The sequence below is a fragment of the Cryptomeria japonica genome, chromosome 3, assembly GCF_030272615.1.
Source record: "Cryptomeria japonica chromosome 3, Sugi_1.0, whole genome shotgun sequence".
NCBI lineage: Eukaryota > Viridiplantae > Streptophyta > Pinopsida > Cupressales > Cupressaceae > Cryptomeria > Cryptomeria japonica.
The window spans coordinates 952,996,205-953,140,383 of NC_081407.1; the positions used below are offsets into that span (position 1 = coordinate 952,996,205).

General features: G+C 37.2%; 1 protein-coding gene across 3 annotated transcripts; it reads left to right on the plus strand.

Moving 5' to 3' along the window:
- Nucleotides 1-7,151: 7,151 nt before the first annotated feature.
- LOC131061732 (RNA polymerase II transcriptional coactivator KELP) lies at nucleotides 7,152-118,683 on the plus strand. Of its 3 annotated transcripts, XR_009371803.1 has the most exons (4): nucleotides 7,152-7,783; nucleotides 23,407-23,512; nucleotides 25,337-25,411; nucleotides 118,278-118,396. XR_009371803.1 is itself a non-coding variant. In XM_057995543.2 (3 exons), exons 1-3 carry the CDS (start codon nucleotides 7,343-7,345, stop codon nucleotides 118,364-118,366), a joined length of 636 nt encoding a protein of 211 aa, XP_057851526.1. In that variant the 5' UTR covers nucleotides 7,152-7,342; the 3' UTR covers nucleotides 118,367-118,683. The 3 variants fall into 3 exon arrangements, 2 of the variants coding, with proteins under 2 accessions (XP_057851526.1, XP_057851525.1); XM_057995543.2 differs by lacking the exon at nucleotides 25,337-25,411 and having other exon boundaries at nucleotides 118,278-118,683; XM_057995542.2 differs by lacking the exons at nucleotides 25,337-25,411; nucleotides 118,278-118,396 and adding an exon at nucleotides 109,760-110,594.
- The last annotated feature ends 25,496 nt before the right edge of the window (nucleotides 118,684-144,179 follow it).

A 144,179-nucleotide genomic window follows, 5' to 3' on the forward strand; every position in this document is an offset into this window, starting at 1 on the left:
CCGAAAGAGCACAACTGGTGGTGCATTCTTTCTAGGTGGCAGACTGGTATCTTGGACTAGTAAGAAACAAACTTGTATATCTCAATCTACAACTGAAGCGGAATATGTGGCTGCATCCATGAATTGTACACAAGCTATATGGATGGGACATGTCTTGGAAGGATTCAAGCAAGATATGACAGAATCAGTGATTATACATTGTAATAACACTAGTGTTATAAACATTTCTAAGAACCCGATACTGCATGCAAGGACTAAACATATTGAATTGAAGTATCACTTTCTGAGAGAAAGAGTGCAGGAAAAGAAAGTGAGATTGGAGCATGTATCAAGTACATAGCAGTTGGAAGATATATTCACTAAGCCATTGCCTAAGGCTACCTTTGAATATCTCAGAGGTAAGTTAGGGGTTATACCCCTATCCAAGATCAACTAGGATATTGGTGAAGCATCAATCCAGTGGATTCATTGAATATCTTTCACTATGGATCAATGAGGAGTGGGCTACTCCTCAGGGGGAGCAACTGAGATGATGATAGAAGATGCCTTTGCACCTTTGGCATTGTTGTCAAAGAGGGAGAAGAAATATAATAGTCATGGGGAGAATAAATATGATAGGAGAAGAAGAGAAAAGGAGAAGAACTGATGACCAGACAGTGACATAACAGGTTTCATGATGAGATTTTGGTGTTGCCATCAATTCCAAAGGGGGAGATTGTTGGCATGTTGGCATAACTATTGGAGATGATGGTGTACCGGTAAAGGACTGTTGGTGTTGATATATTGATGGATTGTTGGTGATAATATAACTATGATATGATGATCAATTATTTGTGTTGTCATTGATGGCAACCATATTTGTCCCTGTTTTTTAATGCTCGGTGTGCCATCTAAGTCTACTGGTAAAGTCTAACTGGTAATGGATTGAATTGGATTGAGCTGGAAAGCAAAACTGCCTAGTAACAATGAACCGATAAGCAAGAACAAAGAAGGAGATGGTTTCAGTAGAGATCCGTATTGAGTCAGGTGTTGAGGTTTGGAACGTGTGCTTCTGACATCATAAGGAGTCTATGACTTGAACCACATCATGTTTGGAGAACTGTAAGTCATGTTCGTTATTAACTGTTGTATAATCAACTAGGGTTTGAGAACCGGTATCAAGATCTTTGACTGGTGATGATTTATGGTTTGGCGGTGATTCTTTTCATGTTCATAAGTTGATGACGACGTGTCAAATTCCGTGTGAAGAGATAAGATGTTATTTTGGTACGTACAAGGATCAAATTTCTCGAGAAGCAACAAAGTGCTTAGAAAAATGTGTTAAGGGTTTGACAACTTATTAGATTTATGTGCGGTGATGAGTTATGATCATTCAATGGCTGTAATTGTCTTGTAATTTGTCGTAATGATCTGTAATGATTTATAATGATCTAATATGATCTATGATGTAGATTCATTGTAGGTTAGGGTTTTGTAACCAAACTAATTGTAAAATGTATTTAGGTCGAGTTTGAGAAGGTTAAGTGTGTCGGTAATTAGAGAAGTGTGTGTGTGTCGAACCATATTGAGATGTCTGCATGAGAGAAGCATATTGGAGCCGACAAGGATCTGTAATAGCAAGCTATGAAGTGCGGAGTCCAGATCATTTATCTGTTATTTTCTAACAGTTGTAGCAACATTAAAATCCCTTAACCGGGTAGGTCCTAACAGGCTTGATTGTTAAAATCCCTTAACTGGGTAGCTCAACAACTTGAGTTTAAATCCTCCAGGGAGGTTACTCCTAACAGGGTAAAGCTCCTAACAGAGATAAGTTTTGAAATCCCTTGACCGGGTGACTCCTGATAGGGTCTTCTCTTAACCGAGCATTGTTGTAAAGCTCCTAACCGGGCTAGGCTCCTAACAACGTGCATTCCAAAAGAGTGCAATATTTTGTGGGTATCAATTCCCAATGTGGTTTTTCCCATTTGGGTTTCCACGTGAAAAATCCTTGTGTTGATGTTGTGGATGGATTGTTGTTATGCATTTGATGTCTTTACTTAATGATGAACACTTAAGTTGCTACTAGTATTAGTTTGGTAAATCTGCATTAAGTGATTGTTAGATCAGCTACTGGTACTAGTTATGAACTGTTTGGTAAAGTATTGTTCAGATTGGTAAAGTTTGCAGTTTATTGTTATCAATGATTCACCCCCCTCCCTTCCCCTTCCCCTTCCCCTCTCAGTGTTAATCGGATCCTCACATTAACAACACACACACACACACATAGATACACACACACATATGTATGTATATATGTGTGTGTGTGTATATATGTGTGTGTATGCATATATATACACATATGTATATGTATGTATGTATATATGTATGTGTATGTATGTGTATATATGTATATGTATGCATGTGTATGTATGTATATATATGTACATGTATGTATATATATATATATACATACATACATATACATATATGTACATGTATGTATATATATATATATATACATACATACATATACATATGCATATATATGTATATGCACACACACACAGACACACACACATATATACATACACATATGAATTATATATATATATGTGTGTGTGTGTGTGTGTGTGTGTGTGTGTGTGTGTGCGCGCATACATATATATGTGTGTGCATGCGTGTGTGTGTGTGTGTTATATGTTATATGCTATGTGTACATGTATATGCATATGCATACATACACATATGTATATGCATATACATATGCATATATGCATATGTATACATATACATATGCATATGTATATGCATATACATATGTGTATGTATGCATATGCATATAACATATACATATGTGTATGTATACATATGCATATACATATACATATAGCATATACATATGTGTGTGTGTGTGTGTGGGCACACGCACGCACACACACACACACACACACACACACACACACACACACACACACACACACACACACACTAGTGATTACAAAGTTTAGGCCAAAGGCCAAGGAGCTCATTGCTTCAAAAGATGACTTGCAAGCTAAGGTGCACAACGTTAGGGCAAGATATAATAATTACTTGCACACATTGAAGATCACTTATTCAAGGCAAGATACAATTCTTCTAATACAATATATCAATAGGATTGAACTGTAGAAAAAAAACATCTACCAGAATGTTGATAATAATTTACAATTTAGTATATATTAGAAATTATCTTCGTCGCTACTTTACTATACATCTGAACCTTTTCACCACTTCACAATGACCTTGCACAATGTATATTAATTATTCATCCATCCACACAATGGATCTAACCTTTATATACCATCCACAAACTCAATGACATCAACTAGGTTGGCCTAATAAGTTGTAACATGTTCATACATAACCATTGATCCCAAAACATTCTCCAATGAAAATGAAGAAGGCAAATGAAACGTGTGAAGGGTCACACCATGTTGACATTCCTTCTAGATACTCTCAATATATCTCTCATGCATCTGCACGCTATTGCTCGAACCAAAAAATACATAAGTCAACCTCCAAAGATGAAATCATTAACTAATTCCACTACAACAACCTCAAACTTCAATCTGAACAACCAAAGAAACTTGTGGATGACCAAAAAGGCAACATAAAACATCAGTGAACCTGAATCAACCATTTGCAACACTTCACCAACTGTAAGCTGAGGAATGCAACACATTCCTCCACACCATTGCATTGCAACTGTATCAACAAGAACTCAAACTTAATTGACTCCAACTATAGATCAACTATCCTTTTGAAAGCTGGGATATAATGAGAATATACATCTATAAACACTACTCTAAAACCACATAGCAATCTGATGCATATTTGACACATACCATATCAAATCGCATGACAATCTATTCACCAAAACAATTAGACATAATTAAAACATCATACCGGTAAGCACAAAACACCAACAAAGCTCCAAAAATACCATGACATCATAATCTATTGCCAAAAACATTCATACAATCACATGTCTTCTGCACCAACTTACATTAGTTGCTCATTTTAGAACCATCTGTAGACCTAGAGAACAACTAAGTATCTCTCTCGAACCAACAAGTTTGACGTCAATGCCAACCATAACTCATATCTAGAACAATAACATCTAAACAATTATTAAGATCCTCTTCCTCGATGATGACATTTAAGTTTGAAATGATCTTGTGAAATGTTAAAGAAATGCATGAAGGACTTTGAGAATTGTGGATAGTTATCGAGCCTAGCTTCTTTGATGCACTTATTTTTTTGAGTTGTAATGCTTTAATTTTTTTTTGGAAACATGATTGTTTAACTTTTAACAAATGAAGTTTGGCTTTGATTTGGACTCCCTTAACAATGTAATCTATCAAACACCTACACAATGTGTCATTATTAAGCCCCCTAAACTTAGAAGGTTATGTGAAATGGTACTACTTCAAGCTAAGTGGCGAGTCAAATAATCTTTGATGATTTGGGCACACAAGATTTGTGGTGTATCTTAGCCAATTGGTGAACAAACACTCTAAAAAAAAGGTAGTGTGGATGAGTGTTAGACCACCAAACAATCCATCCTCTACTCTCCCTTTAGTTGTGACACCAAAATATAGACATGTCAAATATGATGCGATGTTGACTTGAGTTAAATCAATGATGTACTATAAATAGTTGAGTTATTCTAGCTTTGAAAGTTCATACTTCTCACTCAACTTTAATTTTTTTTTGCAAATAGTTAGAGATGACATAATCTAGTAAAGATTATACCATAACTTAGTAAAATTTGGTGAAGGAAAAAGTATGATTGCACTAACATCATAGCCTAATCAATTCTCTTAATAACTCTTTTGTACTCGCTACACAAATTGGGCCAAGTGTACTAAATTGAAGATGTACTTTAATAGCTAAGGTTTGAGTCATAAAGGTCCAATTTATTGCACATATACAACTACACATCTCTTTTTTTAACTATCCAATGTATAGGAAAATGAGCTTGCTTATCAAATGCCACCTCAAGCATGTCGAAGTCACCATTAAAGACTCATTAAGGTTCAAATATTAATTTACAAACCATTAATAAAGTAAATTCCTTTCCACTACATCATTTGATGCATAAATATTAACAAAACCAAAGGCTTGGTTATTAAGATTGAAAAGGATCTAAAAGGCCTTCTAAGACAGGTCATAATTGTGAGTAACAATGTGCAAATGCCACTTGACATCATCAAATGTGACTAGGCTACCTTGACCTTGTTTTTGAAAAGGATCCAAATGGCTTTCTAAGATGGGTCGTAATTGTGAGTAACATAGTGCAAATGCCACTCGACATCATAAAATGTGACTAGGCCACCTTGACGTTGTTCATGATTACTATTGAAGCATATGACACACTACATGATTGTAAGCAAATAAGTGACAATTATGCATAGTAGAAAGAAAGAAAGAATTTTAACATCCACGAGGCCAAGAATAGCCTATGGGACAACCTCTCCAATCTGAACCAAATTCTGAAGAGCAGATCTCTACCTATACAAGTCGATGATGAGTGCACCCAACTTCTCTATATGTTCCTTGCTGAATAAATTATACCATGTGTTATCAGCTAAGATATTGACAAACTTATCTCTGTTGTCTTTAAGTGCTTCACACTCCAAAATAAAATGTTTTTCAGTTTCCACCCCCCCGGTGTTGCAAAACAAGCAAACTTTTTCTTCCCAAGTCTCTTTTGGCCTTTTCCACCGCCCAGTCTCACATCGAAGTTGGTAAGAGTTGGTTCTAATCTGAGCAATGAGGATTTTAGCTCTCCAGAATATATTAACCCCTATATAGACTCTTTGGAGATGATCATAAGTGAGGTTGAACTCTTTGATATAGTATTGTTTCTTTCTACCTAACCCAATACCCCAGATTTTTTTGTAGAGCTTATCCATAACGAAGAGCATTATCTCCTTGTTGTTTGTGGGACACACACTTAAATAGATGTTCCATTTTTTCAGCCATTTGATGTTTTGCTGCATCCATGCCTTCTTCCTTTTGCACAATACATCATTGACAACAACCTTAGGCCATCTATCTCCTCCTAATTGCTCGGTTCTTTTTAAATAGCTAATGAGACACACCATAGCAATTGCTTCAATAGGGGTAGCTCCCACTTCACTTAACATGATATCATATGAAACTGTACTTTTAATTTTGAACTTGCTTGTGATTAAATGTTTTTGAATTCTCTCTATTTGCTTCCATTGAGACCGGTCCAAATTTCACATCCATAAAGAACAACTGGCAACACCAAAAGAAACAAATAATGTAAAAAAACAAATCTCTATAAAAATTATGATTAAATGTTTTTGAATTCTCTCTATTTGCTTCCATTGAGACCGGTCCAAATTTCACATCCATAAAGAACAACAGACAACACCAAAAGAAACAAATAATGTAAAAAAACAAATCTCTATAAAAATTATAAAAATTATTCCACCATGAATTTATGATTTGAGTTTATTAGACCCGTGTTCAATTAAATGCAATTCATAGAACAAGAGGTCAACACATTTCCTCCAAATCCCCTTTAATGTGGCAAGGCCAAATGACAAACAAATTAGAGGAGGAAGGAGAGAAGCATTGAAATCAAAGTTAGTGGTCTCTTGCAAACTAAATTTTTTCACGACAAAAAAATATAGGGGAAAGGACCCAGTAGTTGAGCATGTTCCAATTGTTGTGAGGGTTGTTGATACCTTTTGTTCCAAAAATTGAACAAATAAAACCTATTGTTTGAAACAAAAAATATCAATTTTTGTTAGGAAATGTACCAACAGTTGTTTGAAATGTACCAATAGTTGTTAAGAAATGTACTAATATTGTAAAAAGTAACCAATCAAGTGATGCCACATCGGCTGCACAACTATTGGGGTCTCTAATGCACGCCTATTGGTCTCACTTTTTTTTGGGGCTGTTTTGGACACCTTGGCAAAAAGCATGCTGATGTGGCATCATATTTGATGATGTGGCCCTGAAACCTTAGTTATAAGCAGGGGACTTGCCAAGTAAGCTGCTGTAAAAAAATCGGAGTGATTCGAAATTTCCAAGTAAGATTTTGAGAAGCGTGAAGTTAGGGTGCACGACTACTGGGTCCTTTCCCCTATAGGCAGTGAACACAGCTTTTGTATCTGTTTTTCTTTCAAACCCGTAACAAATCCGAAAACTCTACAATATTTTTATCACAAGCGCGGGCGAACCAATTTAAAGCTTGAAGGCTGCGAGCACAGGTTTTGCTTCCGTTTTTCTTTCAAACTGCCATAAATTTGAAAGCCCTAAAAACCCTAATAACAGACGAGCCATGGAGCTCAATACCAATCTAGAAATCGAGAAGACGGTCTTAGGAATTCTCGAAAATGCAGACATGAGTGACATGACGGAGTACAAGCTTCGAAGAATAGCGGGAGAAAAGTTGGGGCAGGAACTTTCAGATACCAAGTCTAAGAAATTGGTGAGGAGTATTGTTGAAAGCTTTCTTAGGTCCAAGAACAGTGAAGAAGAGCAAGCTGCTGAGCAAGTAACAGTCGAAAAAGAGGACGAGGAGGTGGAAGAAAAAGAAGAAAAAAAGGCGTCTAAAAAACAGCAGAAGAAAAAACAAGTTCAGTCCGAGGAAGAGGAGGAAGAGGAGGAGGAGGAAGAGGACGAGCGACCTGTGAAGAAACAGCGAAAGGAAAAATCTAAAGAGAGCGGCGCCGCGCAGAAAATCAGCACGGATGACAACGGTGATCTAGTTATTTGCAAGGTAAGAAAATTTGTCAACAATTGTGAAAATTTCATTATTTCTCTGCTTAAAATGGCTTAGGCCAGCCAGGGTTTTGGTAATTCTGGCAATTGCTGCTGAATTTACACTTTTATTTTATTTTATTTCAATTTCCATTATATGCTCTGATAAAATGTCATAGCAAAGAAAGTGTTAGGGTTGCTGTAAATGTAATTAGACTGTGATGACTTTCAGAACAATCAGAATTCTGAGACAATGAATTTATACTGTTAGTATTTGATTTAAAGAAATATAAAACTGATTTTATTTATGTCTTATCAGTTTGCCTCTGCAGATACGAAGACCAAGCAATTATATCTTCTACGTTCACCACATGTATCGTATATATTTTTATTCAACAAGGGTGGCGGATATATATCATTTGTCTTCATTGGATCGTGCCTCCACAGGGGGTCGCGATCCTATGTGGAACCACGTGGTTCCACATAGGGTCGTGACCCTTGTGTGGAGCCATGATCCTTCTACACCGGCGGGATTACTTAAACCAAACATAACAATAACAAACTAGTATGTTAGTTTAATACTAAATTAAATCGCAAGTATAAAATCGAATTTCTGGGCGCTAAAACAGATTACGATTTTAGAGTTACGACTGAGACTAAATTTAACACTCCCTCTTAGTCTTAGGAGTATAGACCTAAAACTTAATTTAGCTCAACACTAATCTCATGATAATTAGATCAAAATCTCATGATAATTAGATCACCTAGGTGTGAAGAATCAGCGTGTGATTCTAAGGATATACTCACTTTGATATCCCTGTTTTAAGTATCAGCCTGTGATACTAAGGATATACTCACTTTGATATCCCTGTTATAGTATGTGCACTGACATTAATCCACTTACATAATGTTTACTATAACTTATCATATTACTGATATTCAAATTGTTTGATTTTCAGTTTATATGATCTTCCAAACATTTATAAGATCGTCACCTTACAATGTTAAAATACAAGTGTTCATTAACTAAAGAATCTTCATCCTTTAGGAATGAACAGAGGGAAAGGTTACATAATACATATACTCAAGTATATGACCAAGAAGTTTACATAATTTTAAATATCAATTACATTTTAACCATACCAAGATACCTCCTGAAGTGATCAATTTTCACTCTTGCTAGGGGTTTGGTGAGAATGTCAGCTGTCTGATCTCCTGTATTGACATATTCCAGTCTTATTACCTTTCTCTCTGTCATGTCTCTTATATAGTGATATGGGATCTCAATGTGCTTGGATCTATCATGAAAAACTGGATTCACTGAAAGTTTAATGCAGCTTTGATTGTCACAATGAATGATAGTAGGCTTCAGACTTTCACCAAACAGTCCTACTATCAATTTCCTCAACCATACGGCTTCCTTAGCTGCCATGGATGCAGCTATATATTCAGCTTCTGTGGAACTCTGAGCTACGGATGATTGTTTTCTGCAGATCCAAGATACCATAGCTGATCCCAAGTTGAAACAGCATCCTGAAGTGCTCTTCCTGTCTATCACGCTTCCAGCCCAGTCTGAATCAGAGTATCCATTTAGGTTCAATGCAGTGTGTTCATAATGCAGTCCATAGTCCAAGGTACCTTGTAGATATCTCAATATATGCTTTATTGCAACCAAATGTATTTCTTTGGGTTCAACCATGTGTTGGCTGAGTGCATTTACTTCATAACATATATCAGGTCTGGTATTGACTAGGTACATTAATGATCCAATAATCTGTCTGTATAATGTTGGATCTGCAAATTTGGAATCTGCTATAGCTTCTTTTAGTTTATGTAGGTTTGTTTCCATAGGAGATGACATTGGCTTACAATTCATCATTCCAAATCTCTTCAGAATGTCAATGGTGTATTTACCTTGATTTAGATAAATACCATTTGGTTTTTGCCATACTTCTAATCCAAGGAAATAATGGAGTAGACCTAAATCCTTCATCTCAAACTCTGAAGCTAGTTCCTGTTTGCATTTTGCAATGAGATGATCTTCGCCTGTAATTAATAAGTCATCTACATATAATATGAGTATCAACATTTCACCTTTGATTATTTTGAAATACAGATTTGGATCAGCAATGTTTTGAGAGAAACCTATCTCTAATAAGTAACTGTCAATTCTTTCGTACCATGCTCTGGGAGCTTGTTTTAATCGATACAGTGCTTTCTCTAACTTGCATACATGTGTTTTAGCATTATTTACCTCAAATCCCTCAGGTTGCTCTAGATATACTTCTTCTTCAATTGTTCCATTCAAAAATGCAGTTTTTACATCCATTTGATGAACTTTCCATCCTTTAGATGCTGCTTTAGCCAGGATTGTTCCGATAGAAGTGTATCGTGCAAATGTTTCTTCATAGTCAATTCCTTCCTTTTGTGAGAAGCCTCGAGCAACAAATCTTGCCTTATGTTTTTCTATACTGCCATCAGCAGCATGCTTAATTTTAAAGAGCCATTTAGAAGATACAACTGATTTTCCTTTAGGTCTAGTCACAATTTTCCACACATCATTCTTTAAGATAGATTGATATTCCTCAATCATGGCATCCTTCCATACTTGCTGTTTAAGAGCCTCTACGACACTTGAAGGTTCAACATTTATGAGGTCTGTCATTAGAGTAACATAGCTAGAGAACTTTGAAGGTCTTTTGCTTTCTCTAAATGTTCCTCTAGGCGCTGCAAAGGATTCTGCTTCCTGTATTGTTTTAGTGGCCCATAGTGGTCTCTTCCTGGGATTCTCTGTTGTAGTGTTCTCAAGTTCCAAGGTGTTATCCTCAGGATGCTCCCTTTGAGTTTCAGAAAGAGAATCTTCTTCCAAATTAATGGAATTAGTTGGGATTTCAGGTGTGATGGAACTCCTTGTTTTGTTAATAGCTATATCTTCCTCAAATATGACATCTCTGCTTAATTCTATTTGTCTTTGACCAGGGATGAATATTCGGTAGGCTTTAGATGTTTCACTATATCCTATAAAAATCCCTTTCTGTCTAGTAGGTTCTAATTTAGTTCTTTTCTCCTTAGGTACATGAATATAAACAGGACATCCAAATATTTTGAGATGGCTAATATCAGGTTTAATTCCAGTAAAGACTTCTTCAGGAGTTTTGTCACCAATATGAGAGTGAGGACATTTGTTTTGAATGTATACAGCGGTATTAGTGGCTTCTCCCCAAAGTGCAGTTTCTAGGTTTTGATCTAACAACATAGCCCTTGCCGCTTCTACTATTGTTCAATTTTTTCTTTCAGCAACCCCGTTTTGTTGAGGATTGTAGGGTATAGTGAACTCCCTCTTAATCCTAGCATCTCTACAAAACTCTTTAAATACTTCTGATGTGTATTCCCTACCATTGCCAGTCCTAAGAGTTTTGATTTTCCTACCAGAGTGATTTTCTGTAATAGATTTGAACTCTTTAAATTTCCTAAGAATATCTTCAGATTCTTTACTTTTAAGGAAATAAATCCAAGTTTTCCTAGAAAAATCATCTACAAAGATTACATAGTATAATGCTTTTCCTAGTGATGGTTCAGACATAGGCCCACATAAGTCAGAGTGAACTAGTTCTAGTACTCCTTTAGTTTTCCCTGACTTGCAGGGAAAAGAGCTTTTAGTGTTTTTCCCTAGTGCACATCCTTTACAAACCTCTGAATGAATTTGCTTTAGTTTAGGTAGTCCTGTGACTAATTTCTCCATAGAGGGTAGAGCACGAAAATGTAAGTGCCCTAGTCTTCTATGCCAAATTTCTGCTTGGTCTATGACTTCATGAAGTAAGGTTTGATTTGGCTCATTACACAATTCATATAGGTGTCCTTGTCTGTAACCAATCACTTGTGCTCTTTTGAAGGTGGATGTTTTTGGCCATGTCATTACCTTTCCTTCTATGAATGAGACTCTATATCCATCATCCTCAAGTGCAGAGATAGAGACTAAGTTCCTTTTGATGCCTGGTACAAATAGTACCCCGGTGAGTTGGATTGAGATTCTAGACTTCAGTCTGATTGTACATGTCCCGACACCATTTACAGGATGTGCAGAGTCATCCCCTATTGTTACCTCTTCATTTGATCCCTCTTCCATTGAGTCTAGTAATTCTCTGAATCCGGTGACATGTCTTGACGATCCACTGTCTATCACCCAAGTGTTAGACTTGTTTGAAGCTTGACTTGATAGTGCTGAATATAATACAAACTTCTCAGATTCAAGTTCTGTGTTCCTTTCTACTTTGGCGAATGATGCCTGCTGTTTTACTTTATCAGGACAATTAAATGACATGTGTCTGTACTGATCACATCTATGACGTTGGATTTTTGACATGTCTTTCTTATGAAAGCTTTTCCCATGATGGGATTTTCTCTTCTGGAGTTGGTATTCAGAATGTGGAGGTCCTCATCTTTAGTTTTGTGATTTCCCCCTTTCATTTGCCTTGACTCTTCAAGGAGGCAGTCATCCCTTAGTCGATCAAATTCTGTAAATTTATCCCTTGCATTTATGCCTTGTTTGAATGATTCCCAGGATTCAGGTAATCCATCTAGAGTAATCATTGATAGTTCTTGCTTCTCGACATGATAATCAAGTTTTTGCAATTGATCTCTGAGTGAACCTATCCTCATGAAGTATGAGTTTATTGTTTCACCTTTATTTATACTTATGTGGTTCAACTGTCTTTTTAGAGCTAGGGTTTTGCTCGGATTGTTTATCTCATACGTCCTTTCAAGGGTTTTGAACATTTCATAAGCGTTGTCATATTTTAATATAAGTGGTATTACGTGATCCCTTACTGCATCTATCACGATTTTTACAGCTTTATCATTTCCTTCATTCCACATAGTTTTCTCAGGTTCGTCTGCAGGTTCGGGCTTGTCTTCTTTTATGAATTTGATTACTTTGTTCTCTTTTAATACTATCATAATTCTGACTTTCCAAGCCACAAAATTTGCTGCTCCTTCGAGTCTGTCCTCGAATCTGATTGTGTTCGCCATTTTAGAAATCTTCAATTTGATATGTCAACTTCGCTTTTAGTCTATTCGGATCTTAAGTAGTTAGGCTCTGATACCATGTAAATGTAAATAGACTGTGATGACTTTCAGAACAATCAGAATTCTGAGACAATGAATTTATACTGTTAGTATTTGATTTAAAGAAATATAAAATTGATTTTATTTATGTCTTATCAGTTTGCCTCTGTAGCTACGAAGACCAAGCAATTATATCTTCTACGTTCACCACATGTATCGTATATATTTTTATTCAACAAGGGTGGCGGATATATATCATTTGTCTTCATTGGATCGTGCCTCCATAGGGGGTCGCGATCCTATGTGGAACCACGTGGTTCCACATAGGGTCGTGACCCCTGTGTGGAGCCACGATCCTTCTACACCGGCGGGATTACTTAAACCAAACATAACAATAACAAACTAGTATGTTAGTTTAATACTAAATTAAATCGCAAGTATAAAATCGAATTTCTGGGCGCTAAAACAGATTACGATTTTAGAGTTACGACTGAGACTAAATTTAACAGTTGCTTTGTAAATAACTGCAATTTTTCAGTATTTGCTCTCATAAAATTGCATACTCTAGCAAGGATTAAAAGATTACTTTGGTGAACACAGTTTGGTTTGATAAAATGGCATATAATAGTAAGTGTTATGGTTACCGTGGCAATCACTGCTTAATTCTGGAAAGCTGAATCTAAAAATGGGAAATTGGCACATGAACGACAACTCAAGCATCAATGCTGCAGTTGAACATTGAGTCATTCATACATATGTTCCATGGGGATGTGTCCCCTGATAATTGCTACTGTTCCTGCACCGGGGACGTTTCAGGGACACGGAGTTGGGTAGAATATGTACCTTGTGGTGGCTAGTACAAAGAATATGTAATATGCTCCCCTGATTTTTTTTTGAAAGTGTTGAAGCTGTTTGTGGTTATTTTGTGAAATGACATACCATGTGTAAGATAAATTTGCTGGTTGGTTGCATTTTCAGAATCAATTCGTTTGTGTTTCATGATCATTGGGAAGAACAAAAAACGGAAATAGACATATCAAATAAACAAAGTTCAAAGCAATGATAGCATTATCTATTGCTGTTCTTCTCATTACAAACTGAAAATTGAATGATTTTCAAAACATGACAGACCTGTAACTTTGCTCAGAATTGATTTTCTTTCAGTCATCATCAATCTGCAATATTCTCTTGGAGCAATCACATGCTGGTTCAGGATTTATCTCCTTTCACCCAACCAAATCATACATTGGAACGCCAAGATGAATTATGGAGTTGTGCTAGGTACATTATGCCTTCACTAAGACTAAAATGACACTCGGAATTTCTGTCCCTTGCCAAAAGGAAGCGCTGAAGCAGCAGGGGCAATTTTGCCATACAAATATTCAAATTTCAAACTCCCTTCAAATCTGCTGTTAATAACTTTGTCCACCTTCTAGACCCTTAGGCGCCTCAATTAGGAGATATTGCAGCCCTCAAACAGTACTAGATGCCTCCTTATATCCACACGTGCTATAAGGAAGGCGAATGGCCTTCTATTGGGGGTGATTTGGAATAGAAAATTCAAATTATCTTCATAAACCCCAAATGACTTGTCAAAAGGAGTTGCTCAGCTAAGGCCAACAAGATAATCCGATTCCCAGAATGAAATAGGACTTATTTTCGGAGATATGAGCAAAAATGTGAATCTCAGGGTAGCTGGAAATGTATGGACAGCACTGGAAAATAGTCCACAAAATTTCTAAACTCACACAACAATCTAAAATTCAAAACTACATGCCAAAACAATGAACCCTATACAAAATCTTGTAAATCTTCATTTTCTTCAAAATCCTCATCACCAAATCTCAGTAAATCACTGAAAACTGACTGAAAATCACAACCAGCTAGAGTGGATCTTGCAGCATTGAAATGAGACCATTTGTATAGAGTTTTTGTCCTCAACAATTTCAAGAAGAACTCCTCAGGTTCATTTTAACATCTTGTTATGTGTGCAATTTCAAAGTGAGAGATTAATAGCCCAACTCTCAATAAATAGACTTGGAGGGAGAAATCAGGGCAAATTCAAATATAATATTCTTTCAAAAAATTCCCCCAAATAATTTGTTTAAACAACTTATGTCTCTCAAGCTAGGCACCCCCTTTTTGGAGACATGCTTTATGATAACTTAATCTTTTAAGTTATAGTATTCAAGTCTCTCTTTTGGAAAACTTAAGTGAGAAATATAAAATATTATTTCCATCACCTTAGGTAACTTCGCCATGGCAACAAAAAAGATAGCATTTCACATAGAAGCGGAGTTGGAATTGAAACCAATGGCAAGTGCCCGAAATGGCACTTACTAAAAATAGTATATGCCAAAAATGGAATTGCTGTTGAAACCCTCTGAAACTGAAAGCTCGAGTTCTCCACAGAACTTTGGGTCCCCTAACCAACTCCGAATAACCTACGGGAACTCAGGAATAGGCTAACGGGAAGCACAACTGACTAGGTACGAGAAGGGGACATTACAAAATGTCCTGGGTATTGTACAAGAATGGCAGGGTATGGCAGGGGACATGAGGCAATCCCCTACGACTCAGCCTGTAAAAAATGCAAATTTAGAAATAAAAAACCGGAATAAGTAAATCACAGCAATGTTTATATAACATGGAAATTATTGTTGATCCAAGTTGCCAGTTTGGGTTCGGGTTCAAGAATCCGGTTCGCTGGTTCGGCAAAATTTTGAAAATGGGTTTTGGGTTTGTTAGTACCAAATATATATATAATGCAGCCTAGAAGCATGAATCGAGATTCGAATATACATAGCATCATATACTTCAAGTTTAATATCAAAATAATAATATCGAGTTCAAGTTTCATTGTTTCAACAATTGGAACTTTTAACTTTTATGTTTTAATTAGCAAATGGATTCTCTAAATCATCATCATCATCATTGACAATAGATGATGTAGGAACATTAGATGAACCACAAGCAATGCCAGTGCTACTTGCAGTTTGCACTTGCACTAATAGTGTTCTTGCTTTCCGATTCCTCAAACGCAATATGCTGAAAAGTGGAAGCATCCAAGTCAGTATGCACTGGCTCTATATCCCACATTGTAGTCATGTTGTTTGTGTGAAAGGAGACGCAACACCAAAACAAGGTTGAGGGTAGCACCCCTCATGGGGGTTTGAGGGTGAGAGAGAGAGAGGTAGAAAGATAGGTCTAGATCTTGGGGGAGAAGAGAGAGTGAGATAGAGAGGTAGAGAGAGGGGATAGAGGAAGAGTGATAGGGAGAGAGATAGGTCTAGAGTTCAAGGCAGTTAAAGTGAGTGAGGTAGAGAGAGTGAGAGAATGTTGATAGGAGCCTGCTAATTATTGAAATTTGACTAAGTTTGAAAATTTATAAGATCTAAGAGAGAGAGAGAATGCTGATAGGATCCTTTGCTGATTATTGAAATTTGACTATCTGAAAATTTATAAGATCTTCTAAAACCTAGAATTTGCATTATAACTCCTAGAGATCTGAAATCACTCTTGACCATCTTGCCAATATATACATGAAATATAACTTAAGTATAAGACTTATACTTCAATGTTATATTTCATTCTGGGCAAGTCCGTGTGGGTCTCGTTTCTATGGTATTAATGGTCACTTTTAGGGTTCCCATAGCGTTGAAGTCAAACTGGTTGCTAAAAAAGGTTTAAAATTGCAAATTTTTTTTTCTTTGCGTCTGGGCATCTGGGTTCATCTAGGACGAACTAGGCCCCAAAATGGGGCACCCTGCTCGAACCCGCAGAGGAACTGAACTCAGACCTGAACCGGGTTCAAATCGGACTTGGATCTGGCACCTCAGGGGATGGACCCTGCAACATATTTGTTGACTAAGAATAGAGCGTTTTCCATCTCAATTGAATTTACAACCCAAGCTATTAATATAAATTAATTTTTTAATTTATTGACATGATATCCTGAAAGTTCAAAATTTTCATGTTATGGATCTATATGTAGCAGAAGGAGGTTCAAATTTCTCTGATTCAATATTTATGTAAGATGATCTACATGTAATGGTTCTAGAAGGTTACTGAATTGTCTTTAATCAATGCTGTAAAAATCACTAGCTGACTTTATGCTTTCTCAAATGAAGAGAAAGCTGGCTGTAAGCTTTTACCATTGCAGGTCTTCAGAAAATATTTTTAGAAACAGTAAGTCAACAGGATAATACACCAACTTGTCTGACGACAATTTTCTAAGACCACAACAGTTTTCCATAATATGTGTATTAGCAATATATTTTGGAATCATTACCATTTACTAATGATGATTATTACTGCTTATATTGTAGAAATGTCAGTATCTTCAGTGTCAGTCTGTCAGAGATCATCTTATGAAATAGATATTCTCCCTCAGAATGAGACCAAAAAATTAGATATTGTGTAGTATTTAATGTTGTACGTATTCATTGAAAAACCAATAGTTAAAACATGGGGCTGAGAAGAGAAATATTCTAACCCAACAAAGCTTATAATTCAGTTTGGCTCCTTTTATCATTCTATGACTCTATCCTGATATACATGCTTTGTAAGATGCATCTATGGCCTCAACATGAATATTAGATAGTACTTCTTGATTTTCAAGTTCAGTCAAGTTCAATATTTAGTTTAAAGAGATTGAATCTAATAGCCCAAAGAGATAGTATGTGCACATTGGTAATGAAAGCTCAAACAGACATTGAAATGTTGTTAATTTGAATGTCAGCTTGTGATTTCTCAATTCAGTTCTCATGATATGGTTATATGATGAATATGGAGAATGCCTTATCATATGAATATTAAAATATTTAAAATTGTCTATATTTTTATACTTTCCCTATTTGTGTGTGATTCTGATGTGAATTCTCAATTGCTCTAATGTTATGTAATATGCTTCTTTATTGTAAATGATGAATGCTTCATGTAAACAATTGAAATTTCTTATTTTTAAAAAATTTCTGTATTTTTAATTGCCTTCCTCTGCCAGATGTGCATTACCCTATCTCCTATTGCCCCCATCCTGTATACTCTTTGGAACATAGGACGATTGTCATTGCAAATTCAACACATTGTATTTACTTTTTAAAATTTAAGCTGCTTTTATTTTTTGTAAGTTTTTTAATAGCTATATGAGAGTTACAACACCAAGGAAGAGTCACCTAATTCATATTTTTTGTAAGTTTTTTAATAGCTGTTCCTTTGCTTTATCGAAAACCATGTCCATGTTCTTGCTTTCCCCAGTCCCAAAAACAACGAAATGTTATTAAAAAGAATTAGGTGCTATTAAAAAGAATTAAGTAACACAAAAAACAATTAGGTGCTATTAAAAAGAATTAAGTAACACATGGAGAAGTTACTTGTGTTCTATTTTTCTATTGTCACATCTCAGAAATGTTGTCTCCAGTAATTTGATATGAGAGTTACAACACCAAGGAAAGAGTCACCTAATTCATTTTTTTTGTAAGTTTTTTAATAGCTGTTCCTTTGCTGTATCGAAAACCATGTCCATGTTCTTGTTGTCTCCAGGTTTACATTTACAGGTTTTATTCACAGTTACAAAAAATATGAATTAGGTGCTGTTAAAAAGAATTAACACAAGGAGAAGTTACTTGTGTTCCATTTTTCTATCGTCACATCTCAGAAATGTTGTCCCCAGTAATTTGATATGAGAGTCACAACACCAAGGAAGAGTCACCTAATTCATATTTTTTGTAAGTTTTTTAATAGCTGTTCCTTTGCTGTATCGAAAACCATGTCCACGTTCTTGCTTTCCCCAGTCCCAAAAACTCAGAAAAGCATTAATAAAAATATGAAAAATGTAATGAGCCTAATATGTACAAAGGTCTATACAGAGATGTGAAGTTGTCATTTTTTGGTTATAATTCTTGTGACAGGTATTAGGTCTCAAATGTAAGGTCTTTTTTCTTCCCCTTGGTTTGATTGATAAAAACTATGATTCTTTCTAGATAAAATAAAGAATTTTGGATAATGCACATGGTATAGATTATGATAAGCTCCACACCTATAATAATGGATATAATGTAAAGAATAATATAGATCTCACACAACACGAGATGTTCATGGGCCAAGATGCTCTAATATCCAAAATATACAGAAGCAGAATAAACCTTTGAGGTAGGGTAACACCGTACAATACTTCTTACAGAAAAGCCACTACATGCTATATCTCCAAGAGATCCAAAATACAACATCATACTTCACACACATCCTTACAATGATAATCACCTTCTTTATGTAGACCTCCGCCTAATAATACAATGGAGGGGTAATCCTAATGAAGGCCTACTCATCACTTGATATAATTAGTTACACGAGTTATCCAGATGATATAATTAACTTAAGGGATGTGCGCCACATGTTGGCATCTCCATCCACCTAAATACATTCTAATGTCATATTCCTAGGCTAAGTCACCGGGTTCATCGAATTTCAAGGTTGGAGTTCGAAATTCGGCAAACATTTAAGAAATATATAAAGTTCATTAAAATTCGTTGCCAAATTCGTATGGAACACTTTGAATTAGGTTTTTTTGACAACAAAGTTCCTCCTCCTCGCGGCTAGGGCACAATATATTTCTGCAAGGCATGACGACAGAACGGTGGGTGAGAGGAGTGTTTTGCGCAAGGAGCTACGCTACCATGGGATCACAAGTGTTAAGCATGCCGTCGAATAGAAACCTACGAATTTGAGCTAAGTCGACCATGACGGCCACGAACCTTGCGACTCTCTCCATACATCATTGCACTCTTTTGGTGTCTCCTTATCCCTAGCGGACAACACTTTTGTTGCTGTCTTCTTGAAGTCGTGATGATCCTCTACGGGCCGTTGCGATTTCATCTGCAGTTTTTAAGTTTTCTTATATATAGTTTTTTTTTTTTGCTCGGTTTATATAATAGTTATTTTAAAGCTTTTCTATAGTTTAAATTTTTTTAAAACCTATATTTTATATTTTAATAATTTACGTTCATTAAAAAATTAATATTACTCTATTTATACTAACATTTAATATATTTAAATTTAATATTATTTTACTTATTGTTTTAATATTAATATCCAATAATTAAATATTTAATTTTATCAACTTAATATAATATTATTTTAAACTTTAGTATTTATAAATTATAATTTTGTAAGTATATTACTTATATTTAAAAAATAAAATTACATAAGACGAATTTAATGCCGATTTTTTTTTTGAATTTTTACTCGTGCCGAACTTCATTCAAATTTTATGGTTGCCGAATTCGAATTCGAATTCGAACCTGGTGACTTAGTTCCTAGGTACATAACAGACTAGATCACTATGAGCTGATCATTTTGTGGCAGGGCTCGCTTTCACCAGAGTCCTACAGTTGCAGTGACATATAACATGCTTTACATCCTAGCACAGATGGTTCCTGTTTTAGTTAAATTATTCCATGAAACAGATGTATATTGAAATAATCACTAATGTGATTTATGCTCACCGATTATGAGATTAACACTTCTAACATTATATAGGTACTATTTCTTCTGCTCTTAACTGGTGCTCTTGTTGGTAGAATTGTTATGTCAGTTTCATTGTTGAACATTGAAACGTCAGATTAATAAAATATGATCAACTGATAACAGGGTATCTTGCTTATCTATTCTAAGTTGTAGGTTAGGGTTTGGGTTTGCAATATGGCAGGTTTTTTTTCCCTTGGGTTCAGTACAGCCAGGTACAGCAAAATACTTATAATTTGCAAAAACCAAAAACAAAAACATAATTAATTTTTACCAAAACGTATTTATAGTGAGTATAAACTGTTGTAAAAATACCATATGCTGTGGCAACTATTACTGTCATAATTCTTTTATAATTTTTTTTTTTTTGATCGGCAAACGGGTTTATATTGCATAATAAAAAATATACATCATCCAGTTTTCAGAAAAACCAAGTTGAAAGTATAAGTGCATTACCAACAATGTCTGCTCTATCTAAAACTGCTGGTCCTAAAGTCTCTGCTACCCTCCCCATATCATGATACAAATATTTAAATAGCTTTAATCAAAAAGTATTTAAAACAAACATGACAAGGTCCAAAAGTGCTGTGCATTCATGAGACAGAGACAATCTCCTTGCCTTTTCCACTGGATGCTTTGGCCTGCTCCATTCCTTCTTCCTCATCTTCAGTGTCGTCATCGTTTTCCTCAGGAGGAAACCCAATCCATAGTGTGCACCTGGTCTGCCTTGTTCTCGCCTTCCTCGGACGTCCCCTTTTGCGTTTGGTTGGTGTGGAGCTTCCCGATGGGGAGGGTTTGACCTCAAGGCCTCCCCACTTCGACATTTCCATCCTTTAACTCCTGCTTCTCCCATGACTTCAGAAATTCCTTGACACCGTGCAACCCTATCTGTGCAGTGGCGTGTCTAGCCTCCTTGTTCATGAAATAGGGTCGCAGTGGAGGTTTGAAGTCGCTTGCATATAGCCAGATGCCGTTTGGACACATGAAATCCGCACCATCCCTGGTCATTCGTAGAAGCTCTCCAAGCCACCACACCACTCTTCTTGTACACACCCCCGAGTTATCCATTCGGCCTGGTCTTTACTCTCCAACTCCAAGCACCACGCCACGAACATGGAAGCAACCAACGTTCGTCCGATATTTGTATTCACCCCGCATATATTCATCTCCAAACACAATCTTCACACGTGTAAGAAAGGTCTGTTCTTCAAAGAGGAAGATGTTAGTCAGTCTCTCGTCTGAGATCGACCCCTAAAACGCGATCATTGTCCGTGTGGCTTTGAGAGAGAAATTCGGCTTCATGATGCACTTCTCCACTTTCAGTTTGCCTGAGAGATGTTTACAATGAAGTATTCATCTTCCCTCAATTATCTCTTTAAGTTCGGCTTGCCCAAGAAGCTAACCCAACCATCTCCGCATTCTATTGAGGCAAATAAATGTATTGTTGCCTTGAGGCTGGCAGAAATGAATGTTGGAGACATTGTTTATTTCCACATGTGTTAGTAGGTGAGCTTCGCTGCCATCTTTTAGCTTAGTCTGTTCAGTTTAAAATTGCTGCCAAGATCGCTGTCGATTTGATGCGATATCGTATCTGCCCACATCCAACTTGGCCACCTTCCGTCCTTTTTCATTAATGGTTACCTGCACGTCCGCCTTTTCATGGCTTTCTTACCGTTTGAGTTGGCAGGGTTAGAAGGTATTGAAATCATCTATCCGTTGGGAGGGAGTATGTCCCACTTGACCTTGCCAACATGTAACTCAAAGGCCTGGTTGGCACATTCGTCAGCTTCCATATTCCCTTCTCTTAAAGTATGGGAGATTTTGAAGCTTTGGAAGTCATTGAGAAGGCCTCTAATCCTCTTGATCTCCTTGTCTATTCTCCAATTGTGAGCTTCACCTCGGATTAAAGCCTGCGTGAATATTTGAGAGTCACCTTCCAGGTGGAGCCTCTCAACCGCTAATCTTTTCCCTACTTGAATTGCCAAAGAAGCAGCTTTAACCTCCGCTTCATTGTTCGTGCCTTGATTTAAGCGTAGTTTGCATCTAGCCAGTGGCACTCCATTACAATCTTTGGCAACGCACCCTGTGCTAGATGGTCCTAGATTACCCCGAGATGCGCCATCAAAATTGATCTTGATCCAACCCGGTTCCGGTGGAATCCAAAGAATAGGATTCACTGTCAATTGAGGAGGATTAACCCTTAAAGACCCATTAATGAGTTATTTTTATAAATTTTTAACAAATAGGCTATTTCTGTTGTAATATTTTTATAAACCGTAAACTCTGGCAGGTTATTTCTATCCAAAAGCTGTGGACATCTCTGTCGTTTGTGCTGGAAAGGTTATTTCTGTCATAATATTACCTGGGGAAAGAAACAAGTATATTAAGATAAACTATTCTCTTCTCTGTAACAGATTATTATGACAACTATTCTTTGCTCTGCAACATAATATATAAATATAACGAATATATTATGACAGATAATTCTCTGCTCTGCTGTGCTTGTTTGGCCTTATCCCTGTGATCAGTTGTCCCCCTCTAGATATACCCTACTACTGTGATCAGTTGTCCCCCGAGGAGATTTAAACTTCCACACTTCCTCAAGCATTGTGCTAAAGATATACCCTATTGTGGGTCTGTGAAAAGCACAGATGGATACTGGGTAAAGGCAGCGCTGTCCCTTGCCTGTATCTGAATCTGAACTGGACCTAACCAATTGCTGTGTGAAACTGCCAAACCTGGGTAACATAGAGGTTTCTAATAACTGCTGTAATTTTTCATTGAGCATGCACTGGGGAAGGTCTAATAGATTACTTTCATAACGCAGCAATATATTTTGGAATGATGGTTGTATATACTTTGTCATTATTTTTATTAATCTGATTATTAATTTATTTAAGATAATTTGTCTTCTAATGTTTCGCATTTATTATGGTTATAGTTGACAAGCAATATATTTTCTTATAAGAGTGGGGGGGCTTTATAGCACCAGACAATTTTTTTTTTTTTTTTTCGACTCTTTCTTTACCTATGGGTTGTGGACTCTTTGTTTTGTAGCTTTCAGATCGACGGAGTGTAACTATTCAAAACTTCCGAGGACAAAAGTTAATATCTATCAGAGAGTTCTATGAGAAGGATGGGAAGCTGTTGCCGTCATCTAAAGGTGTGTGATTACATCAGAAATTTTGTATATTTTTAAAATTTTGGGATCCCACTTTTGTCTCTAGTTGCCGCTATTTAAAATGAATTATGATGTTTGAATTTTTATTATCATGAATCTAATCAAGATCTGATAGCATAGATATCTTTGTGAAAGATTAATATTGTTGATTACTTTTATTCCTGTTGGTTATGTCAACAGAATGAGTAGTTCATAACCATACAGAAATTAAGATTAATTGTCAAGTTTCTAGTTACTTTGACTAGTTTAGCTTGTATGACCTTTGCAACAATTATGTGTGGTTTTTATGATTGGGCTTGGGTATTTGGCCAATTTCTTTACTTTACTTAACCATGACTGCAATAGCCTCTTCTTCACTAAGAGTTGTAATGTCCCCCTTTGGCACTTAACCAATTCGTGCACATTTAGCCAGTTTCCAAGACTTCCGAAGGCTAATTGGTTAGTTAAGGAGAACTCCAACGTTCTTGGTGAAGCATTTGATCAGTCTTGTAGAGCAATTGTTCTTGAGTTTTATTTCAGTTGGTTAGTTGGAGAGCCCTTTGATGCTTTTGAAATTGATTTTCGACCTTTTGGGTGCTCTCCAAACTTCTTGGAGTAGGCTAGAAAGTCACTTGGTTTCATCCGATCATTGTCCCTAGTCTTCAACATCATTGTGGCATGATCAAAATTGCAAAATTATATCATTTAGGTGCTTTCTGCAATCTGGATATATTATTAATTTACTGAGCTATTAAATTAAATATTTCACTTAAGTTTTCTAACTTTAGAAATATTAAAAAGGACAACTAAGTGTAATAGCTCATTTTGCATGTCTTGAAAAGTTATTTCTAATGGATGTCTCAGAAAAGGGACTTTATTCATGAGAAAACATTATTATTCCTCAAAAAGGTGAAAAGTGCTCCATAAAGTTAATTATTTATTTTATCAAAGGAGTTTTGGAGCAAATAAGGAAAATATTAATATTATATTGCTTCAAATAGGTTATAAAAAGGGGTTGACAGCTCATTGCTTGGGTTGTTGATGAATTTGATTTTGCTTTTGTATTTTGGAGAGAACTTATGTTTTTCCCAAAAATCCTCGAGGACAAAACCTTCTTGAGTTTGTTGGTTTCGGTGGTGAAAGATCCTTCCTAGTTGGTTTATGGTGGTTTCACTTCAGAAGTCACATTGGAGTTTCAATGGAGTTTGTTGTTTTCTAAAGAGACTTAGAGGTTTGAAAATTTATTGGGTTTTATTAATTATCTCTTGTAGAGATTTTTAGAAGTTTTCTTGAGGGCAAAGTTGGAGGCTATTGGCAGGTTGTATATCTTGCCTGCAAGTCTTCCTTATTGCTAGCTATATCTATTGGTGTGCATATTTTGAGTACTATATCGCAGATTCTTTGGATTGTGGAGACTAAAAGATAACAATTGTAGGCCATACAAGTTTAAGGAAGGCAGATTGCTGATTTGTGTGGGTTGTACCATGTAATGGGCTGCTTGTGAGGGTGGCATGAGGATTTTTTAACCTAGGCACTCCATTTTTTTGGACTTTCCTTGTTGATAGGAAGCACCTTGCTGTTTGGAGGATAGACTGGATAGTTGAACAGAGTTTTGGATTGAATTTTTGATGTTATAAGTTTGTGTATTTGTTTTTCTCATACTTTAAGTTATATTTCATGTATATTGTCAGAATGTTTGAGATGGGTTTCAGATCTTTAGGAGTTACAATGCAAGTTTTAGTTCTGGAGGATCTTACCAATTTTCAGACTCAGTCAAATTTGAGTGATCAAAAATAGTTCTTACTGTGCTTTTGATGTGTTTTTCAGTTTGGATATGACAATCAGACAGCAACACCAAGTGATATCAGACTTGAATCAACATAATATTCATCATTCATCAAGGTATATTGTTGTTGTTTCAAGTTGGGTGGTTGTCCTTCGTGTTGGGCATTGCTTGGTGGTGTTTTCTGTAGCGTTTCCCAATAGAATAGTGCTCCATAAAGGTAATTATTTATTTTATAAAAGGAGTTTTGGAGCAAATAAGGAAAAAAAAATATTCTATTGCTTCAAAAAGTTATAAAAAGGGTTTGAGGGCTCATTGTTTGGGTGGTTGATGAATTTAATTTTGCTTTGGCATTTTGGAGAGAACTTGTGCTTTGAGGATGAAACACTCTTGAGTTTGCTGGTTTTGGTTGTGAAAGATTTCTATAGATGGTTTATGGTAGTTTCACTTTAGAAATCACATTGGAGTTTCAATGGCTTTTGTTTTTTTTGCAAAGGCTTAGAGGTTTACAAATTTATGGGTTTTTTTAATGATCTTTTTTAGAGATTTTTAGAAGTTTTCTTGGGGGCAAATTTGGAGGTTATTGGTAGGCTATACATCTTGCTTCCAAGCTTTCATGTTGTTGGTACTTGGCCATACCTATTGGTCTGCATATTTTGAGTATTGGATCACAGATTCTTTGAATTAGGGAGACTAAAGGACAATAGTTGTAGGCCGTTCAAATTTAAGGAAGGCAATTGCTGATTTGTGTGGGCCATACCATGTAATGGTCTGTCTGTGAGGGTGGCATGAGGGTTTCCTAACCTAGGTGCTTACTTTTTTGTGGGCTTTTCTTGTTGGTAGGAAGCGTCTTGCTGTTTCAAGGATAGTATAAGTCTGTTTCAAGGATAGAGTTTTGGGTTGAACTTTTGATGTTATCATGATTCAGGAGGTCACACATTAAATGAACCTTAAGTATAAGTCTGTGTATTTGTTTTTCTTATACTTCAAATTATATTTCATGTATATTGTTAGAATGTTTGAGATGGGTTTCAGATCTTTAGGAATTACAACACAAATTCTAGTTTTGGAGGATTTTACGAGTTTAGTCAAGTTTCAGTGGTCATTAGTTTTCGATGCGTTCTTAGTGTGGTTTTCATTTGGTTATGAATCTTATGATAGACAACAACAAGAAGTGATGTCAGATCTTAACCAACATAATATTCATCATTCGTCAAGGTTAATTGATGTTGTTTCAAATTGGGTGGTAGTCCTTCATGTTGGGCATTGCTTGGTGATGTTTTCAGTTGTGTTTCCCAGTATATTAGCACTGCAATATTCATATCAGAACTGTAGCAACTGTACCGGCCATCAAAGAATGTTTCCAGTTCAACATTTGATCATCCTACACATCTAGGCAAGGTATAATATTGGTATATTCAGTTTGGTGATGGTTTTATGTATTTGGGCATTATGGGAAAGTGATTTCATTTGTATTGTATTGTATTAGCACTTGTATCAGCTTTGTAAACCTTATCAACATTTATAACAATATAGATATGATTGGTTGCATGTTTACGTTGAACTTTCATGGTGTCAAAAAAAAATAAAAATAGTAGGGCTAGTAATTACAATGGTATCAGAGCTGGTGATCTTACCAACCTATTAGTTAAGACTTGTTGCAGTTCAGCCGTTGCATAATAGAGTTTCAGTAATTGTTTGTCAGTTTCAGTGGCTTCTTTGCAGTACCACTTTTTGAGAGTTGCTAGAATAGAGTTGAAAAGATGTCTACAGTTGATAAGTCTACATGTGAGTTGATGCAAGAACTATTTAATCTGATGGACCTAGACATTTAAAAGGGAGTATCTAAAGATAGCTGCCAAACCCAAACATATGGAATCAAGTATGAAAAAAGATGAGCAAAAGTTTCCACATCAGAAATGTGGATCCCAAAATTGCAATAAATGAAGAAACTAGTAAAAAGGAAGAGTTAGAATAGAAGATTCTAGAACCAAAAACAAATGATAATGAAGCTGAGGTTTCAAAAGCAATTGTAGAGGAAGAGTACTTGAGAACTGTTGTGACCTAATCACACATCATCCCATTCCAAATGGGTATCCCCTACTTTTTAGGTCCTGTTGGTCTTTTGGTTTTGGTTCTTTAAGTCTTTTTGCAGCAATTCCTTTGGTCTCCCCGGTTTGCAAATTGTTTTGATGAATTCTGGTCAAGTCTGCAAGTCGTTTGAGTAAATTTGGCTCTTTGGAACCTGTTTTGCCTATTCTAGGGTTTTGCCTTTCAGACTTAGATTTTGTTGATTTTTTGTAAATAGGAAACAAAATAAAAGGTGAATTCTAATTGCCAAAGGCAACATTAGAATTCATTATAAATAGGGCTGGGCCCTATTCCAATATTATGTGAATCTTTATAGGGCTGGACCCTATCCTTATTGTATTATGTCCAAAACTAAAGGCCACACCTAGTCAAACGTATGGACCCAAAGTCATATCATTTAGCATGTAACTTAGGCGCCAAAGATAGGACCCATATGTGGCGTGTAAACTAAAATATTGTTTGGCGCCAAAAGTTATTGAGCCGACCCAAAAGATGGGTCTCACATCTTGCATATATATACAAGCAACAATTGCAAGTCATTTAAACGATTCATCAAGGTGAAATATCTCTCTGCTCTATGCGAACTTCTTCAGTCATATGTGCGAATTATCTCAGCTAGTAGGTGCAAAGTTATGCAGAAAAGGTGTGAGATTATTCTTCTAAGGGTGTGAACTGTGTGTGCACTTGGAGCACAAATCTCATCTTCCAAAGGTGCGAACTGTGTATGCACTTGGAGCAGCCCAGGTGTGAAGAAGTGCAGATGGATGTGCACTTGATGCACACCTTGGTGCGGGCTGGTGCAATGCAAATCAGTGCACATAGAGTGTAGTGCAGGCAAGTGCAGATGCAAGGATGAAGGGCAGATCGGTGCGCACTTGGTGCAGACTTAAGGTGCGACTAAAGTGCAGATTTGGTGCAGACCTAAAGTGCACCAAAAGTGCAGATCTGGTGCGGATAAAAGTGCAAATCTAAGACTATCTTGTGTGCAGACCTAGCCATCAAAGGAGCATAAAACAGATTGCTGTTTGATCATCTTCATCAGCCCTAAGAGATAAGTGTTGTACTTAGAATGTTACATCTAATTTATGATCAGATCTGAGGATCACTTCATGCTGGGTTTTTCCTCCAAGAGGGAGGTTTCCCAGGGTAACTTGTGTTATGTGTCTGTTGTTTCATGCATTCAACTTCTACTATGTTTGTTTAAATGTTCATTATTAATCATTTAACCTACAGGTTAATATAAGCTGGAAATTAACATTATCAAAGATACAATTCTGATTTTTGTTCTTACTGTTAATCTGAGATTTTAAAATCAACAGATTTGAGGTCTTTCTCTTAAGGTTTTGGAAAATCTGAAAGTTACAATGAAGAGCGAGCTCTTCAAGGAAGCTACCAGTGAAATTTGAGCGAATTTTGAGCACTTACTATTTTTAGTAAGTCTATTTTTAGCTAAGATACCAGTTCTTGGGATTTTAGGTTGGGTTTGGGTCTTGGTTCTTGCTCGGTCTTAGTTCTCCTCGGGTTCTCCCTGGGTTCCACCCGGGTCCTGCCCAGGTGGAACCCCGGCGGACCCAGGAAAACCTAGGAGAACCTAGGCCCGTGTGTTCCCCAAAACGAGGCCCACGGGTCATAAAAACACAAAAAACAATTAAAAAACACTTTTTAAAATAATTTTTTTAACATGATATTAGGCTATAACTATTATTGATTTCATTTGCGATATATGAATATTTATTGGCATTGGCAATTATGGATTTATGATTTATCATTTATGTATGGAAAGTCACATTGTATATTTCATTTTTGTATGGATTGTATCATTGTAATAATCAATAATGGTAGTGATAGTTTATTAAATATATAATTATATTTTATAATATTGATGTTTGAACATATATATATATATATATATTTACGGACGTACCCATACCCAAGATTTTTTTTTTTTTTTTTGCTGAATCCGTGAATTCGTACCCGAACTAGTAACTTAGATTTCTAGTTTCACTGCGTCCCAGATTGGCCTAATTTTGCCAAAAATCAAACTTACTATTTTTAGCAGTTTCTATTTTTTAGTAAGTTTCTATTTTTAGTAAGTGTCACACTATCCCGGTTTGCCCAGATATGATGTTTTGAAGTACTTACTATTTTTAGTAAGTCTATTTTTGGCAGGTTTATTGTAGTCAGTGGTCTCGACACTGAAGACAGAGCATTCTTGAAAATCCATTTCTAAATCCGGAATGTCGAAAAGTAGACAGTTGATCAATGAAAATGGCTAAATATGAAATTCTTTCCTGAAGTATGGAAAATCATTCTAAGGCAGAGAAAAATCCATTTCAAATCCAAAAATGGCATCCAAATCTGGAAAGGTGAAAAAATGGCCAAGTCAAGGAAGAAAATCAAAAAATCCTTACAATGGCAAAAATGCATTCCTAGTAGAGGATGGGCACTAGATGAGGGTCTTGGAGGAATTTTCCTCCAAGACAAAGAATCCTCCACAACACATAAATGACGCCCAATTAAGGGTATAGAGCACCAAACCTAAGGCATGGAGGAAAAGCAAAGAATTCTTAAATTCCTCCACACCATGAAAACAACGCTCTAGGATAGGTTCATGGCGCCAGAATTAGGTGATGGAGGAATTCTCCTCCAAGTGTGAAATTCCTGTAGCATGTGGTTTTAGTGCTTTAGCTTGGAGATAGGGCGCCAAACAAGGGGTGTGGAGGAAACTTCCTCTAAGTGCAAAATTCCTTCACTTAGTGAAAATTATGCCCAAGTTAGAAACAAAGTGCCAAATGGACCTCAGGGAGGAATTTTCTTCCCTAGTCAAGAATCCTTCACACCATGGAAAATGCGCTCCAAGTAGAGGATGGGTGCCAAAGTGAAGTGGTGGAGGAATTTTCCTCCAGGCCAAAGAATCCTTTACCCAGTCAAAATTCCACCCAACTTGGAGATAGGGCGCCAAACAAAGGGTGAGGAGGATTCTCAATCCTCCCTCCAAAGAGCAAGTTCCTGCATGGGGTGGTTTTAGGGCCCAAGATTGAGATGGAGTGCCAAAGTGGTGCTTAGGAGGAAAAGTGTGAACATGAATGAATTCCTCCACAACATGGAAATGGCGCCCAAACCGGATGTAGAGAGCTAGAATGGTATAAGGAAGGAATTTTCCTTCCTATACAAAATTCCTCCATCATGGTGATTTAGCGCCTAGGTTGGAAAGGTAATGCAATTCAAAGCAAAGAGGAAAATTTCAAAGTTTTCAATTTTTTTTTCCCAAGGATAGAATTGAGGAAAGAATTCAAAGCAAGGAAGAAATTCAAAATTTCTTTCCAAGGAGAAGAATTACGTCGAGAATGAAGAAATTCCAAGGCACAGGAAAAATTGACCAAGAGAGAGAATTTTCTCTGTTGAATATCAAAGCTCAGAATGGAAAAAAAATCCTAAACATAGGAAACATGACTGATTGATCAAAAATGTCCTTTAGGACCAGATGAACTCTAAAAGCACAAAAAAATTCTTTTAGGATGAAAAATTCTCTCTCCAACAATTTTCTTGCTCCAAAAATTCAAACGAACAAGATTTCTTTCCAAGTGGATAAATTTGTCAAAATTCTTTCAAGGAAGGAAAATCTTTCAAAATATCCTTTTGAATCCAATATGGAAAGATTTTAACAATAAGTGAGTTGGCAACATGCAAAGGGAATATTCCGCATTTATGATGCATAACTTAAGAAATTATGGAAATTTCCATTTTCGAACTCAACATTGATGGTGGGACCCGTTTGCATGGCGAGTTGTTAAGGGAAACATGACACATTTTAAATGTAGGTGCTTAGTTTAACCTCTCGCCGACTTAGCAACTTGGTAAGGAAATTCTATTTAAACGACGGATTGGAATTCATTTATCACGTAGGTTTTTGGAGAAATTTGAAGTTGGAGAGAGGTAAAGAAAAGTTAGAAGCGAAGAATTTATTTGTTACTAAGAAGTTCCTGTTCGCGGAGGTTCTATTTTATTCCAAATTGGGAATTTACATGCTGGAATTCCTTCGTCATCAAATTATCAAATTCCTTATGATGATTTTAATGTTAATTTATTTTGTTTAGGAGGAATGGCAGAATCTAGCAAGGCTGTAAGCACTTCCTTGTAGGCTGTTGACGTGTATTTTGTACACAACCAAACACAGAATAAAATACCCAAATGGTACCTTATCCTCTCTTGATTAAAGTCTCTAAATGCTGAAGATATCGCGAAAAGGATCAATCAGGATGACTTCAAGGTTCTTCGTTGTAGGATCTCTACGTTTGGATAAGCACCAGTGGTCGTTGTAAATGCTGTTTCTTCAAGGGGTCTTACGCACTTTCTGAGAAAGCTTGTCCGTGTCACTCTCTTTTGATTTCAAGAACAGGATTTTCCTAATACTAACAGATTCTCAAAAAATAGCAAAAGATAAAGGTTTCCAGGGATGAATGCTAATCTAATCCTAAGAATGACTCAATGTAGGCTAGACTTGGTAAGATTCTACCAATTTCAGTATTGCCAAGGAATTACAACTCTACTGGAATTGATGTGATCTTCTAAGGTAATTAGTGATTTTCAAATCATCAAGGACTATAGATACTATCATAAAGATACATATCAATATTTCAATAATGATTGAATGTTCAAGCAATCTCAATATCTCCAGTTGACCACACAAGGCGTCCTTACAATCAGTAAGAAGCTAGTGGTTTGGATATGAATCTCACCAAAGATCAAGCACAGCACTTAGTCCTTCAAACTTAAATACTACTTCGACTGAGAATGATTCAAGAAGATAAACAACCATGAAGATAGCCACAAGCATTGCAATAAAACACCATAACTTCAATATTTTATTGATCTCAAAAGCCAAATAGACAACAATTGTTCAAAATTCTCTCTTCACTACTCAATCTTGCTACACAATAACTTTCTTCTCTCTAAGCTCTTCTAATTTCTAATCTCTCTTTCTAATCTCTAATGACAAAATGAAAATGAGTGAGGGTATATATAGCATCCTCAATTACAATGAATGGCCAAGATCAAAAGAAGATCAATGGTTGAGATTTTGACACCTAAACCCTAATTAGGGTTTGTTACAAAAAGTTTCCCATTTAGATGAACATTATTAAATGCATAGAAAAATATTTATTTGGCACAAAAGTCGAGGAAACATAGACCAATGAGAATTAAGATGCTACATCATCCTATAACAACCTTTCTTCTAGAACTTTGTTCCCTTTCCTATGCTCTTTCTTAGCATATCCAACGAATCTGGACACAATTCCTTCAATCTTAGCAATAGGAATCTCAGGTTGATTCTTCAATTGTTCCTCCAAGTGAATGACTTGGTCAAAAGCCGTGAGAAGAGCCATTTCCCATCCAGGTTCACGTTCTTTGATCTTCTCAATCAGGAGCATGGTAGTGAACATCAGGTCTCGTTGCTCATCTGTGATGACATTCTCTTCTTTGCAAAAGATGACCTTGACTCTATCCTCCAACTCTTGGATGTCCACATCTGTCTCAATCTCGATCCACCTGCCAAGAATGGTACACAATACTTCAAACACCTTATCTTGAATTGGATGGATGATACCTTCAACTTGACTGCATTTGGTGCTGATGTCCTCAAAAAGGACCTCTTTCATCTGGAGTAGAGCTGACCACTGTAGTAGGTTATGAGTTCCTCCATCCATTATCTTTTCTTGTGCCAGGATCCGTCTTGGTGTTTGTCTTATTACTTGCAGGACAGGAATGATAACATCTCTAGTGTGAGCGAAAGCAGCTATAGTTATCATTAGATTATTAATAATCTCAAGGACCTGGATAGCTTGATGAATTGTCTTCATCATTCTTGTTGCAAATTCAACAGCTACCGTGTGGGATTTATCAATCCAAGAGCTCATAAGCTGTACCAAGCTTTTGACCCTTTCTGCTTTGCCAACCGATTCGAGAGGAAGTGCTTGTAAAGGAGATACTGCTGGATCCTGACGTCTCAAGGGCTGATTGAGATGACTAAGATAGCCTCTCCAAGCACCGACCTCTCTCTCAAGTTTCCTATTCTTCTCCATTTCTTCCTTAAGTTTGTCTTTAAGTGCTTCAAATGAATCGGTTGCTTCTTCCATTGCTTGTTCAGTAGTGAGTGGACCAAGCTCAAATGTTTCTAAGTCATACTCATCTGCAAGAATCTCACCTTCATACTTGTCCACTGCTGGTGTAGCTATTTGCAATTTCCTGGATCTTGTCTCATCTCTTATCACCTTGGACATCTTTGTGGCCTTCTTCTTTTCCATTACCTCTTGAGAATTTCCTAGGAGGCTTTCTAAATCAAATACATCTTCTTCCTCTTCAACCACAATCACTCTTGTCAGTCTCTCTTTTAACCAATCCGGAATGGCGGATCTTGTTTCTCTAACTTGTATTTCCTTCGGCAGTGGTTCATCTTCTCGGAGGGGAGATGTCACTTCATCATCATTTCCCTGATCTTCCTGTAGCTCATCAATTCGGGGAGATTGACTTGATGAATGTTGAGGTGTCTGTCCCTTCTCTGGCTTATCATTTTGCACCATGGATTCCATAGATTCATCAACCTCAGGTACCATCTTCTCTTGACCTTCAGCTTGACTTGCCTTCTTTTCATGTCGAGAAGATGTGCTTGATGGGCGATCTCGATTGGCCTCTTGCTTCTTCTTGGAAGATTCTCTTTTCTCAGGTCTTTCTTTCTTCTTTGCGCCTCTAGGATGAGAAGTGTCCTCACTCACGCTTGCTTCTCCTTCTTCTGGCCTTGCCTCCAAAGTAAAAGTCATTGATACGTTCTGCTCTCTCAACTTCTGATGTTGTACATCCACCCATCTGCGAGTACATGATAAAACAGGGGCCATCAAAGCTCTCAAGTCTAAAACCTCGGGCTCGTTCCAATCTATCTTCACTCTTGTATCTTCTTTGTCATAGGACGACAAGAGGTATCTGCCATTATCTTGGGCTTGATCAGCTACTCTATAAACCTTGCATTTCCTAATGAAATCTAAAGGTAGCCTGGAATGCATCTTTCTTCTAACTTCCAAATCACTTGGGAGATTCATCCAAAAGTCTTCTACCTGGAACTCATGTTTGTACTTCTTACCAACTGTCTCCTCCATATAACCATGAGGATCAAAATTCTCCCTCGAGGCAATGAACGTGAATGAATATAAAGCTAATTCCTTCTCTGCATCTTCCGAGGCTTGAGTATTAGGACATACCTCAACTGAATTCCCCAATATGATGGGCACGGGAACTCCATTTCCATGCTTGTGTCTGGATGCCTTCGCATAAGCTGCCAACTGTTTGGTCACCTCAAGTAGCACTATCCTGTCTGTCGGATATCTCGGCAACATGTAGGGAGGTGAAGGACACCCATGAACTCTTATGTATGTAAACTTTTGAAACTGGATGAACCATGCACCATACTTCTTCACAAGTTCTTGTGCATCTAAAGATAGTCGATTATGAATTCCACCTTGCAATATCCTAGTAATGTTCATCGTGAAGGTATCATTGACTAACCTGTAGTCACTCCCAGGTGGATGATGCAGATGAACATAAGAGTCACAAACTCTCACTTCTCCGGGTCCTCCTCCGATCACTCCTCTGTGAGGTAGCCTTGCATACTCGAAACTCCTGATCAAGGCATATATGACATATGAGCTCATATGGAATGATTTGGTAGGCCTTAGTCTTCTCAACTGCACATCCAGACTATTGCTAATAATTCTGGCCCAATGAAGCATTCCTTTTCCTTGAACTATCACTTGAATGAAGAAGAACATCCATTTTTCGAAGTAGAAGGCTTGAGGAGCCCCTGTAACTCGATTGAGCAAAGTTATCAAATCTCTATACTCCTCTTGGAAGTCGATCCTATGCGGTGTGTTGGGAATCTTGTTAAGGCGAGGTCGACCTTTGAGCAACCAATTCTTATTGATGAGATTTAGACAAGTATCGGGATCATCTTCATACATTGATCTGGCTCCTTCTATGGTTTTGTAAATCATATCTTTATGTTCTGGAAGATGAAGAGCTTCACTTATAGCTTCCTTTGAAAGGTAAGCTAAGGTGTTCCTTTCCTTGGATACGATCGACCTTGATTGCGAGTCATAGTGGCGGGCACACTCGATCATCAGCTCATGACACTTGACTGCTGGAGGGAAACCTGCCGCCTTGATGATGCCACTTTCAATTATCCTCTTCGCAACAGGTGATGGCTTGCCAATGTCGGGGACCTCTCGAAACTTCTTCACATTGAAGTTTCCTAAGTTGGTGTCTCCGATATTACTCCATTTGGACACGATCTTGGTCTCCAATTCGTCATTCTTCTGATCTTCCTTGATGAGAGCCGGGCGACTAGTAGATGCTCCTGCCTTTGGAGTCGCCATCTTGACACCTACACAACATTTCAAAATTAGTTCTTAAGCATTATATCTTGAAGTGTAGAAATTAAGACTCAAAAGGAAGATTTAAGATTTTAATTAGGAAACCTCATGATAAATATAGAGTTATCATTTCCTAATTAACTCATCAATCCCTTAGACTTTTCTAAAAAAAAGTGTCCAAAAATCAAGTCTTGACCAAGGATGTTAAGATGATTTCGCCATACCTCCTCTTGAGTATTAAACTTTAAGAAATGATGCAAGAAAAATGGATTTCGCTAAGCAAAGTTTAGATCAAAGCCCTCTCTTGGATGAATTGCGCCTCGTTTAGCCTTGAAAAGAATAAACTCCACTTCTTTAGCTTTCAACACTTGAAAGAAATTTGCTCCAAACCAGCTCTATTTCGCACCTCTAATTAGCTCTCCAATTTTGCACTTAGAAGGATGATTGAATGAATGATTAAACTTGATCAAAGCATCCCTATTATATAGAGCGCTTACCCCTTACTTCCCCTAGGCCGACTTGGCAAAAAGGAGGTAAAAAAAAAAAAAAAAATCTCAAAAAAAGGGGGCCGACTTGAAAAATAAAAGCAAAATAATGCCTTGAGTGCTCACCAATGAATTTTAATTTAATAAAAAATTAGTTTTAAATGCCTCCAAAGTAAAATTTCGATTTTCTCAAGGCTTAAAATTAATTTATTAAATGCCAAAATGCTTTTAATTTAATGCGAATTTAATTTTAATTTTCTAAATACCTCAAATTTAGCAATTTTGGTGATCTAATGCAAATTGGAGAATATCAATTTTTAAAACAAGGCTTAATGAAACTCCATGATGATTTTGCCCTGGACCTTCTCCAAGGGTCAGGAGCGATTTTCCAATTTTAGCCTTGGATACTTCGCATCTTGACTTAAAAATCTCTTGGAGGGTAAATTGATATCCAGTTAAGGTGTTGCACTTCAAATTTTGACATTTTGCATGAGGAAAATAGGTGGAAATGTCAATTTCGCCATGGACCCTCTCCAAGGGTCAGGAGCGATTTTTTCATTTTTTAGCTGTAATCCACCTTAGCTTGATTGTTGACCTTTCAATGTCACTTCTAAGATCCATTTCCTTGCACTACCATGTTAATTCATCAACAATTTTGAAGGAAATAATGTCCTTAGAGGAAATTTCGCCCTGGACCCTCAGCAAGGGTCAGGAGCGATTTTCCTAATTTTGCTCAAGATTAGCATTTTTCAACGTTCAAAATCTTTTCAAGACATTTCAAATAGATCTTCTCACTAGCTCCCAGACTTTGCTCTATCCAACTTGGGAGAAAAAGTGCAATTTTGGGATTTTAGCCTTGGACCCTCAGCAAGGGTCAGGAGCAATTTTTCAATTTTGACTACAAATCCTCATTTCCCTACCAAAACACTTCTTCACCAAGCAAGATTGTGTTTAGGCCTCCAAAATAAGCAAGAAAATCTTCTTTCCAAACTTTTGCCTTGGACCATCTCCAAGGGTCAGGAGCGCTTTTTGCTTAATTCATCATCATTTTTCGTTGAAACTTTATTCACCACTAGGCAATGTCCTTCCTTTATCCACTCCATCCAAATTTGCTTTGTTGTTGCAAGGTAAAATGAGAGGTTTTCAAATTTTTGCCCTGGACCCTCTCCAAGGGTCAGGAGCGATTTTTCATTTTTAGCCCAAGATCATCAAGCTTTAGAGGCAAATCATCATTCATCATGCTTTTGGAGGTCTTTTCTTCTTTAGCCTAACCTTGCCTTAGCAAAATTTTGAAGGGAATATGTAGTTTTTGTGATTTTCGCCCTGGACCCTCTCCAAGGGTCAGGAGCGACTTTTTGGTTTTAGGCATACTTCTTCATCTTTTAGACTTCAAATCGCCCCTAAGGCATAAAACATCATGTCCTCTTCCTATCCAAGCAAGATTTTGCCTTAATTCTTCAAATAAAGGAGAGAATCCTGGAAATTCGCTCTGGACCCTCAGCAAGGGTCAGGAGCGATTTTTGTAATTGCCTTCAAAATCTTGACTCTCCACGATCCTTTTTTACTTCAAGGCAATTTAAACATCATTTCAAGCTCATGTTTAGGCTTAGATTTGTCCAAACTCGGAGGAAAGGTTGAATATTAAGTTTTTCGCCCTGGGCCCTCAGTAAGGGTCAGGAGCGATTTTCCAATTTTGGCTTGATTGCTTCCTCGTTGATCGTCCAAGTTATATTCAATGGGTAAAACATGCCTTCTTTCATCCATTCCAATCATAAAAATCATTTTGACTTTGCAAGATAAATGTGCTTTTGAAAATTTCGCTCTGGGCCTTCAGAGAGGGTCAGGAGCAAATTTTGTAATTGTGACCAAAATACTTCACTTTTCATCTTAAAATCTCTTTGCTAAGAAAGATGTCATCCTGTTTCATGCTATGAATAGGTTTTCATGTCCAAGAAAAGTCAAAAACTATGCTTGCAAAGAATTTCGCTCTGGACCCTCAACAAGGGTCAGGAGCGATTTTACCTTTCCTGGGCAAAACTCCCTTATCCCATCATCCTCAATCCAATCTGGAGGCTCCATCGTGTTCATTTCATTCTCCACCATGCCTTTGACATCTCAATTTGGCCAAACAAGACCAGGAATGACTCCAATAAGAATTTTTGCCCTGGACCCTTAGCAAGGGTCAGGAGCGAATTCTCTGTTTCAGGCATCATCTTACTTTCCAAAAATTGATCAAAACTTACCCAGGCAAGAACACACAATTTCTCCTTCAAAAATGCTAACACTTAGTCGAAATTAGACTTTACCCTAAAAACCCTTATTAGACCTAACCTAAGACCTATTTGACTCCTCTGGAAGGCTTACCTTATTTCAACAATCTCAATTCTTCAGGAGGATACTTAACAACTTTCCAAAATTTGACTAGACTTGGCCTGAATGATGCCAAAAAGGAACCCTTAAGGTTTAGCCCTAGCCCAGGATCACTCACTCACTCAAAACCCAAAAAAGAGAGAGAAGAACAAGCAGAGAGAAAACAAAAAACAAAGCAAAAAGAGGGGGTCCCCATTCTAATGGGGCGATGTGTGAAATGATCACAACATCTGGCGACACCACTGGGAATGTTTGCGAACATTTGGGAATCAATCCATCTTAAAAAAAAACTTAGAAAATCTCCCTCAATAAAACAAGGAATTCAACAACACTTACAAGAAGAGATCTTCATATTGAGACAAAGTATTAAGTCCACAGTTACCCATGTGTGTGCAAATGAGTTAATTCCCCTCAACAAGACAGTCATGATCTCCAGGTTCCCCTGTGACAAGCTACGTAGTTTATCCGAACTCCAAAAGCATCCTGGATAGAGCCTCGCTGCCAGTCAGACGTCCATAGTCCCAACGAGGTTATCGCCTCAAGCTCACGAACATTGCTCCACTGCTAGTCAGGCGTCTATAGCCCCGATGGAGTTATCCGTATATTCCCGTCAGCCAATTTTGATATTTCCTTTTCAGCTCATTTTCTTTTTTTTGATTTTTTGATTTTGATTTTTTCCTTTTGATATTGCCTTTTCATTCCGTCAATTCTTTTGGCTTGTGAGCAGTGAAGCTCACTAGGGTTTGAGGATTGCGGTGGCGCTGAAGCCAGATTTTAGATTTTTCACCGATCACAGCTTTGCCTGAAAATCACAACGACTCGGAGATTATAAGTGTGAAAAGATATAATAACTGGAGGACAATAATATCTGAATCCAATAAGCTAATCTTACTTAATTGCAAATACGGCCTGACTCAAAATTTTATCAAGAGAAAACTTCTTCGAATTTCCAAAAGACTTCATAATTGTCCAAACGGAACAAACAAACTAGCGAGAGGTCAAAGTGCTTCATGACAAAATCGCCCAATTTCAAATGGATACCCCTCAGGACAAACCAACCAACCTAAACCAAGACACACCTAAACTAAGACCCAAAAAACAAAGCGAAGGACAAACCAAAACAAAGCAAACCTGGCAAGCGAAAACGAAAACAAACTAAACTAACTATGTACAAAGGAAGGCCTCTTGAATTCTAGGACTGGAAGTAATGTTTGAGATACCTCCCATTGACAGGCAATGGGACGTCTTCTCCAGTTAAAGTCTTCATTCTGAATGCATTTTCTCCTAGGATCTCAGAGATTTGATAAGGGCCTTTCCAAAGCTTATCAAATTTGTCATGCTCCCCCTTTTTCTCGTGTGCCTTATCCCAGTATAAAACAAGATCTGAGATCCGGAAAGCTTTGACCCTGGCTTGCCGATTGAACCATCTTTTCACAACTCCCTGATGCTTTGCAAAATTTTCCAGAGCTTGATCTCTCTTTTCCTCAAGGTTCAATAACTGTGTTAATCGTGCTTGGACAACATCCGTGTCTTCCATGTATTCTTGGATAAATCTCAAGGTCGGGATCCTAAGTTGCATGGGGAATACTGGGTCTTGGCCATAAACCAAAAAATAAGGTGAAATCCCTAATGCGTTCTTGGTCCTGATCCTATCTGCCCAGAGGGCGAATCTCAGTTGGGTATGCCACTCTCTTGGACTTCTCTCCAGCAGTTTCTTGATAACACTGAGTAGGTTTTTGTTAGTTGACTCAGCTAACCCATTACCCTGAGGATAATAATTTGATGAAAACTTAAGGGTTATACCGTACTCAAAAGCCTAATTTGAAAATTTCAATGATGTGAATGCTGAGCCATTGTCGCAAACCAATGCATAAGGACACCCAAATCTTGTGATAATGCTTTCCTCCAAGAGCTTAATTACGGCCTCAGTAGTGCATACCTTGAGAGCTTGAGCCTCCGACCATCTGGTACAGTAATCAGTAGCAGTGATGATATACCTGTGTTGTGCTGAGGATGCGGGATTGATGACACCAATAAAATCCATCCCCCATTTTGCAAATGGTCTTGCTTCGATCACTGGATTTAGTGGCATGGCAGGATTCTTTTCTCTGAAGGCGGCGACTTGGCAAGTGTGACAAGTCCTGACATGATTGAATGTGTCTTTGAAAAGTGTGGGCCAGTAATATCCTGCCCTCAGGATCTGATGAGCTGTAGCCAGGTTGGCTCCATGTCCTGTCCCAAACTTAGAGTGGAAATGTTCAATTATTTGTTTGGCCTCTTCTTGGTTGACACACCTCAGATAGATTCCCTCGTGATTTTTGCGATATAGGACGGATCCTTGAAGCATATAATGTTGACATTTTATCCTTAATGCTCTTTTCTGCGTGGGTGTCATGCGAGCAGGGCACTTGTTGTTGAGCAAGTACGCCACAATTTCCTTGTACCATTCATCTGGGGTGACATCCTCTAATTCGTAAACTTGCTGGATTAACCCGGCTTCGTCAACTGCCAGTGTCTGAGCTAAAGCTTGCCCTCGAACAAGTTTCATAGGCTGGATTTCAATATCAAACTCTTGAATAATGGCGACCCACTTGCCTCTTCTCTCTCCTAGTTCATTTTGCATGAGGAGGGTTTTTACTGCTACATCCGGTACAATTGCATAGATTTTGGCCCTTAAGAGGTAATGTCTGAACTTTTTAATGGCTTTGACCAATGCATATGCCTGTTTTTCAATATTGGGATATCTGAGTTCTGCATCTTTCAACGGGGTACTCGTAAATGCAATTGGGTTCTCGTCTTTCTCTTCACTTCTCTGGGTGAGAATAGCCGCACAAGTGTATCCAGAGGCGAAGGAATACAGGTAGAAGGGCTTCATGCAATCAGGACTGATCAGTACTGGTGCTTCTGCGATTGTCGATTTTATCTCCTCAAATGCTCTCTTGGCCTATGTCGACCATTCAATCTTTGCGTCTTTCTTCAACATCTCGTTCAAAGGCCTGACTATCTCGGCAAATCCGGTGATAAATTTCCTGACGAAGTTGATCTTGCCGAAGAATGATTTGAGTTCCTTCTTACTGGCTGGCAGGTTGATGGTTGATATAGGCTTCACTCTTTCAGGATCAATGGAGATTCCCCTTTCTGAAATGACATGTCCTAACAGTTTTCCTTCCGTTACTCCAAATATGCATTTCTTCGGATTGAGGGAAACACCATACCTTTTGCACCTTTGGAAGACTCTCCTTAAATCATCCACATGATCTTCCCTTTTTCTGGAGAAAATTGTGATATCGTCCATGTATATGATAATGCATTTCCCAATTAGGTCTCTGAAGGCGATATCCATGGCTCTTTGAAATGTGGCCCCGACATTGATAAGCCCAAAAGGCATTCTTTTGTATGCAAATGTTCCCCATTTGGTAGTGAAAGCGGTCTTTAGTCGATCTTCAGGCTCAACCAATACTCGATTATAACCTGAATATCCATCCAGAAAAGACATCATCTGTGACCCGTTGACAATCTGCAATACTTCATTCGGCAGTGGATAATTGTCCTTTTCTGAAGCTCGGTTGAGGTTTCTGAAATCAACACACAATCTGATCTCTCCATTCTTTTTCCTGACAGGAACTAGGTTGGCGACCCACGTCGAATGTCTCACTGGAAAGATGATTTTGGCTGAGAGCAGCTTCTTAACCTCTTGATATATTAGGGGTTCCAGTAAAGGGTTGACCGGCCTTTGTCTTTGTCTAAACGGTTTGCTTCTTGGCTTCAAAGGGATCGTGTGAGTGATGATTGCAGTATCATAAGTCTTGAGGTCTTCATAACTCCAAGCGATGACATCTGGGAAATCTCTTATATTTTTCAAGATACCATTTCTTTCTGGTGCGTGCAGGCCTTTCCAATGAACACATTCTTAACTTGTACAGCATCACCTACGTTGATTGTGTCGCACATGTTTCCTTCCATGCTGTGGCTTTTCATTTCTCTCAACTTGTCGGGATCAAAGATTCTTTCTAACTCCACCATTCCTTTTGGAATAGTGTTTGTTTTCAAATTCAAAACTCCTTCTGCATCCAATTCTGCTCCCTCCACCTCTTCTTCATCAATGATTTGGGCTAAGAAGACATCTGTGTTGGTCAAGAAATCCAATATATGCTTGTCATCTTCAAAGACTTGAAAATTGGTGATGTTATTTGGGACTGAAGGTACTGAGGTTAGCTCCACTGTGAACTTCTTCAATCCTTCCATTGCTAATGGTATCAAAGAGCTGGCAGCTTGTGCAAGGGAATTAGCTACTTGATTCTGATGCCTGTATATGGAATTGATATTGAAGGCTTCAAAACTTTCGATGAGGTCCCAAACTCGATTCCGGTATTGTTGACGTGTATTTTATACACAATCATACACAGAATAAAATACCAATAGGCATCTTATCCTCTCTTGAGAAAATAGTCTCTAACTGCTGAAGATCTGCAAAAAGGATCAGTTAGATGGACTCCAAGGTTCTTTTAGTGGGGTCTCCACGTGTGGACAAGCTTTTTAGTGGTATGATGTGATTTGCTGTTTCCTCCAAGGGGTCTTATGTATTCAAAGCTCGAAGATTTTACTAAACTAAAGGAACTTTCAAAAAAAAAGCAAAAGATAGGGTTTAAGAGGTCTAATCTAGCCTAACCCTATGAATGACTTAGCATGGACGAGACTTGGCAAGACTCAAACAACTTCAATTTTGCCATAAGATAACAACTCAATTGAAATTAGTGCGATCTTCTAAGGTAATAATGATGTTCAATGCATCAAAGACCAAGGACACCACTACGAAGGTACATATCCTAGATACGAAAATGCTTGAAGGTTAAGGACTCAAAATGTTCTCCAGTCGACCACGCAAGGCGTTCCTACAATCAGCAAGAAGCTAGTGGTTTGGATTGCGAATCCTACCAAATATCAAATCCCACACTTAGTCTTTCAAATTAACAAACTACTTTGATAGAGCGTGATTCAAGTACATCCAACAACCATGAAGATAACTTAAGAAATTTGCAACAAAACACCATAACTTCAATATTTTATTGATTTCCAAGTCATCATATACAACAATTACTTGAATTTCTCTCTTCAAGACTCAATCTTGCTACAAAATAAAAATTGCTTCTAACTCTAATCTCTCTATTTCACTCTTATCTGACTATTCGACTATTAACTATTACCAAATGAAATGAAAAATGGGGGTATAAATAGCATCCCCAGTTACAACGAAAGGTCCAGATTGAAAATAAATCAACGGACAAGATCATGACACCTAGACCCTAATTAGGGTTTGTTACAAATGACCTCCTTTTTATTGAACAATATTAAATGCATAGCCAAATATTAAATTCGGCACAAAAATCTAGGAGGTATCAACCAATGAGAAATAAGATGTCATGTCATCTGTAACAACCTTTCATCTAGAATCTTATTCCCTTTCCAATTCTCTTTCTTAGCATATGCAATGAATTTTGTCACGATTCCTTCGATTTCTGTGATTGGAATCTCGGGAAGATTCTTGATACTCTCTTCTAAGTGGATGACCTGATCGAATGCATCTAGAAGAGCTGCGTCCCAAGTAGGTTCAAGTTCCTTCGTTCTATCAATCAGGAGCATGGTGGCATACATCTGATCATACTGCTCATCTGTAACATCTGCGTCCTTGCGAAAGATGATCTTGATTCTATCCTCAAATTCCTGGATATCCACATCTGTCTCGACCTCGATCCTTCTGCCAAGAATGGTACGAAGTACCTCAAATACTCTGTCCTGGATCGGATTGATCACCTCCTCAACTTGACCACATCTAACACTGATGTCCTCGAAGAGAACACTCTTTATATGGAGTAAGGTTGACCACTGAAACAAACTGTGAGAATCTCCTTCTAAGATCCTCTCCTGCGCTAAAATTCTTCTGGATGTATGTCTTATTATTTTCAAGACAGGGATGACAACGTCCTTGGTATGGGCAAATGCAGCTACTGTTGCCATCAATCTGTGGATAATCTCAAGAACTTGGATAGCCTGATGAATGATCTTCGACATCCTTGTAACAAACTCTATGGCCACTGTATGAGATCTATCCATCCAACTACATGTACGCTGGACCAGGTTCCTGAATCTTTCTGCTTCATTGATCGATTGAAGGGGCAATGCCTGCACTGGTGATCTAACTGGATCCTGACGTCCCAAAGGCTCGTTGATGTGACTGAAATATGTCCTCCATGCACCGACCTCTCTCTCAAGCTTTCTATTCTTTTCCACTTCTTCTCTAAGCTTGTCCTTCAATGCCTCAAATGTGTCGGTGGCATCATCTAAAGTCTGCTCTGCTGTGGATGGTCCTAACTCAAAAGTCTGTATATCATAATCCTCTGCTAGGATCTCACCCTCATATTTATCTGCTGCCGGTGTAGCTATCTGCAGTTTTCTAGACCCAGTCTCATCTCGAATCATCTTGGACATCTTTGTAGCCTTCTTCTTCTCTGTTGTCATATGTGAACGTCCAACAAGGCTCTCTAAGTCAATTGCATTGTCCTCGTCCTCAATTACGATCACCTTGGTTAATCTTTCCTTCAACCAATCTGGGATATTCGATCTTGTCTCTTGAACTTGAATTTCTTTATGTACTATTTCTTCTTGTCTGGGAGGAGATGTTACTTCATTATCTTCTTCTAACTCATAATCTTGGAGAGATCCATCTGACGAAACATGCTGTGTCTGTCCTTCCTCCTGTCTGTCATTCTGTACCATCGACTCCATGGACTCTTCCACTCGAACTGTTCTATTTTCCGGTCTGGAAGAAGTACCTGGTGTTTGATCTTTGTTGGCACCTTGCTTTTTCTTGGAAGACTCCTTCTTTTCTGATCTTTCCTTTCTCTTTGAACCTCTCGAATGGAGATTGCCCTCACTGGCACATCGAAGGTTACCTTCACCTGAATTCCTAGGATTAGGATTGCCTTCACTCACGCTTGCTCCACCTTCGGCTGGTTTTTCTTCCAAAGTCAAAGACATAGCTATGCCTTGTTCTCTCAACTTCTGATGCTGAACGTCTACCCATCTGCGAGTACAAGACAAGACTGGTGCCATCAAATCATCTAAATCCACGGCCTCGGGCTCATTCCAATCCAATCTTATTGTTTTGCTTTCTCTATCATAGGAAGACTGGATGTGCCTGCCGTTGTCCTGAGCTTGGTCGGCCACTCTGTAAATCCTACATTTCCTGATGAAATCCAAAGGCAATCTAGAATGTATCTTACGTTTCACTTCAAGATCATCTAGGAGGTTCATCATAAAATCTTCAATTTGGTGCTCATGTCTAAATCTTCTACCGACCGTCTCCTCTAAATGTCCATGTGGATCAAAGCTCTCTCTCCAAGCAAAAGATGAAAAAGAATACAAGGCTAACTCCTTCTCTGCGTCATCCATGGCTAAGACATTAGGACATACCTCAACTGAATTACCCAAAATAATAGGTACCTGGACTCCATTCTGATGTCTGTGTCTGAATGCCTTCACATATGCTGCCAACTGCCTTGTTACTTCAAGTAACACAATTCTGTCTGTCGGGTACCTCGGCAACATGTATGGAGGTAAAGGACATCCATGCACTCTAATGTAAGTGAACTTGGGAAACTGAATGAACCAAGCACCGTACCTCTTGATGAACTCCTGGGCATCTTGAGATAATCTGTTGTGAATTCCACCTTGCAATGTCCTTGTGATGTTCATCGTGAAAGTATCATTGACTAACTTGTAGTTCTTTCCTGGCGGATGATGCAAGTAGGTATAGGATTCACAAGCTCTGACCTCGCCGGGTCCTCTTCCAATCACTCCTCTGTGAGGTAGTCCTGCGTACTCAACGCTCCTGATTAAGGCATAGATGACGTATGAACTCATGTGGAAGGACTTAGTAGCCCTGAGTCTTCTCAACTGTACGTCTAAGCAATGGCTAATTATCCTAGCCCAATGTATCGTACCCTTTCCTTGAACAATCACCTGGATGAAGTAAAACATCCACTTCTCAATTTAGAAGGCATGAGGTGCTCCTGTAACTCTGTTGAGCATGGTAATCAAATCTCTGTATTCCTCCTGGAAATCAATCCGGTGTGGTGTGTTCGGTACCTTGCTTAGACGGGGACGACTCTTGAGTAGCCAGTTCTTGTTGATTATGCTTAGGCAAGCATCTGGATCATCATCGTACACTGATCTGGCTCCTTCAATGCTCTTGTATATCATGTCCCTGTGCTCTGGAAGATGGAAGGCTTCACTTATGGCTTCCTCTGAAAGGTACGCCAAAGTGTTTCCCTCATTGGACACAATTGTCCTGGACTGTGGATTGTAGTGACGGGCACACTCGATCATCAACTCGTGGCACTGAATAGCTGGAGGAAAACCGGCCGCCTTAATGATGCCACTCTCTATTATTCTCCGGGCGACAGGTGATGGCTTGCCGATGTAAGGGACCTCTCGGAACTTCTTCGTGCTAAAGTTCCCCAAGTTGGTATCTCCAATGTTGCTCCACTTCGACACGATCTTGGTCTCCACCTCTTCGGTCTTCTGATCTTCTTTCATGAGAGCTGAGCGGCTGGTGGATGCTCCCGCCTTTGGGGTTGCCATACCTACACAACATTTCATTATAAGAACTAGATTTTGCAATAAATAGCGTAAATAAGAGAGAGAAGTTTTTAGGAAACGTCATGATAAGTCTCTAGAGTTATCATTTCCTAAAAAACAACGATTGAGCTAAGAGATTCAAAATTCAAAATTTCAAAATTTGAAATACGACGATGAATGAATAAAGCAATAATAATTAAATCGCCATACCTCGATAGAGAGCTAACTCTAAAATGCAAAAAGGAAAAGATCGCCTAGGGAAAATTGGAGGAGTAAAATAGTCTTCAATGTGGTCTCCTCAAAATCGACTTCGCCACCTTTGGATTTCAATGTGATCTTCAAGTATCGCCTTTGGCCTTGTCTTAAATGGATCTTCAAATTCGCCCTTGACAAATCGCATCAAATAGATCTTCAAGTTCGCACCACCCTTGATGTATAAAGCGCCACCCTTTGGATGAATGAAATTCGCACCACCTTTGGTCTTCAACGCAATTCGCACTCCACACTTGATGATATTAGCGCCACCTTTAGTTTGAAATAGCACTTCTTTCCTTCTCCTCAAGATCGCATGTGAAAGGATAAAAAAAAATAATGATGTGAAAATGAACATTTCACTCCCCTTATATATAGCGCTCACACCTTTTCATCCCCTAGGCCGACTTGATAAATAAAACCATTTTTCAAAATGATTTTAAATGATTTGCAATAAAATAACAAGGCCGACTTGCTTAATTGAGCGCTCTAAATTCGATTTTATATTAATTAATTAATTAATTATTAATGCCTTGCGTTTGCAAATTTCGATTTTTTAATTAAGGCAAAAATAATTAATAAAAGATAACGCCATATTAAATGCTAAATAAAAATGGATTTTCAATTTTTTAATCGATTTAGCATTTAAGGAAATTTAAATTTGTTTATTTGGCGCCAAAATATGAAAAAGGAAGGGATGTACCTCATCGCTCTGGTCCCTTGGAGAGGGACAGGAGCGATTCAACATTTTTGTCCTGATTTTGCATTTCTTACGTCCAACTCCTTCATCTCCACGTTGAAAATCGATCATCTTGATAGGTTCTTCGCATTTGATTGCTTTGCATGTGTGCTTAAGTGCCTTTTGAGTGTACATCGCCCTGGTCCTTGTCCAAAGGACAGGAGCGATCTTCTTGTTTCCACGTCCATCTTGCATCTTTTAACTTCGATCTTTTATTGTTGGCGAATAACATCCTTTGTTCGTGTCTTTTGCGCTTATTCCATTTGCTCGCATGAAGTTTTGGGCGTATTAAAGGGATCATCGCCCTTGTCCCTTGGAGAGGGACGGGAGCGATCCATGTTTTCTCCTTGACCTTGTCAACTTTAAACCTTGATCTTTGTTGTGATGTCCTTCAAACGTCGTCCTTCACCTTACCTAACCTCGCCTAGCTTGGATCTTGAAGGAAAATGAGTGCTTTTGATAGTATCGCCTTGGTCCTTGTCCAAAGGACAGGAGCGATGGGAGCTTTTCACCTTGATTGGCAATGTTTGGACGTTGAAAAACTCTTGCATTTATCTTCAAACGATGCCTTGGACCATGCATTACTTTATGAAATCTTGTTCTTACGTAAATCTTGCACAAAATGACCAATGCATCTAACATCGCCCTGGTCCCTTGGAGAGGGACAGGAGCGATCTATGTCCTAGGATGCGAATTTCATCATTGTGACGACCTTTTAATGTTTGTGCTTGCTAAAGACGCCTTGAAATGTCCCTCGCCACCTTGTCTTGACTTGGATCGACCTTGAACTTGCATAGGAAGTAACATCACCATTGTATCGCCCTGGTCCCTTGGAGAGGGACAGGAGCGATCCTCCTTTTGTAGCCTTTATATCACTTTGTCAGGTTCCAAGTCTATATTCAACGGATTCGTCTTTCTTCACTCCATTCGTTCATGCCTTAACATCATCTGTAACTTTGCAAGAAAATCATTTATATCAAAAATCGCTCTGGTCCCTTCCTGAGGGACAGGAGCGAACTAGACATTTAGGACCTTTGTGGACGTCCAAAAAATCTTCAATTTGTATTCAATGCGTCCATCTCATGTTTTCCCTTGTTTTTGAACGTAAACTTGCCTTGACATTTGCCTGGATTCTGTCTAATGAAGGAAATCGCTCTGGTCCCTTGGAGAGGGACAGGAGCGAACTTTGCATTCTGGGTTATTCTCCTTCATTTTTGCATCTCAAATTATATTCATTTGGCAAAGCATCTTCCTTTGGACCCTTTCAAATTGTTAAGTCATCGAAATCTTGCAAGGACAAGGCGAAATTTGATTTGTAGCTCCGGTCCTTCACTGAGGGACAGGAGCGATTTTCCTCCTGGAGGCATTTCTGTGCTCATAAAAATCTTCAATTTATATTCAATGGAAAGATATCGCCGTTCTCCATCACTTCCAACTTGAAATTTGTCTGGACTCTGCAGGGATGATGAGATATTTGAAAATGAGCTCCCGTCCTTCACTGAGGGACAGGAGCGATTTTGCTCCTACAGGCCAAAATAACATGATTTTTCACATTTTAACACTTCACGAGGTGAAAACAAATCAATTCCAATGCCCAGGATCAAAATAAAAAAAAGTCAAAATTTGGTCAAAATATTCAATCGGACAAAAATTCACATTTCACTTTCAATACTTAGACAAATTTGAGCTCTGCATCATTCCAATTGAAAATTAGACCATTTTGGCGAACTCATTGCATTCAAAATTTGCATCCTAGAAAAGGAAGCTCAAAAGCTCTCAAAAACGATTGGATTTTGGCCTGAAAAGACAAAAATAAAAACCCTAAGGCTTGACCCGAAATCCAGCCAACTAACAAACTAACAAAACCCTAAAAACGAAAGCGAAAACAAGCGAAAAACAAGCAAAAAGAGGGGGTCCCCATTTGCGATGGGGCGATGTGTGAAATGGTCACAACAGGTATCTAGTCAGCCTTTTGTCGTGGCACACGTATTGCCTTCTGATTTGTCTTATAGCTATTTCTGAGTCTCCATACACTTGCAGTATTTTAGCTTTCTTTTTGATAGCCAGCAATAACCCATGAATCAAGGATTCATATTCAGCCACATTGTTGGTGCAAGGAAACTGTAGCCTATGGGCGGCAAGGTAAGTTTCTCCTGTCGGACTAATTAATTCGAAGCCTGCTCCAGATCCTTGTTTGGATTTAGATCCATCAAACCTTAATGTCCATATTGAATTTCCTTGGTCTTCCGTCTCTTGGTCCTCCTGGCTTTCGACTGATGTGTCGGATAGAGCCTCATCTCCTGAGGAGCTTTCGACTCTTGGGTCTTTAACTTCTTCTACAATTAGTGTTTGTGGGATCCTTTTGTATACTTGTTCTAATGCAGTCTGGCACATAGCACAGGATAATTCTGAATGGATGGCATTGTGTATCCTACACCAATTGGGGAGGAGTAGATCTCAGACGGACGCCATGTTGCCAAGTTGCATACTTTGTTGTACATTCCTGTGGACAAATTTTCTAAAGTTTTCAAACATTCCATTGTCCTCTTGGTCGGATCCTTGGTCACTTTCCACGACAATTTCTGTAGATTCCATCACTTCTTGTTGACTGTCTTTATCGTGTAGGTTCTGTATCATCAAGACTTCTTCCACTTTAGGTTTGTATGTCCCTAAATCCGTCTCTAAGAATAGGACTTCATTATCTTCTCCATACTCAGTTATCATAAGCCTCAATCTTGGAGTACTGTCGATTTTGATTTGGTTCGGAACTCCTCTCCAGGGTAGCCACATATGTGCAAAGTCCGTTGACACGTACCCATTCAACTTTCTTGACCAATCTCTACCCAGAAGCATCCCATATGAGTTAGGAATATCTACGACTGATATGTCTATAAAATTTTGAACCCTTGGGTCTGCAGCCAATTGCATGTGGATATTGTTCAATTCTCCCATGACCGGAACTTCTGTCTTGTCTAATTGAGTGACTTTCCTTCTGGTGGGAGCAGGAGTTATACCTAGTCTCTGACAGACAGCCAGGGGCATCACATTACTAGAAGCTCCTGAATCATAGAGGCAGTTGTGTAATAATTTTCCAAAAATTCTGACTGACAGTAGGAACGGTGCTGGCTCATCTTTTCCTTGGGAAAGGATCGAGGAATCCTCATTATGTTCTTGATTCTTTACTTCGTTGACCTTTGGATTGTTACTCTTTTCTGATGTTTCCTCTTTTAAATCGTCCATCTTCTTTAGAGGCTTTCCTTTTTTGATCGCATCTTTTTTAACGGCAACCCCTTTCTCTAGAAGAACCTGACTTGTAGTGAGACTTTCTTTGACGGCGGGCTGAGTTTTCTTAACCTCGCCCCTTTTGAGTAACACCTTGCTTTCTAACATATCTTCTTTTTTGGCTGGGAAGGCTACGGTCTGGACCATACATTCGTCTTGTTCAAATTGTTGCTCGCTATCAGCCTCCTCTTGAATTACATTGATGGTGGCTTGAACATTGTTGGCCGTTTCTTTGGACGCATGCTGTACATTTGGCCTTACTGTGTTTGAATCATTCAGACTATTAATCACAACATCTTTAATCTCTGATACCTTCAATAGCTCATAAAGCGGTAGGCTAATTTTAACCTTCTTGAGTTCTTCCAACACCAACATAGCTAGCCTTTTCATTTCATCCCTTGCGGGAGGGGAAACATTCTTTTGCTTGTATTCTCGCGCGTCTTGTGGATACTCCGGATTATTACTAGCCCGTGGGTCTGGAGGAGTAGAGAAATTGTTTGGAGGAATTGATGTTGTCAGAGGTTCTTGATTTCTCTGATTTCTATGATAGACTCTCGGACCAACACCTCCTGAGGACTGGTGGAATACCTCTTTTATTCCTTCAACTAGGACACTATTATTCAAAGGTGGGAAATAATACTCCGAGTCTTCAACAGGTTCATTCGCTGATGCAAGTGGAAACTGGAAACCCGGAGGTACCATTGGTCCGTTAGCCGATTTTGGTGGAAATCTCCCATTTTGAGCTTGGGTATTTTCTCCTTCTGGCAAATGCTTGTAGCTTTCCACAATCATGGCTTGATCGTACCGTGTAGTTGGGACCATTTCATATCCTGTTGTAGGCGGATTTTCAGGTGGATCGTTGCTGCGCATCTCCTGCTAGAATATGTCGGCTGCAATTTTGAATTCAGGACACTGCAACTCAGAATGTTGGTTTGTATTGTGGAGTCTACACCAGCCAGACAAGGCCGCCTCCGCTAGAAACACTTTACTGGTAGGATGATTCTCTTGATTCTGTGAACTTGATGGGTTGTCTAACGACATCACCACGTTTCCATTATTAGGAGCTGTATTCCATGTTCTCCTTTGAAAGCCTTGGTTGTTGTTTCCTTGATAGTTATTCCTGAAACCTTGATTATTGTTTCCTTGGAAATTTTGATTGTTTGTATGTTGGCCTTGGTTGATCCTTTGCATGCTTTGAAGTTGATTATTCTGATTCCTCAAATGAGTTACTTCAGTTGATAGCTTCTTGACTTGTTCAATCAACTCTTTCATTTCATCCTTTTCTTCCTGTGTTCTTGAAGAGTTTGTTGCATTTTGCAGGTACACAGGTTGTGCTGGTGGGGCTTGTGAAAGTGCAACTCCGGGATGAAGCACTAGCTGGTTTGCCGGCTGTACGCTAGAATATGCTGCTTGTGGAACAGGATTCATAACTGGAGTCTGTGAGCCATGAAAGATGCATTTATTGCAAAGTTTGGTATACCAACCACACCAGCTGAGCTGTATAGACAGTTTGTTGAGATTCGAAGGAGAGAACATGAGCCGATCACTTCTTTCAACAACAGGTGCCATCGCGCGTTCATGATGTTACGACATCCATACCTCATTGTTGACCCAAGGGAGATCTATTATGGAGCCTTAGATCATCTTACCGCCATGTTCGTAAGGACACATCCTATCCCCAATGATCTGAACGCAGCATATGCAAAAGCTATTGAAGTCAGTAAGCACATGGGACAGAATATTACTGGGCCGCTACTTCATATGGGACCTGCTGCAGCACCAAACCAAATACAAGCAGTTAGTATGGCATTAACCAACCAGACTCCAGTTATAAATCCTGTTCCTGAAATCAAAAGAGAGTGACACGGACAAGCTTTCTCAGAAAGTGCGTAAGACCCCTTGAAGAAACAACATTTACAACGACCACTGGTGCTTATCCACACGTAGAGATCCTACAACGAAGAAACTTGTAGTCATCTTGATTTATCCTTTTCGTGATATCTTGAGCATTCAGAGACTTTAATCAAGAGAGGATAAGGTACCATTTGGGTATTTTATTTTGTGTTTGGTTGTGTACAAAATACATGTCAACAGAATTGGCGCTAGAAGGAGGGCCCGAACACGAAAATTTAAAGGAACAGTACTATCCAGAAAATTCAAAAAAAAAAAAAGCATATTTTTGAACATGATCATGTATCACGATGGTGTTGCCGCATAGAGGATTGAACGAGGTGGTACAACCTAATTTGGAGATAGGTAACATTCAAGAAGACATTGTTTCAGGATTGAATCACCTAGCGTGGAACTTAAAGAGAAGTGAAGCTGAGTATAACAGAGTTAGAATCATCTTGGAACAAGAAGAAGATAGCGCTGAAGAACGCCAAAGAGCCGCCGCCAGAGAACTTCGCAATCAGAGGAACCAGCAGTAATCTCCACAAAACAAATTTTCACGCTGGATCGTATTGGTTCTTTCTCGCCCGAAAAACATCAAAGAATATTGAGGTCTACACCAGGCACCAAAATCTTGACTGAACTTCAGTTCACTTCAAGGTCGAAGCGGGTCAAAAGAGAAGACACTCCAAAAGAATCTGAATCAAGATTAGAGGGCACTTCTGAGTCATCACAAGCTCCATCCCTTCAAGAACAAGTACAAGCGGCAATTCAAGCAAGTATCCAGGCAATTTCTCAACCAACAGGCCAGGCCAGTTCATCAAGTCTCCTGTCAAGCTTTCAAACTTCGGGAAGCACGATGGTTCACAATGCTCCTCCTCCTCCTCCTCTTGCTCATGCGATCGACGACGCTACGTGGATGATTAACAATCCATCACCATTAGAATTTGCGATCTATCATGACATGCCAAAGAATCCGGAGAATTTCTGTCCCAAATTCAATGTCAGTGATTTCAATCGTACAGCGGAGGATCATATCAAGATGTTCGAAGACCTTCTTCGTAATAGGCGAGTCGAATATGGAGATGTAGCATGTAGGCTCTTTCCCTTCTCATCGGGAGAGGAAGCATATTTCTGGTTCATTCACTTACCCATAGGATCAATTAAGACTTGGGATGCCAAGAAAGATGCATTTATTGCAAAGTTTGGTATACCAACCACACCAGCTGAGCTGTATAGACAGTTTGTTGAGATTCGAAGGAGAGAACATGAGCCGATCACTTCTTTCAACAACAGGTTCCACCGTGTGTACACGATGTTACGACATCCATACCTCATTGCTGACCCAAGGGAGATCTATTATGGAGCCTTAGATCATCTTACCGCCATGTTCGTAAGGACACATCCTATCCCCAATGATCTGAACGCAGCATATGCAAAAGCTATTGAAGTCAGTAAGCACATGGGACGGAATATTACTGGGCCGCTACTTCATATGGGACCTGCTGCAACACCAAACCAAATACAAGCAGTTAGTATGGCATTAACCAACCAGACTCCAGTTATAAATCCTGTTCCTGAAATCAAAAGAGAGTGACACGGACAAGCTTTCTCAGAAAGTGCGTAAGACCCCTTGAAGAAACAACATTTACAACAACCATTGGTGCTTATCCACACGTAGAGATCCTACAACGAAGAACCTTGAAGTCATCCTGATTGATCCTTTTCGCGATATCTTGAGCATTCAGAGACTTTAATCAAGAGAGGATAAGGTACCATTTGGGTATTTTATTCTATGTTTGGTTGTGTACAAAATACACGTCAACACAGGCGCAGATCAAGAATAAGATGAAAGGATTCCTTATAGAGTCCAAGATTATTTCAAAGTGGAAGGAAATCAGTCACACCAACTTAGGTACTTTCCAACTAGGAGCATTTCGAAATAGAATTTTTGGAACTGCAAGACGTGCTTCGTTAGCCCTTTCCATCAAGTTTGTCAAGAGCAGAATTGTCTCAGCTTCCGGTTTCCCTCGAGCCATTCAATGCCTAGAGCTGATTTTGGAGTGCACAAAGCATTATAATCCTGAAAGAAGAGGAATTTTGACATCAGATGGCAAGCTTCTGGCTAACCTGACCGCTGAAGCAATTGGAGAGACATTCAAAATTCCGACATACCAGTCCATTACCTATAGGACTAAAGAGAGAGCAACATTGATATATGATGCTAGCGTGGAAAGATGTGCTGAAATAATCAACAAAGTTTGGATGCAGAAATCAAGGCCACATATTTCCAAGATGCCCAAACAAATCACCGGTTTTGACTTCAAACGGGAGTATGCTAACCTCATGATGATGTGAGTAGGATTATGGGATGTCCACATGCCTTCATGTTCGAAACATGGATGTTTTTCTTCATTAGTGAATTAATAGAAGGCAATGGGATAGTGGATTAGGCAAGATTGACCAACCACTACTTGCATGAACAGTTGAAGAATTCAAATCAGAAGCATACCCAATCTTTTACATGAGTTCATACGTCATCTATTCACTGGCAAGAATGGGCAAATTCAATGGCTTGCTAGGAAAGGGACCTATGGGATGTGGACCAGGTCAATTGAAGGTTCACGAATGCTATCCACAATTACATATGTACAACACTACATCTTTCAAGTTAGTTAGTGACACCTTCACCATGCAATTAACCAAATTACTGCAAGATGAACCCCACACAAGGTTGTCGCTAGCGGCCAGATCACTGATACAGAAGTACGGAGCTTGGTACATTCAATTTCCAAAGTTTACTTATATCTGGGTCTAGTGATTCTCTTTTATGCTGCATAAGCTAATGAGGTATCCGATGGACAAAATGGTGCTGCTTGAGCTCACCAGATAGTCGACCGCCTACGACAAAATTCAGAAGAAGAAGAAGAAGAAGAAGAAGAAGATGTCAATTGAATTTCCTATTGTCGTAGGTGATTATATAGAAATGTGTCTGACATTGGTGACAACTGAGAATTCCGTAGATGAATTGGCATTTTATCACCTGACATCCCATATAGCTATATCCTACTTTGATCCACACAACAAAATAAGGATGGTTGCTGGAGTGAAGTTTGAGCACAAATTCCACCTGGAGGACTACTGGGCTAATGCTAGGGATGATCCTGAAATCAGGAAAAGGATGTTCTCCAAATTGCCCCTTGACATGATCAGACTTTGTGAAGTAATTCAGCTGTCGGATCAGGTCAAGGAAGATGGGAATGTAGTTAAACCAGAATTTGAAAATTTGAAGGATAGGCCTATTCAGGCTCCAGATTGGTTGGAACCAAAAGTTGATGATTTGGATGTTTTGACTAGACCAATCTTAAATCCACTAGGCATTGGGTTGATCAACACATCGGGAGGCTGAAGACAGGAAATGTTTGCTTGAGTTACCAGTTGATGGGAAACCTGGATTCCCATAGTGAAGCCACAAAGGTATCATCACAAGCCCAAGTTGAAGAAGGGGAAATTACGCAGGAAGGAATAAAGCAAAGAGAAGAATGTTTCTAAGAAGTCAAGAACAAAGAAGAGAAAAGAAGTCCAGCCGGAAGAGCCACTTCCAAAAAGGCCAATGGTGGAGGAAGGAGAATCACCGGCTAGCTCCTCCAATTTGCAAGAAGTTGAAATGTTCGCACAGGAAGTCCCAAGGAATCAACCACAAGACAATGTTCCTGATAATGCACAAGCAAAAGATATGCTCAACATCAATTCTTCTCACAGACCGGTTCAACCGGAAATCCAAAGGCAGGAACTGCCTCCCATTCTAGAGCAGTAGGAGCAAGATGGTTTCATAGAAACAATTTTGGAAGACTTGGAGGAAGTTTCACAGGAACAGGTGCACATGGAAGTTCAGGATCAGCCTACAGTCGCTCTAGATTGGTTGAAGGAAAGGATGAGAAGAGAGCCAGAGGAAGAAATGGATCCTGCACAAGAGTTGGAGAAACTTCTTAGCAGAATGGACAAACCAACAGAGAAGAAGTCGGCTAGGAAGTTCTCAAAGATTACAAGGAATGAATTAGGATCCAGAACATTGCATTTGGTTGAGCCTAGAGTAGATAAAGATAGAAGTGAAATCATGCCCGATGAGTATGTAATCAGAGAAGTCAATTTAGAGAGTGCATCCATAGCATAGGTGGTGGAGCATTTTGACGAATCTTCCTTAGCAATGAAGGAGCAAATAAAAAAGATGAAAGAAAAGATTAAGAGGTTGAAGGGCGAAAACAGGGCCTCGTGTAATATGTGTGGATTTTTAAACATCCACTCAAAGGAAGATCCATTCTTTGTACTTCCCTCTTCTCTTCCTAAGGAATCTATTGATGGTACTGAAGACGTTAGAAAAAGAGCTCAATGCTCTAAGGAGTGGGTGGAAGATGTCTTCGCTTTAGTCGGAAAATTCTTTGAAGACTTGGCTCAAATCCAATGGAGAATGCAGGCCATCTTGAACAAGTTCGAGACGACAGCTAGTTCATGGTAGGATGTGAACATTTACTAGGACCAGACTATTCCGCGACTTACAACATTAATGAGAATTCCCAGACAGACGTTGATTGATGGGAAGGTTGTCCAGGAAAGTGAAGTTTATGACTTCCCACAGTGGTTTTATGTCGTTTGCATTGGAAAGGAGTCTTTTGAAAGATTTAGCTGGGAGTCTACATCTTTTAGGGACTCAGTCAGAAAAATACAAGGAGTAGTCCTCAATGCAGTTGAGGCATTATTTGCTAGAAGGTTGATTGAGGATGAGTTGACAGTTGACTTCTTGAAGGGCGGGTTACACGAACATTTCTTTGTGGAATCATTTTCCAAAGCACATCTGGAAAATGTTTCCTTGTTCTCTAGCACGATGTAGAAGACTTAGGAGGCAGAGACAAATTGGGAGAAGTTATTCTCGAAGTGTGAAGAAGATATTTCCTTGTTGGAATTCCAAATGGAGAATGTGCCAAGTGTCTCCGTGGGAGAATTGGAGGCCGTCATTGCTAGATTCATTGCATTTGCCATTAATGAGCGAGATAGTGGTTGTCCATTTTTGGATGAGAATCTTTTGACCACTAAGGGAGTGGTGCATTCATTGCTGGAATATTTGACCTAGTGGCGGTAGAATGCATGGCAGCTGTCATACTAAATGGGATAGTGGAGCATCTTTTGCATGTAACTGATTTTGGAGGTGATGGTGCATTTATTGCACAATGGGCGATTTTAGCATGATGGTGCATTTATTACATATTGGGCAAGTGGTGCATTTAATGCACAATGGACGCCATTTTTGGCAAGAATGTAATTAATTGATAATGGGCATGATGTGTCATTAATGTTTATTCCCACCTTGTTGCATCATGTGTGGAATCTTTTGGGTCAAACCCTAATTAGGGTTTGCATGTAATCAAGGCTGGAGGCCTATATAAGGGGGTGGCCCCTTCATTTGTAAACAGAGAAGATTGTATGAAATTGTTGCGATAAGCTATTGAATAATAAATTGTGATACATTGTTCTCTGATGGTGTACACTTGTGTTATTTTATAGCTTGCATGGTTTCACTTTCCTCACTTTTATTTATTTCAAGCACTTAGGCGAATGAAGTTGATTGTAGTGTTCTAAGGAGAAGATCATATGCTCATACCGTTTGTTGGTAGATGGTTTCTATCAACAGTGCAAGGTTGGATTGAGCTATTTTTATGTGTACACTTAACTTGAATTGTTGGATGAACATTGTTCTCTGATGGTGTTCATCGGTGGTTTAGAATCTTTTAAACACATCCCTTGAAGATTGCACCTCTTTCATGTAGATGTCTCCTAGTGACGTAGGGAAGCGCTATTGATCCTATCCTAAACATTGCTATCTATTGAGTTATTAGTTTTAGAGTAATTTTCTAAACCCTCATATTTTACTTTCAACATTATTCAATCGAAAAGTCCTAAAAAAGAGCTACTCATAGCCAAATCATTTGTGAAAATCTCCTTGAAAGTTTTAAATTTGTCTAAATCTTCTTCAAAGTGTTCGTAAGTCCCCCTTGGATTACCAACAACATTACCACATGAGCCTATATCCACATAAAGTCGCTAGTACGTAGTCGGAACCTTGGAGTCATCATACGATCTTCCTGCAATCTTAGCATACATTTGACTTTGATCAAGAGAGGATAAGGTAGCCGTTGGGAAACTTTATTTTGTGTTGGTGTGGTCACAAAACATACGTCAACAAGTCCTCTTGAAGAAGATAACATAGAGCCTCCTTGTGAAAGAGAGTTGGATCATGGGAATGATTGGTCTAGACAAAATTTTGAAAGTAACTTTCAAGTTTTTGATAATATAGTCTTCAAGATGAAAGCAGACATATCTTATGATAACCCATTTAATGAGGTAGAGTTCTAGGATGATTTTGTTGAGATACATGTGTAGAAGAAAGGTGCCTCACTTGATATTAATGATGGTTTGGAGCATGCTGAAATTTTCAAATCAGTAACCATTGATAAGTCTTTTGGTTATTTGATGACATTAATCTAGTCTATGAACAAACTGTTTCAATTCATGAAACGGATAGGTTTGATTCACATAAAAAATTGGTTGAGAAGTATGTCCTTGAGCAAAATTTTGGGTTTGAGCTTGCTGCAAATTATTAATCAGCAATTGAAGTTAAGCAATTTGACCATCTTCTGGATTATAATCCAATGCATGAAGGTAATCATGAGAGTAGAGGATTGATGCTTTGTACTTTGTTGTTACAAAGTTGTTTTTATCAAAGGATGCATCATAAGAAAGGTTTAAGAATCCATGCATGCCTACACATAACAGTATGGGATCTAGGGGCTCCGTTAAGATATTGGGTATACAAATTAAAGGGCTGTCCTCCATACAAGAATCACAGTTTGCAAGTTGGAGTTAAGACAGCAACAAATCTCCCATCTTGTCATGGCATTAAGTTAACTTTGGGTCAGCCTTGCATGATGTGCGATGTTGCATCTTGTGTGAGTGAAATCACTAGAACAATAGCTCCAAAGAAACTTTATAGCAGCAGGATAATGAAGGAGGTTTTTCAGTTGACTGTGGAGAATTTTCAAAGGTAACTATACTTGAGATGTTTGCAAAATTCAAGTTTGATTACATTATGCTAGATATTGTTCGCGAGGGAATGATATCTGTCATGTTTCAAATCTTTTGGGCTACCATTATTGATGTCCATACCAAGGCTATTATAACCTCCATACACATTCATTAACTTTGGATTAAGATGATATCTTTAACATCTTGTTGGCTAACATGTTGGTTGTTTGGACTTTGGAGTAAAGAGCATTATTCAGTGTTAAGAAGAAGTTGGGTTGTGCATTTTCCTATCTATTAAGGATTCACTATAAAAATCAGAGTAGCATAGTTTGAGCTTGGTGGAGTATTGTGCAAAGGTTCACCAACTAGGCACATTGGAGGTTTGTAACAACAAAAGGACATTTCTATGGAGGGTCATGGGACAATTTCAGATTTGGTGCAGTTGTCATCTTTTCAATTAGCCATCACATGATTTTAGTTGCTTGCATACAGGTGGATTGGCAAGTAGTTTCAGTCTAGGAATGGAGTATTTAATGGCTGGAGTTTATTGGTATAGATATTTCAGTCTTTGAAGAAGTGTTTTTAATCAATTCTATGCTCACATCTCCTATGCATGTTAGAATTATTCATAATTGCAGCTGCTGTCTCGACTTCACATTGCTGATTTTGATAAAATCAGCCAACGAGCTGATTTGTTTTGAGTAATTACAGGCAATATGGATGAGGTATGGATCACGTGTCATAAGGTGATTGATGAGTTTTATGAGGATGCCATTAGTAGGAGGTATCACCTTGTTGATATGCTATATTTCATAACTAAGCATGATATGGTGTTTGTGGAACCAAGCTACATACAAGATATGACATCCTATGATAGTCCTACCATTCCTTGCATCATAAAGACATTCCTACTTGTTATCTCAATAGTGGGACACAAGGTATGTAGGGAATTTGATATCATGTTGAGTTTGTATCAGATGTATTGATCAAATGATTATAGAAACCATGAGATTACCTATTGGAAAGATACTTTATTATGATTATCTTTGGTTTATATTGGTCACTTTCTTGAGGAGGATATGGAATGAGAAATTCATGGTTTCCAACTCCTAATCTGTTATTCTCTATTCATTACTAGTAGAAGAACAATTATTTTCTTCACAAGATTGGTAGACTTTCAACAATTTGCAACGAATTGTGGGAGATTGTTCAGTCACGGTTCAGTTATTTCTAACTTCCACATTGGTGATTTTTGGTTGTTGCAATATATCATATTTTGCTAACATTCATTTTTTTAGATGTTGCATTGATGATTACAAGATGTTGCATTGATGATTACACCTGATTGCATGATTTTGTGTGCATAGGATTCCCAGTATTGCACTTGGAGGTTGAGTATTAATGGGGTGTTATCAACTTATGACAGAGGAAGCATTTCCAAGATAGCGATGAATTTAATTTTCAACACCCACTTGAAAAAGGTATGTGATTGTTGATGGTAACTTGAGGAGTGATGTTCTTCCTTCCAGCCTTCAAGTGTACGTGAGGAAAATTTGTAATCCAAAAACATACATGATTGGTGGAGTTGCTTCATTCCTTCAAATTCATGATAGAGGTCACCAACAAAGCATGTTGGAAGGTTATGGTGACCAGAAAGACGCTCCTTGGCAAGAAAAATTCAAATTGTTGTTTTCACTTTGTTGTTTTGTTATAGACCAGCTACCTCATACTTTGTTTTGTTCATATTCGTGAAGGATGACAAAATTTTTAGTCAAGAGATGAGGAACTATTAGTTGGAGGTTGCTTGGGAGCCTTTTACAACCTCTTCTAAGGTGATTTTGAGCATTTCAATGCTCACCATTCACGTCCTTGCAAGGAGATTGCATTTATGCAGCTGTTGTCCTACTTCAAGATTGCTGATTTTGATAAAATTAGATTATAAGTTGCTGTTTCTATGCTGAATCAGCTACAAAATTTAGTATTTTGGGACCACTAGACTATTGGAGTATGTTGGAAAGTGGTTTCAATCAGAAAAAATTAGTATTAGTGTCATCATAAGTTTGTTTGAGGTAGAAAATCAAGTGACTTATGACTGTAATAATTTGTTTTTAGCTTGCACACAAGCTGATTTGTGTTCTTTCATGGAGGAACAGTTCAGATTTTCGCCCACAACTCTTAATTTTTAGATGGATAACTTGTTTGGATTACTTGTTGAGGTATGCTCATTGTTACGATTAGGCCTTGTACACCTTGTATAACATTGATTTAATTTATTTATGTAAAATAATTATTTGTTTGTGGCTTAGGTGATTTGTTTAGCTACATTAAATAATTATTTAGGGCCACTTGTAAAGTTGATGTAACGTTGGGTTAGATAGTTTATGTGGGTCACACATGAAAAAAGTATTTAATATTTATATCAAAAAGTAAATGTGGGGTCAATGGTTTTGTGAACTCATGGTTTTACTTTACCACTTGGTTGTATTTGTGTGAGTTTATATCTATAAAATCAAATATGTTTAGTGGTTTAAGGTTGGTTAGTTGGAGTTTTGATTTGGTTGTCATCATATTGAGTCTTCTCTTGAGAAGTGCATATGTGAAGCATGGCATGGGATGTGTGGATACATGCTTGGACATATGGATGATGCATTGGAGAGGCTTGATATCTCAGAGGTGTTCATGGAGGTTTTGTAAGTGTATTGTAATATTTCATTGCTGAATACTACATTAAGCATGGATGTATTTGGAGGATGGGTTTTCCCTTTATGAGGGTTTTCTCAAGGTTTATCTTGTGTTGTCTTGCAATATGCCTTTGATCTTTCCATTTGGTTTTGCATATACTTGTATACATGTGTTTTTGTTAGAGGGTTATGTAGGAAATGGATTAATCATCATGGTTAATTTTCCCAATATTTGGTATTGTAGCCATGTTTGTGGTTGTGGGGTTTCAATTCCATGTGATGGTATAACCTTTGGATGAATAGATCCGATTCAAAGTTGAAGCCTTGTGAGTGGAAGAGGATTTTCAAACATTTCAAGATATGGACACATTTTTGGTGGTGATTATTTTATTTTTATTTTTGTAGATCTCAGTTTTTGAGTCTATAGACCTCACCATTGGATTCAGGAGGCCTGAAGAATAAAGATTGACATAAAATTTCCCTAGGTCATACGACTGTGTGATGTCTCTAGGAGGTGGTTATTGAAAAAATAAAACAAACTTTTTGGCCCTGCAAAATAAATTTATTTAAAAAATCATGTGAAAATAATTTTTTATTAGCCGATAGGCTTTTTAAAGGTGGGGAAACCCCCCACCGGAATTGTATCTCACGCTAGACTTTTTCACCAGTTAGAAAATTGCGCGGTTCGTCAGTTTTCGAATGGTAGTGGGTCAGTGTGTTAAGGACATCGATTGGTAACAGTAATGTTCAATAGAGATGTTCTACGTTTGTTTATTTTGCAGTTTGGTAATCAAATAGTAATGGCCAAAAGAATGTAAATGACAGAACATATATTCAAATATGTTGCGGAAAAGACAAACTTTTAGATAAATTGATGCAAGATAATCTCCTACCGACAATTCCAAACTTAAAAAACACCAAAATTACGATAACAAAGACTCTTTTATTGAATCAACATGATCCTTATAGTTTAAAAATCATTGCAATTGTTTACATTCATCAATTCTGCAAACAAAATATAAATATACATTGCATTTCAAAGATCTCTCTCTATGTTCTATACTCTTCACTGCTTCTCTTTGTTCTATACTCTCCCTAACCAAGCCTCTCTAATTCACACGTCTCTGTGACTATAGATTGATCCTAAGCTTTTGTCCTTCTCTTAGCTGATATACTCTTCTACTCAACAATGAAATCTCAAAAAAGTTAAGCTTTTCTAATTTTCTCAAATTATAAAGTATTGATATTGGTTGCACCATACAAATAAATTGTATTGACCGGATGCATATATTTATCCCTACACACTAGGTGTTGATTTCAGTCTAATAATCTTGTCATTGATGTCAAAAGGATATGTATTGAAGGAAGGGATTGGTAATGAGATGGGTCAACATGACAGAGAGAAACAAATAAGACTTTGAGATGCCATGAGGCTGACGTACAGTGCACATTTGGGCAGAATAGATAGATCGTGCACATAAGGCAGACAAATAGTGTGCAAAAGGAACAAACCTATGAGTGTAATGGTTTTGACCATTTATCCCACATTGCCTGTGTAGTGGTGGTATCGAGCTATTATATAGACCGGTGAGTGTGATTTAAGTGAGTAGTAGCTAACATGGTTTTGCCGCTCGACTTAGAGCGTGCTCAGTGCAAGGTCATTAGTGAGACATAGTGTTTTTGGTGAGAGTTAATCTCAGTCTTACTGATATGGCAATGTCTCTTCGATGTGAACAGTTGAAAGAAGCTCGTCAAGGAGACACTATGCTTTTGATATGAGTTGATCTTTGTCTCTTCGATCAAGAGTGTGAAGCGGGCGTTGAAGTGAGTTTGTTCGATCCGAGAAAGAGGAAGTGAGAGCATGCGGGAGATGTGTGGACCCCACACACTTTTGGCAAGGGCCATCAACATGAGATGTGCTAACGAAGAGAGATTTAAACTCCTCTCTTCGATACGATGTTGTCACACCGTTATGGTAAGTGACAAGTTGTGTGGGGCCCACAAAGTTGATATCAATAAGACTATGCTATGTCGAGGAGACTCATTTTGAGTCATACCGATTCTATGATGTCTCTTCGATTAGTTGCAAAGGTCAAAGTGTTGATGAAGGCTAGATGCATGTCGATGAGACATGACCTCATCGAAGAGATACCTTTCCATGTCTCTCCAATATAGTTTGAGAACTTAGAGATATATGAAGTGATGTGGCGTGTGGAACCGCCATGGTAGTTACAATGACCAAAATCTTTTTGCTCAAATCAAGCGAATCAATGGCCCAGATTTAAAGATCCGAAGGAACTTGTTTTGGCGCAATAACAGAGCATTTCAGGAACTTGCTCAAGTCGGCTTAAACAACTATCTATTGAATGCAATTGGACATTTACAAAATGGGATAGATTCTCTATGCAGTAATGGTAAGAACAGAGTGCAAACCGATCGAATGAACAATCTTAATGCAACATAGAAAAATTTACAGATCATGCTGCATGATTATGATGCAAACAACTTCTTGTATGATCTGTGATGTGGTATCAACCGGATTTTTTGGAGGTTAATACAAAGCATACAAATAGAATGAAAATCAGTACAGATGATGATGTTGTTGAGAAGAAAAGATCCAAAAGTGGTAGAGAAGCAGAACAAAGTGAGCAGATATTGTTTTATCAATCTGAGCAGCAGAGAAGGAGAGTTGCAGAGTTGAAAGGGTGTGAATCAAATTTTTGAAGAGACAGAGCAAAACTACGGGTTTCATTTTGATTCGTTTTTTTGGCATTAAGTTTATTACATCAAGATTGTAGTCTTGTATGTTGTAAAGGGGTTGGTGCTCCTTTGTATTGGTGTCCATAAACTGTAAGGGGTTGGTGCATCTTTGGGTTGGTGACTATAAAGTGTGGGGGATTTGTGGCTACTGAAGGTTGGTGCCTTCAAATTAATTGTAATCAGTTGATACATTTGTGACGCTGGATTTGGACAATAGGTCCAAGCAACATCTTCTCACTGTGGTTTTTCCCATCCTGGGTTTTCCACTTATATCTTGGTGTTATGTGTTGTGTTATTGATTTTCACATTCTTCTGCATTATATGGTTAATTACTTGTGAGTTCTGAAAAGTGTTTTTAGAAGTATTAAAGTATACACTGATTCAACCCCCTCGCTTCTTAGTGTATTTGTGTGTTCAACAATTGGTATTAGAGCAAGGTTCCTTGGTATAGGCTTAATTGCTCAAGGTGGACCTTGGTCTTGAACACATCGCTGGTAATGAAGGAGCTTCATCTAACAAGGCACCACTATTCAATGGAACATACTATGCTTTCTGGAAGATCAGAATGGAATCCTACATTTCATCTCTTGGATTTGATATTTGGCAGTCAGTTGTGACTGGGTATACACCTACCAATTCCCGATCTACTCGAGATGAGAAGAAGGAATATGAGAACAATGCAAAAGCAAAGAATGCCATATTGTGTGGACTGTCAAACTCAAAATTTGTCAAGGTAATGCATTGTAAAACCGCAAAGGAGATTTGGGACAAACTTCACAGCATCTAATAAGGTTGATGGCACAATAAAATAAGCAAAATTGCAGACTTATAGTGCTCAGTTTGAGGGATTGAAGATGAAGAAAAACGAATTGCAGAATATTTGCTCAGAGTGGATGAAGTTGTCAATGCTATCAGAGGACTTGGTGAAGAGGTTAAGGATGTTGTGATCGTGAAGAAGGTGTGAAGATCTCTACCCTCCAGGTATGACTCAGAAGTCTCTGCTATTGAAGAAGCCAAGGATCTAGATAAATTTTCTATGGATGAATTGTTTGGATCTCTTTTTGCATATGAAATGAGAATAGGAAAAGGAGATACATCAAAGAGAGAAGCTGCTTTTAAGGTTGTTGAGGTAGAAGATTCCGAGATTGACCACGAAGAGGCCAACTTTGTGAGGAGATTAAAAAGAGGATTAGGTAAGTACAAAGGAAAATTACCATTCAAATGTTTTGAGTGTGGTAAAGTAGGACATTATGCATCCCAATGTAGAAATAAAAAGGAGAATGAAAATCAATCAAAAACTCTTAAGTACAAGAAAGGAAAGAACCATAAGAGTCTATATACCAAAGCAGATAGTAGTACCTTAGATGCTGAAAGTGATGCTAAAGATGCCACAGTTGCTGGAAACAAAGATTACTTATTCATGGCAATTGTTGTGGTTGAGACTGAAAATAATGATAATGAATCAAATAGATCCGATGAAGAAGAAGATGCTGAGGTTGACTTGGAAGGAGAGCTTATTTCAGCCTTGGATGAACTAGATCATGTAAGAGCAAAAAATAAAAAATACAAAAAGAAGATTGAGGATTCTGTGTTGGTGTTGGAAATAAGCCACACCTGGACCGACGATGGATTGGTCTAAGAGGTGCCAGTAGCTCAGTGGTAGAGTACTCCAACAGCGTATGGAAGGTCCTAGGTTCGAGTCCTAGCTGGTCCATGTCTCAACATGGTATCATAGCCAGGTCTAGGCTAGGAACCCCAAGCACACGAGAGGTGTGGCTTAAGGGGGGGTGTTGGTGTTGGAAATAAGCTACACCCGGACCGACGATGGACTGGTCTAAGAGGGTCCAGTAGCTCAGTGGTAGAGCACTCCAGCAGCGTATGGAAGGTCCTAGGTTCGAGTCCTAGCTGGTCCATGTCTCAACAATCTGAAGCACTAATCATCAGACTCAAAACTAAAATTGAAGAAGTGAAGAAGATGGAGGATACTTTGATGGAAAAATTGTAGGCCAAAGAAAAAGAATGTGAGCCCCTTGAGGCTAGGATAGTATGTCTAAGGAAATATGACAAAAGCATTGAAAACATGTTGAGTAAACGACGAAAGTCTAATATCTTGGTTTGGCTAGGCTGTGAGAAGGGACAATGTTCTAACAACACTGTGACAAATAAGAAGAAAAGCAAAGACAAAATCAGTGATGTCATTGTAAAATCTAAAGATAAAAGGAAAGATGAAGAGAAGATCCAATAATTTGCAGAAAAGGAGGATGTGACAGCTTACAAGAAATCTGAAAACAAGGAAACTGAGGGATTCATTGATGTTATCAGTAAGAAGAGAAGATCCACAAGATCACCTCTTGCCAGGCAACAACAAACTTTCAAGTTCAATCACTCTTTTCTTGGCTGCTGTTTCTCTTGTAATAAGTTTGGTCATAAGGCAATAGATTGTAGGCTTAATATGAGAAGAAATACTTTCATGAGTCAAAATCCATTTGCAGCTCTTGCTGATTTCACTACAGTACGTTATAAATGTAACCCTCTTGGTCATATAGAAATTTTTTGTTGAAGTGGTATTAAGTCTCCCAAATAAGATAAGAAAATGAATACTCAAGGAGAAAAGAAGACTAAATCTGAAATAGATTAGAAGAAAGAAACTAAAAGGGAATGTAAGGTGAAGAAGGAAGAGCAAAATGTAGAGAAGTCTCTCCTTGTTTAGGATGCGTTTCATGCACAAGATGAGAATGGTACTTGGTATGTTGACAACGGCTGCTCAAATCATATGATAGGCGACAAGAGTAAATTTCTCTCATTAAAAGAGACTTGCAAAGGAATGGTAAGATTTGGATCAAATGACATTGCTACCTGTTGATGTGTATTTTGTACACGACCAAACACAAAATAAAATACCTAAAGGTACCTTATCCTCTCTTGAATAAAGTCTCCGAATGCTGAAGATGTCGCGAAAAGGATCAATCGGGATGACTTCAAGGTTCTTTGCTGTAGGATCTCTACGTGTGGATAAGCTCTCTGTGGTATGATGTGATTTTGCTGGAATCACAAGGGGACTTACACTTGACGACCTAAACGTCTGTTTTGCTGGAATCACAGGATTTCACTGACTTAGATTTTGAAAAAAGGAAAAAGGACGAGGGCGAGGAAAGGATCTAATTCCGATACTAAGAAATGTAGGAGCAATGATTGATCTTTGATGAAATTCTAACTAAGTCTTGTTTTGACATCCCAGGACCATCTCCACAAGGTTAGTGCGATCTTCGGAGGAAAGCTTTATGATGTTCAGATCATCACTACAGGCATAGACACCATCAGGCTGATGCATATCAATGAAGAAGTGACAATTGAAGTTAAGCTTAAGTTGAATGATTCCAGTTAACTACACAAGGCAAGTCTGCAATCAACAAACTGCTAGTAGTATGGATATACGAATTTCACCATCAATCAAACACATTTCTTCCACTCATCTAATAACATGAAATCAAAACTGAGAAGTATAGAGACCATGCAAATTGTTGAATCGACCCATAGATTTCACCATTTCTTCAATGAAGTTTTACAAGTCTTTTACAACATCTTGGCAACAATCTTTGCCTTCTCTCTCTACTCTACTCTAATTGCTATACTATTAATTGACTATTCACTAACTATTTACCCACTATTTTTCCACTATTCACTAACTACTTTCTATTAGCCTTTACAAATGAAGAGTTAGGGCTTATATAGTGCCCTTAATACAATTCAATGGCTAAGATCAATTTGAGATCAATGGCCAAGATTCTACAATGAAAACCCTAATTAGGGTTTGTTACAACAAACTCAATTCTGACCAATGAAATAATTGTATTAATTGGACACATGTCCTGTCTGGAATATTCGACCAATGGATAGCTGGGGTAGGTACATCGAAGTTTGTGCCACCTCTAATGAGTCAGGTACATTGAATCTGGACATGCTGAGGTGGACCAACCTGACTGGAGGAGTGATGACTAGGATGCCACCTTGTCTAACACTTGCAACTTGGTAGATATCCAATTCGATGATGCTGAGAAGCTAGCTTTAATTAATTCATCTGAAACTATCTGCTTCTTCAACGAACCCTTGCTCTGACTTCTTTTGTCTTTGATGTGCATGATGATGATGTACCTCGCCTTGGAATGCTGGATTGGAAGAGGTTATTCCCGATGATGCTTGACCGAAGAAGGCCATCCTTGTCGATGCTAGACGGGAGGAGGTCGCCATTTGATGCCTACACAAAAGATTAAAGTTAGTCTTTGAGCATCAAACCTTAAAGCATAGAATTTAGGACCTTCCAAGAGAATGATTTAAGATATTAATTTGGAAATGACATGATAAATCCATAATTCTAATTTTTCAAATTAATGGCAATGAAATCAAAATAAATCTTGAATAAGAACTTCAAAATGATTCTTCATACCTTCTCCTTTGAAAGCCTAACTATAAAACCTTGGAAAATGATGAAAGAAGACTGGATTTTGCTCGACAAGGGTTGAATTGTGGTCTTCCTTTGGATGAATTGTGCCTCCATTAGCCTCCAAAAGGCCTCACCTTCCACTAGCTTCTCCAAAATCTGGAAATTCGCCTTCAAATACCTTCCAAAATCTGGAAATTATCCTCCAACTTGCTCAATTTCGCACCTCCAAATATGCTCTTCAAGTTCGCATAAGAAGGAATGAATGAATGATTTGAATTTTGAAACAATACTCCTTCCTTATATGGGGCGCTCACCCTAATTCTTGTTGAGGCTGACTTGACAAAAAGGAAATAAAATGAAATAAAACCCCCCTTTTGAAGGATGGCCGACTTGGCAAATAAAGGCAAATAACAAATATTGAGCGCTCAACTTAATTTTTTCATTTTTAAAATTAATTCCAAGGCTTCAAAGGTGGGTTTTTTCATTTGTTTTAAGGCTTGGAAATTAGTTAATTAAATTATAAAGGCCTTAATTCATGCGAACTTGATTTAGCTTCCCAAATGTCTTGAATTTGGCAAATTTAGTGAAAATTGTGGGCTAGCTTAGGAATATTAAGGTTTGATCAAGACTTAATGAAGCTTGTTTCCTCCTTAAGCATCAAAATATCCAAAGTGATGGTTTGAACCCCTTGTCTAGACTTGCTCACTTGATAAAATTGAAATTTTCTCCACCAATATTTGCAAATTTCCATGTCTTTGTATTCTCAATTTTGCAATTTGCCTTCGACTCAATCAAACAAGGTTGAATGATAGATTTTTTGATATTTTTGCCTTGGACCCTTTGGAAGGGTTAGGAGCGATTTTTCCAATTAGGTCTTGAATATCTCATTTCTTTCACTCCAAAATCTCCCGGAAGGCGAGCTTATGCTTGTTTTGACCTAATCAAGTCTTGCATTTCAATTTTTTATGAGGAAATTAGGTGAAAGTGTGAATTTTGCCCTGGGCCCTCTGGAAGGGTCAGGAGCGATTTTTCTTGCTTGAGCTTACTTCTTCATCATTTTGACTTCAATTCACCCTCAAGGCTAGGCAAAGGTCTTCTTCTTTCACTCCATCCAAGCTTGGTTCGTTCCTGCAAGGCAAAATAGGGGATTTTGAGATTTTTGCCTTGGACCCTTTGGAAGGGTCAGGAGCGATTTTTAGGTTTTAGGCCTATTTTCCAATCCTTTCATCTTCAAATCACTTCCATGGCATAAAACATCTTGCCTTACTCCCCTTCAAGTCATGAAAACCAAAATCTCATCTTGAAATGCAAGGAAAATAGGAGGATTTGGAAATTTCGCCCTGGACCCTCTTGAAGGGTCAGGAGCGAATTTTCCTTTTTAGACCAAAATCATCATTCTTTCAAACCCAATCTTTATTGCAAGGTAAATTCTCATCTTTCTTCACCCTAGGAACAAGGTTTTAAGCTCAAGCAAGGTTAAAAATATAGGCTTGCAAGGAATTTCGCTCTGGACCCTTTGGAAGGGTCAGGAGCGAAATTTCCTTCCTTGGCTAAAACACTCATTCCTTAACTCCTTCAAACGTCCTTAAAGATTTCAATATGCCCATTTTCTCTTTCAACATACCTTAGACTTTTCAATTTGACCAAATAAGGCAAGAAATGAGTCCTAGGTTGATTTTCGCTCTGGACCCTTTGGAAGGGTCAGGAGCGAAAATCACTTTTTAAGCAAAATCTTGATCTTTGAAATCATCCAACTCCCTCTCAAGGCAAGAACATTCAAAAACACCTCCACACGTGCCTTGGAAACTAGGAACTAGGTCTTGATAAGTGATAAATTGAGGTGTATAAGGATTTTCGCTCTGGACCCTTAGGAAGGGTCAGGAGCGAAATTCCTAATCTTGGCCAAAATCTTGACTTCATTTTCACATTTTTCCATCCAAACAAGTGTTTTGCCCTCGAAGATGCCTGGGAACGAGTTGTTTCTAAGTTTGGGTCAAACTAGAATGTCATATGGAGAATTTCGCTCTGGACCCTTTGGAAGGGTCAGGAGCGAAATTTGACATTTTAGACTCTCCGTCAGGATAATTTTATGGAATATAACATTTAAGTATAAGTAAGATTAAGTTATATTCCATATATACTTTCAGGATGTTTGAGAGTGGTTTCAGACCTCCAGGAGCTATATTGCAAAATCTAGTTTTTGGAGGATTTTCAGTTTTCCAGACTTAGTCAAATTTCAGGATGAGGACATTCCAGACTTAGCCAAATTTCAGGATCAGGACATTTCAGACTTAGCCAAATTTCAGGATCAGGACATTCCAGACTTCATCAACCATCAACTTGACCTCACTCAAGCAGAACCTGCTATCCAGGTGATCCCCTTGGCGACACTCGAAAGTTAAAGGCTAACAGACAAAACCCTAAAAGACCCAAAAAACAAACCCTAGAAAGCAAAAAGTAGGGGTCCCCGTTTGCAATGGGGCGATGTGTGAATACGTCACAACATCTAGCGCCACCTTGAATAAATGTTCCTGAACATTTCAGAGATAAAGACTCAATTGACACTTAGAACCTCTGGAAAATTCAACCCAACTTATCAAGAGACTAGAAAATATACTCAAAGTGGAAGGAAAATCTCAAACCACATCCAGACACTTATTCTTTGATTACCCAGGTGTGTGCAAGTGTATTCATTCCTCTTGACAAGGCAATCATGACCCTCAGGTTCCCCTGTGATCGGCTACGTAGTATATCTGAACTTCAAAAGCATCCTGGATAGAGCCTCGCTGCCAGTCAGGCGTCCATAGTCCCGACGAGGTTATCGCCGCAAGCTCGCGAACATTGCTCCATTGCGAGCTGGGCATCCATAGCCCTGATGGAGTTACTCGCACATTCCCCTTAGCCAATTTTGATATTTCATTTCATTTTTTTTTTTTCAATTTTTCTCTTTCATTTTCTCATTTTTTCCTTTTGATATTGCTTTTTCATTCCGTCAATTCCTTTGGCTCGTAAGCAGTGAAGCTTACTAAGGTTTAAGGATTGCGGTGGCACTGAAGTCAGATTTTAGATTTTTCACCAATCACAGCTTTGCCTGAAAACCATAATGAAAATGTGTGAAGATATAGTAATCAACAAATGTCGGCATCAAGATACAGAAAATGATTCCCTTCCAAGTCAAATACAGGTCTGTTGTGACCATTTCACACGTCGCCCCATTAAAATGGGGACCCCCTCTTTTTGCTCGGTTTTGCCTGTTCTTCTCTCTGCTTTTAGGGTTTTGAGTAAGTGAGTGAGTCGTCTGGACTAGGGCTAAGCCTTAGGGTTTCCTTTTTTTTGATATTTTCAAGCCGAAGTCCAGTCAAATTTTGAAAGATTATTGAGCATCCTCGCGTGGATTGCAATTTTGAAATAGGATGAGTCTATCAGGATGTCAGGTGTGTCTGTCTAGGTCCAGTCGGAATTTTGAAAGCAAGTTCAAATTTTACCTAAGTGTTAATGATGGAATTGTGTAATCTTGTCCGGGTGAATTTGGACCAAATTTTGGAAAGTTTGATAATTGACCCCTGGCCTTGGAGATGATCCGATTATGCCTTGTGAAGTGACTGAAAGCCTAAATTCTTGATATTTTGGCCTATGGAGGCAAAATCGCTCCTGTCCCTCTCCCAGGGACCAGGGCGAAATTGGTATTTTATGCATCTTGGTTATTGACTTGTTTCATTTGTCTTGTGCAGGGTCGCCAAGGGATGCAGTAGAACGCAAATTGAAGGTATTGAAGATTTTTGAGACTCAAAATGGCAAATTTTTAAGGTTTAAAGCCAAATCGCTCCTGTCCCTCTCCTAGGGACCAGGGCGAAATGGTTTACTTAGGGCATTTTTGGCCTTAGTTGATCAAACTGGAGCATCAAGAACGCAATAAGGGATGAAATCAACATAATGGAGCACCCAGACTTAGTCGTTTGCAATGAAAAGTTGAAAATTTGACCTTAAGGACAAAAATCGCTCCTGTCCCTCACTGAAGGACCGGAGCTTGTTTCTCAAAATTGCACTGTCCTTGCAGGGCCAAGACAATTTTCGGATTGGAAGAGATCAAGTAAAGTACGTTTTGCCCATTGAATATAACTTGAATGGACCACGAAGGAGAAAATCGACCCAAGGCACAAGTTCGCTCCTGTCCCTCAGTCAAGGACCAGGGCGATTTTCAAATGAAGCTCCTGTCCCTCTCCAAGGGACCAGAGCGATTTTCTCAAAGGACAAGTTTTGGACCAAGGAAAGGCGAATTTCAAGTTTGACATGAAGGAAGGAAGGCGTGATCACCCCGTTGAAGATAATCTTGAAAGTTGGCGAAACACAAATAAGCTTATAAATGCAAGTTCGCTCCTGTCCCTCAGTCAAGGACCAGGGCGAAATCTTGGTTATCTAGCATTTCCTTCCGAATTTGGTTGAGTCCAGGCCAAGGCACATGATGGTAAAGATGTTTGGAATGCCTCAAAGAAGAACGAAGTTGTAAATAACCCAAGAACTTGATGGAATTGCCCAAGGCGCTCCTATCCCTCTCCCAGGGACCAGAGCGAAATCCTCAAATTTGCCTTATTGCCTAGTATTTTGGAGTACTACTATCGTTTGCAAGACTCAAGAAGGAATAAGAAACAACGTTTTTTCGCTTTGAAGGCAATTGGAAGTTGATATGATCAAGGGTTCGCACAAAGAACAAAATGGCGCTCCTGTCCTTCAGTCAAGGACCAAAGCGATTTCAATAAAGTCAAACGTTCCCTTCAAAAACTACGTCAAGGCAAGGTCATGCAAGATCCCTAATGTCTTTAGGAAGATGATAAACAAGGAATTGACCCCAAGACTCGACAAATTTTGGCTAAAATATAAAGTTCGCTCCTGTCCCTCAGTCAAGGACCAGGGCGAAAATCTCCATAATATCAAGTTTGCTTTGCAAAGGACAAGATTGGCATGCGTAGAACAAACAAGGATGATCATTGCTTACCTCACAAGTTGATTTGACGATTTAAAAAGCAAGGACCAAGGAGTTAAAGCAAAAATCGCTCCTGTCCCTCACCAAGGGACCAGGGCGAAAATGGTTTAAAAGGCATTTCATTCAAAAAATTGAATAGATCAAACTCCAAGCTACGAATGAAGACCCCATTTTGGACGTAAAGGAAGTGACTTTGAACGTGAAAATCAATCCAAAATGCATGAGCGCTCCTGTCCCTCTCCCAGGGACCAGAGCGATATTGATTAATATCCCAAATTCCTCCCATGATTAGGCGCCAATAATTTTTTGAATTGCATTAAGTGCTAATTCGATAAAAACTTTGAAAATATTTAATTAAATTGGCATTTAAAAATAGCGCATAAGGCATTTAATAATTAATTTAGCCTTTTAAAAAATCGAAATTATTAATTACAAAGGCATTTAAATTAATTAATTATTAAATTAAATAAAAAAGGGAGAGCGCTTGGGGTTTTATATTTTTTTACAAAAGTTGGCCTCCTTTTTATTTAAATTTTATTTATTATTTGCCTTATTTCCAAAAGTCGGCCTATGTGAGAATAAGGAGATGAGCGCCTATATAAGGAGGGTACTTTGAAGCATTTTAAACCATCATTCAATCATTATTACATGCGATTTTGGAGAAGCAATAAAGGGAGCGAATTTTGATCCAAGGAGAGGAGCGAAATTTCCATCCAAGGTGGAGTGCGAACTTTGTTTGTAGAGGTGGAGCGAATTTTCCCTCAAGACGTTGAAGACCCCAAGGGTCGTGGAGTTAATAAAGGAGGCGCATTTGCTAGGAGAAGCTCACGTTGAAGACTCCAATCTTCATTTTGCCTAGGCGAATTTCCTAATTTTGCATCTTTTTAGAGTTAGTTCTCAAGAAAGGTGTCACGATGGCGACCCCAAAGGCAGGAGCATCTACCAGTCGTCCAGCCCTCATGAAGGAAGATCAAAAGAACGAAGAAATGGAGACCAAGATCGTGTCGAAGTGGAGCAACATTGGAGATACCAACTTGGGAAACTTCAGTACGAAGAAGTTTCGAGAGGTCCCTTACATTGGCAAGCCATCACCTGTCGCAAGAAGAATAATTGAAAGTGGCATTATCAAGGCGGCCGGCTTCCCTCCAGCAATCCAGTGCCATGAGTTGATGATCGAGTGTGCTCGCCATTATGATCCACAGTCCAGATCGATCGTGTCCAAGGAAGGAAACACTTTGGCTTATCTTTCAGAGGAGGCTATCAGTGAAGCTCTTCACCTGCCAGAACATAAAGATATGATTTATAAAAGCTTAGAAGGAGCCAGGTCCATGTACGAAGATGATCCAGACACTTGCTTGAGCATCATCAACAAGAATTGGTTACTCAAGAGTCGTCCTCGCCTGAGCAAGATTTCGAACACACCACATAGGATCGACTTCCAAGAGGAGTACAGAGATTTGATAACATTACTCAACCGAGTTACAGGGGCTCCTCAAGCCTTCTATTTTGAGAAGTGGATGTTCTACTTCATCCAGGTGATAGTTCAAGGAAAAGGAACAATTCATTGGGCTAGAATGATTAGCCATTGCTTGGACGTGCAGTTAAGAATACTGAAGGCTACCAAGTCCTTCCACATGAGTTCATACATCATATATGCCTTGATCAGGAGTTTTGAATATGCAGGACTACCTCACAGAGGAGTGATCGGAAGAGGGCCCGGGGAAGTCAGAGTTTGTGATTCCTATGTTCATTTGCATCATCCGCCAGGAAGTGACTACAAGTTAGTCAATGATACCTTCACGATGAACATCACCAGGACATTGCAAGGTGGGATTCACAATCGGCTATCTCAAGATGCACAAGAGCTTGTAAAGAGGTACGGTGCTTGGTTCATCCAATTTCAGAAATTTACATATATTAGAGTTCATGGATGTCCTTCACCTCCCTACATGTTGCCGAGATATCCGACAGACAGAATAGTGTTACTTGAGGTAACTAGACAATTGGCAGCTTATGCGAAGGCATTCAGACACCGGCATGGAAATGGAGTTCCTGTGCCTATCATACTAGGAAATTCAGTTGAGGTATGTCCTAATGCTTTAGCCATGGATGATGCAGAAAAGGAGTTAGCTTTATATTCATTTTCATTCTTTGCCTTGAGAGAGAGTTTTGATCCTTATGGGTATATAGAGGAGACAGTCGGAAGGAAATACAGACATGAACCTCAAGTAGAGGACTTTGTGATGAATCTCTCAGATGATCTTGAAGTGAAAAGAAAGATGTATTCCAGATTGCCTTTAGACTTCATCAGGAAATGCAAAATTTACAGAGTGGCCGACCAAGCTCAGGACAGTGGTAGACATCTCCAATCATCTTATGACCGAGAAAGCAAAGCAGTGAGGCTAGATTGGAATGAACCTGAAATTTTGGATCTAGATGCCTTGATGGCTCCAGTTTTGTCTTGTACTCGCAGATGGGTTGATGTGCAACATCAAAAGTTGAGAGAGTAGGGCATATCTATGACTTTTACTTTGGAGGAAAGGCCAGGAGAAGGAGGAGCAAGTGTAAGTGAAGGTAATTCTAATCCCAGAAACACAAGCGAAGGCAACCTTCGAAGCGTAAGTGAGGGTACTCCTCATCCTAGAGGCTCAAAGAGAAAAGAGAGACCTGAGAAAAGAGAATCCTCCAAGAAGAAGCCAGAGGCAAACCGAGATCGTTCATCCGGCACATCTTCTCGACAAGAGAAGAGGACACTTGAAATAGAGGAATCTATGGAATCAATGGTACAGAACGATAAACATGAAGAAGGACAGGCACCTCAACGTTCATCAAGCCGATCTCTCCAAGTCAATGAGCTACATGAAGACAAGAACGATGACGAAGTGACATCTCCTCTCAGAGAAGAAGAAACATTGCCTAAGGAGATACAGGTTAGAGAAACAAGATCTGCCATTCCAGATTGGTTAAAGGAGAGACTGACAAGGGTGATTGTGATTGAGGACGAAGATAATGTGATTGATTTAGAGAGCCTTGTTGGAAATTCTCAGGAAGTGACAGAAAAGAGGAAAGCCACTAAGATGTCCAAGATGATTAGAGATGAGACAGGATCCAGGAAATTACAGATAGCTACACCAATAGTGGACAAGTATGAAGGTGAAATCCTTGCAGAGGAGTATGATGTAGAGACATTTGAGCTTGGTCCACTCACAGCCGAGCAGACATTGGATGAGGCCACTGATTCATTTGAGGCACTTAAGGACAAGCTTAGAGAAGAAATGGAAAAGAATAGAAAGCTTGAGCAAGAGGTCAGTGCTTGGAGAGGCTACTTTAGCCATCTCAATCAGCCTTTGAGGCGTCAGGATCCGGCAGTATCTCCTGCGTAGGCACTTCCCTTTGAATCAGTTGGTGAGGCAGAGAGAGTCAGGAGTTTGGTCCAGCTTATGAGCTCTTGGATTGACAAATCCCATACAGTTGCTATTGAATTTGCAACAAGAATGATGCAGACCATTCATCGGGCTATTCAGGTTCTTGAGATCATCCACAACCTAATGATAACTGTAGCTGCTTTTGCTCATACTAAGGATGTTATCATTCCTGTCCTGCAAGTAATCAGACAGAAATCAAGGAAGGTCCTAGCACAAGAAAAGATAATGGATGGAGGACCTCATAGTTTACTCCAATGGTCAACTTTACTCCAGATGAAGGAAGTTCTTTTTGAGGACATCAGTAACAAATGCAATCAAGTTGAAGAGGTTATCCATCCGATCCAGGACAAAGTATTTGAAGTATTATGTACTATTCTTGGCAGGAAGATCGCAGTTGAGACAGATGTGGATTTGCAAGAATTAGAAGAAAGAGTCAAGGTCATCTTTTGCAAAGATGAGAATGTTATTACAGATGAGCAACGGGATCAGATGTTTGCTACCATGCTCCTGATTGAGAAAATTAAAGAACTTGAACCTGGATGGGACACTGCTCTTCTCAAGGCTTTCGATCAGGTCATCCACTTGGAGGAACGGATGAAGAATCTTCCCGAGATTCCAATTGCTGAGATCGGAGGAATCGTGTCTAGATTCATTACATATGCTAAGAAAGAGCATTGCAAAGGGAATAAGATTCTAGAAGAAAGGTTGTTATAGATGATGTGGCACCTTAACTATCATTGGTCTATGTCTCCTAGGATTTTGTGCCAAATTTAATATTTTGGCTATGCATTTAATATTGTTCAATAAAAAGGGGGCTATTTGTAATAAACCCTAATTAGGGTTTAGGTGTCATAATCTTGGCCATTGATCTTCTTTTGATCTGGACCGTTCATTGTAATTGAGGATGCTATTTATACCCTCGTTCATTTTCATTTTGGGAGAGATATAGAATTCAGAGAGAGCAATAAGAAATAGTTAGAGTTCTTGAGAAGCAAGTTATTTTGTAGCAAGATTGAGCTTTGAAGAAGGAATTTCAAACAATTGTTGTTTATGATGGCTTTGAGATCAATAAAATATTGAAGTTATGGTGTTTTATTGCAATTCTTGTGGTTATCTTCATGGTTGTTTACTTTCTTGAATCATTCTCAGTCAAAGTAGTATTTAAGTTTGAAGGACTAAGTGTTGGGCTTGATCTTTGGTGAGATTCACATTCCAAACCACTAGCTTCTTACTGATTGTAGGAACGCCTTGTGTGGTCAACTGGAGAGACTTGAATTACTTAAACCTTCAATCGTCATTGAGCTTTGGATATGTGCCTTCGTGGTAGTGTCCATGATCCTTGATGAATTGAGAGATCATTTGTTACCTTAGAAGATCGCATCAATTTCAGTTGAGTTGTTATTTCATGGCAATATTGAAGTTGGTAGAATCTTACCAAGTCCTGCCCGCATTAAGTCATTCTTAGAGTTAGATTAGAATTTATCTCTTGCAAGCCCTACCCTTTTGATCTTTTTTGGAATTCATTAGTATTAGGAAATCTTGTTCCTGCAATTCGGATACGTAAGTCCCCTTGATGAAATAGCAATCACAACGACCACTGGTGCTTATCCACATGTAGAGACCCTACATAAAAGAACATTGGAGTCACCCTGATTGATCCTTTTTTTGCGACATCTTCAGCAATCAGAGACTTTATTCAAGAGAGGATAAGGTACCCTTGGGTATTTTATTCTGTGTATGATTGTGTACAAAATACACGTCAACAAGGTCCTGATCAGATGATAAAGCTGGAGAGGAACAACCTCGAATTCTGAGCACTTCATGAATAGATATCTAAGAAATGAGTCTAACATAAGATCCAGGATATTGCCAGTGTGTGAGCAACAACACAGACGCCTTTCTCACAAGATGGAGGCTCCCACTCAAGACACCTAAACTAAAGCAAATGAACGACGGACTAACCCAAGGCAAACTAAGCTAAAGTGCACACCAAAAGCAAACTTCCTAAAGAAAACAAAGAACTAAACTACCTGAGCCACACTAGATCATGAGTCAAATGACTCAAGGCAAATTAAGAACAAGGCTCAAAAGACCTCTAACTAAAGACACGAAAAGAAAACCTACTCTAAAACTATATACAGGACTCCTAGACTCAACACGACTCAAAGAAGCAAAATATATACATGACTTCACATGATTTCTCAGGTTGTGCAACAGGAGCATGGCGAACGTGATGGTTCTCAGTCGGGCAAATTCATCCTTAAACACAGAAAAGCAAGCTCTCACCATGCATATCTCATACTCAGGCAAATTTTCACTTAAAATGATCAACTGAGGTAATTCGTTAGGACCATGATCAACCTAGATGCAAGTTGTTTTCCCAAAATCCCCATAATCAAAATCATAATAACTTTCAAGGCTAGGATTAAGGAAAGAGACAACTTGGCATATTTCAGGCTCAGACGGAACTGTATTGTCGGAAGCGAGGTCACCAGCTGCTTCAGGAGGTCGCCATTGACGATGAACTATTCCACGAGCATCCACATGTTGATCTTGATTAGGAAGTTCTTCTTGAAACAAGCTTAGCACCCCTTTGAATAACTCAAGATTCTTTGTTTTCACTGAGATATCTTGCATAAACTAGGCATTTTCATGAAATTTTGTTAGCATATCTTCAAAAATGAGAGTTTCCTTGAGGGATTGAGCTTCAAACATCTCCTCTAGTTGATCAAATGTAATCTCTGGTGGCCTTTCTTCTTCAAGCTTAGTCTTAGGAGGTCGGAGTTGATGATGGATCATATCACTTACAGTAACTTGCTTATCTTGAAAAATTTTTGGCAGTGACTGCATTTGTACTTCTTCTATAAGATCTTTCCATGCTTCCTCAAATAGCATAATGGTGATGAAATCTTCAAGCGCCCCTTTGAATTGTTCTTCATACTAGGGCTCACTTATGATGATTTGTAATTCTTCATTCAATATGTTAACTTGATTGTCTTCTTCAATGAGGCCATTTGAAACCTCCTGCAGTTCAATCTCAAGGATCTCCTTTTGTAGCATAAACGAGAATTCTTCAAGGAATGAGTCATCTTCTCCTTTAATTGCTTGTTCAACTCCTGGATCTTCCTTTATCACTGCTTGAGTATTCTCAATTGATTCTTCAACTTTTGTTTCATGGTATTCCTTTTTAGATGTATGGCATGGCGAGCTATCCACTGTAATAGATTGTTCCTCAGGTGCATTTGTATCGTCAACGTACAACTGATCCTTCTCACAATCAGATGCCGGAGCAATGCCTTGTTCATAGGTCCTCCTGAATTCGGCTGCGAGATGTGCACCCCAAGATCTGTTCATAATACATTCTTCCTCGGACAAAGTTGGCATTCCAAACTAGTTTCTGACTTGATTGATAGCCATTTCACATACCGAGCAAGTAAATTTAGAGTGAGGTGAGTTGTGAATTCTACACCACAATGGTAGTAATGTGGATGTCGGGAATTTGGTGTCTTCTGGGCGCCATTTATGTTGTACATCCGACCTAGGGTTTCTGCTCCTATTTTATTTTGCGTTTTTTTTGGAAAAAAATCGTCAATATTTTTTTGGTTTTTAAACAAAAAAATCAGAGGTATTTTTTAATTTTCTGCAAATTATTATTATTTTTTGATTATTTTCAAGAAAAATTTCAGGTTTTAAGTTTGCAGAAAATTTTAAAAATAGTCAGTGATTTCTGCTAATTCTGTGGATGTCGGGAATTTGGTGTCTTCTGGGCGCCATTTATGTTGTACATCCGACCGACCTAGGGTTTCTGCCCCTATTTTTTTTTGCGTTTTTTTTGGAAAAAAATCGTCAATATTTTTTTGGTTTTTAAACAAAAAAATCAGAGGTATTTTTTAATTTTCTGCAAATTATTATTATTTTTTGATTATTTTCAGGAAAAATTTCAGGTTTTAAGTTTGCAGGAAATTTTAATTTTTGGGTTTGTTCCAAACCTCGAAATTTGCACCTTGGAATTCGTGCCAGAATTCTCCTTCAGGGTTTCAAATTTTTTGTGTAGCTGCTTCTATTCTGATTTTTGAATTAGATTCTTCTGTCTCATGCTTTCACTAGGTTGACCTCGTTCAACCTCCATTTTTGTGATGGCATCTTTGAACAACATTATGTTGGAACCTGGGTTGCAGGGAAACGTACCCCTGACCCTTGGAGACCCGCACCGGAGACTGGTTCGCGTATCCTGTGCCGGAGGCGCCAGTGGATACGTCTCCAGTTACAGGAGACGTGGGTGGGAGTCGGCAGGGCGTCTCCTAGCGTATCCGCATCGAAAAAAAAAACAAACGCGTGTTAAAAGTTAAAAAAACCCTAAAACTGCGACGTCACAACCACTTACGTCGGCCAAAAAGTTGAAAAAACCCCAACGCGAACACAGATTGCGTCGCGTGAACACGAGTTGCAGCCGAGTTGCGTCGCGTGAAGCTGCGAACAGTGGTTTTACGATTTGCAGGAGGCTTTGATGCGATTTGCAGGAGGCTTTGACGCAAGTTGCAGGTTTTCACCCTTTTTTTTAATTTCGCATTCCATTTCGGCTAGCGAATTTAATAGGTTTTCACCGTTTTTTTTAATTTTGATAATGAGGGCAAAAGAGGACAAAAGACCTCTGGTGTGATTCACAGTATATTTAATTTTATTATTAAGTTTTAACTGTGAATGTATCGATACATTCAGATTTCACAGTTTATAAAATTATATACCGTGAATTAAATTATAAGTATAACTGTATAGTGTATAGTGTATACACTATATTATCTTATTTTATCACAATTTATTAAATTGTGATAAAATAAGACAGTATAGTGTATACAATTATACTTCTAATTTAATTTTGAGTAAAATTTTTTTACTAGAAATTACTGTTAAATTAGTAAATTTAAAATTACTAAAAAAATTATATACTCAAAATTACTAAAAAATACTAAAAAAATTAGTTCATGCAAAATCTCCAGAGTTGTTAAGCAACCATCCAAATACACTCAGAAATAGAACAATTCAAGCAGAAATGCACTGCATCTCTTAAATGTAGATTCAACTGTCAAATGTCCAGAGATCAATAACACTGTGACAAACATACAATACAACATCTATATGTCAATGAAGAATGTACAAACAAAAGTGTTAAGCAACCATCCAAATACACTGAGAAATAGAATAATTCTATCCACAAATGCAATGCAAACACAAATAATTTCTGGTAAATTTAAAATTACTAAAAAAAATATATACTCAAACCTGCAAATACACGTTTTGGGTAGAATAACAGGGGTACCAGGTAAATCAGGTAGTCCATCAGCTATTTTTTTGTTTTTAACATTTTTATTTTTTATTTTTTATTCAGATTCATCATTCAAAATGTCAGGTGGAGGAAGACAAGGGTTGTACCCACTATGGAAGTATGTTGATCGTGTTCCGGGGCCGAAAGGATCAGGTGGAACAGCCACTATCAAATGCAAACTTTGTAATTTGGGATGGAAAGGTACCTACACGAGGGTGAAGGCTCATTTCCTCCACTTGCCATGTAATGGTGTTGAAGGTTGTCCAAATGAGTGTGAAAGATATGATGCCGTGAGAGAACAGGAAAGGGCTGATGGGAAAGTTGTTATGCGAAGCTCTCATGCTTCAACAACAGGGGCAGCTACTACACCTTACAGTCATGATATAGAGTCAGAGGTGGATGTGACTTCTAGAGGTTTAGCAACTGAACCGGCTCCCAAAAGACCACACATTGGCAGCGCAAACCCCATTGGAAGGTGCAAGGACGAGAAGCAGTTGATGCAGCCTTTGGACGATTCTTTTATGCAAATGGAATATCATTCAATGTGGCTCGCTCTCCATTCTATGAAGAGATGGTTCGTGCTATCAATAATGCACCAGCAGGCTATAAACCACCTAGGTATGAGAAGCTTCGCACTACTCTTGTTGATAAAGAAAAAAGTTGATTAGAGGAACAAACTGCACCATTGAAAAGAGTGTGGGCTCAAGAAGGATGTAGTATTGTGAGGGATGGGTGGACATATGCTAGGAATCATCCACTACTTAATATCATGGTAACATGTAGCAAAGGGCCTTATTTTTTGAAGGCAATAGATTGTTCAGGGCAAGAAAAAAATGCAGAATTTCTTCATAGCCAGCTATGTGATAGCATTGAGGAGGTGGGGGCATCACATGTAGTCCAAGTTGTTACTGATGCTGCCCCTGTTTGTAAAGCAGCAGGCATGTTGGTGCAAAAGAGGTACAGTCAGATATTTTGGACACCATGTTGTGTGCATTCATTAAATAATGCTTTCAAGGATATTGGCAAGTTCCAATGGATTTCAGATCTCATACAGAAGGGCAGATAGATAGAAATGTTCATATGTAACCATCACCACACACAAGCCATTTATCGTAAATTTGCCAAGGTGGAACTTCTCAAACCTGCTGACACACGTTTTGCTTCTTACTTCATTCTTCTTGACCGCCTTTGTGAAGTCAAAGGAGCTTTGTGTTCCATGGTTGTTAGTGATGCATGGGCAGCTTGGAAACAATCTACATCAGATATTGCAATTGAGGTGAGAGCTATGGTCCTTGATGAGCATTTTTGGGTTGATGTTAAGTTTGTTGTGGACTTTATTAAGCCCATATGTGAGGTGATCAAATTTGCAAATTCAGATAAGGCATGTTTGGAAGAGGTTTATGAAGCAATAGATTCCATGTGTGAAAGAGTAAAGAAGATAACTGATGCAAAAGATATTTCTCTATATCCTTTGATAGAAGAAAAGTTACATGGAAGGTGGAACAAACTTAACACACCTCTTCATTGTGCTGCCTATGCCCTTAATCCTAAATGGTATGATATAGAAGTGACCAAAAAGAGAGCTCCACATCAGGATAGAGAGGTAATGAAGGGCTTTTGGGCTGCGGTTAAAAAGATTTATGGCCGAGGTGAGGAAGCTTCAGTTATGAGGACTCAATGGAATAAGTTTTCACGTGGGCAAGGTGATTTTGCTTCCATATGAAAGTAAAGAAAGACCCTATAGAGTGGTGGTGGAATCATGGAAGTGAAGCCCCTGAATTGCAATCATTTGCAATACGATTACTCTCATAAGTGGCTAGCTCTTCATCTTGTGAGAGAAATTGGAGCACATATGGGTTCATTCATTCACTGAAGAGGAATCGATTAGGATCAAAGAAAGCAGAGAACCTAGTGTACATTCATAGCTCACTTCGTCTTCTCTCTCGTGTAGATCCTGGATACAATGAGGGTCCTTCGGCAAAATGGGATCAAATTTCACCTGATGGAGACGTTGCAGCCATTGTAGATGAAGTGGTTGAAGCAGATGGACTAGCTGATTTACCCCCTGTTATTCTACCATCAGAGGAACCCGAATTCGAGAGTGATGACTATTTGGAGAGCCTCATAGCTGATGACCTTGATATGGATGATCATGGCGAAGAAGAGTAGATTATAAATATAAAATTTCTGATTTTTGCTTTCAGTTTTTGGTTTGCGTATCAGCTTGCTGTTTATCAAGCTATCTTCAATATGTAATCAGTATCACTAATCAGTTTGAAACTATGACACAATGATTGTATGGCATTTTGATCCTAAACTTCATAGTTAATAGTTAATACTTAATGTTATTTCTTGTTTTGAAAGTCCAATGTCATCAGATTTTCAGATTTTCTATAAATTATTAAATTATATTAAAAAAAAAAAATTGGCGTCTCCAAGTACCCACGTCTCCTATTTTGAAAAAATAGCCGTACCAGTACCCGACGTCTCCAAGAACCCCCGGACCCATGCAACCTTGGTTGGAACACAGTCAAAAGTTTAACAACTGCCACAACACCTGGAAACAGTGCATGTTCACGATATCTGAATATCTTTACCTTTATCAGATTGATTTAGGCCAGACCTCGTCTTACAGGTCCCAAGGTTTTCACGATTTTTTCTTGAAAAATTGTCTGTCGATTTTCTGATTTTTTCCACAAAAAATCATGGGAGGGTTTTCACGATTTTTTCCTCAAAAATTGTTCGCAGGGTTAATAATTTTCCTTGAAAAATTATCTCATCTGTAACCCGCGATATTCGCGTAAGATTTTAATTATCTGGGTTTTACCGTTTTTTTCCACAAAAATGATGATTTGTAACCTCAGATTTCTTGGTTTTTCGATTTTCTCCTCAAAATCGTGCTTTGTTGTAGTTAGTTTGGGTCGCACCTGCCAGGGCAAACATCTACAACCGTGGTATCTTGCAGTCAGTTTTGGAGTTGATACTCTTCTGCAACATCATGGTTTTAGGTTTCAGTTTGGTTACCCAACGTCAGGTGTGATGGATTCTGGTATTCTTGGTCATTAACACTTTTCAGATCCAGCCGGTCTCCACTGCAACAGAGTGTTCTTTTCGTTTGTGATCAAAAGACTTGCAGTGTCTTCTGTAGGGTAGTTAGTAGATAGAATGACCATTAAGGGAGGGTATTAGAATATTTAATTATATTTTAGTCACCTATATTTAGTTCCTTGTTTAATGGTCATTTAGATTTATAGTTAATTAGCTTTTAAGCTCTATCATTTGGGACTTGTTCTTAATTTAGAACGTCGTCTTGTAATCTCTATATATACGCTTGTATTTTGTTGAATACATTATCCGATTATTGAATCATTCATTCAATTTATTTTTCAATATCAAGAGAAATGGAAGAGTAATTGCTGATGCACATAGAACAGATGGAAATTTGTACATACTTAACAAGCTCAAGGAAAGAAATGGAGCCAAATGTCTCATGAGTCTAAAGGATGAAAGTTGGCTATGGCATAAAAGGTTGGGACATATGAATTTTGACAGTCTTGTCAAAATAAGTTTAAAGAAGGCTGTTTGAGGCATGCCTACTATCACAAAGCCATCAAACACCATATGTAAACATTGTAGAATTGGGAAGCAAACAAAAGTGAGCTTCAAGACTAAAGAGCATTCAACTACAAGACCACTTGAGTTGATACACACCGATTTATGTGGACCCATGAGAACAAAAGGTTGGAACGGGTAAAGATATTTCATGTTGTTCATAAATGACTTCACTAGAATGATTTGGGTGTGCTTCTTGAAAGGAAAATCAGAAGCCTTTGAGAAATTCAGAACTTTTAGGCCTATGATTGAAAATGAGATGAACCTATGATTGAAATGTTTAAGGTTTGACAGAGGTGGAGAATTCACATTAGATGAATTTGAGGATTACTGTGGAAAATGTGGTATAAAAAGACAATTTTCTGCAGCTAGAACACCGCAACAAAATGGTTTGTTGAAAGGAAAAATAGGACACTGCAAGAAATGGCAAGAACCCTGCTGAATGAGTCAAAACTAGTTGATAGATTTTTGAAGGATGCTGTTCATACAATAGGTTACATTCTAAATAGAGCGCAGCTGAGACCAAATAGCTCCAAAACTCCTTATGAATTATGGACAGGAAGGATAGCTTCAGTTAGTCATTTTAGGGTGTTTGGAAGTAAATGTTACATAAAGCGTGATGATGACAATCTTGGCAAATTTGATGCTAGATTTGGTGAAGGATACTTTGTTGGATATTGCTCAAGAAGCAAGACATATAAATGCTATAATATGAGGCTGCGTAGAATTGTGGAAAGCGTACATGTAAAATTTGATGAGGATTCACTTTGTACTCAAGCAATTGAAGATGACTTAGATGAACCCGAATCAATTCATATTGAGCCAATTGTCCAGGAACCAGCAAGGAAAGACACAAACATCTTCAAATGTTGTACAAAGAGACCATCTAGAAGATCTGATTATTGGTGATAAAAATGTAGGTGTGCAGACAAGTAGAAAGATTGCAATGAGAACACAAGAAGTTCAATCTGAAGTTGATACTCAACCTGAAAGATTTGCTTTATTTTCCTTCGTTGAACCCAAGAACTTCATAGAAGCAAGTCAAGATTAGAATTGGGTAAATGCTATGCAAGAAGAACTCAATCGGATTGAGAAGAATGAAACATGGGAGCTTGTCCCTAGACCTAAGGACAAGAATGTAATTGGAACTAAATGGGTATTTGGAAACAAATTAAATGAAGAAGGTAAAGTTGTTAGAAATAAAGCTAGACTTGTGTGCAAGGGTTGAGGGCATAGACTTTGAAAAAACATTTGCACCTGTGGCACATTTGGAAGCAATCAAAATGTTTCTTGCATTCTCAGTCTACAAGAGCTTCAAAATTTGTCAAATGGATGTCAAATTTGCATTCTAAATGTTAATCTTGAAGAGGAAGTATATATTGAGCAACCAAAAGTTTGGCTGTCAGCAAAAGATCATAATTTTGTATGCAAACTTAAGAAAGCTTTGTATGGGCTGAAGCAAGCTCCTAGAGCCTGGTAAGCAAGATTGGTTTCATATCTACATTAGCAAGGGTTTAGAAAAGATGTCACAAGCAACAATTTGTATATTAGATTTGAAGGAGATCATCAATTGATTGTGGTTGTGTATGTTGGTGACACTTTGGGGGAACCAGGGAAGTAGCGATGAGATGTGTAAAGTGTTTGCTAAAGCTATGCAAAATGAATTTCAAATGTCTTTGTTAGGTGAGTTGTCATTCTTTCTTGGTTTGCAGATCACTCAGACTGACAAAGGTATTTTTATTAGTCAAACCAAGTATGTGAGGGAAATGTTGAAGAAGTTTTAGATGGAAGCTTGCAATCCAGCTGACACACCCATGGTGACAAGGTGTAAACTAAGCAAAGTAGATGAATCTCTATTGGCAAATCAGACAAGGTACAAATCAATGATTGGAAGTTTGTTGTATCTATCTTCTTCTAGGCTTGATATAATGCATGTTGTATGCATGGTTGCAAGTTTTCAGGCTGCTCCAAAGGGAACTCATGTGAAGGCAGTCACAAGGATCTTCAAGTATCTACAACATACAAAAGACTATGGTTTATGGTACCCTAAAAGCAAAGATTTTAGCTTACATGCATATACAAATGCTGATTGGGCATGGTGTGTTGATGATAGAAAGAGAACTAGTGGTGGTGCATTCTTTCTTGGGAACAAATTAGTTTCCTAGCACAACAAGAAACAAGACTGTGTCATTGTCAACTGCAATGGCAGAATATATAGCCACTGCTTCGTGTTGCACTTAGTAATTATGGATGAAACAGACCTTGAAGGACATCAAGGTGAAGTATGAAGAGCCAGTATTGATTCTTTGTGACAATACTAGTGCTATTAATATATCAAAGAATCTTGTGATGCATTCCCGAACAAAGCATATAGCTATGAAGCACCCCTTTTTGAGGGAAAAAGTTGTAGATCAAGAAGTTCAACTAGACTTTGTGGCCACAAAGGACCAGGTTTCAGACTTTTTTACAAAGCCAATTCCCAAGGAGACATTTATGTTTCTGTGACAGAAGTTGGGGGTTTTACCCCTTTCTTCCTTGTGAAATGTTCCTGAAGAGAGAGCTTCTGCTCAGGGGGAGTGTATGCGATTTTAGTTTGTCCCTGGAGCAGAGTTTTAGTCTGCCCTTTCTCATTGATGTCAAAGGGGGGGAAATTTGTCAGTTGCTCGTGGGAGTATTGGCAAAATCAGTGCAAAAGGAACGATCAAAGGGGGAGTGCGTTGTACAGAAGCAACAACGAGTTGAGTTTTGCCATCAATAACAAAGGGGGAGATTGTTGATTTCGGTCTAATAATCTTGTCATTGATGTCAAAAGGATATGTACTGAAGGAAGGGATCAGTACTGAAATGGGTCGACATGACAAAAAGAAACAAAGAAGTCTTTGAGATGCCATGAGGCTGATGGGCACAAAGTAGATGTGCACCTTCGGGCAAAACAGACAGATCATGCACAAAAGGAACATACCTATGCGTGTAATGTTTTTGACCATTTATCCCACATTGGCCGTGTGGTGGCAGTATCGAGTCCTTATATAGACCGGTGAGTGTGATTTAAGTGAGCAGTAGCTCACATGGTTTTGCCGCTCGACTTAGAGTGTGCTCAATGCAAAGTCATTAGTGAGACATAGTGTTTTCAATGAGAGTTAATATTAGTCTTACTGATATGGCAATGTCTCTTCGATGTGTAGAGTTGAAGGAAGCTCATCGAGGAGACACTATGCGTTTGATATGAGTTGATCTCTATCTCTTCGATGGTCATTTCTCTTCGATCAAGAGTGTGAAGCAGACGTTGAAGTGAGTTTGTTCAATCCGAGAAAGAGGAAGTGAGAGCATGTGGGAGACGTGTGGACCTCACACAGTTTTGACGAGGGCTATGGCAGGAGATGTGCTATTGAAGAGAGATATAAACTCTTCTCTTCGATACGATGTTGTCACATTGTTATGGTAAGTGACAAGTTGTGTGGGACCCACGAAGTTGATATCGATAAGACTATGCTATGTTGAGGAGACTCATTTTGAGTCATACCGATCCTGTGATGTCTCTTCGATCTGTTGCAAAGGAAAGTGTTGACGAAGGATAGATGCATGTTGATGAGACATGACCTCATCGAAGAGAGACCTTTCCATGTCTCTCCGATATAGTTTGAGAATTCAGAGAAATATGAAGTGATGTGGTGCGTGGAACTGCCATGGTGGCTACAACGATGAAATCTTTTTGGTCAAATCAAACGATTCAATAGCCCAAATTTAAAGTTATGAAGGAACTTGTTTTGGCGCGATAATAGAGCATTCTGGGAACTTGCACAAGTCGACTTAGACAACTATGTATTGAATGCAATTGGACAGTTACAAAATGGGATGGATTCTTTATGCTATAATGACAAGAACAGAGTTCAAACCGACTAAATGAATGATCCTAATGCAACATAGAAAAATGTACAGATCATGATGCAAATGACTTCTTGTATGATCTGTGATGTGGTATCAACGGACTTTTTTGGAGGTTAATACAGAGCATACAGATAGAATTAAAATCTATACAGATGATGATATTGTTGAGAAGAAAAGATCCATAAGTGTTAGAGAAGTAGAACATAGTGAGAGCAGATATTGTTTTATCAATCTGAGCAACAAAGAAGGAGACTTGCAGAGCTGAAAGTGTGTGAACCAAATTTCTGTAGAGATAGAGCAGAACTACAGAGGTTCGTTTTGATTCATTTTCTTGGCATTAAGTTTATTACATCAAGATTGTAGTCTTGTATGTTGTAAAGGGGTTGGTGCTCCTTTGGATTGGTGTCTCCTGAAGGTTGGTGCCTTCAAATTAATTGTAATTAGTTAATACATTTGTTAGGTTGGATTTGGACAGTAGCTCCAAGCAACATTTTCTCTCCGTGGTTTTTCCCATCTTGGGTTTTCCACGTATATCCTGGTGTTGTGTTATTGATTTTCAGATTCTTTATTGATTTTCAGATTCTTCTACATTATATGGTTAATTACTTGTGAGAGCTGAAAAGTGTTTTTAGAAGTGTTAAAGTATACATTGATTCAACCCCTCTCTTCTCAATGTATTTTTGTGTTCAACACTAGGGACATAATAAGGAAATTTAACTGTAACATACAACATTGTTAGGAAGTAAACTGTATCTAATATACTTCATAGACAATGAGGAAAAGATCATCTCCTTATATCTTGCCATATCATGCACGAACCACATGTTCAATCGCTAACTTCTTTGTTGGAAACATACTCCTCAGCTCTGGATAGGAAGGATTGATCAATCTTTGTGCTACTTTATAGAGAAATATTGAAATTTTACCTTCGGTGTTATGCTTGATTGCACCAACTATTCAGACTCATGATGGCATGTTTTTGATCATTCACACTGTTGCAAATGAAAAATCTGTGTTGTCAGGGTTACGATCAATGTCTCTTTCAGCTAGAACAATTTCTATAGCCTCTTTCTTCTCTTTTCCTTTGGTAGTTTGAGAATGGATGGAGCGTTCATCATTTAGAAGAGATGCATCCACTTCAAGGTCTGACGTTTCATGTTTTGAGTAATAAATTCTCTCACTAGCTCCTTTTCTATCAATTCTCCTATTGTCTTGAATCTGTGCAGCAAACAAATTGGTGAAGATATTTGAGTTGAAGCTTATGCACTTCCTCCAGAACCTGACTCCTGCTGTCTCTTTTTCTTTTTGGCAGTCTCGTGCCATCTCTTTACTGCATTGGTTGTCTGCTCATGAAATATGGCCTCCTTGGTATTTGAACCCATCTGCAAAACATAACCACAACTATTTTAGACAAATACTTTGGAATAAACTAAGAGACGATTATTTTCCATAAAACCTAACCCAATTTTTTCTTCAGAACTATTAGGGAAGGGCTTATCAATCACATATGTTTTTATTCTTTTTAGAATGAACCATACCATGCAAACTACCCAGTCAATAGCTGACTATTTTTTTTACTAGTAGGAAAAAGCAGTTGACAGGGAATCCCACTTACCTTTCTCTATTTCAGGAAAACTTAGAAATCATATGTAAGTAACATAGAATATTAGAGGTAACTACTAAGCAACTAACCTCACAAGTGCATACAGAGGGAATTGTTGAAGATTGGCAGCATCGGTCATCACTTCCAACCGGAGGAAGACAAATATGTAAGTAGTTTAATCGGCCTAATCGACTAAGAGGGAGTGTTGATGCTATGGTCGGATTCCTTCAGGCCAACATAGACAACATAAAGGTTGTGATAATATAATTATATTATGTTTATTGTGATAATTATATTATTATATGATAATATAATTATAATTATTATATTATTATTGAGAGAATATAATTATATTATTATATGATAATATAATTATATTATAATTATTATATTATTATTGAGAGATAATATAATTATATTATTATTAATAATATAATTATTGGAGACCAACTTGAAAGAGTGGTGACCCTTGGTGAAGGGACATCACCCATAGGTATAAAGGAAGAGTAAATCTTCCTCTCTAAAGGAAATGGAGGTTAGAATAATATATACAGAATGCGTATGCCACATTTCAACATGGTATCAGAGCTTGCATTGTTTCTGGGCCGATCGACAGTTTAAACTCCTTGTGATCATATTTGTGGTCTCCTCCCACCTTGTTCTTTCCATGACAGAAGAGACGAAGTATTGTGTAGTGTATTGAAATTTATAATTGGTGAATCCATCTATCAAGGGTGGCGATAATATTCAATTTCAAACAAGAATCATTTTGATTAGCGAATTTGTCCAGCAAACTCACCCTTGGTGTACAAATCTTGACCTTAGTTGCATTTAAATTCGCAGTTGCATCCTAGCAAACTACATTCATTAGAATTGGGCGATCTTCATTTCAGGCGAGTGCATGGTTCAAACACTGATTTTCAACTTCTGATCAGTGACTTTCAATTTGAAGAGTGAAGGCGAATATTAAGGTGGTCACTCTAATAATTACCCATAGCGAATTAACAACGAGTCAATCCCTGAGATCAGTGATACAAATTTTGGTCCTAAATTGCCACCTTTGCCATTTAACATCACAACGAATTGCCCTTTTATCCTTTGGGGAGGAGATTTTGACACAACACATCAGCACAGTCGTTGGTGTAAATATCGAATTAGAGGGAGGTCGTAAGGATTGTTGGTGGTCGTAAATCTATCTACATCGGCCTTGTCTTGGCAGAGAGCCCAAATAGCCATTTTTTCAGTTTTATGTGGCATTGAACATTGGCAATTCTCTATAGCAGTGCATTGGCATTTGATTTTTATTTTGCGATGCATTTATCTACAACCAGTAATTATCCTCGATGGGCATTTACAGTCATTCATTGAATTTGTGAAGGCTGCGAGCTTTGAGTAGTAATCACATGATGCGCCGTCTATCATCTCGTTCATTGAGTTTTTGCACAGACCAGCACTTAGTAGTGACAGTAAAGGATGTGTCTTAGAAGGCTGCAAAGGCGATAAAACACTTGTTGGCATTAAGTTTTTTTGATGTGGAGCCGCATGTACATGGTGACCAAGATTATGACTACAGTGTCCATCATATCGTCGTATCAGCCATTCCTTGTCGACGAATTTATTTCTGGCAGGCCTTCTTTGTGTGGGCTTGTTAAGATTAGGCAGAATTCATTTGCTTGATGGCATAGGCATTTAAATCTCCTTCGTCGGTACTGCTCGTCTCTTTGTTGGCTTTGACAACAGAGTTATGTTTGGATGTAGAGTGCATGGGAAAGTGTCTTCAATGTGGCCTTTTTTAATACTATATCTTTGTGATGGGATGCCCGCATTGATTGGCCAACTTATCTTTTGATTGGCTTAATATACCTTGGCCCATGTATTTTGATGAGTTCAGACTTTGACTGGTTGGGCGACCTATAGCGTGGTAGAGGTGGTTTGCTCAGTTGTGAGAGAGTCGGGTCAGTTTGAGGAATTTGACTAAAGGTACTTCTTCTCGGAAATCCATGGAAAGAATTGCTATGGACATTCCACCCAGAAGGGTTGATAGCTCTTACTCAGGGTTGACTAGGGGGATCTTAAGAGAAACCATGGACAAAGGAAAGTGATAGAAATTAAGCTATTATTGAAGTCAACTCTCATTCGCCATAGTCGGGGACTTGGCTCTTACTGTATCAAGCATTTCATTTCGTCTTTGGTGGGAGTTCGCTGGGTCTAGTGCAGACCTGAAAAGCGATTAAATGTAGCACTTGAAGAGATTCTGATTTGAATGAGACAAGTATTTCATGCTTAATGTTCATGAAATTTTGATATAGTTGAATAGTAAATAATGTATGATTCTAGCATTAGTGTTTCTATTCGGGATAAGTTGATTCTATGAACTATTTGTAATCTCTCTCTAAAATGCTTTGAGGACAACCCAAGAAGCACAAGGGATTGCATTCAAGGAAGGCAGACCTTGACAATTGTTGCCATGAGATTGAGTTGGTGACTGGAGACGTTTCTTTGAAAAGGAAGAATCAGCTTCTGATGGAACTTGACATTTCAGCTTCAGAAGCAACCTTGGACAAGGAGGTCAGAAGGTTAATGCATTTCTCTTTGAGAGAGACTTAAGGAGAAAGCCCTTATCTACACCTTCTGATATGGTTCATGGTGGATGTCATGTGTGTGACTCCATGACAATTTTTGGTTCAGTGCTTGATGAGCCCCTGTGAACATTATTGTGAGGTGATGATCTCTCAATAGTGAACATTTGTACATCTGATCATTATCGTAAGGTGACGATCTTACGATATTGATTGTTCATACCATTATGATGGATATCATGGGACGTGATATCTATGGATATGTCATAATGGTTTATATCTCTAGGAGTAATATCTATGGATATGCCATAATGGTGGATATCATGAGACGTGATATCCATGGATAAGCCATAATGGTGGATATTACATAAAGAGATATTCATGGTGGATTTCATGTGACGTCAAATCCGTGGACATGCCATGTAGTAATACCATAATGGTGGATATCATGTGAAGTGATATCTATGGGTAAGCCATAATGGTGGATATTACTGGAGGAGATCTTTATGGTGGATATCACGTGAAGGAGATCTTTATGGTGGATATCACGTGAGGTGATATCCGTGGATAAGCCATAATGGTTGATATCACGTGAAGTGATACCTGTGGATAAGCCATAATGGTTGATATCATGTGAGGTAATATATTTCCTTTCCACACATGTATGTAGCCATTGTGGTCAAACATCACGATGAGGTAACGTGCTATCACAATGAGGTGATAAGCTTCCTGCTTGCTCTTGAGTATAGTCATTGTGTTGGTCATCTCGATAAGGTGATATGTCTTGTGCTGCTGGAAGTATCCTCCCTAGCTGAGAGGGAGTGTTGAAGATTGGCAGCGTCAGTCATCACTTCCAACTTGAGGAAGATATATATGTAAGTAGTCTAATCAGCCTAATCGACTAAGAGGGAGTGTTGATGGTATGGTCAGATTCCTTCAGGCCGACATAGACAACATAAAGGTTGTGATAATAGTGTGATAATATAATTATATTATGTTTATTGTGATGATATTATTATTGAGAGATAATATAACTATATTATAATTATTATATTATTATTAAGAGATAATATAATTATATTATTATTAATAATATAATTATTGGAGACCAACTTGAAAGAGTGGTGATCCTTGGTGAAGGGACATCACCCATAGGTATAAAGGAAGAGTAAATCTTCCTCTCTAAAGGAAATGGAGGTAAGAATAATATATACAGAATGTGTGTACCACATTTCAACAAGAATGCCATATAACTACACAGGAACTGCAAGGCAACTCTAAAATCAGTTAGAAATTTAGTACACCTTCATTATGAAAATAAATGCAATGTAGTTGTGATCAATTCTTTTGTTACTGATTTGTAGGTGATGGCTAGGAAGAATAATAGTACAAAACCACAGATAAAAGATTGAGTAAAAGATATTGCACAAATTTATTGATTGATCCTTGAGGTATGTTAACAACACGGCCTCCATCTTTCCATGATTGCTCTTCTTACCCTATGGAAACTTGTGTTATTATGGCTCCTAATTTTTTCGTGAAAGCAAGACTTCAAACCATACTCATACTGCAAAGTGTTGGTGTTTGTTTTATCATTTACCAAACTCAGAATAAAATGTCCAAAGACACTCTATCCTCTCTTGAAAAATCACCGTGTTTGCTAAGATTGCAAGATCATATGGCGATTCCAAGGTTTCTTTTGTCAGGTCTTGATGTTTGCATAAACTCAATGGGCGTTGTGATGTGCTGGTAATACACAAAGGGACTTACGCTTGGCTTGTTCAATTCACAATGAAGCTCTATCATTTGGGACTTGGATCATGGAAAAACTGAAAAGGAGACAAGGGTTTAGAAGTTCTAATTTATTCTTAGGAATTCAAGAGACGGTATTGACTAGGTGAACTCAATAACTAGACTTTGATTCGCCTCGCTTAGGGCAACTACACAAAGTGGATGCAATCTTCAAGGGATGTGCTAATGATCGGAAGTTAAGCATACAAAGGAAAGCTCAGACTAACTTTACACCATGAAAAAAAATCATCTGTTCATCAAAAGTATGAGCGAAGATACACCATAAATCAATACTTATCAAATCTTGCATTCATCTAACATACATGAAATAAAATCTAAACTATTGTGTTGAAGAAATTGAAAACCTTGCTAGTCATTCATAGCTAAAAGGGATTACAAGGCCTAGAAGCACACAAGCAATGTATTATCCAAAATGACCTCTCGCAACAATATTTCAAAAATTTCACTCTCCAAATGAGAGGACGAAACCCTATATAGGTACACAAAAGTTTTGAATGGCCGAGATCGAACAGTGATCAAGGGCCTAGATTGAAAGATCAAAACCCTAATTAGGGTTTGTTACAACTAACTACCCATCAACCAATGAGAAAATTACATTTGGGGACACTTATCCTTCTTGCTAAATATGAACCATAAATAAAAATAGAAGGTTGTTGCATTGTGAAATGTGCCCTCTACAAGCTTCTGTGGATAATTTAGGTTCATTGAACTTGGACATGTTGACTTGGAACAATCTGATTGGTTGGAAGATGACGACGCGCCACCTCAGCGTGTTGGATGTCCTCCCTGAATTCTCCAATTTGTGTGAAGAAATTGTTTAAGTATGGAAATTTGATTCTTCTTGTCACCATCTGATTTTGATTGGGAGCTTGTCTTTAATTCTTCAGGAGATGAAATCCTTCAAGAAGTTGTCCTGATCGCTTCCATAGGTTTGGTATTATGGATGAAATTCGTCAAGAAGTCTGAAATTCTTTTCATCAAGTCCGAGGACTTTTCTTTCTTGATGCCTTGAGATTCTTTCAAGTGCCTCGAATTTGGGGAAGAATCCCTTTGTGAAGTATTTCTCATACTTAGCCAAATTTTGGCCATCTCTATGCTTAGACGAACCTTGCTCGTGGACTCGTCTTCAATTCTGAATTTGTCTTGAAACTCCATTTGTGTTTTCTGTGATGATCCCACCTCAGCTGTAATCTATAATCTGCAAAACCAAAAAGAAATTAAGTTAAGATTCTAACTTTGAGTGCAAATTTTGAAGGTTTGATGGGAGAGTGCTCTAATTTTGGTCCCTTTTACTCCAATTCCTCAACTCTTTTAGCCTTTAACAAGCTGCAAACATGTAGAAATTTTAGAAACCCTTGAAAACTCAATCTGATTTGAAGGTTTGGGAGTGAAATTTGTCCTTGATTAATCCAAATCTGTGAAATAAATGTTGAAATCAGATTCAAATTCTGGAAAATGTGTGAAAATCAGACTAAGTCTGTGAAAATCTCCACCAAAATTTTGAAAAGCAGATTGAAAATCACCGAAGATGCCTTGAATCTTCATCAAAAGGTAAGGAAACAAACTAGAATATCCCTGTCACCTTGAGAAATAGAGGAAAACCCTTGTTTGTCTTCTCCTCAATGCCTTGGAAAGTTTTCGAACTATTCTTGAGGCTCTGAAAATACTTTAGAAAACCTGAAATAATCTTTCTTCAAGTGTCTGAATGAGAGAAATGAATGAATGATTCATTCTTAAAGAGTTCGATCTTTGCAATTAGAAACCCAGTCTGTTCTTCCAAATTCGAACTAGATTTGTTTCTATTTTTCTTCCATTCATCGAACCTAGACATGTCTTGTTTCTTTGTTGAGTTTAGTCTCTTAAGAAAGTTTCTAATTTGATTTCAGTTGAACTCAATCACTTGGGAAAGTTCTGATTTTGTTTCTAGTTTGAGTTTAGTTCCTTGAGAAAGTTTCTATTTTCAGGTTCAGTTCATGAATCAAACTCCATCTTTCTTTCTTCTTCCAAATTTTGAAACTTTCTAAAACTTTCTTCTTTCCCCTAGCTCGAATTTTGAAACTTTCTTTCCTTCACCATGGTGGAGTTGGTAAAATATTTTCCTTGCTTGCTGATCAGATTTTCAAGGCAGGGTGGACTTGGAAGAACTTCTTCTCCATCTACATGGCGGACTTCATCTCCTTCATTCCCCTTTAGCAAATGTTTTTCTTCTTCTAGGGGCAGACTTCATGAAATGTCTTCCATCTTATCAAGCAATGAGGGCAGACTTGGAAGAACCTCTTCTCCATCTACATGGTGGACTTGGCACGAGTCTTTCACTTCTCTTCAAAGCCTTGCTAGCGGACTTCATGGAACTTGTGCACCATGGTCAAGCGAACTTTATAAAATGTCTTCCACTTTGTAAACTAGTCCTAGGCGGACTTGATCAATCCTTTGCACCATATTCAATCTTCTTCAAGGCGAACTTAGTCATTTCTTTGCCCTTACCACATGGCGGACTTCAAGAGACTTGTGCACCACATCCAATCGAGGGCGGAGTTCATAGGACTTGTGCACCACTGCATGGGCGGACCTCCTTGATTCCATGACCAAGCTAAGTCCCTTCCAAAGTGGACTTCATGACATTTCTGCACCAAGTGTGAGCAGACTTTGATCAATCTTATACACCATGAGGGCGGACTTGAGGGGAGTTGTGCACTTCTGTTGCTAGGTGGACTTGGTTAGACTTGTTCCCCTTCCAAGGCGGAGTTCATTTGTTCTCTTTCTCCATCATGGAGTGGACTTCACTTGTTGTCTTCCCTCTACGAGGGTGGACTTCACCACACATATGCACCTCATACATGGCGGAGTTCATCAAAGTTGTGCACCATGGGTAGGTGGACTTGGAAGAAGGTATGCACCGTTGAGGGCAGACTTCATGAGATGTCTCCCACTTTTTTACATCATGAGGGCGGACTTCATGAAACCGTTGACCATGTGAACATCCTTGCCGGGCGGACTTGGAGAGAGTTGATCCCTATGATAACCAAATCTGAAATCTCCATAACTTATACATTTCAACTTGAATCTTCTTGAAATTTGAAATTCATACTCCATTTATCCACCGAATTTTTGTGGATCCCTAAAATCTAGGAACTTAGCTTTTTAGGACAAAACTTGAATTTTGGAGGAATTCTTGACCATTTTCAATGTAACTCAGAGCCACCAGTGCAAACCTTAGATCCCTTTCCAAAAATTAGAAAAAGCAAGCATCCTCAAAAAATAGGAAAAACTTTCTAAAAATAGCCATTTCGGGGATCATGCTTAAAGTGCCAAAAACGAAACTTCCTAAAAAAAAGTAAAAAGCAAAAAAGCAAAACTTTCCAAAAATAGAAAGTTGTCCAAATTGACCCAAATCAATTGCAATCTTCGTTCTTTGGACTTTCGAGGCACATTGACGACGTCTAGACTATGTACTGACCATGGTTTGCACAAACCGACTTATGACTTCCAAAACGCGGACCTTTCAAAACTGACAAAATTGGGCTCCGAGTGTTAATTTATGACTTTCAGATTAATACAATGTTTAGAAAATAGAAATCTATCTAAATTTTAGATTAATGTTGAATGCTGTTAGGATTTCCAGAGTTAAGCATAAGTAGAGAAATAAACAAAATGAACTCACAACACACAAGTACCCTGGGAAAACCTCCTAGGAGGAAAAACCCACCCAGAAAGATCCTCGGATCTGATTATGAATTAAGCAAAGTTTTCTGATTACAACTTATCTCTTAGGGCTTTGATGAAGCAGTTCACTTAGCAAATAGGTCAGCACACAAGCTGCTTCTTAGGTTGTCTCCAATAGGTCCGTAGTCTGCTGTCCAGGTCTGCACTTCAACAATCAGATCTGATCTTTCAATATACGCAGGTCTGCTACAGTTCTGAGATTACATGCAAGGCCAACACCTCTACTTGAATGGAAATCACACTTTCAGCAGCAGAGATGATGATGGAGGAGCTACAAAGTTCGCAGTAGACTGAAGATAATTCACACCTTTCTGATGTATTTCGCATTAGCTAATAGCAGACTGAATTTCACAAATGACATGTATTTTGCAAGTGACTAATGTTTCACTTTACATCTTTATTTATACCCATATCATTCTTAATTAAGTCGGCCTTTGAATAAGGTAATTTTGGCGCCAAGGGTGTAGCGTGTCCTTTTAGGAGGCTGGGCCTATTTGGGGGTGGTGTTCGAGAAGGGGCCCAACCCTAGAGAGTGGCGTGTGAGGAGAAGGGTCCAGCCCTAAAGGGTAGATTCCAATGTTGCCTTAGGCAATTGGAATCCGCTCTTCTCCCTAATTAAAACCAACACTCCCTCTTAATTAGGGAGAAGAAAATATAATCAGAAAATTGCAATCTTCCATCTTGCACACAAGCAAAGAATGGATTACAGAATCAGAACATAGTAGACTTCCATCTTGCACACAAGCATAGAATGGAATTACATAATCAGAGGTCTTCCATCTTGCACACAAGCAAAGATTTGGAATTACATAACAAAAGATCTTTTCATCTTGCACTCAAGAAGAGACTGAAGCCACCTTACATTGCCCACAGAGGGTGGTGAGGATCTTTTCTACCATCTTACATTGCCCGCAGAGGATGGTAACAATTATTCCTCTCCCAGAGAAGACTACCACCTTACATTGCCCGCAGAGGGTGGTTGATGCAACACAATGCATCACTGGAGATGAGACTCCCTCTCAACTAAGGTCTCATTTTCTGAAATCCCAAGCCTATTTCTGAAGTGCACAAACTTCACCTTGGATAGAGGCTTGGTGAGGATATCTGCAGTCTGATCATCAGTGTTGACATACTTCAGCTGAATAGCACCTCTTTGCACCATATCTCGAATGAAGTGATAATGAGTTTCCACATGTTTTGACCTGTCAGGAAACACTGGATTGACAGACATCTTGATACAACTCTGATTATCACAATGTATAACTGTTGGTGCCCAAGGTTGTCCAAACAACCCAGCAAGAAGCTTACGAAGCCACACTGCTTCTCTAGAAGCAACACTTGCTGCAATATACTCAGCTTCAACAGTACTTAGTGCAACAGAGGATTGTTTTCTGCAAGCCCAAGAGATCACTGCGGAGCTTCTCTTGCGGATCCTAAGCTGAAACAAATACCAGAAGTGCTTTTCCTGTGTTTGACTTTTCCAGCCCGAATAACCTTCCAATGTTATTGAAGTGTTAAGTGGATACTTCAGCCCATAACCAACTGTGCCTCGCAAGTATCTTAGGATGTGCTTAGCTGCAACAAGATGAACAATGTTTGGGCATGCTCATGAACTGGCTGAGGGCATTCACTGCATAGCATATGTCTGGTCTAGTGTTAACTAGATACATCAATGATCCAATCAACTGCTTGTACTCCGATGGATTTGCAGAATCAGAGTTAGCTGCAGAAACACTCAATTTCTTTAAGTTAGATTCCATAGGGGTAGACATAAGTTTACAATCCATCATTCTAAATCTTTTCAAAATATCAATAGTATATTTTCCTTGACTTAGAAAAATTTTGTTAGATCTTTGCCATACTTCTAGGCCTAGAAAATAATGCATTAGACCTAAGTCCTTCATTTCAAATTTTGAAGCTAATTCTTTCTTACATCTAATGATAAGTTCATCTTTACCAGTAAGAAATAAATCATCCACATATAGAACTAGAATTAACATTTCATCAGTAGATATCTTAAAGTAAATGTTAGAGTCAGCATGAATAATTGTAGGTTCCCAAGGTTGTCCAAACAACCCAGCAAGAAGCTTACAAAGCCACACTGCTTCTCTAGAAGCAACACTTGCTGCAATATACTCAGCTTCAGCAGTACTTAGTGCAATTGAGGATTGTTTTCTGCAAGCCCAAGAGATCACTGCGGATCCTAAGCTGAAACAAATGCCAGAAGTGCTTTTCCTGTCTTTGACACTTCCAGCCCAATCTGCATCTGAATAACCTTCCAAGGATATTGAAGTGTTAAGTGGATACTTCAGCCCATAACCAATTGTGCCTCGCAAGTATCTTAGGATGTGCTTGGCTGCAACAAGATGAACATGTTTGGGCATGCTCATGAACTAACTAAGAGCATTCACTGCATAACATATGTCAGGTCTAGTGTTAACTAGATACATCAATGATCCAATCAACTGCTTGTACTCCGATGGATCTGTGAAATCAGAGTTAGCTACAGAAACACTTAACTTCTTTAAGTTAGATTCCATAGGAGTAGACATAGGTTTACAATCCATCATTCTAAATCTTTTCAAAATGTCAATAGTATATTTTCCTTTCTTAGAAAATTTTTGTTAGATCTTTGCCATATTTCTAGACCTAGAAAATAATGCATTAGACCTAAGTCCATTTCAAATTCTGAAGCTAATTCTTTCTTACATCTAATGATAAGTTCATCTTTACCAGGTAAGAAATAAATCATCCACATATAGAACTAGAATTAGCATTTCATCATTAGATATCTTAAAGTTGATGTTAGAGTCAGCATCATTTTTACAAAATCCTAAACTTAACAAGTACTTATCAATTCTTTCATACCAAGCACGAGGAGCCTGTTTGAGGCCATATAGAGCTTTCTTCAATCTGCACACATGAGTTTCTCTATCCTGAATCTCATAACCCTCAGGTTGTTCAATATAGACTTCTTCCTCAATGACGCCATTAAGGAAGGCAGTCTTAACATCCATTTGATGTAGCTTCCAACCTTTAGTTAGCAATAGCTATCATAGTTCTAATAGAGGTATATCCAACAACAGGAGCAAATGTTTCTTTATAGTCTATGCCTTCCTTTTGAGAAAAACCACGAGCTACAAACCTAGCTTTATATTTTTCAATACTACCATCAACATAATGTTTAATTTTAAATAACCATTTAGAGGAAACAACAGATTTATCTTTGGGTCTAGGCACAATGTCCCAAACATCATTCTTGATGATTGACTGATACTCTTCATCCATAGCTAGCTTCCAGGCATGATGGTTCAAGGCTTCTTCAACATTGCATGGCTCAGATTCAATGAGATTGCACATCAATGCAACATAGTTGGAGAATACTTGCGGTCTCTTGGTCACAAAAAGTGCCACTGGGAGCTGCAAGTTTTTTAGCTTCTTGAATGGTGTTTCTCACCCAAAGTGGCCTCTTTTTGCTAACAACAATGTCACTAGGTATATCAATGGGATTCATAGCCTTAGGTGGATCATCATGCTCTTGAGGTGGCAGTTCACCAAGCTCCCTCTGAATCTCAGGGTTAGTATCAACATTCATAGCTTGATTGTCTTTAACTTCATCAATAACAAGAGAACCTTTTGATTTCTTAAAGGCAATATCTTCTTCAAAAGTAACATCCCTACTTACCTCAACATACCTTTGACTTGGAATGTAGATCTTGAAGGCCTTGGAGGATTCACTGTATCTAACTAGCATGCCTTTCTTCCCGGAGGGCTCCAACTTGGTTCACTTTTCCCTGGGCACATGAACATATACATGACTTCCAAAAATTCTTAAGTGATTGATGTCAGGTTTGGATCCTATGAAGGCTTCTTCAGGCATCATATTCTTTAGAGCACGGTGAGGACATCTATTTCGAATGTATACTTCTGTTCTGGAAGCCTCAGCCCATATAAAGGTCAGCGAATCCTGATCATGAATCGTAGCCTTTGCAGCCTCAACAATTGTTCTATTCTTCCTTTCAACAACTCCATTTTGCTGCGGATTGTATGGAACACAAAACTCCCTCTTAATTTCTGTCTCAACACAAAAATCATGAAATCTACCAGAGGTATACTCACCTCCATTGTCAGATCTTAAACATTTAATTCTTTTACCAGAGGTGTTTTCAACCAATGCTTTAAACTCTTTAAATCTACTTAAGGCTTCATCAGATTCTTTAGATTTCAAGAAGTAGATCCAACTTTTCCTAGAGAAATCATCAATGAAGATTACATAATAAAGAAATCCACTAGGAGATGCTATAGACATAGGACCACATAAATCAGAGTGAACAAGTTCTAGTTTATCTTTAGCTCTATTTTCACTTTTATGAAAAGGACTTTTAACATTTTTACCTATAGCACAACCTTTGCATGTATCATCATGAATTTGACTGAGTTTAGGCATACCTTTGACCAACTTTCCAAGTGAGGGAAGTGCTTGATAGTGTAAGTGTCCAAGTCTTCTATGCCATAGTTCATAGGATTCAGGAGCCTCATTGATGAGGGCTTGTATAGGGTTAGCAAAAAGCTTATATAAACTATCATATCTATTTCCAATTACACGAGCAGATTTAAAACTAGATTTCTTAGACCAAGCAAGTACTTTACCCTCAAAAAATGCAATTTGATAACTTTATCTTCTAGAGCAGAAATGGAAATTAGGTTTCTTTTAATTCCGAGAACAAATAAGATATCACTAAGGTGAAGTGAAATACCAGAGTCTAAATTTAAGGAAGTAGTGCCAGAACCTCTTACCGAATATCGAGCATCGTCACCAATTACCACATGTAGACTGGTATCCTTTTCTACTAAGTCTGAAAGGTGATCACGGTAGCCTATGATGTGTCTGGATGCACCACTGTCAATCAGCCATGTGTTACTGTCTGTGGGTATGTTGCTTGACAGGGCAGAGATGAATAAGAAGTCATCATTTTGTTCTGAGACTTCATTTAGATTGGCTTCTCTTTGCGTGGGATCATTCTGACATTCTTTAGCTTAGTGACCAAATTTGTCACATCTGAAACATCAAACATGAGAGATATCTCTTGGTTTCTTCCAAGAATGCTGAGAACTAGGTGGTCTGAAATCTCTATTCCTCTTGGGATAATACTTCTTCCAATTACCACCTTTCTTGTATTGGGCTGCGAGCATGTGTTGATCATCTAGTTGAGGACTTTTGAGTTGTCCTCTTGTGATAAGACGTGACTCTTCTTGAATGCAATCATTCTTAAGGCGATCAAGGGTAGGTAACTCAGTTCTTCCACTTATGGTTTGAATAAAGGACTCCCATGAGTGTTGTAGACCATTTAGGGCAATCATAACAAGATCCTTGTCTTCCATGTTATGTCCAATTGTATTTAGCTAATTCTTTAGTTCTGAAATTCTCATAAAATAAGACATATCAAAATTTTCTTTTGACATCTTGACATTAAGTAATTGCTGCCTTAAAGTAATTGCCCTACTGAGATTGTTAATTTCATAAGTACCTTGTAGGTGACTGAATATTTCTCTTGCAGTAGTGAATGAGGCAATGGAGGTGACTAGGTGGTCTTTAATTGAATCAATAAGGAGCTTTCTGGCCTTGACAACATTCCTTTTGAATTGCTTTAGCTCAACTGCATCTGTAGGTTCAGTTAGCTCTTTCTCTTCTATGAAGTGAAGAAGATCTTCTTCCTCGAGGGCAACCATGATGCGAACCTTCCATGCAACAAAGTTGAGATTTCCATCAATCCTATCTTCAACTTTCAGCCCCATTGACTTGACCTGTAAATGAGACAACAATCTGGAAATAAAGAAGTACTAAATTCTGAAATCTGAAAGTTGATCTAGCCTATAGCTCTGATACCATGTTAATTTTAGACTTTCAGATTAATACAATGTTCAGAAAATAGAAATCTATCTAAATTTTAGATTAATGTTGAATACTGTTAGGATTTCCAAAATTAAGCATACGTAGAGAAATAAACAAAATGAACTCACAACACACAAGTACCCTGGGAAAACCTCCTAGGAGGAAAAACCCAGCTAGAAAGATCCTCGGATCTGATTATGAATTAAGCAAAGTTTTCTGATTACACTTATCTCTTAGGGCTTTGATGAAGCAGTTCACTTAGCAAATAGGTCAGCACACAAGCTGCTTCTTAGGTTGTCTCCAATAGGTCTGTAGTCTGCTGTCCAGGTCTGCACTTCAACAATCAGATCTGATCATTCAATATATAGTCTGCTGTCCAGGTCTGCACTTCAACAATCAGATCTGATCTTTCAATATACATAGGTCTGCTACAGTTCTGAGATTACTTGCAAGGCCAACACCTCTACTTGAATGGAAATCACACTTTCAGCAGCAGAGATGATGATGAAGGAGAGCTACAAAGTTCGTCGTAGACTGGAGATAATTCGCACCTTTCTGATGTATTTCGCCTTAGCTAATAGCAGACTGAATTTCACAAATGATATGTATTTTGCAAGTGACTAATGTTTCACTTTACATCTTTATTTATACCCATATCATTCTTAATTAAGTCGGCCTTTGAATAAGGTAATTTTGGCGCCAAGGGTGTAGCGTGTCCTTTTAGGAGGCTGGGCCTATTTGGGGGTGGCGTGTGAGAAGGGGCCCAGCCCTATTTGATGATGGCATGTGGGAAAAGGGCCCAGCCCTAGAGAGTGGCATGTGAGGAGAAGGGTCCAGCCCTAAAGGGCGGATTCCAATGTTGCCTTAGGCAATTGGAATCCTCTCTTCTCCCTAATCAAAACCAACACCGAGAAGGTTGCGAGACTTACAAAACCCCTAAAAGCAAAAGCAAGGAGGGTCCCCATTTGCAATGGGGCGATGTGTGAAAAAGGTCACAACACATAGGAAATGAAAAAAACTCTTGAATCAACTGCACTGACAATACAGGTCCAAGTTCCAAACCATTCAAATGTTTAAAACCATCAAATTGTGCTTCACTTCAGACAACAATATGAAAATTTGAAAATTGAAAAACAAATTCTTACCCATGTCCAAAACAAATTTGCAAGTTGAAAATCATTCTGTTGAACAAAGAGAGTAAATTTTAAGTTGTCAGCACTAATGTTGCATATTAGTTCCTATAATCATGAGTCGTGAGAATGCTTTTAACTGTGTCACAATTTTAATACCATGAACAGCAGAGCAGGACCAATTGAGGTTTATATGTTTCATACATTGTGTGATTGTAGATGAATTCTATAATGCTTCCAGTCTTGTCCAAGATGGATTTAACCCATTGAATTTTCCCAATATTTTTACGATTAAATTGAGACAATGCATTGCACATGGACTCCAAAAGAAAGTGGGATGTTTGTCCACGAGTAATCTCTGAGCAACAACATTGTCTGCAATAAATTGGACCACTTGTTGTGGCCCCACCTCAACTACCACCTCATAAAATAAAGTGAATAGCTCTTGTGCTGATATTTCTCTTAGAAATGTAGTGCCAAGCTTTGATGCAACAAGGAAACTGATGAGAGTATGGTTCCTCCCACTCATTCACACATCTAACATTATCATGCATCTTCCTAGTCGACTCCTTGTGATGATCCACAAGGACATTGCTCAAATCCTTAACTACACACGCCAAAATGTTTATTTTCAAAATATTACATGAGGGGGCTTTGAACCTGTTGGTTCCCAAAACCTCAGATTGCCAAACTCTAAGAATATGCCAAGCTCTATAAATGAGTTCAACAATTGATTTTGGCCAATGAATGGAATGAACCTATGTGGTTGCAATTCCCTGCTCTTCAGGCTTTGCTATGCCTAGGCGGGTGTACCTCTATCTCCAATGAGTGTTCGTTCTTCAAAATCGATTGATGATTATAAAGCAGATTAAAACTTCATGGAGATTTGCAGGATCTTTTGCGATCTCTGTCTTTTCAATTATCCTTTGTCTTATTTCAAGTTGGCATGAAAGCTTGAAATAAATTAATTCAATCTAAATTTAACTACTACTCCTAGTTCTAAAGCTTGAAACTGAAATTGTATATGAATGTAATATTTTGATGATCGGTGCCTTTCTTCCACTGGGTGATGGAGTCGATTTTGTCCTTCTACTGGTTTTCTCCACTCTGTTAGGCATTGCCCTGTTCACAGTTTGTATGAATGTGCCAGTTACTTGATTCTTCTTACTAATCCAAATGAGATTTCCCTACTATTATGATTCATCTGAATGAATTTAATCTCTCCTTGAGAGAACCAAGCAAATAAATCACACAAAGGTATTAAAAATACTTTGATTAATCAGAAATATCCTTGATATTCAGACTAATATAATGAGAAATGTCTGCATATGGAGACAATCAAATAACTTTGATTACTTTAACCAATGTAACAGATGGAACCAAATTTGGAGGTTATTGGCAGGCCGTACATCTTCTTGCAAGCCTTTCCTGTTGCTGGCCGTACCTATTAGCATGCATATTTCAAGTATTAGATTGCAGATTCTTCGAATTGTGGAAACTAAAGGACAATAGTTACAGGCTATACAAGTTTAAGGAAGGCAGATTGGTGATTTGTGTGGGCTGTACCATGTAATGGGCTGTTTATGAGGTTGGTGTGAGGATTTCCTAACCTAGGCACTGCATTTTAGTGGACTTTCTTTGTTGATAGGAAGTGCCTTACTGTTTGGAGGATAGTCAACAGAGTTTTGGATTGAACTTTTGATGTTATCATGATTCAGGAGGCCATACATGAAATAAATGATGTATAAGTTTGTGTATTATACTTTAAGTTATATTTCGTGTATATTGTCAGGATGTTTGAGATGAGTTTTAGATCATTAGGTGTTACAATGCGAATTCTAGTCTGGAGGATTTTACTAGTTTTCAGTGTGCTCTTAGTGTGTTTTCAATTTGGTTATAACAGTCAAACAACAGCAACAAGTGACATCAGACCTGAACCAGCATAATAATCATCAGTTATGAAGGTATATTGGTGTTGTTTCAAGTTGGGCATTGCTTGGTGATGTTTTCAGTCGTGTTTCTCGATATCTTAGCACTGCAATATTCATATCAAACCTGTAACAACTGTAACAACCATCAAAGAGTGCTTCTAGTTCAGCATTTGATCATCCTACTCATTTAGACAAGGTATAATATTGTTATTTCTAGTTCGGTGTTGGGTTTATGTATTTGCACATTCTGGGAAAGTGCAATCGGTTTTGTAAACCTTATCGGTATATAACAGCAGAGATATCATTGGTTGCATGTATACGTTAAATTTTCATATTGTCAAAAATTAAAAAAAAGTAAGGTTGGTTATTACAAGATCATTACATTATTACATCCTTTGATTGGCAGATGATTGTGAATGAAGTTTTTGTTTTTGTTCATTACCTCATAATGTCTTTGTGCAGTGCATTAGTAGAAGCAACCTCCACATCACGTAGGCTAAGGACTCTTACCATATCCTTGAGTTTGTTTGATCTTTTGTTTTTAGGTATGATTTTTTTGGCGCTTTACCATATGTGGAGGATAAACTCAAAATTTCTTTTTAATTTCCAAGAGGCTTTAATTTATTCACCTTTTCATTAAGCCTGTCTATTTGGACTTTGAATTTGACTGCTGTTAATTATCTGTCATAAAATCTTATTACTACTTTTTTTTCTATTTCAAATTATGAATTTCATCACCAGTTCATGTCATTTTAACATTTTCAGCTTCTCCATAAAAGCATTGTAGAAGTTTTCTTGTTTTGTGAAGTGACTTGTCTGTCTTTTTGATGCTAGTTTTTGGGAATGTATTTGGAAATGGCTGCATTTGTCTGCAACTATACAGTGGGTCCAGGGGTGTAAGGTTTGCATTGGTATTGTTTTGTGAGACGGATAAACGTTAATTGCATATGGAGAAGCTGACAACTAAAATTTTTTTTGGTTGAGAAAGAGTGGCATTTGTCTGCAACTATACAGTGGGTCCAGGGGTGTAAGGTTTGCATTGGTATTGTTTTGTGAGACGGATAAACGTTAATTGCATATGGAGAAGCTGACAACTAAAATTTTTTTTGGTTAAGAAAGAGTGGCATTTGTCTGCAACTATACAGTGGGAGTCAGGGTGTGAAGTCTGGAATGGTATTATTTTGTGAGGTGGATAAACATTTATCACATATGGAGGAATTGACAACTAAAATAACTTGGTTAACAAAAAGTCACATTTGCATGGTGTTGTGGGAATATTTTTTGGCCTTTTAAGAGCACATTATATTATATTAGAAAGAGAAAGTAGATTAGGCATGCATTATACTGGCTGGCAATATGGTGTGTGGATATGATATGAAAAGTAAGTCTGCACTTCTGAGAAGATAACTTTATAGTTTATATTATTGAAGGAGATGACATGCATTAAAATGTTGTCAATATTAAAGAAACTTTGGTTAATAAAGAGTGACAGTTGTCTGCAACTATACAGTGGGAGCCAGGGGTGTGAAGTCTTTGGTGGTATTGTTTTGTGAGGTGGATAAACATTTATGACATATGGAGGAGCTAAGTAAAAAATCTTTGGTTAATAAAGAGTGACATTTGCATAGTGGCATGTGGTTATTTTTTATTCTCTTTACGAGAAATTATATTGTTAGAAAAAGAAAAGTGGATTAGATGAGCATTAGTGGTTGGCAATATTGTGAACAGACTTGATTTGAAAAGTAGGCTTACACTCCTGAGAAGAAACTTTCTTCGATATTGACTAAAACAATATTTAGCCGATAGGCTATTCTTGGTTAGAATGCCACTGGAAATGTCAAGTCTCACGCTTGCATTGTTTTTACGCTGCCGGAAAAGGTGGAACTGCACACAATGTTGAATGGTTACGGACGACTTCTGTCATCACTGGATATTTCCCCCTTACCGTGAGTTACATTTCTGAGCAAGTTGGTAGGGAATTTAATAGCAAGTATGGCCTCGTCGTGTCCAGCATGGATAACCTGTAAGAAATAATCTTAGCCATAAGGCATGTGTGAAGTGCCATTGAAATCTGTAAACAAATATTTCCCAGCTTTTGATTACATGCTTCTTAGAGGGAAAGTATTAAAAATACTCACTCCAGATCGTAAATGTGAATGCACCACCTCCTGTGGCTACTTAAATCCAGTGTGACGAAAACAATCCAGAACACAAAACAAAACTTGTACAGAAAGCTGAATTTTCTGAACGCTCGAAACTTCTGGTTCTGCAGGTGAGTTCTTAAGCGACTCGCCTACTCTCTGATAGCAATTTTTTTGGGTCATTTTTGTTTCCTTCAGATTGCCCCTCAATAAAGGATTTGAATACACTGTCTGTATTTTTTGGCAGGTAGTTTGTAACAGATTTAGTCATTTTCAGTGTGATGAATATTTTTCAGTTCAGTAAAAGAATAAAAAAATTGGTCAAAGAGTGCCTTTAGTTCCATCATTTTGCAACGTTTCTGATCATTATTCCACCAAAGCATGCTTCCCATTAAGAGTAATATATACTCCAGAATCCCAGATTATAAGGGGTTTGTGATTCTCCCACAAAAACTATAACTAGATGGCCTAATACAAGCATGAGAATTGAACTACAGAAGTTAGACAAAAACCTTTTGGTCAAATGGGCAAAACCAGAAAGCTGCAAAGCCATATGTTTGTTAAAACATGAGAGTCAATAATGGCAGGAGATGTGAGTAGAAACCTACTTTGCTGTGGCAGGGTCTAATTACCCATATTTCATCTTATATTTGACTTTGAAGCCGTGAAATTATTTTCAAAACAGACTAAAGTTTCAGTTCCAGTTTGCTGACCAGGTCTAATACTCATGAATTCACCACTTCACCAGAAGCCCTCGTGGAGGAAGCAGGCTGTTAATTTTGTGCGTCTTCTCCGCTGTTGAGGACACCACAAACTTAATGAGTGTTTCAGTTATCACTCAATTGATTTTTACTGAATATTTCAATTCTCCATTTATTGAAACAAGTACCACCAAAAATGCCTTTCAAATGGGCCCCCATAATTGCAGCTCTAATGATTCTAGGGCCCTGCCATGCTTCATTGAGCTTCTCCATCTCACCCATGATCTCTACTCCATGCCCCCCACTTCAACACCTTTTACCTTCTACTGAATTTCCTAAGAGTATTTTCGAACTTCTGCAGCCAACAGAATCTCTAAATTTGAGCAGAAGAACTGTTTATCTCTTGGGTTGAGAAATCTACCCAGTTATCTAGATATACTCTCAAATGGTTCTGCTTTTCCATTTTATCCCAAACACCTGCACAAGCTAGCAGAAAAATATGCCTCATTTCTTCCACACACTGAACTCTAGAGCCGATTCACTAAATTAGCAGTGAAAATAAATGAACATTGTATAATATGTTAAATACATTGGTTTTGTAAAATGTAGTGTTCTTTCGGAGGTACTGACACGTTACATAGTTAATGAGCGATAGAAAGACCTTCAATATTTTAGTGAGTATAATATTTAAAACTCATACACAATAAATATTTTTTCACCAAGGTCAAATGATGGCTACAATCTGTACCTGACAAACCCAGATATCAATGTTGGTGTGTAATGATCTATTAATGCACCAAAACTGCATTTTAATATGCCAAATATATGTCTAAGCATGCAAACTACTTGCTGTGCGTGAGAAAATATGTTTTTTATGCTTGAAACTTGCTAAATCTCCCATCCAAAACAGTTCAATCTTCTATTTCTTTTTATTATCTTTGTAAAAATACCTCCTCACTTACCTTGCGTGGGAAAGCATGATTGCTTTGTTTTGGGCATTTTTTCACTTATTCAACAGTAAAATTGTAGAGCTGAAACAATTATGTAACAAATACATAAAATGATTGTAAATGAATAGGAATAACTAATTTCATATATGAAGTTATTTTATCTTTATTGGAATTTTTTCAAGAGCTTTTGTTATCTTATTCATATGTTATTGTATTTGTGAATGCATAAATGTTATGAAGTGGTATATAGAGACATTCTTTTAGAATTGATTCACGTCCTAGAATCTTTTGAATTCAATTTATAATTTATTGCATATGATTATTTTAATTTTGTTACCAGGCTTAAACTATACAAAATAGAATAATAATTGTTGAAGACTTGGCCATATAATTAAATATGGTGCTTATAGATTGTTTATTTAAGACAAAAAAAAATACATGCACTCAATCAATTTTGAAACTTAACATTGATGGCTCATCTCGGGGGAATCCTGGCCATGCTGGTATTGGTGGAGTTGGTTGTGATAGTTCTAGAGATATCCAATTTATTTCCTCAATTTATAAGGGTTTTCATACCAAGGAGGCTCTTGCCATTTTGTATGCGGTGGAGCGTAGTGCTCTTGGCTGGAAATAGATTATTTGTGAATCTGCTTCTCAAGTGGTGGTGACTTTGCTGAATGAGCGACGGTTAGATGGAACGGCTTAAATTACACACACTAAGGTTACACTTTTAAGCTTAAAAGTGTTAAACACTCAGTTAACTGACATTTTCTAGGCATAATATGTTGCTTAAGGTGTGCGGTCACACTAAGAATAGACTTCTAGGCTTAAAAGTGTTAAACACTCAGAGTTGACTAACATTCTCTAGGCTTAATATGTTGCTTAGTGTGTGTGGTTTAAGGCTGGCCCGGTTAGACGAGGTTAGTTGGCACTTGGCTATGGTGATTAGGGAGATTCTTTGGTTGTGCAATTCCATGGAATCTGCTACTTTTAATCACATTCCTAGGGAATGGAATGGAGTTGTTGATAGTTTAGCCAAGTGGGCGTCTGATCATTAGAGGGCTGGAATATTGTGGATAAGGGGCAATCATCTCTAAATATGTCTCATTTGTTGGACCATTTAGTGGATACTGATAGAGTTCAGTAATTTTTTCTGTGTTGGGTGTTGGACCCTTCTTGCTTTGTATCTCTTTCTTTGATCTAATAAATTTTTACCCCTCTTTTTAGTTGAAATATGAATATGACACAGAACTACAAGATAATGAACCAATGACACATCACCCTGTGTACTTTGAAATGTTGACTGTGATGGGTTTCACTTCATTTGAAGGCACATTAGATATTATTTGAGAGACTTTCCAAAAAAAATATGTTGCTTATGTCTTAAAATAGTCTTATTAACACCTAAACCATCTATTCTAGATGGCTTTTATCTAACTATAAGATCAATTGTTTAAATTAGAATGTTTGATACCCAAACTATCTAATCTTAGATGGCTTTCATTTAAGTGTGGACATTGCATTGGTTTTAAACCATCTAATCTAGATGGCTTTCATATAACTCTAGGATCAAAATTAGTGGGTGTATGTAGCCATACGCTTTAATTTGATTTGATACTGCAAAAACAAGGAATTTTTTTATACTGTCTCCATTACTCAAATATGAGTATGACATGGTATGGTATAGTAATAAGGCAATGAAATGATCCTATCTAACTTTCAAAAGTTGACCCAAGTAGATTCTGTTTTATTTGCATGTACTTTAAGTATTATCTAATGAGCTATCAAAGATACAAAAGAATTTTGTAGTGATCAATTTGATGGTTGGCACAATATTAAAAATGTTATTTTCACTCAATTTCGTTAGGACTAATGAAGAACTTTTTATTTCATTTTTCGTATGTGATGAATTCTGTGAAGTTTTAAGCTACGGGTACTATCATTGTCATGACTTTTGGACTACAAGTAGTAAGCTAGGTAAGTTATAAATAAAATTATAAAATCTAACATGAGTGTAGAACATAACAAAATGAAAATATGAAGTGTATTTTTTTACAAATAAATTTTTTATCTTTTATAATTTGATGGGAATTTAAATTTTGATCAATTATATAAATGTTAATTAATTCAGAAATTTTGACTTCAATTCACCACCTGAATTTCAAATAATCGAAAAAGAAAAATCTCTGAAGCATAGGGCGTTAATTTAGAAATTTAGACTTCAATTCACCATCGAAATTTCAAATTTTGACAAGAAAAATCTTTTAAACTTAGGGAAATGCTCAAAGTTTACTTAGATACATAAAAGAAAGATATTTTGTTTGAATATAACAATTTAAAAGTCATCTCCATCATATATTAGACCATGTCACAACTATATTTTCTTTACATAATTCATATTAGACCATGTCACAACTATATTTTCTTTACATAATTTCATATTGCATAAATTCAACTACTCACATCTAATTTATGTGTTTAATACAATGAAATTAAAGATAAACAATAATACATAAAAAAATTAACTAAATATAAAAATAAAATTATTTTTATTCAATTTAATTAAAATAAATAGTTATAAAATAATAATGCTAACATATGAGATTCATATAAATCTTAAATCATCATTCTTATTTTGAAATAATTATCTCCTTGAGAATTTTTTTGAGAAACTAGAGACTCTATGAAATGGAATTTGGGATGAACAAATCTAGAGACTCTATGAAATGGAATTTGGGATGAACAAATCTACTTGGATAATTCAAATTAAAGAAAATAGATTTCACTGCAGAGAGCAATGCCTTGCTCAACAAAATCAAAGAGATGTGCTGCAATAGGAACAACTAATACAAATTTTTTATCATAACTACTTTTCCAGAATTTAGCATTTTAAATTTAAAGTCAATCCATTTGATTTATAAATAATTACTATCAACTAATGCACTTTTTTGCTTTCTGTAGTAATTCATGCTTTGCAATATATTATTTAAAGTATATTCAACTATCGGGCGTAACCATTGCACCCAAGTGCTAGTTTATTGTAAACCATCTTTTGTAACTACAAGTGAGGGTATACAAAAATAGCCCCATATTTGTAACTACAAATACATTGCTTTGCTTATATGTTTTAAATGTCTTTTTTTAAGCTGATAAAACTTGAATATCAGCGCCTTTGCACTTTTCACACCTACGAGGTTGATATCGCTTGATGCTTAACAGATACCTCTACTTAAGGTACCTGAGCTAGTATGTTCCTTATGTATCTATCAAACTGCCTTTTGCTGGACAAATATTCTCTCATTTAGATGCAACAAATATTTCTTATCTTGTTCAGTTCATCTGGATAGTTGTTCACCTTGACTCGTGTCTGTTACTTATTGCATTGCAAAGTGGACAAAGGATTTGTTCCACAAAATTTAAAACTTGCATGTCTGTTTCAAGGGAGTTACCCTGTGTGTAACATCTTTGTCCCTTTCACTCCTTTTATTCAGCAGAGAATTTTAGAGTGTATATTTTTCATGGTGAGCGGAGAAAAGATCATAACCCAAATTTTTAGGGAGCTTAATGATTCTATTTATTTATTTTTCTTGAGTGCTTCTTGCAAGGCTGTTCTGAGTCTCCTGCAAATTAGCAGATGACTCGAGTCTTGAGGATTAAGAGCTAGGCTGTTTAATAACCAATTGACTATTCTTTAACAATATTATCATACACAATAACGATCTATCAGTTACCTGATAAAAATATTGATAAAAAACTAAAAACTTACCATTACACGCAATCAAAAACTGAGTTACCATATATCACTATGTGAGTACGGTCTTTTCGACCGAAAATGCTTGTTTGGTTTTGTTTTGAAATTACCAACAGTAAATGAAATAATAGAAATACATTATGGATATAATATCTGATTTGTCGTCTACTAAAAATATTGATATAAAAGCTAATCATTACATGCAACTAAAAATTGAGTTATAAAATATCACCATGCGAGTATGGTCCCTTCCACTGAAAATGCTTGTTTGGTTTTGTTTCGAAATTATCTCTACAATGAAATAATTGAAGTACATTTTGGACATAGCTATGAAGGAGCTTCTAGGTCATAAGATGATGATTTAGGGATTTTTTTCTCTTTAACCCTGCCTCAGCTTTGTATGGTATTTATTAACAGGCATTAGCCTTAAAAAAGAACAATGGGAAGCATTCAAGAAGGGTGTTCCAGCAATTGAAGCGGCTATAGAACAGATGAAGGATTATTAAAGGCTTCCAAATGGGTCCTTGCTCTCTGGGTTTTGTTGATTCCTAACGAATTTTTTTTTTGGATTCAGAGTATTAGGCTTTAGGTGAACCATTGTAAAGGAATTTTGGCTTTCCCTCTCGGGTTAACCTAATACGACTTCCTCTTAGAATTTTGCTTGGATGGAGGTTTCCAATTGTAGCTCTTTGGTTTATCTATGTTAATTAGTAGCAATGGTATTCGAGTTATACCATTGTTTTAAGGTTAACAAATTTATTTTAGTATCACTTTGTTTAGATCCTGTATATTTAATAATTTTAATTTTTAAATTTTTGTTTTTGTATTGAGTTAACTTTGTATGGTTCTGAATGTATTTTAAAATTTCAATTGTTGTGTTAGTATGTAACAGCAACATGATAAGATTGTTATAATGAACACGAGAGTTTCCTCTAGTTGTGTAATTTTATTGGCACCATATAAAGTGCCAATTATGTAGACCAGCAAAAAATAAATTACTTAGCATGAAGATGTGTAGGTTGGCCCCGGTGCTGATTGCTCAGTTTCTAGGTATTGTAATTTACACCATTTTTGTCAATCTATTACAATTATCGGTATCATGTCTTATAAGAAAGATGTTTAGAAATATACGTGAATCTCAAGTTGGGCCCTCATTTTCATTGCATAAAATCCACTTTATTTGTGTTCTTTTTATTGAATGAGTTTGCGGGAATGCAAAGAAATAAAAAACAAAAACAACTCGAATGATTAAGAGAATTAGTTATACTCTTGTAATCCTTCTAGAAATAAACTTCGCAATGTAACGCTACTTTCTTCATTTCAATTGCTCAACTCTTATAACATGTACACGCAATGCGTTTTTGGCAACCTTATTTTAATATGGCTCGAAATGCGTTATGCCTAAAAAAACCAACAAACAGGATAAAAAGTAGGAATTCATGTCTGAATAATTTTGCTCTACTCTCTTCCTACCGATTTCTTTGATCTTATTCTTTTGGCTTCAGTTTGTTCAAATATGTATTTGTCTTTTTGCCTGTTGTCATCAGTTGGCGTAGTTTTTGTTGTGGGGTACACAACGTCAAATTTCTTAGTTTCTCTTAGTTCATAGTCCTCTTGTTTTGTGCATTTTAATTCACATCTTCCTCTTTTTCCTCATCTCTGAAGAAATAAATTATAGTTTCCTATATTTGAATTCTTTGACACCATGCTGTGATCATCCACTAAGAAATAATTGGAGCCTTTTCGACACTCCAATTATTTACTTAAAAAAATGGAATAATCTCTTAAATCGGGAGCCACATTGAAGGAAGAAGTGGTGTTTTGCCTTGAGCAGCAAGTAATTTTATATTGAATATATAAATAAAATATTTTGTTTATTGACTTTAACTGCAAATAAATTCATAATAAATATAGAGATTGAGCAGCAAGTAATTTTATATTGAATATATAAATAAAATATTTTGTTTATTGACTTTAACTGCAAATAAATTCATAATAAATATAGAGATTAACAAGATGATTAGAAGAAAGGTTCTAAGGCACATATTTACACAAGTTTTGTAAATTGGAAAATATAATAGGTCTTAGGAGTTGAAATCTTCGACACATTAGCAAATGTTTGGTGGTGCTTGTTTACATTGCAATTTCCTCTAGACTATTAAGCTATTAAGAAATTAGCCATTCTGAGTGAAATGAGTATTAAATGTTGTATAACATATACATTAAACTTTCATGTCAAGTGCATTAAATATAATGTTAAATATACTTATAGAGACTAACCATTAACAATAAATTGTGTTTATGCTTTGAGTAGGGGGCGATACCTAGTAGTTGAGCATTCTAATTTTGTGCATCTCAAAATTCTACATGGAAGTTTCAAATAACTTTTCATTTTACTTGGCAAGTACCTTGCTTGCAACTAAGGTTTTAGGTCCACATCATCAAATATTTTGTTGAGGTGTCGGAAATGACTCCCCCCAAAAGGTAGACTGCTAGTTATGACTAAGTCATGTTTTATTGGTGTGTTGTTGTGGCATCACATGATTTGTTTATTTTTAGATCTAAATAATGCATTTCATTCAATTATGACACCCATCATTAACACAAACAACTGAGTATTGGTGCTATATTATAAAAAATATTGGACATTAAATCAAGAACATGCTACAACTATTGGAACTTGCTCAACTATTGGGTACTTTTCCATAGCCAAAGATTTACCCTTATGCCACTATAAAGTAGTGACACCTAGTGAAGGGAACTCATTATTATGTGGGGCATATCATTATTTATGTTTTCCTATCTTTCACCTCTTGATTAAAAAAGCAAGGGAAGCTTGCAATATGACTTTAAACATAGTGTTTGCAAACTTGATTCTCAAAGATTAATCTTTAAAGAATGTGATTGTAGAATCAAAGAAAGAAAGAGAGAGCCATAACACAATTAACACGAAATATACGTGGAGGAACCTTTTTAAAGAAAAAAGTTTACAAAAAGAGAGGCAAATATGTTAAGAAAGATTAAACAACAATACATTTCTTTGAAGAACTCTATAGAATTCAGCAACACCTTATTACTTGCACAATTGAACAAAAGTTGATATTCTCCATCTCAAGGACCCAATTTATAGAGAGTTTTAGGAGTGAATACCATTGTGGTATCACAAAACATGCAACAAAACCACTTGGAAAAATATCACACCTACCTTCTTGGAATCATGCATGCAACCCAAAATAGCCACTTACAAATGCTTACTGTTGTCATAAGGCATCTCACTAATTTGGGCACCTATGGACCAAGAAAGCAATATTTCATCATGAATGCACTCATAGTATCTCATGGTATTTGTCATAATTGTCATATATGCACTTACATCATCTTACATGTGTCCAAACAGCTCAAAATAGAAGATTCCAAGGGGGGTGCCTAGCTACTTTGTCCTTTTCTTAAAGTCCAAATGGTAACTATAACTTCGTCTATACATGAGTTATTTTACCGTCGTTTGTTAAACGGTTTTATTCTTTATGGGTAAATTACAATAACATCAAGGGAACAAATAATTCAAGGTTTTATAAGGTTGATGGCACCTAGATCCTAATATTCTCCCACATGACATCATATATTATAAAGTACACCCATAGACATACACAGACATAAAATTAAGTACAACGATCAAGACCCATGACCTTGCACCAAGAGAATTTATCCTTCATAAGAGAATTTGCAAAATTATTCAAAGTGTCAACTTTTTCAATCAGATTTGTCCATTGTCAACCATTTCTTGAAAAAAATGATATTGAACATGAACATGCTTTGTACGAGGATGATGCATAGGAATTTTGGCCAAACATATGATACTTTGACTATCATGTATGATCCTCATTGTCTTACAGTCAAAACCAATACCATTATTGAGTCTCTATAACCATACCACCTCCTTAGAGGCATGTGTAGCAACCATGTACTCTACTTTAGTGGTGGACGATGTAACTATAGGCTGTCTTTTACTCATCCAAATCATTGCACCTCTAAACAAAGTAAAACCATAGCCACTAGTGGACCTTAGACTATCCAATTCACCTACCCAATTTGCATCAACAAATCCCTATATATCCAATAACTTATCCACATCATCAATGCTAAGATAAACTAAATAGTAATAAGTTCCTTTTAGGTATCTAAACACCCTTTTAGCAAAAGTCCAATACTCTCTACCAGGGTTAGACATAAATTTGCTTAGAACTCCCATTGCTTGGGCTATATGTAGTCTAGTCCAAACCATTGCATACATTAAACTACCAATGGCATTAGCATAATGAATGTTAGATATCTCCTCAATATCATCATCAAAATTAGGACACATGTCTAAACTCAACTTAATACCAATCGGAAATGGAATATTTGATAGTTAACAGTCTTGCAATTTAAACCTCTGCAAAATGGTATCAACATACTCTTAACCAAAGCTTTCTGTGAACCTTATCCTTGTTGATCTCCATCCCAATAATATATCCAACACCCACCAAGTCCATTACATCAAAAGTGCCAAACAATTGAGTTTTGAGCTCCCTAATCATTGCATTTCTATTACCAATGAACTTGTTATCAACATACAAGACAATAATCAATACCCGATCATCAATAACCTTAATATAAATGCAATGATCCTCTTCACTTTAACATAACCATTTGACAGTCAATGCTCCCGACTCTACTTCCCCTGACTCCTCTCATGAGGATGATGATGTTGTCTCCTCTCAGGAAGAAGTCGTGCCCCTCACGACTACTGCTGCTCCTATTGATCCTCCCTTTGTGGCCTCATTTATTGAGGTCCCCACTGTAGCTTCTCCGGTTCTGCAGCCATGTTTGACTCCTACTAGACTTGCTTGGTGTTGTTTCGTCTCAGCTTGCTGATCTTCTGTAGCAACCTGTTTTGTTGCAGCACTCTGTTAACTCCATAGACTGTAACCTTGTTGGGTCCCTCTCGATTGATCTCTCTTTTGATGGTCCCAATGAGAACATCGCCTGGACTGTGGTTACTTGCAGGCGGGAGGGTAATTCTTCTCCCCTTCCCCAAACCCCCCTTTGTCAGGGTTTGGGTGTCTCTCCCCCTCCTTGATCAGGGTTTTCGGTGTTCTCCAATTTGATTGGGCTTCCCTTGCCTGTTTGACCGTGTTCTGTTTCTTACTACCTTTGGGCAATTGTTTTTGTTGCCAACATCATGTTTTTTGGTGTTGTTTGTTCTCTATTGATAGTTTTTGACTATGTTAAGGGTCAGCGCCCTAGTTAATGTTGTTTTAACATCCATTTGCTCTATTTTAAAAGCACAAGCAACAACAATAGATAATAAGAATCTAATAGAGGTTAGCTTAGCAACAAGAGAAAAATTCACTGAAATGAACTCCCTCTCTCTAGGATTAGCCCTTGGCTACCAGTTTGTCCTTGTACTATTCTAACTGACCATCTACACCAAGCTTCTTGTTAAGTACCCACTTGAATCCAATAGGCTTCCTTCCTTTGGGAAAACTAACAAGATCCCAAGTGTCACAACTATCCAAGGCCACCACCACCTCTTGCATGGTCTACATCCAAGACTCACTTTCTCCACAAGAGAGAGTCTCCCCAAAAGATCTAGGTTCACCGTGAGTACTTAATAAAACAAAATTTACAACAAAAATCTAGTGGGCTATACTTGTCAATTGGATTTAGTTGTCTTGTGGACCTTCTCAAGATAGGAGTAATGGGCTCTACTCATTGTTGTTCTTCTTTTATGTGCTCATCTTGCATATCATCTAAACTTTTTGAACCCTTTTCTTCACCATCTTCTGATCCATCTAATTGTTCTTCTACACGTGCATCTTCTTGCTTCTCAATCTTATTTTCAAAGTGCACTATCTTTGTCTTTTTTTGGTTGTTCTTCACTTGAGTAAGCCATAAATTCTCTAAAAATTACATTTCTAGAAAAGATCATTTTACATGTTAGAGGATTCCAAAGCTTATAACCCTTTACATTCTCACCATAACCTACAAAGATGCATTTTTGAGCTCTTAAGTGCAAAATTGAAGGCAGTCTACTAGTCCACACTTCATAAGGAGTTTTGTTAATAAGAGCTTAACAAGGAGATCTATTAATCAAGTAACAAGTAGTACCAACAACTTCTACCCAAAATAATTTATCTAGCTTAGCACTACTTAACATACTCCTGACTCTTGGGAGCTTTGCGGGGGTTTCAGATGGTGGTATGGTGCTTCCTGCGCCCTTTGTAGCTGATCGGGGTACCCGTGGCTTAGGGCCTGTGACGGTTTCTATTTGCAAACCTCTGGTTTTCAAGGTGTCTGCAGATACGGACATAGAGATCGTCCACACTTCCTCAGTGTTTGAAGCTCATGGTCTGATTCGCAGGTTCCGGGGTTTTTGGCCAAGCCTTCCTCAGCTGCATACTTGGATCTCCCAAAGCTAGGAACCGATCATAAAAGGTTTAGTTAACATTTTTCCCTCAGCCAAGGGTTTTTTCATTGCTAAATTTGAATTTGTAGAGGACAGATCGAAAATCTTAGGGATTAATCCTTTCAGCTGGGAGGACAAATATGTTTTGATGGTCAAACCTTGGTTCTCAAGCTTTAATCCAGCTACTGATTCATTTAATGAGATTCCTATTTGGGTTAGGCTCCCCAACCTTCCCCTTCATCTTTGGACGGATTCTCTGCTAGAGGAAGTGGGGGAGGCTTTAGGTGAATTCCTAATGATTGATAAGGAATCCTACCAAATTTATCATTCTACTTATGCTCGTATTTTGGTTAACATTGATGTCTCTAAAGGGCTTCTAGCTGAGTTAGAGATTGAATCTTCCTTGGGATCTTGGGTCCAACCACTCGACTTTGAAGGTATCCCCTTTAGATGTCGAAAGTGCTTCCAGACTAGACATGTTGCTGCAAGGTGTGAAACAGATAAAAAGTAAAAAAGATCTGCTTCTTGGTGGAAAGGTGCATCCTCTGAACATTATTTTGTTAAAAAGAAAAGCTTCTCCCAAGTGGTGGCACAGGTTCCTCAGACTGAGGGTATGCCTCCTGTTTCTGGTGTTGCTGTGCCTCAGGAATGTGTGAATGCCTGCGGTGGCACCCCGAGTGAGAAAAATGATTCGATGGATGACCCTCCCGCATCTCAGATTGTTGTTGGATCTTCTATTGTCTCTACCTTTGTGGATGTTGGCTTTGCTCCTCTTGATGATGGGAGGTCCTCTATTATGGACCCTTCCTCTTGGCAAAAGGCTGCTGCTAGGGTTGAGGAGGGATGGATTACTGTTAAAAGTAAAAAATCTAAATTGTCCCAGTCCTCTTTTGATATGACCCTTTGATCCCATAAGGGTAGGTCAAATTCTTGATCTTTCCTGGTTGGGGTAGGGCTGCTGGTTTTTGGCAGCTTGTTGGTTTTTGGGTGGGGGTTAATGTTGTTCCCCTTCTTTTGATTGGCTGGGCCAATTCTCTCTTGTGTTCTGTTTCTTTGAGTGGTCTTTCAAGTTTATCTTTCGGTTCGGGTTGCAGGTCCTTCTAAAACCTGTCTTGTATAGGGTTTCTGGTCCCTTTAAAACTTGCTTTTACTTAATCAAAAACATACTCCTGACTCTTTTATTAAGGTTTAGTTCATTCTTTCTCCTACGCCATTTTGTTGGGGAGTATAAGGTATAGTATTTTGCTTAGCAATTCCTGCATGCTTGTAGGTTTGTCAAATTCCTTAAAGCAATATCCATTCTTGATTGTCAAATCTTATTTTCTCAACCAAGGTCTTAAATTCCTTAAACTTAGTGAAAAATTCATATTTGATATGCATAAAATAAATCCAAGTATATCTTGAGATGTCATCAATGAAGGAAACACAATATTGAGATCTATTCAAAGAATCAACATCCACTAGATCACATAAATCTTAATGAATAATATCTAAAGGTATCATAGCCTTATTAACTCTTTTAGGAAATAATGACATATTTTGTTTAATAAAACACACAATACTCACATGAATCATTTAACCACTAGAATAATTAGAAATATTGTCAATCAAATTTTTATCTACTATGGTCTTAAGACATTTTTTACCAACAACGCCCAATCTATGTCGCCACAACATACATGCTTTTTTAGTTCTAGCTATGAAAGCAGATTTACAAAGAGTAGATGCATGTAGCCTAAACATGGTCCCTATCCATGATCTCTTAGCAACCACCAAACTCCCTTTCAAGAACTTGCAACCAAACTTATCAAATGTCACATGCATTCCAAAAACATTCAACTTGGATACTAAAAGTAAATTTCTCACAAGTCCTAGAATATGTGAAACATTAATAAGGGTTTTAGCTTTTCCTTTATTGAAACATAACTTTACCTTGTCCTTATTAACAATTTTCTTTATGTTGTTATCATGAAGGAAAACATCTCCACCATCATATGTTGAGTATGTAGAAAACCACTCCTTGTGAGGGGTCATATGGAAGGAGGTACCTAGATCAATAAGGCAAACATCATTAGTAATAGAGTTAGATGAAATAAACAAAGCATCGAAATCACTGTCATCAGAGGAATCATTCGTGGAAGGTTCAATGCTCTTTTAATTATTCACACACTCCTTCACATGCCCTCTTTTCCCACATTTCCAACACTTTGCTTTGTTCTTTTCAGGGGTCTTAGAACATCCTTTTGACTTGCCCTTATTTTTATCCTCTTAAGTTCCTTTCTCCTTGGATCTTCCCTAAACATGCATGGCATCTTGGTAACCTACATTCATGGAATTTCTCCTCATTTTTTATGAAAGGAGTATGGAAATAACAATCTCTATCTTTGATTCCCTACTACCACTACTTATGGCAACAATTAGATTTTCCCAAGAATTAGGCAAAGAGAAAAGAAATAGAATACATTTATCATCATCTTCTAACTTAACAACTATTGATGTAAGCTTACTTATAATTAAATCAATAGTATTCAAACGTTGAACATTAGATTCACCATCATTCATCTTTAATGAATAGAAGTGTCTTTTGAGAAATAACTTGTTAGACAAACTTTTAGTTTGAAATATTTCACGTATCTTCCTTGACAACTTCTATGTAGTGTCTTTTGTAGAGACATTCAGGAGGAAAAAATCTGTAAGACACAACCGAATGGTTCCCTGCACATTCTTGTCTAACTTCTTCTAATCTTCATAGGATATTGTAGAGGTAACTAGTCTCTTTTCTTCTAAATCAGACAACTACTGATCTCTCTCTCTCTTCAACAAGATCTTCCACTTTCAAATTCCACATTTCGTAACCAATTCCATTGAAATTATCAATATCCTGGTGAGAAGTAGAGGTCATGATATACAATCTTTAAAAAATTTACAAAAAAACCCATAAAGAAAAAATTCAAACTATAGCAAAAAACCTTCAACACTATTAGCAAGGTGAATACATATTGCAATATGAACTTAAAAAAAGTGTTTGCAAATTTGAGTCTCAAAGATTAACCCTTAAAGAATGTGATTGCAGAATCAAAGAAATAAAAAGAGAACCAAAAGACAATTAACACCATATATACATGGAGAAACCCTTTTGGAAAAAAATCCAACAAAGAAAGAGGGGCAAGTATATTACTAATCAAGAAAGATTACACAACAATAGACTTCTTTAAATAACTTTTTAGAATCCGACAACACCCTGTTACTTGAATAGTTGAACAAAACTTGACATTTTTCACTAGCTCAAAGCCCCAATTTATAGAGTTATGGGAGTGAATACCACATTGGTATCACAAAACAACAAGTAGCAAAACCACTTGGAGAAATATCATGCTTACCTTCTTGGAATCATCCATGCAACCCAAAATAGCCATTTATAGATGCTCTTATAGCCGTTACAAGGCATCTCACCAATTTGGGTGCCTATGGACCAAGATAAACAATATTATGTCATAAATGCACTCATAGTAACTTGCGGTATCTGTCATAACCATCATACATGCAATTGCAACATCTTATCTATGTCCAAACACCTCAAAATAGAAGATTTCAAAGTGGACGCCTAGCTATTTTGTCCTTTTCTTAAAGTCCAAATGGTAAACTATTACTTCGTCTTCACATGAGTTGTTTTACCAACATTGGTTAAATAGTTTCATCCCTTATGGAAAATTACAAATAACTTTAGGGGAACAAATGATTCAAGATTTTACAAGATTGATGGTACCTAAATCCTAACATCATCTTGCCTATATAAGCAAGGTTCCTCTTATACATTATGTATTGTATTCTATTTTATGCATTGTTTAATCTAGCATTCATTTTTCACTATTCTCTTGTAAAAGGTTACTTTTTAGGTGATATTGGCTACTTGATTCCGTTGTGTGACATTACAAGCAGTAGAACCAAGTAGAATTATATTTTCTATGCTAAGAGGTTCTATTCTATAAATTTTTAGAGATTTTGGAAAGAAAGCATAGTAGGTTGGAACCATCTCTAATTAATGAGATAGGAATTTGATTTTTATGATAGAAGGATGTATGGAAATGGTCACCAACTTGGGAATCTCTCTAGTGGTGACATTCTTAAGGTCTTAGGAGCCCCAATTTTTTAGGGAAAGATAAAGCTTGTAGGGGGCATGTTTCGAATCATGAATTCGAATTACAATACCTGGCATGCAACCTGCAATAGTGTAGACCTTTTAAAAAAAAATCAAGAACAACGAACTCAAAAAGAGATGTATGTAGTCCAAAAAGGTAGTTCATTCTATTTTGAAAATCAGTTTAAACAGTTTGCAAAGGATACCAAGAGTCACCAAAACCTTTTGGAATTCAAAATGAACAATCTAGATAATATTTAGTACAATAAAATAAAAATTTTATCAAAAAAACTATACATTTTATTAGTCCAACTTCGCAGGCCCATTACTTTCTGCTTGGTGCTCGAAATTCAAAACCGTTTACATTGTTGGAAAGATTTGAAAAATATCTAATTTCAATTTTAATATATGCCTTTGACTATCGAACTAAAGGACCGATGATAGTTTTGACCCCAAATTCCACTCCGAAGGCCTCCAAAAATGTGATTTTTACTGGAAGATAGAAAATACCAAAAAAATTGATTTCCAATATTTTCCATTATCGCTTGTTCCAATGCAATCAGAAGTCACCTCAATTGATATCTAATCAGATCATCTAATACTGGGTGGCTTAAGTAGATTTAAAAAAAATTAGACACAATTTCAATAAAAATAAGAAAGAAATTTGGACATGGGATAGAGATAAAGGAACCTTTAAAAGCTTCAATTGAAAGGAAAGAAAAGGAAAAAATAAAATAAAAAAAGATGTAATGGACATGAAAATGGGGGAGAATAAATAACATATATAGAAATAAAAAAGGAAAATAAATTAAGAATGGGATCAAGGGGAGATGGTTAAAGGACAAATAAAGTTTCTTAGGAGACTGGAAATGGGGTCAAAACACACAACAAGCAAATGTACAAAAATGAGCACACAAGTGTAGCGATATAATTGAACATTATGCAATTTCTATTATTACACTCTCCAAGTTTAATATTTCAAGTGGAAGGAACTGTTTTTACAATAATAAAATATATTTTAATTATAATATTGTAATAACTGTTGAAGATGTGGTGTAAGTATGTTGTTGTTGATATCAACCTTTGGTATTCTAGATGCTTTCGTATGTCCATCGTTACAAAGCATAATGGTTATCTCAAAACTTTCCATCGTTAACAGAGTATGAATTAGTTGAGTTCTCGTGGATGGTAGCAAGTAGCATAGATACATGACACAAAAATTGTGGTTTAGTCCAATGTTGAACTGAACTCAACATTGGAAAGAATTGCTAAGATCCTTTTTGAGTTCAGTTCAACATTGGACTAAACCGTAATATGCAATTTTTCAAATTTTCTTAGCACATGTGTTTTTTGTGGCTGACTAGTTAGGTGTTGCATGTTTCATCTACATGCTTGTAAAGGATATAAATAGAAGATTAATCTTGTTGAAAAGAATGATAAATGGGAATTAGAAGAAAAGAGAAGATTTTGAAGAGTAGTATTGTGGTGTAAATTAAATCATCAAATCTTTTAAAAAATGTTGTTGTGAGCTTGGTAGTTTGTTTGTGCAAAATGTTGTCAGTTGGAGGGAGTAGTGAACTTTTTTTGGTTGTAGTCATAAAAGTGAGTTACAGGGAGTTGCAACTTCTTTTGGGTTGCAGCCCATGGAGGTTAATGTATTCATGTTATATTTGTAAGGTTGGATTTGGATGAAGTAGCTTCAAGCAGTTTTCGCATCGTGGTTTTTTCCTAGTTGGGTTTACATGTAAATTTGATGTCCTTGCATGCAATTGTGTTGAATGCTCTGTTTCTTCCATTCTTCTCTTTGCATATTAGTTTTTGTTTATATAGACGAGTTTGGTTCAAAAGGACTGCAAAATAATTAAAGATATTTAATAGTATATTGTTTCAACCCCCATCTCAATATTCTAGCATATTCAACAATAACAAAAATTGCATACCTATGCCCTTTTCCTTTATGTTTTAGACCCATTATGAATATTTGTGTGTTCTCACACGCTAAGTAAATGTGTGGAAAATTAGGCTGCAATTTTTCCTTCGAGACTGTTTACTTCATGTATGAGACGACGTGCATGCACAATGACAATGAATGATCTAGTCAGTAATTACAATCACGCCATGAATGAGGACTTGAGCTTCTTGTAAGAGGCAGACAAGGCGGGTCAACAATCTGCAAGACAATGAAAATTGTACGTAATGAGCATGCAAATGGATTAAAGTCATGCACGTAATGACGATGTGCATACAAGACCATGATGTAAAGGTGCACCATTCATTGCATTTATCAAATTTAATTACTGACTAATTAATTACATCAAGAGAGACTAGAAGTAATTATCGAAGTCCATGTTATCTTTAATAGCATTGAATAATGTGTAGGATGATTTAATTTGTATGGAATTTATCAAATAACCTCACCCATTTTTTATTCACATCATCACACATCTTGAGTTTTCATTCCATGACTAGTTTTTCTTCCCTCTATGTCCATGTTAGATATACGAGTACAAACTTAGCCTTGATTGAGTCTATTATCATAGATCTGACCTCTATATTTTTCAATTTTCAAATTTAAAATTTTGTAGCCTCTTTCACTTGTTATGAGCTGCCTAAAGTATAAATAGTGCCAAATTACTCACTAGGGTGGTGCATTTAAATATTAGAATCTAATTAGAAATGGATTGTATAGGGGTTATCAAGAGAAGCATGCTATAATTATATTAATAAAATATTTATGAGAGCATCACATCAAAATGCTAGAGTATTATTAGAGGAAATTATTCGAGGTCTACTATACCCTCACTTTATATCTTTGAATCTTTACTCAAAGTCATAAAGTAAGTTTGCAAGGGATTTTATCAAGGAGAACATGATCCTTGTGATTCGAAAAATTTCTAGAGATTTATCAACATTAACAATCCTTATAGTACTTAGACATCAAGGAAGTGAGGTGAATAGGTTACAAAGGACAAAATAATTATTGACAAAAAAGTTCTCTCTCTCTCTCTCTCTCTCACACACACACACACACACACACACACACACACACACACACACACACACACACACACACACACACACACACACACACACACACACACACACACACACACACACACACACACACACACACATATATGAGAAGAGAAAAATGACAATACTATGTTTAAAATTTTTTAATAGTGTCTTAACTAGATAGTGTGGAAAGTAAATGTTCATCATGCAACAGGGATCCCCCTATACAAAGATTCAACTAATAGGAAAGAGACTCCATACTACAATTCTAACATTGCCAGATATAGAAATGAGACAATATACCATGTCTTATCTAAATTAATTATTATTTCAATAATATTTATTTAATTAACTTAAATAAAATTAATTAGAATATAACAAAACCCTAACAAATATAATTATACAAATAAGTATATTGTTAATATTATATTATATACTTTGGGGGTGACCCCACAACGCAACAGTTAGTTGCGAGCCTCCTACATAGGAGGTCTTGGGTTCAAGTCTGCTCGAGCCCCATTTGTCCCACACATAGGCAATGGAGAGATAAGACGATGTCTGGGCGTGGAAGATAGGACGACAAAAGGAGATATAAGGGTGTTAATGCCAAACAATTATGAGGATGACGCCCCTCAAAAATATGGTCTCACTGGCTCATAGCTCTAGTCAAAAGCGATTCGGCTTTGGCCCATTACCAAACAAAAAAAATAAAATTATATACTTTATATTATTAAATTATATTTAAATATATATAATATTATAATTAATAATTTAGCATATATATAATGGAGAGATATTGAGCTATTTTATTTTTAAATGTGTTTTATTTTGTTTTGGAACTATTTTATTTGCTATGGAGATTATTTTGGTAATATTATATTTACTATTAAATATTGATATTTTGACGACGTAAAATTTAAGGTAAAAGGTAAAGAGTTTTTGTTAGGGGAGAGGACCCAATAGTTGAGTACTCGAACTTTGCACTTTTCAAAATCCTAAGTAGAAATTTCAAATCACTCCCATTTTTTTACAACAATTTACTTGACAAGTCTCCTCTTAGTTTCAGGGCTAGATCATCAAATATGATGTCACATAGGTGTTGTTTTTGCCAATGTGTCCAAAAATGCCACCCAAAAAAAGTGAGACCAATATTTGGGCACCAAGTCATGTTTTATAGGTGTGCAAACATGACATCGCATGGTTTGTTACTTTTTAGATCTAAGGAATACATTTCATTCTATTATGGGTAGTAATCATCACCAATAACAACTTTAAAGTCAAAACTATTGGGTATTAAATCAACAAGTGCTATCACAACTATTGGAACACGCGCAACTACTAGATCTTCTCCCCTAACACACTCACAACACACTTTATCTTCATTTATTACAAAATATCTCTTAACATTAATTAATGATATTGGTTCAATATTCTCAAAAATATTGGGTATTAAATCAACAAGTGCTATCACAACTATTGGAACACGCGCAACTACTAGATCTTCTCCCCTAACACACTCACAACACACTTTATCTTCATTTATTACAAAATATCTCTTAACATTAATTAATGATTACTAAATACTAAAAATAATAAGTTAACGACTTTAAAAAATAAATTTATATTGACAAATCCCTCTTTCCCCTATCACTTGATTATTGACACATAATATTTTATAGTTAACTAAGATGTAGCAAAATCAACTAATAATTAATAAATACCAAAAACAATATATTAACTAATTTAAAGAAAAACAAAGGAGAGTATTTACATTAACTATGGTCCCTTTCTCTCACATTTAATAGTGTGGTCAGCTAATATATAGCAAAATCAATGAACAATCATGGATGGAAATTTTGTGAGTTGATATACAGAAAACAATAAATATGAATGAGAATATAGGGATAATATTGACCCACAAGCAGTACCTAAATGAATAGAGATGATGATGTGATAACCATAAATAGATGAGTAGAGCAGATAAAATATATTCTTTTCCCGACCATACGGTCCCATGTAAGCACCATACGCTACACTTATTGCACGGTAAAATAAGGGCACCTTCACCACGCCTATATTTTGTTTGTCGGCCCCCGAATAGACCCTCCCTTCTTCTGAAAGCGACCGCCTAAATTGTAGCGCACAAAAGGCAAGCCCTATCACCAATAAGAATCTGCCCCCACCCCACAGAGCTAGTCAATCCCTCTGTCCCTTCCTTTCTCTTCCATTGACTAGACCATCTCTTTGGTCTCTACCTTTCTTCTCTAGGCACCTAATTACCTAGGTCTGGTTTTTACTTTTTGGGATGCTATGTCATTATTGTGTGATTTTAATGGAAATGAATCTTTTAATAGTTCGTTCGGTGATGTGTTAAATGATTCATTGAAGTGACGAGACTCGTTCCAATCTGGATTAGTAGTGGGATATTTTATTTTTGGGTCTATAAACAACTTATAGTAGGGGAAGAGCACAAGTAGCCGTTATGACCAAACACTCTTTGCGCACCCATTCCCCCAATTACTAACTTTAAAGAAACCAAAAAGGAAATAACTAAAAACCCATTAATAAATTTCACATGTAGTGATACCCACCCATTCTTTTAGCATTTTTGGACCATAATTGGCCCATTTGTGTACCTTTATTGGCACCCATAGCGCACAACTATGCATTTGTGTATAAGTTTTGGCAATTTTAAGTGCATGTTTATTTGGACATCTTTAAGCAGGTATCAGACGATACTTTGGAATGTGTACTTTTTGACCCTTGCAAGCATAACCGATCCCACAACATGCATCTTTACTACCCATAAGCCAAATCGGTAGTTATAAGTAGTTAAGTTGCATGCGAAGACAACAAAAAAAAATCATCGAAATTTGATGTACCGTTTAGAATCTATGGGTGTGCGAAATTAGCTATAACAACTACTAGTATGCTTCCCCTATATGGGACTACTCCAATTCCACCGAGGAGGCACCTAACTTGCTACAAACAAGATGTACATACCCTACTTGTGCAAGATTTGAACTTTTGTCATCTCTTTCAAGAGCACAAGTTCTCGATCATATGGAAATGGAAATGCAAGATTTGAATTTGTTTTTATAGTCCATGGTATAGGGCGATCTATTTTTGGATTTACAAATGACTTATAATATATGGGACTACCACATGCTCCAATATGTAGAGGACAATTAATGATGGAGAATGGGGTAGTCCCATATTACTATAAACCATATGTAGACCCATATATAGACAACCTAGTATCACAGACTATAAAAGAATATTTCTTTCTTTCTTTCTTTCTAATTGTGCCTCAAATATGAGGCATAAATTCCCTACCTCCTACAAGATTTGAACTTATAACCTCTTTCAAATATAAGTATGTAAGTTGGATAGATTGACATTTTCTTAAATGGGTGAAGAAATTGTGTACTTAATTATAGTATTAAAAACTTAATTTTCTATGAGAGTATGGACTTGGTTGTCCAAGAATGGTTATTTGAGGGTAAGAAGTTGTAGAGAAAATCAATAATTGTATTACGTTGATAATTTAGGTTAATTAAGTTAGTGTAATCACATGAACTATATTAATTATTGTTGGGCATAGATAATTGTAATAAATGCAAGGAAATTATATGTGTTATAGAAATACTTGGCTCTAAAATTAATGATGGAAGAATGGTGTTGAAGTTGTACCAAATCAATTTAGCACTTCTAAAAAATTAATTCTCTTGGTTTAATGTTTGTTATGTAATTTGTGTTATCTCACAAAACATTATGGTTCATTTTTTAATGTCTTGGTGTAAATGCTAAGTATTGTAAACTTGATCTTTCATGAGATGATTTTTTTTAATATACACCTAAAAACATACTTGCTTTCACCTTCTTCCAAATCAATTTTGTCAAGATGTTGTCGAGGGACACTATTTAGGAATTTGTCAACTTAATAGGTAGACAAATTCTCCAAGATCAAGCCCCTTTGATAGGACAATATCATAGAGGTAAGTGATATCAAATACAACATACATTTATGACATATATGATGATGATTTTGATCTAATTCTTTAAATTCCCCTTTAAAAATTAAAATTGGTTGTAACAAATTCTCTTTAATGTTGCATAATTGCACGTTGAATGCCTTTAAATATCACATGACATAGCAACTTGTTGCACAGGCATGCGTTAAATCAACTCATAACAACTACAAAAAAGGACAAGAAGGTTAAATTTTGAATTTGCTAATTGAATTTCTAGGTAAATATATAAATATGTTCAAATGAGGGTGTAATAATGATGAGCAAATATTGAATGTATAGGAATTAGTGCAAACTAAACTAAGCAAAGATGGAAGAGATCAAGCCATGAACTAGGCTTAACACAAGAGTACGTCACTTGTTGATATGTTATTGCATTAAAATATTTTCACAAAAGTGGGCACAAACTCATATGGGAAATGGCATGAGTATGCAAAAATTTCACCATTGCAAAAATAAATAGTGAAAAAATATTTTATGATCTAATAAAACAATTTTACTCCATCTTAAATGTAAGATTAGTATAATAATATTTTAGAATGGTGAAAATTGTATGAATTGTGCTTTCCCTCTTCATTTTAGATTCACTTTGACTTGGTTATTCCCATGCATTGACAAATGTACAAGTTGTTGGAGTTATCTTGTATTAGCTAATAATTATTTATTTAATTATTAGTCTATTATACTCTACGCTTAAGTTAAACTTAGGCATTTAATAAATACTCTTTATCTCTTTAGGGTTGCACATCTTTAGGGTTTCTAATTCTCCTGTCGTAAGGATTGTATTGTAACTATATTTTTCATTCCCTATTTGAATGATAATCTTTTTTCCAGAGCCTTTATCGTGTTTCTGTCTCCAATCTTCTCTTGTGACAGGTATTTTGCTAACAGGTGTTCTTGGGATTTCTGAAGTTGTATTTTCTCAACTTCTTCATGGTATCAGAGCCTACATCTGCTGCTGCTTGTTCCTGATTTTTCATAAGATTTTTTGGAAGAGGGTTTCAAGCTTTTTCAAAGTTTTTTTATTGGATCTAGGGTAGTTGTTTTGTTTTTGATAATTTTGGGCTCAAACGGACCTCACCGTTGAGCTCAGAATGCCCAGAAACCCCCCATTTCCACATAAAATTTGGGTTCTAGACAATTTTGGCACAAATTTTGAGAAATTCATCTGAAAAATCTTTAAAAAAAATTTAGAGCAGTTTGGGCCAAAAAAGACCTCACCATTGGCTTTCGAAGGGTGTTTCCAGTCATTTTGATATATAATTCGACCTATTTTGGTGACAAGGGCATCTGGGCCATGATTTTTTCATTGACACGTTCTAGGAGGCAAAAAATTGTACCGTCGTACCTGCAAATGCATCAAAAAAATTTCATCAATTTTTTTTTTTTTTTTTAAACCTTATTTATGCCCTACAAGAGGGTTTTTTTTTTTTTTGGCTGTAACTTGGTCATACAGAGGCGCTTTTTCAAAAACTTTATATCGTCGGAAAGCTTTTTTCGAGCTCTCTTCAGATCTTGAGGTTTGAACTTTTGATTTTGTTTTTTTGATGACATTGTTTTTTGTCAAAGCCAAAGGTTCCTTTTTGCACTTTGGGAGACATAACTTGAGCATTTGAACTCCGTTTTTTGAAAACTTTATATCGTCGGAAAGATTGTTCTGTGTTCTTTCCATTAATATGATTTTTATTTCTAGATTCTGATCCAAGTATATTTTATTCAGTTTTTTGCTTTTCAGCACTCTGGTGAATATCTTGGATGTTTTAGGTCCTGAGATCTCTTTCTTTCAGTAGGATCGTTAAGAATTTGAAGATGATGTAAACTAGTGATTTGTAACATCCTTTTTGTAGATTCTAAATATATTTTTTTCAAATTTTTTTGAATAAAATTTTATTGATTTTTCCATCTCCCTTAAAAGTAGTTTTTTACAGGAAACAACATTTTTTAAGAGTGATGTGGATCCCGAAACGTATAATTTTTTTTCTATAAATGATAAAAGCTTATCTCTTTTAAATTTTGGTTTGTAACATCAATACCCAAGGCATGCAGTTGGTTTGATAGTGATATGTTGAATATTTTTTATTTTATTAAGTTTTGAAGTCCGACTAATTATAATTTAGATATAGGTGTACGTTTGAACACATAACTTGCTCTATATATATCAAAATTAAGTTTTATTTTTTTTGTTAGAAAGAAGACATCAATACCTAGGGCATAGATATTTTTCAGAATTTTTTTGAATTAGTTTGCTATTTTTCCCAATGCATTGAACAAAGAAGTTCATGTTCGGTGAAAAACCTACATTCATAAAAAATAAAATAAAAATATATTAATAAACTTAAATATATTAAAAATTATACTATTTGGAAAGCTTATAATAAGGACTAAATCCTCAAAAAAACAAAACTTCTAAATGAATTCGTTTAACCCCTCAAAAGCTAATGTAAAATTGGTTTTTTATTAGCATTTGATAGATGCAAAGGAGACTCCATTGCAAGTATGATTTAGAAGTAGAGAGGTTCTATCCAAGAAATTTTGATCTAAGAGCCTTTGATCTAACTCTCTTCAATTAATTACTTCAAATGGGACCTCTTAAAGCTTAAATAATTATATTTTCCAAAAAATGTATGATTTCAGCAAAAATCAGGATGTACCAAAAAGTGGGAACCAACTTTGTGAGTTCACCCCATCATGCATTGTATACTTGTGATCTTGCACATATTGTGCCTTATTGTACATGCACTACTTATAAAGTGCCAAGGGGGGTTGATGTTTGTCTTTTGTTTGCCATCTACCTTTGTCGAGTGAGTGTTCCTTCCACGACATTCGCCTCATGATGTGTGTCAAGTGAGTGTTCCTTCCACGACATTATGTACTTTTTCTCTGCACCTTCGATGTTCCTGGTTCTTCGTCATGCAGTTCTTGTTGGCCGTTCTTTTCAGTGTACCTGTCCCTCTCCCTTTTCAGCATTATGGGGAGGTTTGTCCTATTGTTTTAATGCTTCCTTAGTTTGATTGATCAGCTCTTCAGGCTTTGGTGTCTCATGCCATCTGTATCTTCGAGTTCAGTTGTTTGCCCTTGTTTTCCATCTGATTCGAGTAGTATCATTTGAGGGCACTCATGCAGATTACAATCTTCTCTACCTGGTCATGTTCTATTTCAGTGGAGGTTCTTCAGATCAATAGTTACTCTTCAACAGTGTTTGCAGCTATTTCATGCTTCAGTGGTTTTCTTCATGGTCTTCTCTTGTTCCTATCTTTTTGGAACATTCTTGTTTGGAGGCTTCTTCAGTCCTTCACTTTCTTTTTCCATCTCTTTTTGGAGTAGATTTTTTTTCCCACATGGTTTTCTCTATTTCTCTGATTCATAGAGATTTGGTTGTGATTGGGTACCTCATTAGGCCTTGTTGTCGGGACCCAATTTTTTTTTTGCTTCATGCATTTAGTTTTTTAGCTACTCCCTAAGTTAATCTTAAGGGGGGGTGTTAGAGTTATCTTGTATTAGCTAATAATTATTTATTTAATTATTAGTCTATTATACTCTACGCTTAAGCTAAACTTAGACATTTAATAATATTGTAGGTATTTAATAATTATTAAATACTCTTTATCTCTTTAGGGTTGCACATCTTTAGGGTTTCTAATTCTCCTGTCATAAGGATTGTATTGTAACTTTATTTTTCATTCCCTCTTTGAATGATAATCTTTTTTCCAGAGCCTTTATTGTGTTTTTGTCTCCAATCTTCTCTTGTGATAGGTATTTGCTAACAGGTGTTCTTGGGATCTCTAAAGTTGTATTTTCTCAACTTCTTCACAAGTGACTGGTATTTTGTTGAAATTTGGCACATAACTAGAACCTTGCCCATTTTCATCTGCATTCACTCCTAGGGACCAATATTGACCCTTCAATTATATCCATTCTATAAAAAAAATATTGGTGAATCTTTATTTATTGTCAAATAGTTTGAATCATCCCATTCAAATTTGGTGAATATAATGAAACAATAAATATCCCAAATCAACAAGAATTTAAGATTAATTGGTTAATTATGTGTTAATTTGTTATCCTAATATTTATGAAGCTGTTGTATCACAATATTTTTGTCACAATAGGCTACACATTTTTATTCATTAACTGGGATAATATTATAAAAAATCTACCCTATATGACCTCCAAATTTTTATTACCTTTATAAGTGTATGTTGGGTGATAATCACCTTGAAATCACCACACATGTTTTAGATCGTGGTCTTGTTGTGATGAAATATTTCAAGCGCAAATTATAAAATTCATACATTTCTTAAAAATTCAAATGGTCCTATGTCCTTTCCTAACCCTCAATTGTCCATTTTGAGTCTCAATGGAAGGTTAGGTACATATAAGGCCGCCTTTTTTAATCCTCTATGTGTTTAGATAGACTTAGGGAGAATAATTCTCATGAAAAGACTAAAATTACTTGGAAACAAGTTAAAATCTTCTTTGGGTAGAGTTCCAAACATTTCATTTAGTTATGTTGTGCTTGTATGCTTGTTGACTTCTCCAAATTTTGATGATTTGGTATATATTGGTACCACAATCTTTCCATGAATATATCTACAAGTGTTTGCATGGGGTTGTAGGCTTTCCTCATAGTTGTGCAATCATTAATAAACTTGCTTCATTTCTTTGAAACCCACTTAGTTCCACTGTGTCAAACATACAATATTTTCTTATTGTCTTGCAGTCTTTGCTCGCTTGCTTCAAAAAATTGATTATCTACTTCATCCCTAATTGTGGGGGTTTCCATCCTCCATATGTCTTCTCACCTACATAAATTTTTCTAAACCTAACAAAAATCATATTTAATTCCTATTCACAAGGACAAAGTTTATAAAATTCCATGTTCTTTTGGTATTTGTAAAATATATTTTCTATCTTATCTCTTGTGTTTTACATGCACTCTAGCTTCTTATAGAATCCAAGCTTTCATGTAACCATTCTTGCCTTAGATTTGATAAATGATGTAAATATAAATGTCAGTTTCATCACAAGTTCTTGATTTTTGGGTAGGATTTTGAGTGTGTCAAAACATGTTCATTTTAAATAGGTTTCTACATTTGAGTGCTAGCATCTAATCCTCTAAGTTTATTTCTTGATTCAACCTTAAAATTATGCTACATTTTTATACATAGGTGTTCTTCAAAGCTTATTTGAATGCTCTCCATTTTATAAGTCGATTTTTGATATCCATGTATTTTCTTCAAAATCCCACATAAACTCTATTCATTTTCCTAGACTTTGAATTTTGTTGCATTTATATTTCTCATCTTCCCATAAACTCTAAATTTTTTCTTATGGCCTACTTCTATAATTCCAAAAGATTCTGCATATTTTAATAGTCATTACCAAGATGCACCCATTCTTTGAAACCCTATGGTAACCTTGTATGTCAAGCTTCATAAATCCATGCAACTAGTGATTAATTACTGAAATACTATAGTATAACACCTCCTCTTAATCCTTCAGTTCTCACCACCATTTATAGTCTTAGATTGCTACTCAAAAAATAAAAAACCCACTTATTCCTAGTATTCCAAACTTTTTGCAATCCCCTATAGTTGCACACTTGCATGAAAAAATTTAAAGTATGAACATAAGCACATTTTGAGCCATTTTTCTTTAGGTTTTCTCATAAGTATGGAATTATATTCTCATACTGATCTTTGAAAGGAGAATTATGAATTCAAGGGAGTTATCACTATTTGATGTAAGCCATATCTGAACTAAAGCTAGGCTGGTCCTATAGGGCTAGCAACTTATTGCTAGACTACTACAATAGAAAATGAAAGGTCCTAAGTTTGAGTCCTAACTAGTCCATGAAAATCTCAATATGGCATCAAAGCCAAGCTAGGGTAGGAGACCCAAACATTCTATTAGAGTAGCTTAAGGGGGGAGTGTTTGAAATATGTTATATTTGAACCAACTATGTGTTGGTCCTATAAGGGCCAATAGTTTAATGGTAGAGAACTCTAGTAACAAATGGAGGTTCCTAGGTGTGAGTCTTAGTTGGTCCATGAAAATATCAGAGTAACACTAATATGAGTTTTATTGGGAAAGGATTTATTGATATTGATGAGGGCACATTTCATTATATACTTTGTGTTCCTTCACTATCTTTCAATCTCCTTTCCATCTACTAGATTGCTCATAAAGGGGCAAGGTAGATAGTTGAGTTCACACCTAATTTATTGCTTATCAAATATCTAAAAAGTAGAGAGATTTTTGTAGTTGGGATGGTTTATCATGCATCTCAATTGTGTCTTTTCTCACTTTAGTCTTGATGATCTTTTAGTTCCATTAACTAGTTTCCACTCTCGTGCATCTAGAGTGGATCAAATATTAGAGGAGAAGTTTGTCAATTGAATCTGTGTCCTTCCATGATCTACCTTGGTTCATGACACTTGTTTAAAGCTTCCATATCCTCCACCTCCTTCATCTTCAAGTATTATTTCAGTTCAAAAAGATATCATTTGTCTCTCAGTTTCAACCTTGTGAGATGACCTCTTGCCAAAAATTATGTTGAGTTACTTTGCAAATATCAGTGACATGATTGAGGATATCAACGTCCTCTTTGATGATAGCTACATCCCACTTGTCATCACATTATGTCATGTCCCCTTTAATTTAAAAATATATCATTTTATTGTCTCAGGTTACCCTAATCTAGGGTATTGCCAATTTTTACAAAAACTAATGTATCTCTGCCAAAAATGAATGGATTTAAATGAAACCAAAAGAAAAATAGAGGGGATTCATGCACCTTTCATATCCAACTAATTTCCAACAATAAAAAGAAAGATTTCACAATGAAAAATATAAGATAAAAGACTGTTATGTCTTATGAAAGCAGAAAAATTGCAGGGAACTTAGTATAATTATTGATCTTTTTGGTTCTCACTACCATACACCATCCAACCCCCCTCTTGGTCAAGGGTAGGGCTATTTAAATTGTCTCCAAGCCTCTTACAATGACTAAAACTATATTTTGAACTTATACTTAACAAAATGCATCAATGACTAATGTTGCTCCATAATGTTGCATTGACAACTTTGTCAATGATGATAATTGTAACCAACACTGGTCATGGACTTAAACTAAGACCCTTATGACCTCACACTATTACAAATGTATTCAAGGAGGCCCAAAAGACCTTCAAACATGATTGAACACATCATTTGTCATCTTGGTACACATTTGCACTATATTGTCAACATAACTCCTATAAAACTCAAAACACTACATAATGGTCTCAAGGACCATGATTACATCAAGAATGGTCTTCTATGACCTTATTTGTGACAAAAACATAAACATATTAAAGACCCTATGCTTATACCATATTGAACTCAAAATGACCTTGTGTTAGGTGCTCCTGCACCAACCTCCTTCATCTTCAAATATTAGTTCGGTTAAAAAAGATATCATTTGTCTCTCAGTTTCAACCTTGTGGGATGACTTCTTGCCAAAAATTGCATTGAGTCACTTTGCAAATATCAGTGACATGATTGAGGATATCCACTTCCTCTTTGATGATAGCTACATCCCACTTGTCATCACTTTATGTCATGTCCCCTTTAATTTAAAAATTATGTTGGAAAATATTAACTCATTTTTCTCTTCCATGGGTTAGTTGGGAAAACATATGGAGAATAATTGATTTAATTGTAAAGCGGAAAAATCGAACCCTAGTTGTTCTCCCCTCCCCAACTCCAAGGAGAGAGAAGGGAGAGTCACTAGGGTTGATGGTTTTCACTTAGGAGAGACTTTACATTCAAAAGAGGGGTTGAAACCCACAAGATCCAATCCCACACAATGCAAGATTGGATTCTATATGAGTTTCAAGGGTTAAGACATCAAGGATACCCTCTTTTGTAAAGAATGTAGATAGAAAGATTGAACTAGGAATGCATGTAAAGTAGGAAAGATTCACTTATAAACAGAGATAGGGATATGGGATGAAGCTGCGGACCTGGAATTAGCAATAAAATGTCGAGACGGTGCTGTTCTGCAAATTTGAGCGAAAGTTGACAGGACGATGGCGCCTGATGTGCACACGGTCCTCCGAAAAATCCGCGAAACAAAGGGTGATCTGTTCGTCTCTGCACAAGGATTCCAGATATTCAATTACAGCCGTGTACCTACAACCTACACACAGAAAAGAGAGGATGATTGGGGGGTTAGGGATGAGGGGTTTGCCTTTAGGTCAAACCCCAGTTTTGGAATTAACCAAGAAATGAGAATGCTGTAAATGTAAATGTTTGTAATGTAAACAAGTACTGATACCTTGTTGTAAGAATGTTTGTATTCTTACATGCGAAGGTGTAATGTATGTAGTATGTTGTATGTTGTATGCGATCTCCTCTTCAATGGTTGAATCCTTGTCTTGAATGTAACACTTAGCCTTGAATGGAGACTTAGAATGATCAATTGCTTGAAGAAATGCTTGAATGCTTGAATGCTTGAATGTTTGAATATCGTTTCCGCCTTTTTCCATCTACCAAAATGGGAGAGGAAATGTAGTTTATATACTTGTCAATTAGGGTTAAAAGACTGATTTTTCCGACCTTAGGCCGACCTAGGAAGATTATTTTCCAATTTGTAAACTTAAAGACCCGAGACCCAAAAGGGACCGGGCCCAAAAATAGGGCCA

What these genes read in the sequence shown, in the direction of transcription:
- LOC131061732 (XM_057995542.2), top strand. Translation starts at nt 7,343, where the DNA reads ATGGAGCTCAATACCAATCTAGAAATCGAGAAGACGGTCTTAGGAATT. An exon ending in GTGATCTAGTTATTTGCAAG is followed by an intron (nt 7,784 to 23,406) that starts GTAAGAAAATTT and finishes TTTGTTTTGTAG; the next exon opens with CTTTCAGATCGACGGAGTGT. An exon ending in GCTGTTGCCGTCATCTAAAG is followed by an intron (nt 23,513 to 109,759) that starts GTGTGTGATTAC and finishes CCAATGTAACAG; the next exon opens with ATGGAACCAAATTTGGAGGT.